General features: G+C 42.7%; 3 protein-coding genes across 6 annotated transcripts; all 3 read right to left on the bottom strand.

Moving 5' to 3' along the window:
• Nucleotides 1-44,275: 44,275 nt before the first annotated feature.
• On the bottom strand, nt 44,276-82,408 carry LOC139530333 (14-3-3 protein epsilon-like). The gene is made up of 6 exons (XM_071326637.1): nt 82,119-82,408; nt 55,739-55,938; nt 55,351-55,457; nt 52,769-52,975; nt 52,110-52,246; nt 44,276-45,539 (listed from the first exon to the last, which is right to left on the bottom strand). The coding sequence occupies exons 1-6, from the start codon at nt 82,180-82,182 to the stop codon at nt 45,484-45,486; spliced, it is 771 nt and encodes a 256-aa protein (XP_071182738.1). The 5' UTR covers nt 82,183-82,408; the 3' UTR covers nt 44,276-45,483.
• A 2,745-nt stretch (nt 82,409-85,153) lies between these two features.
• On the bottom strand, nt 85,154-98,517 carry LOC139530324 (adapter molecule crk-like). Its single transcript, XM_071326626.1, has 3 exons — nt 97,955-98,517; nt 91,948-92,564; nt 85,154-90,865 (listed from the first exon to the last, which is right to left on the bottom strand). Exons 1-3 carry the CDS (start codon nt 98,172-98,174, stop codon nt 90,731-90,733), a joined length of 972 nt encoding a protein of 323 aa, XP_071182727.1. The 5' UTR covers nt 98,175-98,517; the 3' UTR covers nt 85,154-90,730.
• Nucleotides 98,518-125,477: 26,960 nt separating this feature from the next.
• Nucleotides 125,478-142,481, bottom strand: LOC139530303 (smoothelin-like protein 2). Of its 4 annotated transcripts, XM_071326587.1 has the most exons (11): nt 142,293-142,481; nt 141,350-142,211; nt 133,010-133,154; nt 132,671-132,865; nt 131,169-131,552; nt 130,963-131,028; nt 130,750-130,795; nt 130,477-130,671; nt 129,187-129,301; nt 128,708-128,859; nt 125,478-128,574 (listed from the first exon to the last, which is right to left on the bottom strand). In XM_071326587.1, the coding sequence occupies exons 2-11, from the start codon at nt 141,845-141,847 to the stop codon at nt 128,448-128,450; spliced, it is 1,923 nt and encodes a 640-aa protein (XP_071182688.1). In that variant the 5' UTR covers nt 141,848-142,211; nt 142,293-142,481; the 3' UTR covers nt 125,478-128,447. The 4 variants fall into 4 exon arrangements, with proteins under 4 accessions (XP_071182688.1, XP_071182679.1, XP_071182705.1 ...); XM_071326578.1 differs by having other exon boundaries at nt 141,350-142,457; XM_071326604.1 differs by having other exon boundaries at nt 130,477-130,605; nt 141,350-142,457.
• Between the last annotated feature and the right edge of the window lie 1,698 nt (nt 142,482-144,179).

Below are 144,179 nucleotides of genomic sequence, written 5' to 3'. Positions count from 1 at the left end.
TTTCTTGGAGACTTTCAATGCTGCAGACATTGTTTGGTACCCTTGCCCAGATCTGTGCCTCTACATAATCCTGTCTTGGAGCTCTATGGAGCTCCTTCGACCTTGTGGCTTTGTTTTTGCTCTGACATGCACTGTCAACTGTGGAACCTTATATAGACAGGTGTCTGCCTTTTCAAATCATGTCAAATCAATTGAATTTCCCACAGGTGGACTACAATCAATTTGTAGAAACATCTCAAGGATGATCAATGGAAACAGGATGCATCTCAGCTAAATTTCGGAAGTCTTATAGCAAAGGGTCTGAATACTTATGTAAATAAGGTATTTCAGTATTTTATTTAATACATTTGCAAACATATTTTTATTTTATTTCAATGTATTACAATCAGCGAAGCAGTACTGTAGCATTATCTCTGATTCTGATGACCATTTATCAATGGAGCGAGTCACAGGCGCTTCCTGTTTTAGCTTCTGCTTGTCAACAGGAAGCAGGAGTACAGAGTCATGATCTGATTTGCCAAATTTACGTGTGTGCATTTGTGTGTGTTAGGCAGGCATGTGTGTGTGCATGTGCATGCATTCTATACACAGTTGTGTCCAAAAATTATTGGACCCCTTGATAAAGATGAGCAAAAAAGACTGTATACAATAAATAATACAAATAGTGAGCTATATTGTATGCTCAGTATTTATTTTATACTAATATAATTGCTTGGAGAAAGAGATTTTAATGAACAACTAATAATAAAATTGGATCCCCTGTTGTCAGTACTCCAGCACCCTCCCCGTGTGAGGATAACAACACTGAGCCTTTTTCTAAAATGTTTTAAGAGATTGGAGAACACTTTGTTAGGGATCTTAGACCATTCCTCCATACAGAATCTACCCAGATTCTTGATATACTTTTTCTGTGCTTATGGACTGTCCTCTTCAATTCAAACCACAGGTTTTCAATGGGGTTCAAGTCCAGAGACTGAGATGGCCATCGCAAAATGTTGATTTTGTGGTCAATTAACACTTTCTTTGTGGATTGTTGATTTGTCTTGCTGGAAGATCCACTTGTGGCCGAGTTTCAGCCTCCTGGCAGAGGCAACAAGGTTTTTGCCAAATTGTCCTTGTACAGTCTTTTTTGGTCATCTTTATCAAGGGATCCAATCATTTTTGACCACACTGTTTGTGTGCATGGGGTGCTTATCTATCTATCCGTCCGTCCGTCCGTCCGTCCGTCCGTCCGTCTGTCTACGTGTGTGTCTGTGTGTGTACGTGCCTGAGCCGTGGCTCTAGCTCTGCTGACAGAATTGTTATCTGTGGACAGACTGCGTGCCCTGGCGGCTCTCCTACTTGTGCCCTGGTGGATAATGTTTGCTGAAAGATGTGAAAGCTGTCAGGGTGCTGCTTACTGAGCCATATATCAATGTGCAGCCTCCCTCTCCCTCTGCTCTTTTGCGCTCTATATCTCCATTCTCCTCTATAATTTCCTCTTTCCTCTCTCTGCCTCTAGTTTTTGCTCTGTGTGCTTTATCGTTGTTCTCTCTTCTCACACCACACACACAGCCGTGTTTTCATTAAATGTCAGGACTTTTTGGTGTAAAACTTTTTCACCATTAAAAATCCTATTTTCCCTAAATCTAACCCCAAAAACCCTAACCTCAAAACCCTAAACCTAACCTTTAAGCTTAAAATAAACTCAGCAAAAAAAGAAACGTCCTCTCACTGTCAACTGCGTTTATTTTCAGCAAACTTAACATGTGTAAATATTTGTATAAACATAACAAGATTCAACAACTGAGACATAAACTGAACAAGTTCCACAGACATGTGACTAACAGAAATTGAGTAATGTGTCCCTGAACAAAGGTGCAGTCAAAATCAAAAGTAACAGTCAGTATCTGGTGTGGCCACCAGCTGCATTAAGTACTCCAGTGCATCTCCTCCTCATGGACTGCAACATATTTGCCAGTTCTTGCTGTGAGATGTTACCCCACTCTTCCACCAAGGCACCTGCAAGTTCCCGGACATTTCTGGGGGGAATGTCCCTTGCCCTCACCCTCCAATCCAACAGGTTCCAGACGTGCTCAATGGGATTGAGATCCGGGCTCTTCGCTGGCCATGGCAGAACACTGACATTCCTGTCTTGCAGGAAATCATGCACAGAACGAGCAGTATGGCTGGTGGCATTGTCATGCTGGAGGGTCATGTCAGGATGAGCTTGCAGGAAGGGTATAACATGAGGGAGGAGGATGACTTCCCTGTAACGCACAGCGTTAAGATTGTCTGCAATGACAACAAGCTCAGTCCGATGATGCTGTGACACACCGCCCCAGACCATGACGGACCCTCCACCTCCAAATTGATCCCGCTCCAGAGTACAGGCCTCGGTGTAGCGCTCATTCCTTCGACAATAAACGCGAATCCGACCATCACCCCTGGTGAGACAAAACCACGACTAGTCAGTGAAGAGCACTTTTTGCCAGTCCTGTCTGGTCCAGCGACGGTGGGTTTTTGCCAATAGGCGACATTGTTGCCGGTGATGTCTGGTGAGGATGTGCCTTACAACAGGCCTACAAGCCCTCAGTCCAGCCTCTCTCAGCCTATTGCGGACAGTCTGAGCACTGCTGGAGGGATTGTGTGTTCCTGGTGTAACTCGGGAAGTTGTTGTTGCCATCCTGTACCTGTCCCGCAGGTGTGATGTTCGGATGTACCGATCCTGTGCAGGTGTTGTTACAAGTGTTCTGCCACTGAGAGGACGATCAGCTGTCCGCCCTGTCTCCCTGTAGCACTGTCTTATGCGTCTCACAGTACGGACATTGCAATTTATTGCCCTGGCCACATCTGCAGTCCTCATGCCTCCTTGCAGCATGCCTAAGGCACGTTCACGCAGATGAGCAGGGACCCTGGGCATCTTTCTTTTGGTGTTTTTCAGAGTCAGTAGAAAGGCCTCTTTAGTGTCCTAAGTTTTCTTAACTGTGACCTTAATTGCCTACAGGCTTTAAGCTGTTAGTGTCTTAACGACCGTTCCACAGGTGCATGTTCATTAATTGTTTATAGGTCATTGAACAAGCATGGGAAACAGTGTTTAAACCCTTTACAATGAAGATCTGTGAAGTTATTTGGAATTTTACGAATTATCTTTGAAAGACAGGGTCCTGAAAAAGGGACGTTTCTTTTTTTGCTGAGTTTATAATTGGAACAAATTCAGGACCTGAAAAGTTTTCAGGATATTAGGGTGAAATGTTAGGACATTGGAGTCCTGATAATGTAGGAAAACAAGTGCACACAGCACACACACACTCTGTCACTCTCCCCTCTCTCTCGCCATCAAACATACACACTCTCTCTCTTTCTGCATTTTCTTCATAATGATCGCCCATAGGGAATTATTTTAGAAAAAGGAAACAGAATTATAGGGGGGAGGGGGGGTTGAGTAGCGAGAAACAGATTTGGCATGCTAAACAGGCCCGTCTAGCGTTTGTGGAATGTGTGTGTTTGTGTGTGTTTTCTAGCGCGCCAGAAAGAGATGTCAACAAGGCAGGGACGCTCCAGGAGAGAAAGATCTCCGATTAATAAGATGAAAGGCGGGAAACCGACGCCAGGGAAGTGTCAAAATACCGGGGGGAGACGTTTCCCCGTCGTGCACCATCTCTATCACAAACATATTAATCACTGCCAGAGCTTCATTCACCAAGCACATGGTGTGTGAATGTGTGTGTCGAGAGTATGTTACAAGACTATTCACTTCACAGGGTTTCGAATCTCAAAGACCCGTTGAGCACATCAAAGGAGCTATGTATATGGTTTGAACAATTATTTACTTGCCTGTAAAATTTTTATAACAAGCTATACAGAGATTGAGTGTGATAAATATGCAGGTAGGGGAAAGTTGGGTACGTTGAGACATTTCTTTAGTCAGCATCACTCCATCAACGGAAATATAGTATTCTATCTAACAAAGACATCTACATATATTTCAGGATGTTGTGTATCCCTGGGAATAATCAGAATTCATGTCAACATAATAGTTTTGAAAACATAGCCTTGTCCAAAAAAAGTGATCTCTTGGCACAACTTAACCCGGGTATGGTGTAACGTGAACCACGGGAGAGGGTAAGTTAACTCGCTTACACATTTCTGTACTGAATGAAATATTACCACTACCATTTAAAACCATGTCTATCTTGATTTCCCAATCAATTCAACACAATAGCATTTTTGTATTTAAGCATTTTTAACACAGGCTTAATACCTAACACACACTGTACTTTTTTATTTACATGTATAACATAGGCCAGGCCCTGTTTTTTATCTGTATAAATTTTTTGGGGGGGTAGATCAGCTCCATCAATGTAATTGTCTGCATAATTTCCAATCCCCCATATCTTTTTTGGTAAATATATGCAGTACCAGTCAAAAGTTTGGACACACCTACTCATTCAAGGGTTTCTCTTTATTTTTTGCTATTTTCTACATTATATTCAGACCCTTTGCTATGAGATTCGAAAATTGAGCTCGGGTGCATCCTTTTTACGATTTATCATCCTTGAGAGGTTTTTATAACTTGATTGGAGTCCACCTGTGGTAAATTAAATTGCTTGGGCATGATTTGGAAAGGCAAACACCTGTCTATATAGGGACCCACAGTTGACAGTGCATGTCAGAGCAAAAACCGTATTGAGACGCCTTTACTTTTTCCACATTTTGTTACATTACAGCCTTATTCTAAAATTGATTTAATCATTTTTTTCTCTCATCAATCTATACACAATACCCCATAATGGCAAAGCAAAAACAGGTTTTAGAAATCTTTGCAAATTTATGTTAAAGAAAAAACTGATATCACATTTACATAAGTATTCAGACCCTTTACTCAGTACTTTGTTGAAACACCTTTGGCAGCGATTACAGCCTCGAGTCTTCTTGGGTATGACACTACAAGATTGGCACACCTGTATTTGGAGAGTTTCTCCCATTCTTCTCTGCAGACCTTCTCAAGCACTGTCAGGTTGGATGGGGAGCGTTGCTGCACAGCTATTTTCAGGTCTCTCCAGAGATGTTTGATCGGGTTCAAGCTCAGGCTCTGGCTGAGCCACTCAGAGACATTCAGAGACTTGTCCAAAAGCCACTCCTGCGTTGTCTTGGCTGTGTGCTTAGGGTCGTCCTGTTGGAAGGTGAAACTTCGTCCCAGTCTGAGGTCCTGATATCCCCCAAAAACTGTTTGTTTAGTTGTTATGGGATATTGTGTGTAGATTGATTAGGGGAAAAAGCAATTTTAGAATAAGGCGGTAACGTATTAAAATGTTGAAAAGTCAAGGGGTCTGAATACTTTCCGAATGCATTGTATATACAGTTGACATCGGAAGTTTACATACACTTAGGTTGGAGTCATTAAAACTTGTTTTTCAACCACTCCACAAATTTCTTGTTAACAAACTATTGTTTTGTCAAGTCGGTTAGGACATCTACTTTGTGCATGACAAGTAATTTTTCCAACAATTGTTTACAGACAGATTATTACACTTATAATTCACTGTATCACAATTCCAGTGAGTCAGAAGTTTACATACACTAAGTTGACTGTACCTTTAAACAGCTTGGAAAATTCCAGAAAATGATGACATGGCTTTAGAAGCTTCTGATAGGCTTATTGACATAATTTTAGTCAATTGGAGGTGTACCTGTGGATGTATTTCAAGGCCTACCTTCAAACTCACTGCCTCGTCGCTTGACATCATGGGAAAATGAAAAGAAATCAGCCAAGACCTCAGAAAAAAAACTTGTAGACCACAATAAGTTTGGTTCATCCTTGGGAGCAATTTCCAAACGCTTGAAGGTACCACGTTCATCTGTACAAACAATAGTACGCAAGCACCATAAACTTCGGACCCACTGGAATTGTGATACAGTGAATTACAAGTGAAATAATCTGTCTGTAAACAATTGTTGGAAAAATTGCTTGTCATGCACAAAGTAGATGTCCCTAACCGACTTGACAAAACTATAGTTTGTTAACAAGAAATTTGTGGAGTGGTTGAAAAACGAGTTTTAAATGACTCCAACCTAAGTGTATGTAAACTTCCGACTTCAACTGTATATACATATACACACTGAATAAAAATATAAACACATTATGCAACAATTCATATAAGGAAATCAGTCAATTGAAATAAATTCATTAGGCCCTAATTTATGGATTTCACATGACTGGGAATATAGATATGCATCTGTTTTTCACTCATAACTTTTTTTTAAAGTAGGGGCGTGGATCAGAAAACCAGTCATTATCTGGTGTGATCACCATTTGCCTCATGCAACGCAATTTCTCCTTCGCATAGAGTTGATCATGCTGTTGATTGATGTCTGTGGAATGTTGTTCCACTCCTCTTCAATGTCTGTGCAAAGTTAATGGATATTAGCAGGAACTGGAACACGCTGTTGGTATAACTACAATGTTGTTGATCCATCCTCAGTTTTTTTCATTTCACAGCCATTTAACTCTGTTACTGGTTAAAATCACCATTGGCCTCATGCTGAAATCCCTGAGTGGTTTCCTTCCGCTGCAGCAACTGAGTAAGGAAGGACTCCGGTATCTTTGTAGTGACTAGGTGTATTGGCACAACATCCAAAGTGTAATTATTTACTTCACCATGTTAAAAGAGATATTCAATGTCTGTTTTGCAATCTACCAGTAGGTGCCTTTCTTTGCGAATTATTGGCAAACCTCCCTGGGCTTTGTGCTTTAATATGTGCTTGAAATTCACTGCTCGACTGAGGGACCTTACAAATAATTATATGTGTGGGGTACAGATGGGGTAGTCATTCAAAAATCATGTTAAACAGTATTATTGCACAGAGTCCATGCAATTTAAGTGACATTTTACTCCAGAACTTAATTAAGCTTGCCATAAAAAGGGGTTAAATACTTATTGACTAGACCTTTCACCTTTTCATGTTTAATTACTTTGTAAACATTTCTAAAAACATAATTCTACATTGACATTATGGGGAATTGTGTGTAGATCATTGACACACAATCTCATTTAACCTATTTTAAAATCAGGCTGTAACCCAAAAATGTTGTGACCATGCTTTGACGTGCTACCGTTGAGGTTGCATTGCAGCATGAGTAATGCGCAGCGACGGATGAGTACACACAATTAGGCCGCATGTGTGTTCATGCACAAATTTCAGAGCACCTGGGTCCAAGCCTTTAGCCTGGATACCAAACTGTTATGCTTCACCAAGTGGTAACAATCCAGGCACATGTCACAAATCTCCCCACCGGACACTGTTTCAAACCTCGTGTCTGCCCTTCCCACTGTTTCTCCCATCGGCCTGTATCCCCCTTCTTATTTCCACATTGTCCAACTAAAAGTGTCAAATACCCTAATAAAATAAAATAAATGTTCAACTTCTACTGTACTCTGCCAAGGCCTATAGGTGTATTCATACATGCAGGATGTTGACAGACGGAGAGCCTCATCTGACCACACAAAGGGTCAGAGCTGAGGAGGAGGTGGAACCGAATTGTCTCTTTGTGCTACTGAGTAAAATAGGCTCCCTCTCTCCTTTCTCTTTCCTATTGATTGCATCCCTCTTTTAAATGACATCCAAGACACTATTGAACTCTACGGTGCACTGATCCATTGCGGATAGAGACTGCGGCAAATTCCCTCTTCAATTCCCTCTTGGCAGGAGGATGGAAGGGAAGGAAAAAATGCTAGCTCCGTTGCACGAGATCAAAGCACTCACCCATCCCAAGAGAACAAGAAAACACATTTCTTCACACTTAACTCGCTTAAACCTTAAATGGGTTGTGCACTTAATATAATAAAGGAATTCTGCATTAACCACAAATAGAAGTTTTGCGAGAGTGAGTAACGTTACTCCAGTTCAAGCTGCAAATTGAGATGCTTGAGCGGAGATTAGAAGGATTGTTCTTTTTTCTCTTGGTCTCTGCCATCTGATTGGCTCAACCTTCTGACGGGCCAATCAGAACAACGGGAGGTGAGGGAGACCTGTCTGTGATGTCATCAGTGCTGACGGTTCATCATCAGTTGACTTGTGTGCTTCGCTTTATGTTGGTTCTGATGTACTGTACACCACCCACACAGTGTCCTAGGGCAACCATCCACACACACAGTCAACCGCTTTACAAGTGAGAAGAGAGACAGTCCATGTGTTTCGATATACAGTAAATACTGCCTGCTGGCATAGTAGTTAGTATGCAAGGCATGAAGGTTACTTCCTACCAAGAAGAGCTGTATGTATGGGCAGTAACTGATTGCATGTAATGAGTTATATGTAATCTGATTATTAAAAAAACTGCAAAAATATTGTCATCAGATTACAGATACACAAACTAGACGATTACTTCTTAGATTACTTTTAAATTCAGAAAGGATGTTAGCGGAAAAATACATTATGACACTTTTCTGTTTTTGCAATGACATTCAATTTAGCATTGTAAAAAGGCGGAAGTTTAAGTTTGTTCCACATGAGCGAGTCTGACCACAAGTCAGGGACCTCTATGACGACAAACCAAATGCGTTTGATGAATCTTCTTCTAATGCCTATAAAGGGAAAGTCATCAAAAAGGAACTAAAAGTAATCTGATTACATTAATGATTTTGGGTAATCCAAAAGTCACGTTACAGATTACCATTTTGGGCAGGTATCTAGTAACTGTAACGGAATACATTTAGAAAGTAACTTGCTCAACCCTGTAATATTGTTAAGTTGCATAACTGTTTAGAGCTTCAAAATTGTCCTGAATTGGGTGCCAGTTACGGAACTCTCAGAGTTTTATAGTCCTTGGTGGATTCACTACTACTCAATGGCCACCCTGAGATTGAAAGTTTGGGGGTTCGATCCCCGGTCAAGTCAAAACAAAGAACCTAAAAATGGGACACAATGCCTCTCTGCTTGGTCTCAGTATTAAGGTGATGGATTGGGGGTAAGGCCCTGCGACAGACTAGCGTCCAGTTCGTGTACATTAAGCTGCCTCACGCTACAGAAAAAGGAGATAGGCTCCTGCCCTATTGTTGAGTTCTGCTGCACTACCCAAGTTTAACCTACATGTATTTTATTATACCTATCCTGATACAGAATGGAAGTACAATGAGGTCCACCTACGATGTCATTGGCCATGTGGTTGAAAATCTTCTACAACTATTTGGTGGCTATCAATACTACAGGAGATGACTGGCCAGATGTTAGGCAGCGTGCAATGCTACTACATTCTCTATGTACTGAAGATCAAAGGATCTTTTACACCTTACCAGATAGAGGTACTACCGCTTTCACCGCTCTCCAGGGAAATTTTATTCCAGCTGTCAATGTCGTAGTCGAGCGCCATAAATCCCGACGAAGAGCACAGAGACCTGATTAGTTCATAGCGGATTACGTTGCTGCCCTGAGAGAGTTACTTGTGAACTGTGACTTTGGTGATAGAGGACATGAGATGTTGAGAGATCAACTTGTCGAAAAGGCCTAATGCTCCCGTGTTAACGAAAGGCTTTTACTGCAGGCTAATCTCACACTGCACACTGCTATCGCACTCGCTACTAAAGTGGAAAGTGGCCAAGCCCACATCCAGTCCATTAATAAACCACTGCCAGTACAGGCAGTCAGAGAAAAGCCCCCAAAATAAGAATAAACAAAGATACAAGACCCGTGCCAACTCCAATTCACCTGATGATGAAAGTCAGGTCGCTGCTGTTACAGGTGTGGCTCTAATACTCACTTAGCTAACGCTATGGAGTGCCCCGCCTCCAAGGCTAAATGCAAGGCCTCTGACAAAGGGCTGTGGCGGTCACTACATTTCGGCAGCCGGTGATTGTCAAGCAAATAACTGCCTGTCTCATGGTAATTAATTAACATAAACACATTTAGCATCTCCTGGCTTCCACACATCCACTGATGCAGACCTTGATGCAGACCTTTGGAACATCTACATTTTATAAAGTCTAATAAATCCATGTAATATAACCTACACCTTACCCATAAAGCCATTATTTATTTTAGACAGGTCTAAAGAAACATGCTATGAAGAAAATGTAGTCTATTTCAGAAGAACAGAATAGCATACTCTGAGTTGTCCTTATGTTAGGTCCTGATCTGGCTATGCGCAATATGGCTGTGGGCTACACTCATTTAGCAGACAAGATTTTCTTAAAATTGTGTGGCATTATTTTATACTATTTTATAGTATGAAGAATACCACTGAACATAGCTGAATAAAATAGAAAGGATATTTTCTCCAAACGATTTGAGGGAGTGCGCACATGAGGCTATTCTGTGTTGAGTGGTTAACAAAGAAATAGGTACTCCTATATGCTTAATTTAGAGTTATTTGTGTAACTTTAGTTGCGATACAAATGTTGGGCTATATATTTTGATTTTTAATACATTCTAAGGCTGCATTATGCGACTAATGATGATTTGAAAAAAGTTGTATGAAAGGCATGAGCTCTGCTTTGTTTTTTTTGTGCAGGCTGTACACGCTTCATCAGTCTTTCATTCACAATTTGACATGCAGTTGATAATGCCTTGAATTTAACGGCGGCATCCCCTTTGTGTGGCCGTAATGCCCCCTAAAAAAATCTATGCCTTTTGCGGCCAGTGGCCATTGTGCCCTTGGGCTGAATATAATCATTTTAATCCCCTTCTCCCTACGTGCTGCATGCCCCACGAAACACCTCTCACTCACATGGCTTAAAGTTATTTGGCCACTTTAGTTCGATTTGAAAAAGTTGCAAAAAAAAGAGGTATGCATTGTTTCTCGCTGGGCATCATTCACAAGTGATAATATATCATTTACAAGTGATAGGCTAAAATTGTCGCCCATCAGACAATTCCTGATTTTAATCTTGTATACTAAATAACATATACTAAATAAAATGTGTGAAATTTGTTTTGATTTAGAATGGACCATTATCACGTACCTGTCTTGAAACAGGGTGGGAAATAAATTTAATCTTTGCACTTAAAAAGCAAATTGAGGATGCTTTTCCCGTGGTTCATTTTTATGCCAGCCAGGTAGGCTATACTCCTGTTGTAAATACAAGCAATATTCTTAATATTAGGAAAGTTGATATATAAATATACACTGCTCAAAAAAATAAAGGGAACACTTAAACAACACAATGTAACTCCAAGTCAATCACACTTCTGTGAAATCAAACTGTCCACTTAGGAAGCAACACTAATTGACAATAAATTTCACATGCTGTTGTGCAAATGGAATAGACAAAAGGTGGAAATTATAGGCAATTAGCAAGACACCCCCAATAAAGGAGTGGTTCTGCAGGTGGTGACCACAGACCACTTCTCAGTTCCTATGCTTCCTGGCTGATGTTTTGGTCACTTTTGAATGCTGGCGGTGCTTTCACTCTAGTGGTAGCATGAGACGGAGTCTACAACCCACACAAGTGGCTCAGGTAGTGCAGCTCATCCAGGATGGCACATCAATGCGAGCTGTGGCAAGAAGGTTTGCTGTGTCTGTCAGCGTAGTGTCCAGAGCATGGAGACGCTACCAGGAGACAGGCCAGTACATCAGGAGACGTGGAGGAGGCCGTAGGAGGGCAACAACCCAGCAGCAGGACCGCTACCTCCGCCTTTGTGCAAGGAGGAGCACTGCCTCCTCTTCCTCCTCTTTTTAAGCCATCACTCTGTTTTCTCATTCAATTGCATAGCCTATAGAAATGTTGAGAATGTGTCTGTTACTTGAACTCTGTGAAACATTTATTTGGGCTGCAATTTCTGAGGCTGGTAACTCTAATGAACTAATCCTCTGCTGCAGAGGTAACTCTGGGTCTTTCTTTCCTGTGACAGTGCTCATGAGAGCCAGTTTCATCATAGCCCTTGATGGTTTTTGCGACTGAAATTATCTGGATTGACTGACCTTCATGTCTTAAATTAATAATGGACTGTCGTTTCTCTTTGCTTATTTGAGCTGTTCTTTCCATAATATGTACTTGGTCTTTTACCAAATAGGCCTATCTTCTTCTGTATACCAACCCCTACCTTGTCACAACACAACTGGTTGGCTCAAACGCATTAAGTAGGAAAGTAACTTTTAAGAAGGCACACATGTTAATTGAAATGCATTCCAGGTGACTACCTCATGAAGCTGGTTAAAATAATGCCAAGAGTGTGCAAAGCAGTGATCAAGGCAAAGGGTGGCTATTTGAAGAATCTCAAATATATTTTGATTTCTTGAACACTTTTTTTGGTTACTACATGATTCCATATGTGTTATTTCATAGTTTTTATGTCTTCACTATTATTCTACAATGTAGAAAATAGTAAAAAATAAAGAAAAACCCTTGAATGAGTAGGTGTGTCCAAGCTTTTGAATGGTACTGTATATATATATATTTTTTTTCCGGAACTCAGTCTGGCTTTTAACTTACCCTTGAAGGTTTTGAAAGTTGTAATAGTAGAATGCACAAGGTGCAATTTCGAAATTGGGTAGTGCATCATCAGGTCCTCTTGTCATGTTAGTCATTGCAAACCTTAGAGAGCTATTTATAGCAGAAATATCCAGATCAACTAGCCCATGCCAGCAAAATATTTTTATTTAGGTTTTTTAGCCCATAGATATTGTTGTCATTTTTTTGTCACTCAAATATCACATGAATACACATTAGACATGGCAAAATGTATAGAATTTCACGAACATTTGCTTTAAACCTGCAAAATTCTCTCCACCAACAAGGGGGTTGTGAACAGTTTGCGTCATGAACAGTGCTTGTGTCCATAGAAATAGACATGGCACGTGTGCGCACACCAGTGGGACGCGGGATGTTCCCCAATGCTGGAAGGGGGTCCCAGAGTGAGAAAGTTTGGGAACCCCTGTACTACATGACACCTATGGTCCATTCTGTCTGGGACAAGGCTTACTTACTTACTGGTGGATGCACTTACCCTTACCCCAGTTACTACCACATTCATATTAACATGCCTGCTGCAGCCGATTTTCCTCTGTGAAAATATGGGGCTAGATTATAAAGTCCCTATTCTTGTGGCTTAAATGTCCAAATAAAGAGAGATGATACAGTCAGTGGTTATAGTAATCGAGGACTCAAGCCTCACTGTGCAAGTGTCTGGGAGAATCGTAGAATCTAGATTTTGATCAGCAGCACTGCTCACCTATACATTTATCACTGACCTCAGAGGAACGCTTGAGAGCACAAGGTGCAGAGTTGAACAATTTCTCTGTCCGTCATCCTTACCCCACTCTCGTATTACATGTTTACATCTATCTCACAGTCCTGTGCTCTGCACTCGATTAAAACAGTTTTTTCCCTATGCTAATGTACGGGGCAGCCTAGCCGGCTGGCTTCTGTTTTATTTAAAGCCCTTTGGTGAAGAGAGAAATTAAACTCTTACCACTCGAGTAATTCATTGTTACAAACGGCTTCTCACGTTTACAGTGGAAACCAGCAAGGATCCGACTACAACATGGGGCACATTCAGTAGGGCCTGCAACAGAAAACATTTTCAAATGTTTTGCATCAGAAAACTAAAATAAGCGTTTCTTATTAGACAACTTCAGGTAGTCCATCCCTGTTTCAGCTAGTATATTGTGTTATTGGAAACGTGCGCTGTTCTGCGGGCTAGTCTTCCAAGAAGTGTCTCTGGTCGAAAGGAGTGCACTATATACAGTATATGTGTCGAAGTTGCAATTATATTACCACTGTTCCTTGTTAGACATCAATAGGTCTACTGGTGTGTGTATACTAGACACTGTTGAATCACCATTCCTGATTCCACATGTTGGTTCCTTGGTGCAGGATTGGGAATTGCAGACTCTTGTTATCAACTATTAAGTGAAATTAGCTGAAATTAGCACAAGGGATATCCAAGGGGTCCAATCAGTAACTGTTGATGAGATAATAATAATTCATGTTAGTTAATTACTGATTATTACTGAAAACTACCAGGCTCAGATTGATTAATAGGGATGAGTTCAGTGACGGTGGTGTTGGTTACGATGATGGTGGTGATGAAGATGATAACGATGTTGACGGTAAAGATGTTGACGATAACAATAATTATTTATATTGATAACGATTTCAATAACACTATCGGCAACGCTGATAAAGCTGTTACATCACAGTTTGAATATTAGCTCATCTAACTTCTCCTTCGCCTGATAGGCGTGTGTGAGATGGAGTGTAGTAGCGGGATTATGGAAATGGCAACGTGCAGAGAATCTGGCGGTTTCCCCTCACAGTTCGACTTCAAAGCGAGAGCAGGACTGGAGAGAGAGAATTAGTGCTCTGCCTAATCCCAATGGAGGAGGGAGGGGACGTTTCACTTGATTAATGCATCAGCATGCTTAATCAGAGAGACAGAGAGACAGAGATGAGGGTGGTGGGAGGGGGGAGAGAGAGATGGCAGGAAGATGGGGGAGATGGAGGGCAGGGAGGCAGAGGGATGGAGGGAGAAAGGGCAGGGAAGAGATAGAGATGGAGGGAAAGAGAAAAAGAGACGGGCAGAGATCAGGGATGAGGTAGAGGTGGTAGAGAGAGAGAGACGAGAGAGAGGGAGAGAGATACAGGTAGAGAAAGAGCTGGGAGAGATGAAGGTAGAGGGAAAGAGGCAGTAGAGAGAGGGAAGAGAGAGGGTATATAGTGTGAGAGAGGGAATAGATCAAAGGGAATTGTGCTCACCGGAATACTCGTGTGATTTCCTTGTTTCTCTAACATGGCTCCTCTCCTGCAGAAACACCTCAACGCTAATACTTTTACAGTCAGAGGAGAACAAGAGGAGCAGGAGAGGAGCAGTTTACGAGAGACAGGGAGAGAGAGGTAGTTGAAGAGAGAGAGAGATCAAATGAAAGCTATGAGGGAAAAGAAAGAGAAAGGAGGTAAAGAAACTGAGAGGAAGAGAAAGAGGATGGGGAGAGAGAGGGAGAGAGAAAAGACAGGATGAGGAAAAGAAAGAAAGGAGAGAAAGAGGGAGAAAGAAAGAGAGGAAACAGAGGGGGAGAAATAAGGAAGTGTGAAGTAGATCACTAAAGGTACGGCAGATAGACTCTAAGCTACAGTACAGTGTGTACACAGCCTGTGATACCCAGCAGTCTAGCTCAAAGTCTTAGGAACACATCAGCAATGACCTCTATCAATTGCTTCAGTCGTATTATCCCATAGAATATGCAGAAATAGGTCAAAGCACCAACCATTAAGGCCCTCGACCTCATTCAATCCAGAAAGAATATCACAGTGAAGAGTGTTTGGGAGGGGATCAAGTAATGTCAAACATTTTAAAAAGTAGCTATCATGTTTTTTTGGGGCATTGGGATTTCATCTTCTAGAGAAAGCGTGCGAGAGAGAGAGAAAGAAAGACAGAACGGTAGGGGAAGAGAGAGGGAGAGAGAGAAAGATAGAAACAACAGTCAGCCCCATTCACACCCGAGTCAATACTCATCCTGTCTCATCTCTGTGTCGATCAACATTTTCTCGCCGACATCAACGGATTGTCTTATTCTCGTCTAATGCAGGTTGCCAGATAATCACGTGTCTCATGCAGGTTGCCAGATAAACAAATCATAATTATGAAGATAAACGAATGCTAATTCTGCCTGGCCTCTGACTGCCCCGCTCTGTACCACAAGCATTATATTAACTGGTTCTCATGCCGTTGGTGTGTGTGTGCGTCAAAGTGAGTATCTATAAAGATACGAGCAGCCTATCCATCGCTTTGATGATGCAGTGATCAAAGCGTCGGCACAATGAGTGGCACAGTATGCGTGTCACATGCTGAGGTGTGCATGTATGTGAGTATGCATGTGTGTGTGTTTACTATAATGTACTCTTACTGTGCTTGCCTGACTCTGTTACCAAACTAATGTGTACTGAGGCGTCATGCTGCTGGTCAGTTCGTGAGGGTTTCATTACTCTATATTAGTTTTAGTGCAAAATTTAGGATATTTGTTTTTTGAAATGTCAGGGTTTTCCAGAACTCCCAGCTCCCAGGTTCAGGAATCCTCCAACAAGAAATTGTGCAACCCCATTCCTATAACTTCTATTTGTACATGTAAGATGACGCCGAAGAGGATGGCTGACGTTTTACATGCTCCTAACCAACTGTGCTATTTTCTTCGTTTCTTCGTTTGTTACTGATTTATTATTTTTATTTTGTACATAACGTTGCTACTATCGTCTCTTAGGACAGAAAATAACTTCAGGACATCAGAACAGCGATTACTCACCACGAACTGGAAGAAGCTTTTTCCTTTAACGAATCCGACGAGAAGGATATACTGCTTTCCCAGGAACAGACCCAAATCCCTGTCATTTGCGTGAAGAAAAGACGGAGGAAAAGAGGGCGCAGATCGGGCTGTCTTCTAAGAATCCGTAGGCTAGCGACTAATCTCCCACTGCCCTCCGTTCTACTTGCTAACATGCAATCATTGTAAAATTAAATTGATGACCTACGATTACAATTATCCTACCAATGGGACATTAATAACTGTAATATCTTATGTTTCACCCAGTCGTGGCTAAACGACGACATGGATAATATAGAGCTGGTGGGATTTTCCATGCACCGGCCGAACAGAGAAAAAGCTACGTCTGGTAAGACGATGTTACGCGGAGTGGAACAGGGGAACCCAAGAGCAGACTCAGACGAGGAGACTGGGATGAAGTAACCAAGGTATTTATTGAAGCACATGGGGGAGATGGAGTGCAGGTCAGGGTAAGCTCGGGTGGGTTGCTGGAAACCAGGTGTGGAGGTGGAGGCTGGAGTGAGAGTGGTAGAGACAGGGTAAGCAGGTCTGGAGGGAAATGCAAGGGAGTAGTAGAGTGGGGAATCCAGGAATAGGGTTGCATCGACGACGTTGTCCCCACAGTGACCGTACGTACATATCCCAACCAGAAACCATGGATTACAGGCAACATCCGCATCGAGCTAAAGGCTAGAACTGCTGCTTTCAAGGACCACGACACTAATCCGAACGCTTATATGAAATCCCGTTATGACCTCAGACGCCCTCAGACAAACCATCGAACAAGCAAAGCGTCAATACAGGATTAAGATTTAATCCTACTACACCGGCTCTGAGCTCGTCGGATGTGGCAGGGCTTGAAAACTATTACGGACTACAAAGGGAAACCCAGACACGAGATGCCCAGTGACGCGAGCCTACCAGACAAGCTAAATGCCTTTTATGCCGGCTTCGAGGCAAGCAACACTGAAGCATGCACGAGAGCACCAGCTGTTCTGGATGACAGTGTGATAACGCTCTCGGTAGCCGATGTGAGCAAGACCTTTAAACAGGTCAACATTCACAAAGCCACGGGGCCAGACGGATTACCAGGACGTGTACTCAAAGCATGCACGGACCAAATGGCAAGTGTCTTCACTGACATTTTCAACCTCTCCCTGATCGAGTCTGTAATACCGACATATTTTAAGCAGACCGCCATAGTACCTGTGCCCAAGGAAGTGAAAGTAACCTGCCTAAATGATTACCACACCGTAGCACTCACGTTGGTAGCCATGAAGTGCTTTGAAAGGCTGGTCATGGCTCACATCAACAGCATCCTCCCGGATACCCTAGACCCACTCCAATTCGCATACCAACCCAACAGATCCGCAGACGATGCAATCTCAATCGCACTCTACACTGCCCTTTCCCCCCTGGACAAAAGGAACACTACAGTTGAAGTCGGAAGTTTACATACACCTTAGCCAAATACATTTAAACTCAGTTTTTCACAATTCCTGACATTTATTCCTAGTAAAAATTCCTTGTTTTAGGTCAGTTAGGATCACCACTTTATTTTAAGAATGTGAAATGTCAGAATAATAGTAGAGATGGATTTATTTCAGCTTTTATTTCTTTCATCACATTCCCAGTGGGTCAGAAGTTTACATACACTTAATTAGTATTTGATAGCATTGCCTTTAAATTGTTTAACTTGGGTCAAACGTTTCAGGTAGCCTTCCACAAGCTTCCCACAATAAATTGGGTGAACTTTGGCTCATTCCTCCTGACAGAGCTGGTGTAACTGAGTCCGGTTTGTAGGCCTTCTTGCTCGCACATGCTTTTTCAGTTCTGCCCACAAATTTTCTATAGGATTGAGGTCAGGGCTTTGTGATGGCCACTCCAATACCTTGACTTTGTTGTCCTTAAGCCATTTTGCCACAACTTTGGAATATGCTTGGGGTCATTGTCCATTTGGAAGACCCATTTGCGACCAAGCTTTAACATCCTGACTGATGTCCTGAGATGTTGCTTCAATATATCCACATAATTTTCCTGCCTCATGATGCCATCTATTTTGTGAAGTGCACCAGACCCTCCTGCAGCAAAGCACCCCCACAACATGATGCTGCCACCCCCATGCTTCACGGTTGGGATGGTGTTCTTCGGCTTGCAAGCCTCCCCCTTTTTCCTCCAAACATAACAATGGTCATTATGGCCAAAAAGTTATATTTTTGTTTCATCAGGCCAGAGGACATTTCTCCAAAAAGTGCGATCTTTGTCCCCATGTGCAGTTGCAAACCGTAGTCTGGCTTGTTTATGGCGGATTCGGAGCAGTGGCTTCTTCCTTGCTGAGCGGCCTTTCAGGTTATGCCGATATAGGACTCGTTTTACTGTGGATATAGATACTTTTGTACCTGTTTCTTCCAGCATCTTCAAAAGGTCCTTTGCTGTTGTTCTGGGATTGATTTGCACTTTTCGCACCAAAGTACATTCATCTCTAGGAGACAGAACGCGTCTCCTTCCTGAGCGGTATGACGGCTGCGTGGTTCCATGGTGTTTATATTTGCGTACTATTGTTTGTACAGATGAACGTGGTACCTTCAGGCATTTGGAAATTGTTCCCAAGGATGAACCAGACTTGTGGAGGTCTACAAGTTTTTTTCTGAGGTCTTGGCTGATTTCTTTTGATTTTCCCATAATGTCAAGCAAAGAGGCACTGATGCCAATTAGCCTATCAGAAGCTTCTAAAGCCATGACATCATTTTCTGGAATTTCCCAAGCTGTTTAAAGGCACAGTCAACTTAGTGTATGTAAACTTCTGACCCACTGGAATAATATGTCTGTAAACAATTGTTGGAAAAATGACTTAGTAGATGTCCTAACCGACTTGCCAAAACTATAGTGTGTTATCAAGAAATTTGTGGAGTGGTTGAAAAACGAGTTTTAATGACTCCAACCTAAGTGTATGTAAACTTCCGATTTCAACTGTATGTGAGAATGCTGTTCATTGACTAAAGCTCAGCGTTCAACACCATAGTGCCCACAAAGCTCATCACTAAGCTAAGGACCCTGGGACTAAACACCTCCCTCTGCAACTGGATCCTGGACTTCCTGACAGGCCACCCCCAGGTGGTAAGAGTAGGCAACAACAAGTCTGCCACACTGATCCTGAGCCAAACACGACTCCAACACCATCATTAAGTTTGCTGATGACACAACAGTGGTAGGCCTGATCACGACAATGAGTTTTATTTATTTATTTCACCTTTATTTAACCAGGTAGGCTAGTTGAGAACAAGTTCTCATTTACAACTGCGACCTGGTCAAGATAAAGCAAAGCAGTTCGACACATACAACAACACAGAGTTACACATGGAATAAACAAACATACAGTCAATAATACAGTAGAAAAAGTATTTATACAGTGTGTGCAAATTAGGTAAGATAACGGAAGGTAAGGCAATAAATAGGCCATGGTGGCTAAGTAATTACAATATACCAATTAAACACTGGAGTGATAGATGTGCAGAAGATGAATGTGCAAGTAGAGATACTGGGGTGCAAAGGGGAAAGATAAATAAATAAATAAATACAGTATGGGGATGAGGTAGTTGGATGGGCTATTTACAGATGGGCTATGTACAGGTGCAGTGATCTGTGAGCTGCTCTGACAGCTGATGCTTAAAGCTAGTGAGGGAGATATGAGTCTCCGATGGGGGAGGTGGAGGATGGAGGAGGAGGTCAGAGAACTGGCAGTGTGGTGCCAGGACAACAACCTCTCCCTCAATGTGAGCAAGACAAAGGAGCTGATCGTGGACTACAGGAAAATCCGAGCCGAACAGGCCCCCATTAACATCGACGGGGCTGTAGTGGAGCGGGTCGAGAGTTTCAAGATCCTTAGTGTCCACATCACCAACATACTATCATGGTCCAAACAAAACATTTTCCCCCTCAGGAGACTGAAAGGTTTTGGCATGGGTCCCCAGCACCATCGAGAGCATCCTGACCGGTTGCATCACCGCCTGGTATGTCAACTGCTCGGCATCTGACCGGAAGGCGCTACAGAGGGTAGTGCGTACAGCCCAGTACATCATTGGGGCAAAGCTTCCTGCCATCCAGGACCTATATAATAGGCGGTGTCAGAGAAATGCCCATAGAATTGTCAGAGACTTCAGTCACCCAAGTCATCGACTGTTTTCTAAGCTACAGAACGGCAAGCGGTACCGGAGCGCCAAGTCTCGGACCAAAAGGCTCCTTAACAGCTTCTACCCCCAAACCATAAGACTGCTGAACAATTAATAAAATGCTGCGTTTTGGTCCGTCTCTCCTCCACACGATCGTGACAGAATCACAGACCAAAACGCAGCATTTGGAAAATAAGCCATCTTCTTTATTTATAACGACGAAGATGAAAACGAAACGAAACACTTACACAAACTATACAAAAAAACAACAAACGATCGTGAAGCTAAATAACGTAGTGCACACACACAGGCTACAAACGTTCAACATAGACAATTACCCACAAATACATGATGCCTATGGCCACCTTAAATATGGCTCCCAATCAGAGACAATGAAAAACATCTGTCTCTGATTGAGAACCACTCAGGCAACCATAGACATAGCTAGACACATTCACTCAACCATAGACTTCCCTAGAAACATTCACTCAACACAAACCCATACACTCTAACAAAATCCCCCTAGACACTACAACCACCCAAGACAAGACAAAAACACAAACATACCCCATGTCACACCCTGACCTAACTAAAACAATAAAGAAAACAAAGAATACTAAGGCCAGGGCATGACAAGTCTACACCTTCACTATCACTAAAACAATACAGAAATACACAATGGAAAAAGAAGGAACAGCATGTCAGAAATCAGCTCAATGTAATTGAAGAGTCCATAGAATCTAACCGCTTCTGGGGAAATTGGAACACACTAAACAAACACCACAAAGTTATCTATCCAAAACAGAGATGTGTTGATAAACCACCTTTCCAATCTCATTGGCTCTATAACAAAGAACAGCAAAAACATATACATGATCAATTACAAATCTTAGAATCAGCTATTAGAGACTACCAGAACCTACTGGATTCTCCAATTACATTGAATGAACTACAGGACAAAATACAAACCTCCAACCCAAAAAAGGCCTGTGGTGTTGATGGTATCCTACATGAAATTATAAAATATACAGACCACAAATTCCAATTGGCTATACTTAAAACTATTTAACATCATCCTTAGCTCTGGCATCTTCCCCAATATTTGGAACCAAGGACTGATAATCCCAATCCACAAAAGTGAAAGAAAATTTGACCCCAATAACTACAGTGGGATATGCTTCAACAGCAACCTTGGGAAAATCCTCTGCATTATCATTAACAGTAGATTTGCACATTTTCCTCAGTGAAACCAATGTACTGTGTCACGCCTGCTCCCACTCCCCCTCCAAGCGCCAGGCTGCCCAGCATTATACACCCCTGCCACCATCATTACGCACACCTGCCTCCGCCCTGTCATGCGCATCAGCGATTATGGGACTCAAGTCACATCTGTCATTACCTCCCCTATATCTGTCTGGTTTCCCGCTCTGTTCCCTGCTTCAGCATTAATGTTCGTATTTCTTTTCATTACCTGTTGACTGATGCTGTTCCTGTCTGTTCCGCATTAGATGTTCAACTCACCGTACCTTACAGTACTGAGCAAATATCAAATTGGCTTTTTACCAAATTACCGTAAGACAAACCACGTTTTCACCCTGCACACGCTAACTGACAAACAAACCAAAACAAAGGCAAAGTCTTCTCATGCTTTGTTGACTTCAAAAAAGCTTTTGACTCAATTTGGCATGAGGGTCTGCTATACAAATTGACGGAAATTGGTGTTTGGGGGAAAAAATTATGACATTATAAAATCCATACCCAAAAACAACAAGTGTGCGGTTAAAATTGGCAAAAGACACCCACATTTCTTTCTACAGGGCCGTGGGGTGAGACAGGGATGCAGTCTCGACCCCGCCCATTTACTTCCGGCGCCGACAGAGACGGCTGCCTCGCTTTGCGTTCTTAGGAATCTATGCAGTATTTAGTTTTTTTATGTATTATTTCTTACACTGTTACCCCAGGAAATCTTAAGTCTTATTACATACAGCTGGGAGGAACTAAGAGCAACGTCAACTTAGCAACATTATAACTAGGAATACGACTCCCGAAGTGGATCCTCTGTTTGGTCCACCACCCAGGACAATGGATCGGATCCCAGCAGGCGACCCAAAACAACAGCACCGCAGAAGGGGCAGACTGAGCAGTCTTCTGGTCAGGCTCCGTAGATGGGCACATCGCCCACCGCTCCCGAGGATACTACTCGCCAATGTCCAGTCTCTTGACAACAAGGTAGACAAAATCCAAGCAAGGGTTGCCTTCCAGAGAGACATCACAGATTGTAACATTCTCTGTTTCACGGAAACATGGCTCACTCGGGATACGTTATCAGAGTCGGTACAGCCACCTGGTTTCTTCACGCATCGCGCCAACAGAAACAAACATCTCTCTGGTAAGAAGAAGGGCGGGGGTGTATGCCTTATGATTAACGAGTCGTGGTGTGATCATAACAACATACAGGAACTCAAGTCCTTTTGTTCACCTGACCTATAATTCCTTACAATCAAATGTCGACTGCATTATCTACCAAGAGAATTCTCTTCGATTATAATCACAGCCGTGTATATCCCCCCCAAGCAGACACCTCGACGGCCCTGAAAGAACTTCATTGGACACTATGTAAACCACATATCCTGAGGCAGCATTTATTGTAGCTGGGGATTTTAACAAGGCTAATCTGAAAACAAGGCTCCCTAAATGATATCAGCATAACGAATGCGTGACCCGGGCTGGCAAAATTCTGGATCATTGTTACTCCAACTTCCGTGACGCATACAAAGCCCTCCTCCGCCCTCCTTTCGGCAAATCTGACCACAACTCCATTTTGTTGCTCCCAGCGTATAGACAGAAACTAAAACAGGAAACGCCCGTGCTCAGGTCTGTTCAACGCTGGTGAGACCAATATGATTCCACGCTTCAAGATTGCTTCGATCACGTGGACTGGGATATGTTCCAGATAGCGTCGAACAACAACATTGGTGTATACGCTGACTCGGTGAGTGAGTTTATTAGCAAGTGCATCGGTGATGTTGTACCCACGGCGACTATTAAAACCTTCCCCAACTAGAAACCGTGGATTGATGGCAGCATTCGCGCAAAACTGAAAGAGTGAACCACTGCTTTTAATCAGGGCAAGGCGACCAGAAACATGACCGAATACAAACAGTGTAGCTATTCCCTCCGCAAGGCAATCAAACAACCTAAGCGTCAGTATAGAGACAAAGTAGAGTTTCAATTCAACGGCTCAGACACTAGAGGTATGTGGCAGGGTCTACAGACTACAAAAAGAAAACCAGCCCTGTCGCGGACCCCGATATCTTACTCCCAGACAAACTAAACAATTTCTTTGCTCACTTTGATGACAATACAGTGCCACTGACACGGCCCGCTACCAAAACCTGCGGGCTCTCCTTCACTGCAGCCAACGTGAGTAAAACATTTAAACGTGTTAACCCTCGCAAGGCTGCCGGCCCAGACGGCATCCATAGCCGCGTCCTCAGAGCATGCGCAGACCAGCTGGCTGGTGTGTTTACGGACATATTCAATCAATCGCTATCCCAGTCTGCTGTTCCCACATGCTTCAAGAGGGCCACCATTGTTCCTGTTCCTAAGAAAGCTAAGGTAACTGAGCTAAACGACTATCGCCCCATAGCACTCACTTCCGTCATCATGAAGTGCTTTGAGAGACCAGTCAAGGATCATATCACCTCCACCCTACCTGACACCCTAGACTCACTCCAATTTGCTTACCGCCCCAATAGCTCTACAGATGACGCAATCGCAATCACACTGCCCTAACCCATCTGGACAAGAGGAATACATATGTAAGAATGCTGTTCATCGACTACAGCTCAGCATTTAACACCATAGTACCCTCCAAACTGGGTCTGGGTCTAGACCCCGCCCTGTGCAACTGGGTCTTGGACTTTCTGACGGGACGCCCCCAGGTGGTGAGGGTACGAAACAACATCTCCACCCCGCTGATACTCAACACTGGGGCCCCACAAGGGTGTGTTCTCAGCCCTCTCTTGTACTCCCTGTTCACCCATGACTGCATGGCCATGCATACCTCCAACTCAATCATCTAGTTTGCAGACGGCACTACAGTGGTAGGCTTGATTACCAACAACGACGAGACGGCCTACAGGGAGGAGGTGAGGGCCCTCGGAGTGTGGTGTCAGGAAAATAACCTCACACTCAACGTTAACAAAACAAAGCAGATGATCGTGGAGTTCAGGAAACAGCAGAGGGAGCACCCCCTTATCCACATCGACGGGACAGTAGTGAAGGTGGAACGTTTTAAGTTCCTCAGCGTACACATCACGGACAAACTGAAATGGTCCATCCACACAGACAGCGTGTTGAAGAAGGCTCTGAAGAAAGGAGGCTGAAGAAATTTGGCTTGTCACCAAAAACACCCACAAACTTTTATAGATGCACAATCGAGAGCATTCTGTCGGACCGTATCACCGCCTGGTACGGCAGCTGCTCCACCCATAACCGTAAGGCTCTCCAGAGGGTAGTGAGGTCTGCACAACCCAGCACTGGGTGCAAACTACCTGCCCCCCAGGACACCTACACCACCCGATGTCACCGGAAGGCCAAAAAGATCATCAAGGACAACAACCACCCGAGCCACTGCCTGTTCACCTCGTTATTATCCAGAAAGCGAGGTCAGTACAGGTGCATCAAAGCTGGGACCGAGAGACTGAAAAACAGCTTCTATCTCAAGGCCATCAGACTGTTAAACAGCCATCACTAACATTGAGTTGCTGCTGCCAACATACTGACTCAAATCTCTAGCCACATTAATAATTAAAAATTGGATGTAATTAATGTATCACAAGTCACTTTAAACAATGCCACTTTATGTAATGTTTACATACCCTACATTACTCATCTCATGTATATACTGTACTCTATACCATCTACTGCATCTTGCCTATGCCGTTCGGCCATCGCTCATCCATATATTTATATGTACATATTCTTATTCATTCCTTTACACTTGTGTGTATAAGGTAGTTGTTGTGAAATTGTTAGATTACTTTTTAGATATTACTGCATAGTCGGAACTAGAAGCAGAAGCATTTCGCTACACTCGCATTAACATCTGCTAACCATGTGTATGTGACCAATAAATTTGATTTGATTTTTAATCACCACCCTCTTCAACATATATATCAATGAATTGGCAAGGGCACTAGAACAGTCTGTAGAACCCGGCCTCACCCTTGTAGAATCTGAAGTCAAATGTCTACTGTTTGCTGACGGTGCTTCTGTCCCCAACCAAGGAGACCCCACATCAGCACCTAGAACTTCTGCACAGATTCTGTCAGACCTGGGCCCTGACAGTAAATCTCAGTAAGACAAAAATAATAGTGTTCCAAAAAAGGTCCAGTTGCCAGGACCACAAATACAAATTCCATCTAGACATCGTTGCCCTAGAGCAAACAAAAAACGATACATACCTCGGCCTAAACATCAGCGCCACAGGTAACTTCACAAAGTTGTGAACGATCTGAGACGATCTGAGACAAGGCAAGAAGGGCCTTCTATGCCATCAAAAGGAACATAAATTTGACACACCAATAAATACTTGAATCAGTTATAGAACTCATTGCCCTTTATGGTTGTGAGGTCTGGGGTCCGCTCACCAACCAATAATTCACAAAATGGGACAAATACCAGATTGAGACTCTGCATTCAGAATTCTGCATATATATCCTCTGTGTACAACGTAAAACACCAAATAATGCATGCAGAGCAGAATTAGGCCTATACTCGCTAATTATCAAAATCCAGAAAAGAGACGTTAAATTCTACAACCACCTAAAAGGAAGCAATTCCCAAACCTTCTATAACAAAGCCATCAGCTATAGAGAGATGAACCTGGAGAAGAGTCCCCTAAGCTAGCTGGTCCTGTGGATCTGTTCACAAACACAAACAGACCCCACAGAGCCCTAGGACAGCAACACAATTAGACCCAACCAAATCATTACTTACATGACACATTGGAAAGAAAGAACAAATAAACAGAGCAAACTATAATTTTATTTGGCCCTAAACAGAGAGTACACAGTGGCAGAATACCTGACCACTGTGACTGACCCAAAATTAAGGAAAGCTTTGACTATGTACAGACTCAGTGAGCATAGCCTTGCTATTGACAACAGTCACCATAGGCAGACCTGGCTCTCAAGAGAAGACAGGCTATGTGCAAACTGCCCATAAAATGAGGTACAAACTGAGTAGCACTTCCTAACTTGCCAAATGTATGACCATATTAGAGACACATATTTCCCTCAGATTACACAGACCCACAAAGAATTCGAAAACAAATCCAATTTTGATAAACATCCATATATTTTGGGTGAAACACCACAGTATGCAATCACAGCAGCAACATTTGTGACCTGTTGCTACAAGAAAAAGGCAACGAGTGAAGAACAAACACCATTGTAAATACACCCATATTTATGTTTAGTTTTTTAAGGTTATTTTTTTACAATTTGCACATCGTTACAACACTGTGTACAGACACAATGACACTTGAAATGTCTTTATTATTTTGGAACTTTAGTGTAATATTTACTGTCAACTTTTTATTGTTTATTTCTCTTTTGTTTATCCATTTCACTTGCTTTGGCAATGTTAACATATGTTTCTCATGCCAATAAAGCCCTTTGAATTGAATTGAATTGAGAGAGAAATGAGGGGAGTGAGGGGGAGAGAAAGAAATGGGTTCGCAGCGAATGAAAACAGAGTCGCTTGTCACTGTTTTCAGAAAACAACTCGATTCTTGATTTATATTAGGTTAATCGCACCTATGAAAGGATACAGCGGTGAGAGTACGTCTTGATTAGTTTGTAGCGTTTAATCGGGCAAAAGGAAGGACTAAAAGTCGCTTTTGAATTTTAGTTTGAAGGATGTTTCTATTCAGTTTCTGTGACCTTGAGTTTTCACTTAGTCATAATCATAGGTATTGTATCAAAGCTTGGAAGGGTGAGACAGATAGCGATGAAATGGATGTTGCAAATCATCTCGGTTTGTCAAAATGAATAATTGCTGATTCATCCACTTTGGATTCATGAGTAGGAAATATATTCAATCCACTACTGTGCAGTAATATGAATCTTTGATTGTGTGTACAGTTTGAGACAGAGACATATATAAAGATATATAACAGTGTATATATATATAGCTCTTTCCATAATGTAACGGTGTAGGGTAAAGTTGCCCCTAGACGCTGTCTTGAGTCAGTTTTGCATTTCCCGTACTAACAAATAAGGTTAGGAATGGGAGAGGGGAAACTAATCCTAGATCTTTACCAAGGTAAGATGTCACGGAGCTTTGATAATGCATGAGGGCCTCTGAGTTCTTGCAAGGGTTGTCACTCCCTATGCCTAATCAATAAGGTAGAAATAATATCATACAATTATAGTTTGAAATACAAAGAGTTTTCTTATTTGATTGATTAAAAAACCAACAGTCATGATCGCATTTGAACCATCAAAAGTGTGTGTGTGAAGCCTGATCTCTTAATAAGGGATGAATAGAAAATGCCATTCAAGCAATAGCCTACAGTACAACATTCTCCCTCTTGGCCCATTCATTTGGGTATGTTATGACTTTGCAATATCTATTCAATATCTCAACTCACCCCACTGCAAACGTATATGTTGCGGCAGTCAGACACAAGCGTAGCAGAGAGTGGATGTTGCTGTCCGCTGGCACCACCACATGGCCACCACTGCACTAGCAGCAATGTCAGATTGCCATACACACAGAGATTAGGGTCGTGTTCATTAGGCACCAAACAGAAGAAAAGTGACTGAAACAGGTCTTGTCCAATAAGAAAGGCATGCACAGCGTTTTATGTTGCATGTCCTAAGGAACATGACCCAGGTTTACTGCAGCTGTCAGAAGGGGATCCTGTGATAACTGCATATTCTATAAGGGCCCGATCCCCTTTTTATGCACTTTTGTCTCTGTGTATTCTGACCTTGAATTTAAGCATGAGAATAGCATGCTATTCACCAGCTATTCGTTTGGGGTGGAGATCAAATAAATTAAGGTGTGGCGGAGTGGTCTACAGATAAACTGTCTTCTGACCTTAATTCCCTAATAATTCCAACACGTGTGAGGAAACCATGAATAAAGTCTAGTGAACCAACCTGTTTCAAGTTGTAAAATCATCTATTTTTTCTTCTCCATGCACTTTAATATACAACTTAATAAGAGCTAGGTACATTTGAAATCCGTTTGATAAGGTTTTAATCTATTTTACCTTATAACCGCTGGAGACAAATGTGAAACCAGTCATATGACAGCAAACGGAAGCATATAAACATATCAACTTTCCCACAGTAAAGTTTCTGAAATGCTGTGCCTTTATGCAGAATTTAAATTGTACAGACTCTTTTTTTCTTTTACCCCTTTTTCGTTGTATCCAATTGGTAGTTACAGTCTTGTCATCGCTGCAACTCCCGTACGGACTCGAGATAGGCGAAGGTCGAGAGCAGTGCGTCCTCCGAAACACAACCCAACCAAGCCTTCTTGACCCAATGTGTCGGAGGAAACACTGTGCACCTGGCAACCGTTTCAGCATGCACTGCGCCCGGCCCGCCACAGGAGTCGCTAGTGCGTGCGGGACAAGGACATCCCTGCCGGCCAAACACTCCCCTAACCCGGACGACGCTGGGCCAATTGTGTGCAGCCCCATTGGTCTCCCGGTCACGGCCAGCTGTGACAGAGCCTGGACTCGAACCCATAATCTCTAGCTAGCACTGCGATGCAGTGCCTTAGACCACTGCGCCACTCGGGAGGCATTGTACAGCCTTTTAATGCAGGGATGGCCACTCTCAAATGTCTTAATCATAGGCTACCCCGACTTTCTCTGTCTCCTATTTCTATCATGTTAAATATTAGCCACTATCAGTATCGACCGTTAGTAGGTCTAAAACCACACATATTCAACTGCCAATTTACTGTTAGTTCCCTTCAGGTGGTATAGCCTATATTATCATTTCATGTAATTACATTGTTTCATTTACCTTCATTTGATTCCTCTGTAAACGCTGTCACGGCTGTGTGGTTGTTGCTGAGGATCATTAATAACAGTTGATAATATTTTTTAAAAGACATGTATGATAATTAAATTGTTATGAAGTGGAGCGCAGACCAAGCCCTTGGCGCAATACTTGGCCATGTCGTCACACAGTTCCATCGTTGTTGCAGGCAATAGACAGGGTATAGTCTAAAATGTACACTATTCAAACCACTGTTTTCTTTATTCCGTGCGCACGACAACACATTTTCCCCCCTCAGGAGACTGAAAAGATTTGGCATGGGTCCCCAGATCCTCAAAAAGTTATACAGCTGCACCATCAAGAGCATCCTGACTGGTTGCATCACCGTCTGGTATTGCAACTGCTCGGCATCTGACCGTAAGGCTCTACAGAGGGTAGTGCACACGGCCCAGTACATCACTGGGGCCAAGCTTGTTTTTCATCAGCAGGGACGGGGACACCGGTCAGAATTGAAGGACGGAGCTAAATACAGGGAAATTCTTGAGGAAAACCTGTTTCAGTCTTCCAGAGGTTCACCTTCCAGCAGTACAATGACCCTAAGCATACTGCTAACGCAACACTTGAGTGGTTTAAGGGGAAACATTTAAATGTATTGGAATGGCCTAGTCAAAGTCCAGACTTCAATCCAATTGAGAATCTGTGGTTTGACTTAAATATTGCTGTACATCATCGGAACCAATCCAACTTGAAGGAGCTGGAGCAGTTTCGCCTTGAAGTATGGGCAAAAATCCCAGTGGCTAGATGTGCCAAGATTCTAGAGACATACCCCAAGAGACTTGCAGTAGTAATTGCTGCAAAGGTGGCTCTACAAAGTATTGACTTTGGGGGGGTAAATAGTTATGCACGCTCAAGTTCTGTTTTTTTGTGTTATTTCTTGTGTGTTTCAAAATAAAAAAGATTTTGCATCTTCAAAGTGGTAGGCATGTTATGTAAATCAAATGATACAACCCCCCCAAAAATCCATTTTAATTCCAGGTTGTAAGGCAACAAAATGCCAAGGGCAGTGAATACTTTCGCAAGCCACTGTATATACTAGGCGGTGTCAGAGGAAATTGTCAAAAACTCCAGTCACCCAAGTCATAGACTGTTCTCTCTGCTACCGCACGGCAAGCGGTACCTGTCAATGGTGTGCATACTGGGAGCGGAGTCAGGTGCAGGAGAGCAGAGAGTTGTGAACAGGCGCACACTTTATTGAGGCAGGAGAAACAAACAGATGGACACCACTGCGTTGAAACCTCCAGCCAATATGCAAAAGTGCAAAACGCGCAAACAGTCACAATAATTATGTTCAAACAAATAAACATACCTTGTGAATAAAACACGGAACAAAACGAACACCAGTCTATCGCGTCAAAATTGACACGTAACACAAAACAATTTCACACAAAGACATGAGGGGGAACAGAGGAATAAATACATGTAGTGTGATTGGGGAATGAAAACCAGGTGTGCAGGGAACAAGACAAAACAAATGAATAAATGAAAAATGGAGTGGCGATGGCTAGAAAGCCGGTGACGTCGACCGCCGAACGCCGCCCGAACAAGGAGAGGAGCCGACTTCGGCGGAAGTCGTGACAGTACCGGAGCGCCAAGTCTAGGACCAAAAAGCTCCTTAACAGCTTCTACCCCCAAGCCACAAGACTGCTGAACAATTAACCAAATGTCCACCTGGACTATATAAATTGACCCCACCTTTGCTTTTACACTGCTGCTACTCACTGTTTATTATCTATGCATAGTCTCTTTACAAATTACCTCAACTAACCTGTACCCCTGCACATTGACTCGGTACCGGTACCACCTGTATATAGCCTCGTTGTGTAGTTTTCTTGGTTACTCTTATTTTCTTATTTAGTAAATATTTTCTTAACTCTATTTCTTGAACTGCATTGTTGGTTAAGGGCTTGTAAGTAAGCATTTCACAGTAAAGTATACACCTGTTGTATTTGGCGCATGTGATTTAAAGGCTCTCCAAACCTGTTTTTTTATGTTTCATAAATAATTTCCTAAACAAAATAATCTATAAGATTTTTGTATTTACCAATTGGTGCTGAAACGGAGACTAATATGCATATATTTAGATGGCTTTCTTTCATTGATCCAGATACTCTGAACCCGTTCTCACGATATACATTCTAGTGAGTCTGTAGACAAAATTCGAACATAAAGGTACAGCGTATTTAAAGGGATGGCTTAAGATAAATGTACTGAAAACCCTATTGAATGAAAACAAATGAAAACATTTGTTGCTCACTAAGCGTGTGTCATGGCTGTTGAAGGAGGAGGACCAAGGTGCAGCGTGGTGAGCCTACATTTTCTTTATTATTATGAAAAGACGCCGAACAAAACAATAAACACTACAAAACAAACCGTGAAGCTAAAGGCTAAGTGCCATAAACAAAGTCAACTTCCCACAAAGACAGGTGGGAAAAAGGGCTACCTAAGTATGGTTCTCAATCAGAGACAACGATAGACAGCTGTCCCTGATTGAGAACCCTACCCGGCCAAAACATAGAAATACAAATAATATAATATAGAATACCCACCCCAACTCACACCCTGACCAAACCAAAATAGAGACATAAAAAGCATCTCTAAGGTCAGGGCGTGACAGCGTGCAAGGGAGCCACATCTCAACAAGGTAAGTCTGAATATCAAATACTGAGACGTGCGTAGGAAAGGCGTGCATAGGAAAGGAATCAATTCCTAAGTCGGAATCGGCCCCTAAGACTTTATTGTATAATGTAAACACTATAACAGATCAGATGAGAATTGAGATTGCATTATTGGATTGTGGTTTGTTGTGGATTTCCATTTGTGGCAATGATATTACCTCAGTTCAGTCTTGTGTTAACTTGGAAAGAGAGAGTGAGAATTAGAAAGTGAGAACGAGAGTGAGGAGGGGCAAAGAGAAACAGGAGGGGGAGAGAAAGAGAATGAAAGAAACAGAAAGAAGCTGGCAATAAATCCTCTCATCCATGACTGACAGTGAGACACAAATCCTGGTTGGTTTATCACCCCTTAATAACTGTTAACTACCTGTAATGCCATTAAGTACTATCAAGATGGAGGGCATAAACAACGCTAGATTCATCTTTCTTCGTCTGTGATTGAACTTAATTCTCACAGACGTTGACTGTCATCTCATCATATACACGGATACAGTCACATTAATACAAACAAACACATTGTGTTCCAAATGGCACCCTATTCCCTCGTGCACTACCTTTGGTCAAAAGTGTAGTTGAAAACAGAGAGTGAATCAATGTGAACAATGATGAAGGCCAGTGATGAAGATGCATCTAGAGAACTTGCTGGCACAGAGGCCCAGCATGATGACTCAATCCCGATTCATGACATTTTTTGGATGGCTGACCATCTGTGGGATATCACAGGGGTCAAACACACCTTATCTGTGGCAATCTCGAGGAAGAGACATTCCCACAGACGCCCTGGGGTCACTGACGCCAGGAGAGGTGTGAAGACTGATGAAACTTGAATCAACAAAATGAATGTCACTGTGTGAATTAAATTGTCATGTTTGGATTGTTTCGAGAGTTCATAAAGAACTATGCATTTTGATATGTTTCATTGTACTGTAAGTGCTATAGATTTATTGTTACAGAGACACGGTGTTATTCTGTTCGTCGGACAGTGGATAGTTCAAAGAGGAGCGACACAGGGTTTTGCTCTTATCGTACAGTTTTGAGGTGTGGTGATTAGATGTATGTAAAGTTTGATGCCTTTTGTTTTCATGTTTTGGGCCATGCAAAGTGATGTTAATTAGACGATGGGAGATAGTGGGGTTTGAAGCTCCTGGAAGAATAAAAGCTGGGTTTAAACTTTGATCATGGAGTCATTGGTAAACCGATCTCCTGATTGTTGTTTACCAACAACGACGAGACACCCTACACGGAGGGCCCTCGGAGTGTGGTGTCAGGAAAATAACCTTTCACTCAATGCCAACAAAACAAAGGAGATGATCTTGAACTTCAGGAAACAGCAGAGGGAGCACCCCCCTATCCACATCAAAGGGACAGCAGTGGAGAAAGTGGAAAGTTTTAAGTTCCTCGGCGTACACATCACAGACAAACTAAAATGCTCCACCCACACAGACAGTGTGGTGAAGAAGGCGCAACAGCGCCTCTTCCACCTCAGGAGGCTGAAGAAATTTGGCTTGTCACCCAAAACCCTGACAAACTTTTACAGATGCACAATCGAGAGCATCCTGTTGGGCTGTATCACAGCCTGGTACGGCAACTGCACCGTCCTCAACCGCAAGGCTCTCCAGACGGTGGTCGGGTCTGCACAACGCATCACCGGGGGCAAACTACCTGCCCGCCATGACGCCTATAGCATCCTATGTCACAGGAAGGCCAAAAACAATCATCATCAACGACAACAACCACCCGAGTCATTGCCTGTTCACACCGCTACCATCCAGAAGGCGAGGTCAGTACAGGTGCATCAAAGATGGGAACGAGAGATTGAGAAACAGCTTCTATCTCAAGGCCATCAGACTGCTAAACAGAAATCACTAACTCAGAAAGGCTGCTGCCTAAATTGAGACCCAATCACTTTAATAAATGGATCACTAGTCACTTTAAACAATGCCACTTTAAATAATGCCACTTTAATAATGTTTACATATCTTACATTACTCATATCACATGTATATAATGTATTTTATACCATCTATGGCACCTTGCCTATGCCGCTCGGCCATCGCTCATCCATATATTTATATGTACAAATTCTCATTCACACCTTTAGATTTGTGTGTATTAGGTAGTTGTTGGGGAATTGTTAGATTACTTGTTAGATATTACTGCACTGTCGGAAATAGAAGAACAAGCATTTCGCTACACACGGATTAACCACTGCTAACCATGTGTATGCGACCAATAAAATTTGATTTGATGTAGGGTGTCATTTAGGATGTAGCCTAAAAGTTACACATACAGCCAGTCAATGTAGGAGCTCGGTTACGATCAATAGTCAATTGAAGCAGTAGACTGTGCCTTGCATGAATCCAATGTCTCTCCACACAGAGAGAAAAAATGACACTTCAATTACTGACAGACCTATGGGGCGGTGAGGAGAGAAAGGTTGCTATGATCCAAAGGCTGCCATGGTGTTGTACACACAAAATTGTGTCATTCTGAACTTTATCCGCAACATATTCCATTTTTGTTGGACTCGAGCAATACTTTCCCGTGTGCGCATGCTTTCTTGTTTTCAGTGTGCTGATAGAAAGCACGTGCATGGAAAAGTATGTCTTGAGTCCTACAAAATGGAATATAATGTTGCGAATAAAGTTCGGAATGACATCATTTCATGAGTACATCTAAAGACCTGCATCACATATTTTGGTGTTTTTGGAGCCTTCGTTCATGTTTTAACACATGATACCGATACTGCAGAACGAGCATGAGGAAGTCTATTGCTGGTGGGGTAAGTTTCTCATAACCAAGTGGAACCGCAAAAAAAATAAGAAATCACTGGACAAAAAAGTTCACTTGTAAAATCCAGGCTCGTAGGTTTGATTCCCGGGACTACCCATATGCAAAATGTATGGAAGCGTGACTATGTCACTTTGGATAAAAGCTTCAGCTAAATGGCATATATTATTATATAAATCTAATCATTTTGCTCTGTATATAATTTCTGCTCTGTATTTAATGTTATCTGTTTGGATTGTTGAAACATAGGACACCATTGAAAGAGAGACCCTGGACTCATTAGGGATACCCTTTATAAATAAAGGTAAAAAAAATGGCCCCGGGTCTTAGTGCAACATTTCCTGTTAAAAACTAGACTCAAGGAATAGCCTCTGGTGGCACACTGACCTTTTTCATACTACTGAGCTGTGCTGAATCAAGCAGAGACAATCTTTCCTGGTTACACTTCCACAATATCTTCTGGACCTGTGCTGAAAAGGACAGTGTGAAAAGAAAATATCAGAGCCAGAACAGTAAGGTTCAAGTTGGCATGGTCATGTGAAAAGGGTATTTCTGTCTGGTTGGCTCTCTGCTAATTGAAAATAGTAGTAATAGGAATAGCAAAAGTGTAATAGTATGATGTCCTAAACAGTGCTATTAGTAGAGCCAGCGTCAACACTTCACATTCTCTACAGGGTCGGTGTCCCCCCGCGGGGGTAGCTATTACAGTGAAAGAATACCATGCTATTGTTTGAGGAGAGTGCACAGTTATGAACTTGAAAATGTATCAATAAACCAATTAGGTACATTTGGGCAGACTTGATACGCCATTTTGAACAGAAATGCAATGGTTCATTGGATCAAAGGTTCTTTGCACATACACTGCTGCCATCTAGTGGACAAAATCTAAATTGCACCTAACCTGGAATAGTACATTATGACCTTTCTCTTGCTTTTCAAAGATGGAACAAACAAAAAATGTTTTTTTCTTTGTATTATCTTTTACCAGATCTAATGTGATAAATTAGATCTGGTAAAAGCAACAGGCAGTTAGATTTGGGTATGTCATTTTAGACGGAAATTGGAAATAAAGGGTCAGATCGTAAAGCCTGCAGGTATAATGATTTAGAACGTATTATAAGTAGGCTATATACTGTATAACATGACTCTTTACGTATCAAAATGGCTGGTATTTAGTAAAGAAGAATGTTACCCAACTAGCTGTAGCAGGCCAAGCGTAATATATAGAGCAGAAAGTGTGGACAAGACTAAAAATCCTCACCCAAACATTCTCCCCAGTGACAAGCTTGTTTGTGTGAGTTCACTCCCAGTGGAGGTTAGTGAGCGGTGCTGTTAAACTTGTGCATGCCGGGGGAGAGTGACAGTGTCAGCTCAGACAGACAGACACAGGGTTTACCTGAGGACTCCTTACCTGTACTGGAAGTCTGTCTGTGGCTGATCCTCTTAAATCCTGGACTTTGATGTGATGCACAACGCAGCGTTTCCCCGCTTTGTTCTCACACAGCCCTCTCGGTCTGATCTTAAAGAGGTGCTCTCTCTTACATGCTCTCTCTCCAAGGAGGCATCCAGTGAGTTTGATAACAGAGCCTCTTGACAAAGCCCCCAAAGCCCAGGTGATGTGTGTATTGTGTTTGTGCGTGTGTAGGGAGATGGAGTTAGGGTGAGACAGTCAGTCTCAGGCATGTGTCCTGACCAAACACTGCTGGAGGTGTAAAGGCTTAGCAAGTAACACTTCCTCCTGACTCAGCTGATACCGATTGCTCAAACCCAGGCCCTCTGCCTCGCAAAACAATCCAGGAAACGCCACCGCAATTCAAGAAAGATCAAATGTCTTAGTAGTCCTCCAACCTGTTTTAGCTGAAGGAGCAGAGCCTAAAGACATCGTGCTCTCTGTACTCCTAAAGTTTTAGGACATCAATCACGATGATAACAGAATTAAATCATTTGCTCAAGCTAGCCACGCACACACACACGCTGTGAGCATGAGGTGAGAGTCATCTCCACATGACTGAACTGTATGAAAACACAAGCTTTCTACACTCCAAAAGTCCATGGGTAACAGACATTGACAATCGGTCAGCTAAAAAGGTAAGTGGCTCTTAAACTACTCGGGGCTGGTATCCATTCTGGTGTGGAGTGGAGAGAGGGCAGGTTTGAGAGAGGAGAGCATGACACGCACGCGCGCACGCACGCACGCACACACACACACACACACACACACACACACACACACACACACACAGACATAGAGAGGGATCTGATGTGATCTGCACACTCTCCTCTAGGGCTAGTAAGCCGTTTAGCAGGGTAGCGGATGAGAACAGTAGAGGATAACATCAATAATTCATGGTAGCCTCGAATAACCTCATGAGCTCGTGAGAGAAACGCAGACTGTCGTGTTGACAATCAGTGGTTATGTTTGTGTGTCAGGCTCACACACAGACAGACATACGGACAGACAAACCCACACAGACACAGGCAGACAGACAGACACCCCTCTGGGCCTCATCATCACCGATCGATATTAACCTCATCCAGCTCCTCCACCAGGAGCAGACAGTACACTTTAGTAAGGGTCTCTTATCAGGTGATGCAACATTGCACCAAAACGGCCGACATGCAGAGCCGCAACAGTAGCATATTAGCCATTTCCCAAAAGATCTTTCATCTTCCGCCCATAGCAGCCTCCTGCCTCCCTTATAGCCCAAATGTTCAGCTGTGCCTTGGTTCAGTGATGTGTGTGTGTGATGCAGACAGATACTGATGCCTCCAGTAACAGAGGGTTCCCCCCCTTCAGAGGGGTTGGGTTAAATGCAGAAGACACATTTCAGTTGAAGGCATTCAGTTGAACTGACTAGGTATCCCCCTTTCCCGCCCTGCTGTATGCCTGCAATGTAACAGCTCTGTTAGCTGATAATGTTAGCATGCACGCACAGACAGTGCTGCAGGAGCGGCGGATAGATAGCTTTGATGAGAGCGCAGGACGGCAAAAATAAGAGATAAGGGCGACAAAGGAAGAAAGATCTAGCGCGGTGTCTCGTGATACAAACCCTTCTCCCTCTAGGACTGATCCTACTACTTCAACCACATCCAACTAGCTGGGGCTCTCTATCTGTTATGATCAACAGTAGATCCTTGTCTGTTCGAGGAGGCAGGATTCGATCCAAAGCCAGCACCTTCATACTCCAGAAGCTAGTGGACGAAATTTGTCTTAGTTGGGCAAAAGAAGAGGCATTACTTCAGGTCTCAGGGATGGTGACATCACTTGGCTGCTGGCGCAAGCAATTTACTTTGATACAGCTCGGGTCTTTAGCTGACATCTGCTCCAGGACTGACCAGCAACACTGGCACTGGATCTCTTGATCCATCATTGACTATCTTCAATCAAGCTGTTTGTTTGGTGTCTTGTGATAGAGATGGTGTTGAATGGTGATACACTGAAACCAGTACGCAGGGGACTTATGGACTGAATGATAAATAAAGACAAACCTATCTAGACTAGGGGGAAATGGCTCTAGTGTGTGTGTGTGTTTCATGAAGGAGAAGAAAGACGTGGTAAATATATGACAGGTTAGAGATTGCCCAGGCTCCTTTCAAGGTACAACTCATTTGCTGAACTTCAGGACAATAAATAGTTTAACTATGCAAAACTGACCCAAGATCCTTCCAGCTGTACGTATTGGTTTCGTCCTCTGGTATTGAGTCCTTTATGTCCGCACAGTGAGAGAGGTGACGCACATCGTTGCATAGAAGCCTAATAAAACCGTGACCCACTTTGAGCTGACATTACCCCCCCCCCCCCCAAAGAGAGAGACACGCACATCAACGTGTACACACCGGAATGCTGCCAGACACAAACACAGCTCATCCATGTTGTGACACACTCCTGCTGATGCTGTGCTTAGCGTCATGGTTCTCACCAGCCAGCAGTGATCCGTGCCTGGCTGTGTCACGGTGCTAGTTCTCGTCTCTGGGGCCACAGGAAGAATTACACAGACATGATTAGTGGGCTGGAAGAACTAACCAATGAGGATATCATCGCTTTGGAACCCTTCAGGACCCCCTCTCTCGTGACAGGGAAATTAACGTGGAGAATAGCCTCTGAGTTTAAGATATTTTCATAGATTTAGGTGCGCTCAGAAATAGAAAACACAATTCTTTAAGAACTACTAAGATGTGTTATTTGGTGCACTATAAGCACAGACCTCTCTGTACATATGCAAAGTTTGGCAAAATAATTGATTAGAGGGATACTGCGAGATTCTGGCATTTAGCCCTTGTTCTACTTACCCAGAGTCAGATGAACTTGTGGATACATTTTTATGTTTCTGCGTGCATTGTGAAGGAAGTTAGCTGTAGCTTCGCAAGGCAATGCTAACCAGCGTTACCGCAATGACGAAGTCAAAGAGAAGAAAATAGTATCCGCGAGTTCATCAGACTCTGGGTAAGTAGAACAAGGGCTTAATGGCAGAATCTCGGAGAATCCCTTTAAAATATATCGATATCTGCCCATATTCTTGATTCAGACTGTTAATAAACTCACTGGTGAGAACACAAATCAACCAAAATGGCACTGCTAATAGCTCTATATAAAAATAGACAAATATATATATTTTATAATAATTAAATTCATTATCATTTCTATACACTTTCAACCTGGTTTAAGTCATCTATATTCAGACTGGAGTATTTTTTAAATATACACTGCTCAAAAAAATAAAGGGAACACTTAAACAACACAATGTAACTCCAAGTCAATCACACTTCTGTGAAATCAAACTGTCCACTTAGGAAGCAACACTGATTGACAATAAATTTCGCATGCTGTTGTGCAAATGGAATAGACAAAAGGTGGAAATTATAGGCAATTAGCAAGACACCCCCAATAAAGGAGTGGTTCTGCAGGTGGTGACCACAGACCACTTCTCAGTTCCTATGCTTCCTGGCTGATGTTTTGGTCACTTTTGAATGCTGGCGGTGCTTTCACTCTAGTGGTAGCATGAGACGGAGTCTACAACCCACACAAGTGGCTCAGGTAGTGCAGCTCATCCAGGAAGGGACATCAATGCGAGCTGTGGCAAGAAGGTTTGCTGTGTCTGTCAGCGTAGTGTCCAGAGCATGGAGGCGCTACCAGGAGACAGGCCAGTACACCAGGAGACGTGGAGGAGGCCGTAGGAGGGCAACAACCCAGCAGCAGGACCGCTACCTCCGCCTTTGTGCAAGGAGGAGCACTGCCAGAGCCCTGCAAAATGACCTCCAGCAGGCCACAAATGTGCATGTGTCTGCTCAAACGGTCAGAAACACACTCCATGAGGGTGGTATGAGGGCCCGACATCCACAGGTGGGGGTTGTGCTTACAGCCCAACACCGCGCAGGACGTTTGGCATTTGCCAGAGAACACCAAGATTGGCAAATTCGCCACTGGCGCCCTGTGCTCTTCACAGATGAAAGCAGGTTCACACTGAGCACATGAGCACATGTGACAGACGTGACAGAGTCTGGAGACGCCGTGGAGAACGTTCTGCTGCCTGCAACATCCTCCAGCATGACCGGTTTGGCGGTGGGTCAGTCATGGTGTGGGGTGGCATTTCTTTGGGGGCCCGCACAGCCCTCCATGTGCTCGCCAGAGATAGCCTGACTGCCATTAGGTACCGAGATGAGATCCTCAGACCCCTTGTGAGAACATATGCTGGTGCGGTTGGCCTTGGGTTCCTCCTAATGCAAGACAATGCTAGACCTCATGTGGCTGGAGTGTGTCAGCAGTTCCTGCAAGAGGAAGGCATTGATGCTATGGACTAGCCCGCCCGTTCCCCAGACCTGAATCCAATTGAGCACATCTGGGACATCATGTCTCGCTCCATCCACCAACGCCACACCACAGACTGTCCAGGAGTTGGCGGATGCTTTAGTCCAGGTCTGGGAGGAGATCCCTCAGGAGACCATCCGCCACCTCATCAGGAGCATGCCCAGGCGTTGTAGGGAGGTCATACAGGCACGTGGAGGCCACACACACTACTGAGCCTCATTTTGACTTGTTTTAAGGACATTACATCAAAGTTGGATCAGCCTGTAGTGTGGTTTTCCACTTTAATTTTGAGTGTGACTCCAAATCCAGACCTCCATGGGTTGATAAATTTGATTTCCATTGATCATTTGTGTGATTTTGTTGTCAGCACATTCAACTATGTAAAGAAAAAAGTATTTAATAAGAATATTTCATTCATTCAGATCTAGGATGTGTTATTTTAGTGTTCCCTTATTTTCCCTTATTTTTTTGAGCAGTGTATATATTTTTTACTCAGACACTCCAAAATGTGGGTGGCAACCTACCAGTTGAGAATCGCTGGATTAGAATATATCGGCTGGGCCCTAGCTCAATTTGAACAACATTTGATATGCGATTGCACTTGACTGACCACCAGAGGTCATGAGAAAACCAGAAATCACACAGGAGAGGGAAACACTTCAGGCCGCAGAGCTCCCACACAACAGAAAGGGGCTCTCCATAAATTGCAGCAGACGTGATTTTTTTTGTAAATTGTGATTGATAGACTGATCTACAAAGAAGAATGTGTAGTATTTTGATTGATCCTTTATTTAAATAGGGGGCACCGTTGAGACCAGTGTCTATTTCACAAGGGAACACTGCACATACAAATCAAATAATCAAGAAATTGATTGTTACCCAATCAATATTTTAAGTGGCATCAGAGCATCCAAATTAAGTGTATTTTGCAGTTGGCTCCAACAATGACGTGCATTAACAAGCCCAATGATGAAGGCTTACCAGGTGTTACAAGAACTGGACCGATTTTAGAAAAGGAACCTCCTTATACGAAAACCTATCATGTGGAGACAAGTTGGAATGAATTTCATCTTAAAAAACATAGCATTTGGTTTACCTATGATGATTTACCTAGACTGACTCATCATTGAAACAATGTTACAAATAGCAGAACTACAGTGCATTCGTAAAGTATTCAGACCCCTTCCCTTTTTCCACATTTTGTTACGTTACAACCTTCTAAAATTGATTAAATGTTTTCCCTCAATCTACACACAATACCCCATAATGAGAAATCGAACAGTTTGACATTTTTGCAAATGTATTCAAAAATAAAAACTGAAAAATATTTACATAAGTATTCAGACCCTTTGTTGTGAGACTCGAAATTGAGCTCAGGTGCATCCTGTTTCCATTGATCATCCTTGAGATGTTCTACAACTTGATTGGAGTCCACCTGTGGTAAATTAAATTAATTGGACATGATTTGGAAAGGCACACACCTGTCTATATAAGTTCCCACAGTTGACAGTGCATGTCAGAGTAAAATCCAAGCCATGAGGTCGAAGGAATTGTCCGTAGAGCTCCGAGACAGTATTGTGTCGAGGCACAGATCTGAGGAAGGGTACCAAAAAATGCATTGAAGGTCCCTAAGAACACAGTGGCCTCTAATCATTCTTAAATGGAAGAAGTTTGGAACCACCGAGACTCTTCCTAGAGCTGGCCGCCCGGCCAAACGGAGCAATCGGGGGAGAAGGGCCTTGGTCAGGGAGGTGACCAAAAACCTGATGGTTATTCTGACAGAGCTCCTCTGTGGAGATGGGAGAACCTTCCAGAAGGACAACCATCTCTGCAGCACTCCACCAATCAGGCCTTTATGCTAGAGTGGCCAGAATGAAGCCACTCCTAAGTAAAAGGCACATGACAGTCTGACTGGAGTTTGCCAAAAGGCACCTAAAGAACTCTGACCATGAGAAACACAATTCACCGGTCTGATGAAACCAAGATTTAACTCTTTGGCCTGAATGCCAACCGTCACGTCTGGAGGAAACCTGGCACCATCCCTACGGTGAAGCATGGTGGTGGCAGCATCATGCTGTGGGGATGTTTGTCAGCGGCAGGGACTGGGAGATTAGTCAGGATCGAGGGAAAGATGAACGAAGCAAAGTAGAGAGAGATCCTTGATGAAAACCTGCTCCAGAGCACTCAGGACCTCAGACCGGGACGAAGGTTCACCTTCCAACAGGACAATGACCCTAAGCACACAGCCAAGACAATGCAGGAGTGGCTTCGGGACAAGCCTCAATGTCCTGGAGTGGCCCAGCCAGAGCCCGGATTTGAACCCGATCGAACATCTCTGGAGAGACCAGAAAATAGCTGTGCAGCGATGCTCCCCATCCAACCTGACAGAGCTTGAGAGAATCTGCAGAGAAGAATGGGAGAAACTCCCCAAATACAGGTGTGCCAAGCTTGTAGCGTCATTCCCAATTAGACTCAAGACTGTAATCGCAGCAAAAGGAGCTTCAACAAAGTACTTAGTAAAGGGTTTGAATACTTATGTAAATGTGATATTTTGTCATTATGGGGTATTGTGTAGATTGAAATAGATGTTCTAAAATTTAATAATTTTTTTTTAACAAGGCTGTAACGTAACAAAACGTGGAAAAAGTCAGTGTCTGTATTCTTTCCAAATGCACTGTATTCGTTTACCGGGAAATTGGTCATACATGGAAGTAATTCAAGTCCAAAAGATCAAAATCTGGTAGCATATTGGTTTTCTAGTTGCCACCTGTAATAGTCTTTTGCAGGGATGGGCAAATGGCAGCCCCTTTGGTAGGATCAATTTCCCAAAATAAGACCCAATGTGTCTCCTTGTTATGTGTGAAATTTGGTATAGTTATGAGGATACCATGTCATAATAGAGCACATCCCAATACTGTCCATTCTAGCTGGATATAGAGATGACATCACCATTCCAATTGTTTCACACCTTAATGTGTTGTATTATGAAGTGAACTTATCAAATTGCCTTACAGACGATTTTTCACTGATAATACAAAATTACATTTCATATCTTCAATCCTGTTGGCCCAAATAACAGCATAGGGGTCATAATGCAGTGATACCCATGTATCGGAGGTAGCTAAATGTGGGTATTATACCAAAATATAACCCGCATACATGGACCGTAATATGTGAAATTTGGCTCTCTGGCCCATTGACTATAAGTACAAGTAATCTGTGGGGACAAAAACAAGATACTGTATTAATTAGTAGACATCTTTCCAAAAATGTGTGTTGTTCTTATGCCTTTCCCTTTTCAACCTAGGTACTCCAAAAGAAAAAGATCTACAGAATCAATAGGTAGTCTAGCCAGAAACTGACGACAGTTTACATTCTGTTGCTACTGTTGGAGGGTAAGACTAATTTCCTGATCAGCTCACTGAATGAGCACCTTACCCTTCAATGACAGTAACAGAAGGTAAACTGTTGTCGGTCTCTGGCATTTGAGGGCAAAAAATGACATGACAGGTGCATTTTAATTTAAGTTCCTTTTTTTAATTTGAAGTTTAATGTTAATTTCCATGCTGTGTTTCAGTAAGAATACAGACAGTGCTTGTGGCTCCAGTCAGAATATCCAGTAGTACAAATCAGATTCAAGTTACACATACTGAACAAGAGAGAAAATATGGGGGCAGGACAGAGACAGAGAAAGAAAGAGAGAAAGGGAACATTCTGGAACAGAATGGGGATACAAGATGACATAAGCAGGTTTTTCTTTTTTTAAACAAAGGTTGTTTTTCTTTTGACAGTGCCAATGCAAACCTGCTTTACCTAACATCAGAGAGAGGGAGATTCTTGTTTTTCCCCCCCTCCAACTGCTACAAGCCATCGTGTCCTTACGTCAGCAATGAGTAAAAAAGCAGCGCTACAGCCTCTTGAGCACAAAAATGCGTGGTCCATGCCCTGGACTTGAGGGGTGATCGCAAAGAAAGAGACACTCATGGGAAGTTCAGCTATCACCATTGATAAAACAGAGTCTTGCAACGAACGAACGAACGAGAGAGAATCACAAATAAAGAGGGCATTAAAATGTCCCTTTTAAAAACCGTCAAAATTCACGACCATCCCTAATTTGCGACCAAAAGCTTAGACGATTAGCGTAAAGTAGCACAAAGACATCACAGTTATGGAAAAAGAGTTACAGCAAACGTTTGCGTTTTAAAAATCAACTCGTTAAATTGTGTGAACGTTGACGACCCCAAGCAACACACTTGGCAACTGATGACATGGCAAAAATGTAAACGAAAAAAGCAACAAAAAAAGGAAGGAAAGGGAACGACGTGAACCTTACAGGCTTGCAACGGAGTTATAAAAATCAATAAAAGGTAACAACCAGGAACAGCTCGAAGCTTTAGCTTTTACATTTTCTCTTGTGTTTTAACGTGGAAGTATATTATTCCCACTGAAATAGGTGAATTTAATAGGACTTTTTTTATAAGAAAATAAAAACCAGAAGAGATAACCCTAGGAAGCCCAGAGGGGCTATGAGCTGACAGACAGATACAGTGATAGAACATAAAGAAAGAATTAAAGAAAGAAGAGGTGGGGAGAAATAGAGCGAGTGGACGGCGGAGTAAAAGCCAAGTTTGGGAGCTCTCACTGTGACACGTAGTAGGACAGACAGGGGAGGTAATAGGAGGGAGAGAGAGAGAGGGAGGTTTCGGGTATTGGCCATAAAGTCTCACTGCTGGGTCTCATCCTCCACATCTTGCAGTGCTTCTTTACTCTGTTCTTCACCTGAAGAGAGAGGAAAATGGATTACATTTTCATAATTAAAAAGCCAGTTTGTCAATTTCACCACAAATGCAAAAAACATTTGAAAAAAATGGACAAGAATCCAGAGCCCACCCAATGTTACCATGACAACAGGGCAGTGAGGCTTCCAGTGATAAGGACTTTATGTAGATCCATGATCATTTCTACAGGTTTTAGTCATTTTAAAGTATACCGAGTTTGTTCCCCCGCCTCAAAATCAAATGACAAATATATATAATTTATCAAGACCTGCTATAACCATTACATACACAACAACAGGCTGCTTGGTTGGACTGCCCCATGTCCTCTGCCATCACCCAGACTAGTGCCATACATGTGAGATGGTGAGGGGAGAAAAACTAAACATCTCAGCTACATGTAGTTAGTGTGCTGGTGCACATCAACCGCACGTTTGCGTTTCAGTGTGAAGATTGAGTGTACTGTGTTCAGCCATATTAATAAGTGGAGTCCCTTAACTTTAGCTCAAAACCAGACAGACAGTGTTGGTAGAACTTGCGTTTCAGTGAGTCAGACAGTGTCACTAACCACACCCCATTCAACTCATGCCGAATGAGAGAGGAACATCTCTAGCTTCTACTTAATGGACACACAGACACACACCCGAAAAAACTGTTCTAAATGCTACCCAGATACTTGATGGTTGAGTTGGGCCATGTGGACATCACAGAGCACTTTAGGCCAGAGACAGTCTCATCTGGCCTAGACTAAGATTAGAACAGGGTCGTGTTCACTAGGCATGAAACTGAAGAAAATGGTAATGAAACGGGAAACATATGAACTTGCCCATTAATTAACTGAAATTGTTTATTTTCAGGTTGTTGTTTTTTTACGAATTGACTGACACATTTTCTGGCTAGCGCTCGCATTGCCTTCATTGTTGTTTTCCTTACAAATAATAACTTTGGACACGTTGGGGCGGCAGGTAGCCTAGTGGTTAAAGCGTTGAGCCAGTAACCGAAAGGTTGCTAGAACGAATCCCCAAGCTGACAAGGTCGTTCTGCCCCTCAACAACTGTTCCTAGGCCGTCATTGTAAATAAGAATTTGTTCTTAACTGACTTGCCTAGTTAAATAAAGGTTAATTAAATGAAACATGTGCGCATTCCTATCAAAATAAGTGCCTTATTTTCTGTATATCGTGTTGTCGTTTACGTATGGAGCATAATGTATTTACAGTTTTATTCACGTTTTCAAGTACTGCTGGCAAATAATGCATTCTGATTATTGTATAGATTGTAATGGACACCCATGATGTGTGTCAAATACTTTTTGAAGGTTGTACTGATTATGATGAGCGAATGTTAAGCCATTTGCCAGCTATGTGTGGCACCATGTTTGTTGACATTATACAATGCATTTTGGGTGTCAGATAAACATCTGTCAGACCAAAGATGTTATAATGAGGTGAAGGAATGGTTCACTCATCTTTCGAGTAAACTTCCGGAAGTGAATGATCATAGAAGACACACCCCCTTCTCAACATGCATACTGCAAACAGAACAAACTAATCTGGTCTCCTCTTCGGCTGATGCGGAAAAACAAACATTGTGGCGCACACGAACTACCCATCGTCGGATTACATTCGATTTTTTAAAAGTGTTTTACTAAATCATTTCGATCAATGGTGAGCTCACCCGTGATTTGATGAATTGTAAATAGTAATTTCTATTAGCTAATTCCTATTGTGGTTTCTGTCAGCCGAGAGTTAGCTAAATATGACCACTTGTGTTAAGTCAATATTTCCTCAGTTAGCGCAAGGACTCATTTTATAGTGCCCCCTCTAAAAGAAAGCATAGTGGACAAGAGAAAGTACTGCACTAAGAACCTGGGGAAGCATTGCAGGGGAGAACAGAAGAACAGGCTTATTTGAGTAGTTGTCAAGTTAGAAAAGGTTGGAGACCCCTGCCTGAGAGTCTACGCTTGAGGGACCCCTTTAGGTATAAAATAAAAAATATTTGATTAAACATTGAATTTGGCCTTAATGCCATTAGCCCATAGAAACACATTGAATAACAGATTCGTAGAAGGAAAAACAGATAGTCAAAAAATTAATTAAAATGAAGATTGTTTTGAAGGGTCTGTCCTATATCTGAGAGATGTAAGAAAAATCACTATTATTTATTTGTTTTACCCATATTTAAAGGGATAGTTCGTCATAAAATGGTATCCACGACTTCATCCGACTCTGGGGAAGTATATAAAGGGCCTCATTGCCAAAATCCCGAAGTATCCTTTTAACACATTTTTTAGGCAGTAAACTACTTCCATATATACTTCCATTCATTTTTAAAAACTGGTATCAGGCTACCTTCAGACAAGTCTTGTGAGGCTTGTGGGCGTCCTAGAACAAAACAAGCGACGTACAGTGCCTTCAAAAAGTATTCATACCCGTTGACTTATTCCACATTTTGTTGTGTTACAGCCTGAATAAAAACATTATTAAATAGATTCTCACCCATCTACACACAATACCCCCTAATGACAAAGTGAAAACAAGTTTCTATAAATGTGTACATTTTAAATACAAAAATACATCTCATTTACATAAGTGTTCCTATCCGAGTAAAACTTTGTAGAAGTTTGTTGGCTCACCGTTGGTGGAGATTACAGTTTTGCACACCTGGATTGTACAATATTTGCCCATTATTCTTTTTTAAATTCTTCAAGGTCTGTCAAGTTGATCGTTGCCAGACAACTATTTTCAAGTCTTGTCATAGATTTTCAAGCCAATTTAAGTAAAGCTGTAACTAAGCTACTCAGGAACATTGAATGTCATTTTGGTAAGAAAATCCAGTGTAGATTTGGCCTTGTGTTTTAGGTTATTGTCCCGCTGAAATGTGAATTTGTCTCCCAGTGTCTGTTGGAAAGCAGACAACCAGTTTCTCCCTCTAGGATTTTGCCTGTGCATAGCTGTATTCGGTTTCTTATCTTAAAAAAACGTCTTAGTCCTTCCCAATGACAAGCGTACCCATAACATGATGCAGCCACCACCATGCTTGAAAATATGAAGAGTGGTACTCAGTAATGTGTACTCAGTGAACACTTTGTATTCTGGACAAAAAGTACATTTCTTTGCCACGTTTTTTGCAGTATTAGTTAAGTGCCTTGTTGCAAACAGGGTGCATGTTTTGGAATATTTGTATTCTGTACAGGCTTCAATCTTTTCACTCTGTCATTTAGGTTAGTAACTACAATGTTGTTGCTCCATCAGTTCTCATATTACAACCATTAAACTATAACCATTTTAAAATCACCATTGGCCTCATGGTGAAATCCCTGAGCAGTTTCCTTCCTCTCTGGCAAATGAGTTAGGAAGGACGCCTCTATCTTTGTAGTGACTGGGTATATTGAAACATCATGAAAAGCTTAATTAATAACTTCCTCATGTTCAAAGGGACATTCAGCTACTTTTAGCCATTGACCGGTGCCCTTCTTTGAGTGGCATTGAAAAACTTCCTTGGTCTTTGTGGTTGAATCTGTGCTTGAAATTCACAACTCGATTGAGAGACCTTACAGACAATTGTATGTGTGGGGTACAGAGATGGGGTAGTTGTTCAAAAATCAAGTTAACTATTACTGAACATGGAATGAGTCCATGTAACTTATTATGCGATTTGTTAAGCACATTTTTTACTCCTGCACTTATTTAGGCTTGCCATTACAAAAGGTTGAATACTTATTGACTCAAGACATTTCAGCTTTTCATTTTCATTTAAAAAAATTATACAAAACAAAATTCCACCTTGACATTATGGGGTGTTGTGTGTAGATCTGTGACACAATTTCAATGTAACACATTTCAAATCCTGGCGGTAACAACAAAATATGGAAACACGAAAGAGGTGTGAATACTTTCTGAAGGCACTGTACGTGTTCGTGAGTCTCACCTTTCCATAGAGGGGTCATATTAGTGTGTAGCCCAAACTAGAGGTCAACCGATTAATCGGAATGGCAGATTAATTAGGGCCGATTTCAAGTTTTCATAACAATCGGTAATCTGCATTTTTGGACACCGATTATGGTCGATTACATTGCACTCCACGAGGAGATGCGAGCGCAGCAAAAGCCAAGATAAGTTGCTAGCTAGCATTAAGCTTATTTTATCAAAAACAATCAATCTTAACAATCACTAGTTAACTACACATGGTTGATGATATTACTAGTTTATCTAGCTTGTCCTGCGTTGCATATAATCGATGCAGTACCTGTTGATTTATCATCAAATCACAGCCTACTTCGCCAAACGGGTGATGATTTAACAAGCGCATTCGCGAAAAAAGCACTGTCGTTGCACCAATGTGTACCTAACCATAAACATCAAGGTCTTTAAAATCAATACACATGTATATATTTTTAAACCTGCATATTTAGTTTAAATTGCCTGCTAACATGAATTTATTTTAACTTGCGTTTTGTGCAAGCAGAGTCAGGGTATATGCAGCAGTTTGGGCTGCCTGGCTCGTAGCGAACTGTGTGAAGACCATTTCTTCCTAACCCAGAACGTAATTAATTTGCCGTAATTGTACATTATTATGACATAACGTTTAAGGTTGTGCAATGTAACAGCAATATTTAGACTTAGGGATGCCACCCGTCAGATAAAATACGGAAAAGTTCCGTATTTCACTGAAAGAATAAACGTTTTGTTTTCGAAATGATAGCTTCCGGATTTTACCATATTAATGACCTAAGGCTCGTATTTCTGTGTTTTATATATAATTAAGTCTATGATTTTATATTTGATAGCGCAGTCTGACTGAGCGGTGGTAGGCAGCAGCAGGCTCGTAAGCATTCATTCAAACAGCACTTTCCTGCATTTGCCAGCAGCTCTTCGCTGTGCTTCAAGCATTGCGCTGTTTATGACTTCAAGCCTATCAACTCCCGAGATTAGGCTGGCAATACTATAGTGCCTATAAGAACATCCAATAGTCAAAGGTATATGAAATACAAATGGTATAGAGAGAAATAGTCCTATAATAACTACAACCTAAAACTTCTTACCTGGGAATAATGAAGACTCATGTTAAAAGAAACAACCAGCTTTCATATATTCTCATGTTCTGAGCAAGGAACTTAAACGTTAGCTTTTTTACATAGCAAATATTGCACTTTTACTTTCTTCTCCAACACTGTGTTTTTGCATTATTTAAACCAAATTGAACATGTTTCATTATTTATTTGAGACTAAATAGATTTGATTGATGTATTAAGTTAAAATAAAAGTGTTCATTCAGTATTGTTGTAATTGTCATTATTACAAATTTATATATAAAAATCGGCCGATTAATCGGTATTGGCTTTTTTTGGTCCTCCAATAATCGGTGTCGGTATCGACTTCACACGAGTCCTGTGACGCTTGTTGGGGTCGAACAGAGAACATTGTGTTCGTAAGAGTCATCTTTCCATAGAGGGGAAATAGTTTTTCTATAGTATGAATCTGCAAGTAGTTAAAGCTAACAAACTAGGTTCAATGTTAACTAGCTAACATTAGGCTATAACCGTTTGGACGCGACAGGCATTTTCATGAGAAGACAGATTTTCGGGATGTCTCCTGGACTGACAAACACCACTGTAACGCTGCCAACTTACACCGCAGATGCTGAGGGCCAACATCGTAAGATGTAGACGCAGGCCATGCAAAAAAAAAGACAGATATTGATGTGTATTGTTTTACGGGGTTAATAAGTGATAAGCAGTAATGGGAAGTCCCTACCATCATGGGACGTTTATTAATAGTTTTATTCTGTGTTTTTACAGCATTTAATGCACATAATGCATAGTGCAAGTAATAAAACATTTTATTTAAAAAACTAAAACTTGATTATTTTTTCATTATCGAACCGAAGCTGAATAGACCTAAAAATGCACTCAATGTTCAGCACTATTTAATAAGAAACACTTGTTTTCCATTGCACAACATTTTGCTACGGTGTGCCCTAATGAACCCAACCTGGCGCTGGACGATGCAGTGACAAAGGGTTAGTGAGGGGTAGCAAGTCTGAGTGAGGGAGCAAGAGGTATGCCCAAGAAAGGTGAAAGAGATGACTTACAAAATACAGTTCTATAGAGGGAATGAAGAGGGGTTGTCCTTAAGAATCTACACAGAGGAAAACGGAGACACGAGAGAGATGGGGGAGAGATATTAGAGCAGTGAAAGGGAGTACAGCTCAACAGACGGACCAGAACAAAAAAAGTAAAAGGGAGAGAAACAAAGAGAAAGGTGAAAGATAAAGAGAACGAGAGGGAGAAAGAGAGTGCTAGAGATGGAGAGGTGCTTCGGTTAGAGAAGGACCACTGTACTGAGGGGAGGAGGGAAGTTAGAGAAAGGGTGGGTGAGGTCAAGTGTACACCGCACCAGTCCAGCAGTCTGTAAAGTCAATAGCTGGAAAACACCCATCCTCTATGTGACCTTGTTTGCTGTCAAGCTGATGTAGCAGCATACTTTTGAACAACACGGAAAAGAGACGCTGGTGTGTGTTTAGTCCAACTATTGTGCTACATATATAACAGATGAAGACGCATGGAACGCTCACCGTCTCCCTGCATGTCTGAAGTCCATAATGTAAGGTTGTCGCGTAGCAACTGCATGATGAGCGTGGAGTCCTTGTAGCTCTCCTCGCTCAGCGTGTCCAGTTCTGCAATGGCATCGTCAAATGCCGCCTTCGCCAACCTGAGGGCAGCAGCGTGGGCAGAGCAGAGGGGTCAAAGGTTGGATTTCACACAGCATCCAAGTCACACATCAACAATGGGCTGAACATCTAGTAACATGTACTGGTATGGAATATACAATAAAATGTATTTGTAAAAAATATATATATTGTATTACTAGCCAGGGCATGAGGTGACTATCTCAATGTACTGTATTGGTGAGACTGTACTGCACACCCAGTCTGAAAATTTCACCATGGCATGATGCAGCACCAGATATGAGCCCCAAATAATAATCAAATCAGAACTTGTTCTGTTTCTTTGAAGATATTACTGAAAGACGGTTTAACGCCTGGTACTGCAGGAAAACAATGAGTAAGGCAATGCATATAAATCAAATGTATTATTACTCCCTCACAACCCTTTCTACTTAACACATCTGGCAATTGAGTGTAGAGGGAGATGGGCGAGACAGATATGTGGAGTGAGTGGGGAAAAGAGAGAAGATGAGAAGAGAAGATGAGACAGGAGAGAAGGGGCCCACCTGCATGCGCGGTCAGGGGAATTGAGAATTTCATAATAAAATACGGAGAAGTTGAGTGCCAGTCCCAGGCGGATGGGGTGAGTCGGGGGGAGCTCGATCATGGCGATGTCGCTCGCGGCTTTGTAGGCTACCAAACTGTTCTCCGCCGCCTCCTTCCTGTCGTTGCCCGTGGCGAACTCTGCCAGGTACCTGTGGTAGTCTCCCTTCCTGAGGACAGAGGGGAGAACGAGACCATGGTTATTTCAACCCTTATGTTAACAGTCTCCTTATGTTAACATAGGACTATTTTCCTGAGGTACGCACTTCTACACTGAACTCCCCTATTTGGAATTGGAAAAGGATTGGTGTTAAGAGCCCTTGCTTACACCAAGCGTGTGCTTATAAATCCTTGTGGGGTAGTGCTAGAGCTGGGCGATATGGACAAAAATCTATATCGCGATAAAATGTCCTGAATTGATGCTATAATGGTAAATAGAACATTAAGTCTATAACCATGTACACCAGAGTATTTGTTCTGATTCTTTAAACCAGGGATGTCAAATATACAGCCCGTGGGCCAAATCCAGCTCGTGAGGGGGTAAAATAAATATATACAGTATTAGAATGATTTATTGATTTTATTTGGGGGCGGGGGGATGACAGGAACCTTCCCACTAGCCATGATTGGCTGAGATAATGTATGGGCTGGACATGCCAGGAGATGGGTTTGGATTGGTCTGCCATGTAGCTTGCTTCTGTCTATAACGTGAGCTGTTTAGTATGTGTTGACAGTCCTTTCTACCGCGCCATTTATTAAAGATATAACGTTAGCCATCGAGAACTACAAAAGTTTTGCTACTTTTCACAACAAGATTGATGCACTGAATTTAACAGGCACGATCGACAGATCAGTAGGAAAAAGTGATGGGCTACATTCTGCACACGCCACGGTTAGTGTGAACTGGAGTGACTTGACACAAAGCTGGCCAAACAAGACTTAGCTACAAAGAAAATGGAGTTAAAATGGTTCCAGTCTGCTGTGAAGCGTTCATCCATGTATTCGGACGAGTAAGAGCCTAGCTCAGATATAAGATTCAAATTTTGTCAGAAAGTCATTTTTATTGCAAGTTAAAGCAGACCGTTAGCTAGCAAATGTTAGCTTGCTGGCTCACTAGCTAACGTTACGTGTATGATCTGTGTAGTAATATTATTTGAATCAGAAAACCATTTGCATTGCTAGTTATAGCCTAATGTTAGCTAGTTAACATTTAACCTAGTTTGTTAGATTTAGTCTAACAAAAGACTCCACTTCGTCCGGATTATTACATGACCCATCAAGTTAGCAGGTGTTTCTGTGGGTGATTTCAACCATCGATGGCATTTCATGTGTACATGTCTAGACAATAGTGACCCATTCACTTAGCTAGATCTGGGTGAGGGGTGGTTATAGCATTTCCTTCACATATCCCATCAATTTAGACAAGTGTGTCGGGTAAGCGTCATCTAATAACGAGAAAATATTCATAAAATATTTTTATCTGGACACTTTGTTTTTGATATTGCAAGTACTATCATTGTACCGTTTACACCTTCTGCATCCTGTGCATGTGACAAATAAACTTAGATTTGATGTGATATAACGTGTGTTTACCACATGACCTCACATGTGAATCCTTAAAGAGATGGCTGGGACTAAGGCTTCAGTAGGTGTGAACGATGCTGAATGGGTATAAGAAAAAAGAAGAGCTCTCCAGTACGTGTACCAAAAGGGCCATTTTCTCAAAAGTGGGGTTACAAGTTTATCAACTTTCAAAGCAAAGTTACTTTCCCATTGTTGCTCACCTGCAGTGTATAATATAACATTTTGTAGGTCTGCGTCTCCACTTTTATCCAACGTAAAAAACACAATTTCAAATTTTGATACATAAGACCAAATCGAGGCGGTCGGTCACATATACTTTAAAATTACAAAAAACAAATGGAAAATGTGCAGAAATTATAATGGACCTACATTCATACCGTTTCTTGACTGTGTCCAGCTCGCTAATAAACACCGAAATGAAAGTAAGACAGTCAAGGAGCACAGAACATTTTAAACACTTTGGATAGAAGACTACTTTTTGCTAATTTTAACAGAGGAAATAACACATTTTCAGCGCATAACACATTACTACTAGTTTGATGGTTGTAGCCATCAATTGTCCCATTAACAATCACCCATATTAGCAAATGTCACATTTTTCTAGTATAGTCTGCTTATTGTAATGAATGATATCAGCAAAATGTCTGCGATAAGTGATTGGTATGGTCGGTGTTGATCATTTTTGGTTTATTGGCCAAGCTCTAGGTTGCGCACAAGTACACACTTCACAGAAAAGTGTGGAAAACAGATGCAGAGTAGCTGTTTTTTCACAGCTCAGATCAGAGGTTTTACGCTCTGCTTGCCAGAGAGAGCGAGAGAGCGTGTTGTGTGAGCGACGGCCACAATGCTGCACTGAGAAGACATGGCAGCCTTTTCTCATATTACTAGCGCAGTCAGGGCGTACATATTCGCTGGTGTGTGCAAAATAGTTTTTGAAGATATCTCCCATCCACAGACGTACATTTTGTAGTAGAAAACCTTTGATTCTCCCGTGTTTGCAGCTGGAATGAGGTGCTTATCCAGTACATCCAGAATGTCGTTACAGATTGATTTTAGCTCAGTCTCCACCTGCAGAGCAGACAACACACACAACACCAGTTGTCAACAAACTCGAGAATGGGGAAAAAACATCACACTCAACTTTGAAGTCTAATTTTTACATAACATGACCATTGAATGACCTCTTCAAAAGATTAAAAGAGGACACGAGTCTTAACCTCTACTTTGAAAGGAGCCACAGACCATCCCTCCAATGCAATAGGTCTACATTTATTATGTAGCTAACATTGACAGCAAGCTGCCTTCATCAGGGATTCTATTCTCCTACTACCGCCGTCCCGGTGGCTCACCGTTTGCCTGTATTCCCTGATCATCTTTAGCTTGTCTTCGCCTCCTTTGTTCTCTTCTTTCTGTTCGAGGCTGCTGATTATCCTCCAGGATGCTCTTCTGGCTCCGATCACGTTTTTGTACGCCACCGACAGCAGGTTCCGCTCTTCCACCGTCAGCTCCACGTCCATGCCGGCCACGTTCTTCATGGACTCCACCATTTCTGACAGAGAGAAGAGAGAGAAAAGAATGAACCTCAACCATCACACACACCTCATTTTCAATAAGGTAGGAACAGTCTGTTCTGGGGATCGTCAGTTGCTTGCTGGCTGCAATAATTAAACATTTTAATAATTTAGCAGAAGCTCTTATCCAGAGCAACTTAGTTAGTGCATTCATTTTAAGATAGCTAGGTTGAACAACCACATACACATGACCAAAAGTATGTGGACACCTGCTCGTTCAACATAACTTCCAAAATCATGGGCATTAGTATGGAGTTAGTTTTTGCTGCTATAACAGCCTCCACTCTTCTGGGACAGCTTTCCATGAGATGTTGGAACATTGCTGTGGGGACTTGCTTCATTCAGCAACAAGAGCAGCTGAGGTCGGGAATTGATGTTGGGCGATTAGGCCTGGCTCGCAGTCGGTGTTCCAATTCATCCCAAAGGTGTGCGATGGAGTTGAGGTCAGAGCTCTGTGGAGGCCGGTCAATTTCTTCCACACCGATCAACAAACCAATTCTGTATGGACCTCACTTTGTGCCCGGGGGCATTGTCATGCTGAAACAGGATTCGTCCGTTGACTGCCAGATGGTGAAGCGTGATTCATCAGTCCAAAGAACGCGTTTCCACTGCTCCAGAGTCCAATGGCGGCGAGCTTTACACCACTCCAGCCGACACTTGGCATTTCACATGGCGATCTTAGGCTTGTGTGCGGCTGCTCGGCCATGGAAACCCATTTCATGAAGCCCCCGACGAACAGTTCTTATGCTGACGTTGCTTTCAGAGGCCGTTTGGAACTCGGTAGTGAGTGTTGCAACTGAGGACAGACCAATTTGACGCCCTACGTTCTTCAGCACTCGGCTACAACTTCGCGGCTGAGCCGTTGTTGCTCCTAGACAGTTCCACTTCACAATAACAGTAGTTACAGTTGACCAGGGCATCTCTAGCAGGGCAGAAATTTGACGAACTGACATGTTGGAAAGGTGGCTTCCTATGACGGTATCACGTTGAAAGTCACTGAGCTCTTCAGTAAGGCCATTCTACCTCAATGTTTGTCTATGGAGATTGCATGGCTGTGTGCTCGATTGTATACAGCTGCCAGCAACGGGTGTGGCTGAAATAAACAAATTCGCATATTTGAATGGGTGTCCACTTGTACACAAAAGTATCTCACTGATAGTAAGTACATTTTTCTTCAATAACGTAGTTATCAAAGTTAGTGCTAGTAGGGGGGGAAAAGTCAAGTGTGACGGTTCGTTCACGAAAGGCAAGTACCATGGTCTTGTAGTGGATGCAAGCCTCGACTGGAAGCCAGTGGAGTGTGCAGAGGAGCAGGGTGACATGGTAGAACTTGGGAAGGTTGAACGGCATGCGGCGTTCTGTATAAGTTGCAGGGGTTTGATGGCACAAGCGGGGAGCCCAGCTAACAGCGAGTTGCAGTAGTCCAGACAGGTGGTGACAAGTGCCTGGATTAGGACCTGCGCTGCCTCCTGTGTGAGGTGGGGTCGAACACTACGGATGTTGTGGAACAAGTAACTTGCATGAGCGAGTCACCGCTTTGGTGTTTTCAGAGAACAAAAGAATGTGTCAAGGGTCATGCCAAGTTCTTTGCTCTCTAGGAGGGGGACATTGTGGAGTTGTCAACTGTGATTGAGAGGTCTTGAAGCGGGCAGGCCTTCCGGGAGGAAGAGCAGCTCAATCATGTCGAGGTTGAGCTTGAGTTGGTGGGCCGACATCCAAGCAGTGATATCTGCCAGGCACCTGGGTGCGCCACCTGGGTGTCAGAAGGGGAGGGGAAGGAGAAAAATAGTTGAGTGTCATCCGCATAGCAATGTTAGGAGAGAACATGTTATGATATGACGGAGCTGAGTAACTTGGTGTATAGAGAAGAGGAGAGGGCCTAGAACCGAGCCCTGGGGGACACCAATAGTGTGAGCATGTGGTGCACACACAGATCCTCTCCACGTCAGCTGATAGGAGCGGCCTGCCAGGTAGGATGCAACCCAAGAGAGCGCAGAGCCTGAAACGCCCAGCCCTGAGAGGGTGGAGAGGAAGATCTGATGGTTCATGTGTCGAAGGCAGCGGATAGATCTAGGAGGATGAGAACAGAGGCAAGAGCGTCAGCTTTGGCAGTGCGGAGAGCATTCGTGAGACAGAGAGCAGAGCAGTCTCAGTTGAGAGACCTGTCTTGAAGCCTGACTGGTAAGGGTCAATATCGTTCAGAGAAAGACAGCAGGCTCAAGTGTTTTGGAAAGAAAATACTGAATACCGGTCTGTAGTTTGACATCAGAGTGTTAGTTTCTTGAGGAGGGAAGCAACTCTGGCTTTTTTTAAGTCAGAGGGGATGCAGCCAGTGGTCAGGGATGAGTTGATGAGGGAAGTGAGGAATGGGAGAAGATCTCCAGAGATGTTCTGGAGAAGGGAGGAGGGGTTGGGGTCGAGCGGGTAGGTTGTCGGGCGGTCTGACCTCACTAGTCGCAGGATTTCATCTGGAGAGAAAGGGGAGAAAGACGTCAAAGCGTGTGAGTGGGACCTGTGGACTGAATAGGCAGAGTGAATGAGGAGCGGATGTCGTCAACCTTTTTAAATTGGTTATTTTCAAAGTGGTTGACAAAGTCATTGACACGACAGTCAACATAGGAAAATCAAGATTTTCGCTAGGGGATAGGTCAGTTTCTATTATGCAGGAATTGAGGATAATGTCAAGAAAGCAGGAATTCCTGACGAATTACATCCCTGACTGAGACTAACATATCAAGAAGCACACAGCACAGCAGTATTTATTTAACCACATTTACAGCCACTGTGAGGGAAATTATAGGGGTCAAGGGTTTGTTGGTGGTTGTGAGTTTAATTAGCAAGTCTTTTGGGCTGCAAGAAACCAAAAGTTGTCAGTGTAAGTAAAGATCGACCCCCTGAAACCGGGGCTGAAATGGGTCAACGTAGAACGGAGCATTTGAACTGGGCCACTAACTGTCTCATAAGTCATGTGAGTGAATGAGACAAACTGAGGAATGAACTGAACGCAAGTGGGTCATTTGATGGGGTAACCGGTGTTAACGAGGACACTTGCTGCATTTATGAATCAGTCTACAAATACGCAAATAGCCACGCCCACTTCAGTACTAGCCTATACGAAAGCTCATCACAAGAGGTTACAAAGCCATTACCAAACGCCATACCTATAGCCTAAAAACGCATAAAGTCAATATTTTCTTTGCATACTCGCATAGCTTAGACCCTACTTTATATACTCTGAGGCTGTGTTGTGCCCTCTATCAGTTGAGACCAGGGGAGAACGACTGCCCCTTCTCAATGAAGCCACAGAAGTTCAAGGCCGACAGTGGTACTGCGGGCATTGTTAGCAGAAAACAAGATCCCCATTATAGAATGGAAAAATGACGTGGTCAATCTTATAAATAAAAACATTTTAGAAGAGAATCATGGTGCCAATAATTACTTCTAATACACCAGAAGTAATGTCCTAGAGCAGATTATTCAAAACAAACAAAAATGTAAAAATTTTTATCGCACACAGAAGTCACGGATAATTTAGTTGCCAATGGCAGCCTGCAGTACCACGGTCAGGGATTCAACTTGAGTTACTCAATGAGATGGGGCAGCACTGAGCTAGCCTGAAACGTTACTTCATGGAGTAGCACAAACTGTGCATCTAATGTCTCCATGAGACGCTATCTTAACCGACTTCAGTTGGCTTCAATGCGCTATTGAGTCTAAACATAGGAATGAATGGTGTCAAGTGATCGATGGCTTTGTCCATTCATACACCTTTATAATTTAATTTATTTCAACTTTTCATTACTACAACAAAGATGGCCACCAGTCACCCACCTTCAAAGGTCAATTTAAATGGTAACATCTATTCTATTAACTATATTTCTATGAATAGGTTTGTTATGGGTGATTGACAGAATTTCAAACCAATATTCCCATTCAAGTACACAATATATATACACAACATTATGTGGACACCCCTTCAAATTAGTGGATTCGGCTATTTCAGCCACACCCGTTGCTGACAGGTGTATAAAATCGAGTACACAGCAATCTCAGTCTCAATATACAAACATTGGCAATAGAATGGCCTTACTGAAGAGCTCAGGGACTTAACGTGGCACCTTCATGGAATGCCACCTTCAGTTTGTCAAATTTCTGCCCTGCTAGAGCTGCCACGGTCAAATATAAGTGATGTTTTTTTTTTTTTTCACCTTTATTTAATCAGGTAGACCAGTTGAGAATAAGTTCTCATTTACAAATGCGACCTGGCCAATATTGAGCAAAGCGACACAGAGTTACACATGGGATAAACAAACGTACAGTCAATAACACAATAGAAAAGTATATATACAGTGTGTGCAAATGTAATAAGATTAGGGAGGTAAGGCAATAAATAGGCCATAGTGGCAAAATAATTACAATTTAACACGAGTGATAGATGTGCAGAAGATGAATGTGCAAGTAGAGATACTGGGGTGAAAAGGAACAAAAAATAAATAACAATATCGGGATGAGGTAGTTGGGTGGGCTATTTACAGATGGCTATGTACAGGTGCAATGATCGGTAAGCTGCTCTGACAGCTGATGCTAAAGTTAGTGAGGGAGATATGAGTCTCCAGCTTCAGTGATTTTTGCAATTCGTTCCAGTCATTGGTAGCAGAGAACTGGAAGGAAAAGCGGCCAAATGAGGAGTTGGCTTTGGGGGTGACCAGTGAAATATACCTGCTGGAGCGCGAGCTACGGGTGGGTGCTGCAGTGGTGACCAGTGAGCTGAGATAAGGCAGAGCTTTACCTAGCAAGGACTTACAGATGACCTGGAGCCAGTAGGTTTGGCAACGAATATGAAGCGAAGGCCAGCCAACGAGAGCATACAGATCGCAGTGGTGGGTAGTATATGGGGCTTTGGTGACAAAACGGATGGCACTGTGATAGACTACATCCAATTTGCTGAGTAGAGTGTTGGAGGCTATTTTGTAAATGACATCGCCGAAGTCAAGGATCGGTAGGATAGTCAGTGTTACAAGGGTATGTTTGGCAGCATGAGTGAAAAATGCTTTGTTGCGAAATAGGAAGCCGATTCTAGATTTAATTTTGGATTGGAGATGCTTAATGTGAGTCTGGAATGAGAGTTCACAGTCTAACCAGACAACTAGGTATTTGTAGTTGTCCACATATTCTAAGTCAGAACCATCCAGAGTAGTGATTCTAGACGGGCGAGCGGGCAGCGATCAGTTGAAGAGCATGCATTTAGTTTTACTTGCATTTAAGATGTTATTGTGAAGTGGATACGTCTAGGAGCAACAACGGCTCAGCCGCGAAATGGTAGGCCACACAAGCTCACAGAACGGGACCGCCGAGTGCTGGAACACGTAAAAATCGTCTGGCTTCGGTTGCAACACTCACTACCGAGTTTCAAACTGCCTCTGGAAGCAACGTCAGCACAACAACTGTTCGTCGGGAGCTTCATGAAATGGGTTTCCATGGTGATCTTAGGCACACAAGCTATTTTCAGGTCTCTCCTGAGATATTTGATCGGGTTCAAGTCCAGGCTCTGACTAGGCCACTCAAGGTCATTCAGAGACTTGTCCTGAAGCCACTCTTGCATTGTCTTGGCTGTGTGCTTAGGGTCGGTAAACTTTAGACCCAGTCTGAGGTCCTGAGCACACTGGAGTGGGTTTTCATCAAGGATCTCCCTGTACTTTGTTCCGTTCACCTTCCCCTCGATCCTGACTAGTCTCCCAGTCCCTGCCCGTGAAAAACATCACCACAGCATGATACTGCCACCACCATGCTCCACCGTGGGGACGGTGCCAGGTTTCCTCCAAACGTGACGCTTGGCATTCAGGTCAAAGAGTTCAATCTTGCTATCATCAGACCAGAGAATCTTTCTCATGGTCAGTCCTTTAGGTGCCTTTTGGCAAACTCCAGGTGGGCTGTCATGTGCATTTTACTGAAGAGCGGCTTCCGTCTGGCCACTCTAGCATAAAGGCCTAATTGGTGGAGTGCTGCAGAGATGGTTGTCCTTCTGGAAGGTTCTCCCATCTCCACAGAGGAACTCTGGAGCTGTCAGTGACCATCGGGTTCTTGGTTACCTCCCTGACCAAGGCCCTTCTCCCTCGATTGCTCAGTTTGGCCGGGAGGCCAGCTCTATTAAGTCTTGGTGGTTCCAAACTTCTTCTATTTAAGAATGAATAATGGAGGCCACTGTGTTCTTCGGGACCTTCAATGCTGAAGAAATTTGTTGGTACCCTTCCCCAGATCTGTGCCTTGACACGATCCTGTCTTGGATCTCTACAGACAATTCCTTTGACCTCATGGCTTGGTTTTTCCTCTGACATGCACTGTCAACTGTGAACCTTATATAGACCGGTGTGTCCTTTCTAAATCATGCCCAATCAATAGAATTGACCACAGATGGACTCCAATCAAACTGTAAAAACAGCTCAAGGATGATCAATGTAAACAGGATGCACCTGAGCTCAATTTAGGGTCTCAAAGCAAAGGGTCTGAATACTCATTTTTTTCTTTAATAAATTTGCAAACATTTCAAAAAAACTGTTTTCACTTTGTCATTATGGGGCAGTGTGTAGATGGATTACATTTTTTGTTTCCTCAATTGTAGAATAAGGCTGCATCGTAACAAAATGTGGAAAAAGTCAAGGGGTCTGAATACTTTCCGAAAGCACTGTATATAGAGACATTAAACACTGGACCGTTTCATTTATACTGTCATTAACACTGTATTCTTCCTTTCCCTTTCTTATTGCTCATTCTAATACATCTACTACTATTGCATTTTTGTTACACTATTTATACACAGTATTTATATACTGGATTAAATACAGTATTCTTATTCATATACTCAACTCTTCACATAGGACCCCGGAACACATGAGAATGAGCTCTCTCCCAAAACAAGTACTGAAAAGCTTGATTCTGGTGGCATTTAAAAAGGAAAAAAACTCTACCCATCTTAAATATATTTCCACCGCTAGAAATTAGCTCAATAACGTATTGGTAAAATTATTATAGTATACAGGATGCAATTTAAGGTTGAGTGCTTCAGCCATCTAAAGAAACACAACAGAGACCTTTCTGAACTAAAAAAGTATATATTGACTAAATTAACAGAGGAACATGAATTAGAGCCCCCTGATTCATGTTCATCACAAAAGGAGGGCGTTGGAAATCTCTTTCCAGGTTCTGACAAAAACCTAGTTCTGACTTAGGTAACAGCCTTTGTCAGAGCACTTTATTCTTCTGGGCTTTCCAACACCCTCCTGTAATTGAGCTCCTTGATTGGGGGGGGGGGGGGGTGTTGATGCAGAGCCGCATGCAGGCGGCTAGATGCTCTCCCTGCAGTCTGTTCCTCAAGTCTGTTTTGACCTGCAATAACAAAGAATAATAAGAGAAGGGAATGGGACAAAGAGGATCTACTTCCACATTTAAATGTTCTTACTCGTTTCATTGCAGAGAAGTCCCTCTCACAATTAACGGAATACACTGATATAGTCAGTGCGATTGCTGCCAGCTGGATAAGGCAAGTGTAGATGGCCTCCACTCATCAAACTGAGAGGCCAGCTTTGTCATTGCCATCATCTGGTGCAAGCCCTGAAATACATTAAAAACAAAAAGATATTCAATATTAAAAGAAGAGCCAACAAAGTGGTAGTTCAACAGGAAAAAGGGTTGGGCAACACTGGCCTAAAATGTTCTCTTCAAAAGACTCACACTCAATGCCATACCTTGAATGCTCCAACAAACACATGTTGCTTGTAAGAGAACCACTCTTGCAGCATAGCAGCCTCTGGCGGTTGCAAGAACTGCCTGGAGAAGAGGGTCAGGGTAAAGATGTTTATCCTCTCACTAGAGAAAGCAGGCTGAGGTCCCAACAGACTGAAGGCCTCCAGAATCTACCGGTGTTGGAACCTCCGGTCTAGGCTGTCCTGAAGGCCAACAAGATATGGATCCATTACCTAATTACAGCACAAAACAGAAGATAAGTGATTAACAGCCATTTTAGTTTATCCAACACACAGGATGTAAAATTGGTTTAATCACAGCATTTGAAAACAAATGTTTTTACCTCCTTTCTGAACCCGAACCCAGAACTGCACCCTGGTCTTGTCCACCTGGCCTCCCCCTCTCCTCCTCGATGTTGAATGCACCCAGAAACCCATTGGGCCATCGAGGTCCTGGTGGAGTTGGCTCAGAAATAAATACATAATGCTGCAGACTAGTACAGACTAAATATGCACAAACATTTTTAGCCCTTAGCCTAATTAAAGGACATTTGACTAACCATGTGGCGTATTATATAGCCACGGCCTCAGTCTGTCACTTTGGGTCACATCTGGATTGCCGGTGGCGCGCACTTGGCCTTACTCAGCTCTCCTCTACTCCTTCCATCTACTCTCCTTGGTTTACCTTTCCTCTGTTAAATTTTGTCCCTCATGCATCCCTAACTCACTCCCAGGATTCTGCCTCGTCTCGCTCTAGTAAAGTAACACACTTATTTTAAAAAGGATAGCTATCTTTTTAATAGCTTAAGCTAACTAAAGAAAGTTTCATAAAATCAGGCTGATTTGACGTTAGCTAGCTAAGTTAACGTTACCCGACACTTGTCCCTGCTCCCCCTTTCTATTTTGCTGCTGTGGCTGGAAACATTTCAATTAACTCGGAGAAAAAAATATCTAATTGAAGACAGATAAATGTAGCTATCTATCTTGCGCATGATACAGTTCCAAACAACTACCTAGCTAACTTGCTAGAATAGAAACGTTAGAACCATGTTTCTATCATCAACATAACGTTACTTGTGGATATTCAATAGCTGGCCTTGCAGTTTTCAATTGTGGCAGCAATATTATACAGTTGAAGTCGGAAGTTCACATACACCTTAGCCAAATACATTTAAACTCAAATTCCCTGTCTTAGGTCAGTTAGGATCACCACTTTATTTTAAGAATGTGAAATGTCAGAATAATAGTGGGGAGAATGATTTGGTTTCAGCTTTTATTTCTTTCATCACATTCGCAGGGGGTCAGAAGTTTACATACACTCAATTAGTCTTTGGTAGCATTGCCATTAAATTGTTTAACTTGGGTCAAACGTTTTGGGTAGCCTTCCACACGCTTCCCACAATAAGTTGGGTGAATTTTGGCCCATTCCTCATGACAGAGCTGGTGTAACTGAGTCAGGTTTGTAGGCCCCCTTGTCGCACACGCTTTGTCAGTTCTGCCCACACATTTTCTATAGGATTGAGGTCGGGGCTTTGTGATGGCCACTCCAATACCTTGACATTGTTGTTCTTAAGCCATTTTGCCACAACTTTGGAAGTATGCTTGGGGTCATTGTCCATTTGGAAGACCCATTTGTGACCAAGCTTTAACTTCCTGACTGATGTCTTGAGATGTTGCTTCAATATAACCACATAATTTTCCTTCCTCATGTTGCCATCTATTTTGAAGTGCACCAGTCCCTCCTGCAGCAAAGCACCCCTTCACAACATGATGCTGCCACCCCCGTGCCTCACGGTTGGGATGGTGTTCAGCTTGCAAGCCTCCCCCTTTATCCTCCAAACATAATGATGGTCATTATGGCCAAACAGTTCTATTTTTGTTTCATCAGACCAGAGGACATTTCTACAAAAAGTACGATCTTTGTCCCCATGTGCAGCTGCAAAACGTAGTCTGGCTTCTTTATGGCGGTTTTGGAGCAGTGGCTTCTTCCTTGCTGAGCGGCCTTTCAGGTTATGTTGATATAGGACTCGTTTTACTGTAGATACTTGTGTACCTGTTTCCTCCAGCATCTTCACAAGGTCCTTTGCTGTTGTTCTGGGATTGATTTGCACTTTTTGCACCAATGTACGTTCATCTCTAGGAGACAGAACGCATCTCCTTCCTGAGCGGTATGACGGCTGCGTGGTCCCATGGTGTTTATATTTGCGTACTATTGTTTGTACAGATGAATGTGGTACCTTCAGGCATTTGGATATTGCTCCCAAGGAGGTCTACAATTTATTTCTGAAGTCTTGGCTGATTTCTTTTGATTTTCCCATGTCAAGCAAAAAGGCAGTGAGTTTGAAGGTAGGCCTTGAAATACATCCACAGGTACACCTCCAATTGACTCAAATTATGTCAATAAGCCTATCAGAAGCTTCTAAAGCCATGACATCATTTTATGGAATTTTCCAAGCCATTTAAAGGCACAGTCAACTTAGTGTATGTAAACTTCTGACCCACTGGAATTGTGATAGAGTGAATTATAAGTGAAATAATCTGTCTGTAAACAATTGTTGGGAAAAATGACTTGTGTCATGCACAAAGTAGATGTCCTAACCGACTTGCCAAAACTATAGTTTGTTAACAAGAAATTTGTGGTGGTTGAAAAACGAGTTTTAATGACTCCAATTTAAGTGTATGTAAACTTCTGACTTCAACTGTAGATCTAAATGATGTTAGTAGAGTTTTTAGGTTATAGATAGTTTATGTACTTCACTAGTTGGCTGGCTAACGATAGTCAAACAAACAGGCTAACATACCTTTCTTGCAGTTTCTCACACGGGTACAATGAGGTGATTCAAGTGAATTGTGTTTCGCGCCACAGAGCTTTTGTATTGCGCACTGGTCCCTGGCGCGCTGTGTCTCTTGAGTTGCAGGCTGCCTGCCACAGCTCAAACAGCTAAGTAACCTTCAGAACTGTGTTGAAGCCAGATTATCTATTTACCAAGAAAAGCCGATGTGCATCACAGAATCTTATTGAAACTATGTTTGGTAGAAATAGGTGTGTTGGCAATGATTCTGTCGTGGCGCAGCACCACGCTTAAATAAACGCAGAGGAAACACTATCTACTGCTGTACATTGCAATTTTTAAATACTGTTTATATAAAAACACAGCCTGTAGTTATATACTGGATTCTTGACATAGCTCACTAATATTTACTGCTGTACATATTCTTAGTATATCTGTTGGTGTATGTACACAGATTGCACTTTGATTACTGATAGTTTTATTTGGGTTGTTAACTGGATTGGTCCTGACAGACGTAATAATTTTTTTTCTTTTTTGTTGTGTAATAAATCAAATTGTCAAGGTAAATTTCAATTTTTATTAAAAACCATTAAGAAATTATCTAATTGTTTGACAACCCTGTTTGTAAAATTATATCAAAAGTTTCTAGTTTCGAGTATTGAAAACATTGAGGTCTCAAGGTAGGGTGGGGTACGCAAAATACAGTATGTAAACTTTGAGCACCATCTCTTGAATGTTTTGGCATTCAGTTCTAAAAATTCCCTTTCTGAGCACTTCTACAATGGGAAAATATGTATTGAAGGATTCGTTCAATCAAAAAGAGGTGATTGTCAAAAAGAGATTGAATTCAAATGGATTTATCCTCAATCCAAAGCGGTTCACTGGGTTTTCATACACAATGACTATCAGGACGGATCACATAGGCCAACTACACTCACTGTATAGAACAGGGTCTCCTGGCACATTTCTCTTCCATATTTAGATGTATAAAGAGATTAGATGCACACTTTGAAAGGTTCCTGTCATCACCAGCTCTCTTAATGGAGTGTCTGGGGAGTTGCCAGCGTAGACAGGGGGGGGGGCACTTCATGCAAACCTACATTAACGCTAGATGGGCGTAGCCGTGGGAGTAGAGCCCAGCTGGCTGCTGAGCCAAAGACCAGAGGAGTGTCTCGGAATTCTAGAATCTTCCCTAGTAGAACGTCGTCGAATTCAGTACTGCGTCAGTGTCCAAGTCTGGGAGATTTTTTTTTGTAAAATAACTTTGGGTTTTTGTCTGTTAAACACAGTAATCAAGAGACACCATTACAGGGCTGGTGTAATCAAAGTGAGGCAACTTGCAGGTGGGGCCTTTCACATTTAATGATACACCAGTAAATCAGATCAAGGAAAATGACAGGAGCTGTGCAGCTGTCCAATATGAGTGTTATAATACAGTAAGTGGTTACAACAGAAGTTCTAAGCTGGAGCAGAAATAATGCTCGTAATAATTACGGCATAACATATTGCCGTACTAGGCCTATAGCCCACGTTAGGCCTATATGTTTACAGTTACACAATACCCTACTATTGCTTTATACCAATCCTTATGGGACTGAGAGGGAACCCCCAGAAAGCGTGGGGTCTTGCACTGTGTGACCCTGCAGGTGCATACAAATCAGAGCACCGCCATGCAGTGCACAGGCAGGCAGCACAGAGTGTGCCATATACATAGAGCATATGACTTCTAGAGACAGAGTGAGAGACAGAGTGTACCTACAGCAGCCAATGGCAGACCTCCACAAAGCATGCTGCAGAAACTCAATGCTCGACAGTCAGAGCCCAGGAAGAGCAGCAGCACTACAGTATCTCTGCAGCAGAAGATCAGCTTTGATCAGCGGACTAGGGCCGTGCTCAAACACACTCAGTGACCCCTCTACAGATTGACACAAAATGTAAAAGGAAGGTAGGGGAAAGGAAACAATATTTATTCGAATAGGATTTAAAGGAGAGGCACCACAAGCTGAAATAAAATTTCATGAAATTGGATGAAACCAGATCAAAAGTATGATGACCAAAGTATGAAACATTACTGTTGCTTCTAGATTGATAAAGTTAGATCAATCAAGTTACTTGTCCCCTCCCCCATGTCAAACACTTGGATTCAGGGAGGCGGGATTATTAAGGGCATAGGGTGACGTCAACCTAACTCATTTTAAAACACCAATGGTAACATGGTATTTTTGACCTAATTAAAAAATGTACTGCCTTGTAACCAACGTCGCTGGGATAACTACTCTATTGGTGCCAAAATTTGACTGTAGGGTGTCTGCAAATATAATTACAAGTTTACACTATTCATGTATGGCAAAGACATGGTGCCTTCAGAAAGTAGTCAGACCAATTGACTTTTTCCACTGTTAGGTTACAGTCTTATTATAAAAATGTACACTGCTCAAAAAAATTAAGGGAACACTAAAATAACACATCCTAGATCTGAATGAATGAAATATTCTTATTAAATACTTTTTTCTTTACATAGTTGAATGTGCTGACAACAAAATCACAAATTATCAATGGAAATCAAATTTATCAACCCATGGAGGTCTGGATTTGGAGTCACACTCAAAATTAAAGTGGAAAACCACACTACAGGCTGATCCAACTTTGATGTAATATCCTTAAAACAAGTCAAAATGAGGCTCAGTAGTGTGTGTGGCCTCCACGTGCCTGTATGACCTCCCTACAACGCCTGGGCATGCTCCTGGACAGTCTGTGGTGCAACGTGGCGTTGGTGGATGGAGCGAGACATGATGTCCCAGATGTGCTCAATTGGATTCAGGTCTGGGGAACGGGCGGGCCAGTCCATAGCATCAATGCCTTCCTCTTGCAGGAACTGCTGACACACTCCAGCCACATGAGGTCTAGCATTGTCTTGCATTAGGAGGAACCCAGGGCCAACCGCACCAGCATATGGTCTCACAAGGGGTCTGAGGATCTCATCTCGGTACCTAATGGCAGTCAGGCTACCTCTGGCGAGCACATGGAGGGCTGTGCGGCCCCCCAAAGAAATGCCACCCCACACCATGACTGACCCACCGCCAAACCGGTCATGCTGGAGGATGTTGCAGGCAGCAGAACGTTCTCCACGGCGTCTCCAGACTGTCACATGTGCTCAGTGTGAACCTGCTTTCATCTGTGAAGAGCACAGGGCGCCAGTGGCGAATTTGCCAATCTTGGTGTTCTCTGGCAAATGCCAAACGTCCTGCACGGTGTTGGGCTGTAAGCACAACCCCCACCTGTGGACGTCGGGCCCTCATACCACCCTCATGGAGTCTGTTTCTGACCGTTTGAGCAGACACATGCACATTTGTGGCCTGCTGGAGATCATTTTGCAGGGCTCTGGCAGTGCTCCAACTGCTCCTCCTTGCACAAAGGCGGAGGTAGCGGTCCTGCTGCTGGGTTGTTGCCCTCCTACGGCCTCCCCCACGTCTCCTGATGTACTGGCCTGTCTCCTGGTAGCGCCTCCATGCTCTGGACACTACGCTGACAGACACAGCAAACCTTCTTGCCACAGCTCGCATTGATGTGCCATCCTGGATGAGCTGCACTACCTGAGCCACTTGTGTGGGTTGTAGACTCCGTCTCATGCTACCACTAGAGTGAAAGCACCGCCAGCATTCAAAAGTGACCAAAACATCAGCCAGGAAGCATAGGAACTGAGAAGTGGTCTGTGGTCACCACCTGCAGAACCACTCCTTTATTGGGGGTGTCTTGCTAATTGCCTATAATAAATGCAAAAAATGTTAGTACTATCACCCACTCATGGGAATCAGAATTAATGTTTGGGACCTTTAAAAAAGGTAGACTCAGCGAAATGACTGCCACGAGCAGCACCGCAGACATTCAGACGATCGAGATGCAAGACTTCGCTCTCACACAGTATTTGCGCATGTGCATGGGTTCGCTTCACAGCGTGATAGCCAGGACACACAGCGGAGAAGTTGAGCCACACGTTTCAACGCTCTTAGTTGTTGCGGAAAGTTACCCACTATGCTGTTTACTTTCTGCATCTACGTCATATCGCTGAGTCTACCTTTACTGTTAGTACTTTCAAAAACATCAAAAAATCAAACTTATTTGTTTATCATGCTATTGTCATAAAAATTATGAATTTTAAATCACATTAAAATGGATAAATCCATAATGTCAAAGGTCACTACATGTAATCATACATAATTTAAAAGCCATTTCATTTAAAAAATGTTACGAACTGAACTACATGTAGTAACTTACTTTGAAGAGATCGTGATTGGGTCTAAATAGGCATTTGGTCAGCTTAAGTCATTGTTCTTTAACTGCCATTTCACGAAAGTCAGACTCTTCCCACACGCCAACTAATTTCTCAGCTTCAGAAACATCTGGATTTGCGGTTATACTTCGATATATTCTCCAGACTTGTATAGAGGGAATTGTTGATATGTTGTAAACTTTTGATTCTGATAACAATTGTTGAAAATATGCACCAAAAATGCTGTTTATGTACATCTTTAGTATTTACAGATAGAAAAATAAAAAAGTATATATCCACAATCTGCTCTATACATGTCTGGTCCTGTTTTTTTTAAGTTTTTTTTTAACTATACCTAAATATTTATGCTGACTTCATTCAGTGTGCAGAAAATTGAGATGTATAAAATTATACAAATGAGGCAACAATATTTCAGAAAAGATGTAATACAAAGACAGTGTTATATTGGTGTCCATATTCAACTGGTAAAAGTTAATTGTGAAATGATTGGTTGGTGGGGGGGAGATCACCCTATTAGGGTGTGGTGCCTCGCTTAATGTAGAAATGTCATGTCTGTGTGGGGGACCTGGGTGATCGAGAACACATGAAGAAAAGGAAGATCTCAGCTAGTTTGAATGAATAGGACTCGCATCAGCTTGGCTTTCATACATGTGTGGAAACAGCACATCTTACTATTGTGCTCAGCTACTCTGCCACCCTGATTAGCACGACTCGACAAAATCAAATGAACATTTTAAATGACTGCAAGAACAATCGGTGTCTAAAAAAAATACTTTCTGGTAATGGTTCTATCTTTACCCATCAAGCAAAGAAAGAGGAAAACTACTCAGTATGGAGAAAGAAGAGAACAGACGTGACTGAGGGGTGTTGGGGGAGGGGTGTTACCGCCACCATTATGACACCACATTGGAACGTGTTCAGGTCTGTTGAGTGACAGGCCAGGACTGCTGAGCCCGGTGTGGCTGGAGGCAGTGTATAAGTGCACTTCCTGAAAGAATAGGCACCAAGGAGGGGAGCGAGGAAAAGGTAAGAGAGCACAGTCTTTGCAAAGATCCTCACTAAGCAGGCAGCTCATGTCTGATCTATTTGCACACACACTGGGGCTGGATGACTCGCCTGGGCTGGAGAGAGCGAGAGAGAGAGAGAGAGAGAGAGAGAGGGGTTACATAAGAGAGTAGCACACTGCTGCTCCCGTCTCCTCCTGTCCCTTGGTCCCCATGTCAGGGTGGCTGCATAGGCGCATACCTTCCCGTCTCTGGTCTGGCTTAAGCCCAGCTGCACTATCCGCCTTGCACATTCCTCTGTGCCAAAGGGGGCTCAGGAGGAGTGGCCTGTTCCACAGCAGGCCTGCAGGGGGGGAAATCATCCTGGCTCGGAGTGGCCGGCCCCTCCAGGTGATTGACCTCTTTCAACAGGCGTAACGACATGAGGGGTGGGCGGGGTGTAGGCTAGAGCTGGTAGGGGACAGTATCCTGTTTCATAGCAGGGCAAAAGAGATCAGAGAAGAAACTGCATGGCCCATGTGTAGCACTGCTGATCTTTGATATCAAAATCTAGAAAACTCTCAGGTACTACTACAGCACTTAACAGTGTGCCTTCTCAGCATGTCATGTTAAATGGGGAAAATAAAAAGTTAAATGAAACTAAGGCATTTAATGCATCTTCCTCTGCATTCATCATCATGGGAAAGTCTTAGCCCATATATATATTTTAACAGTCCTTGCATTCTCTTCAAGACTAGTGATAGGAAGAAAAAAAATTAAGTTACATGTCGGGATATTATTATTGATGCTATATCATATCGTTTTGACAATATTGCAATATTATTTTTGCCATTAGCTGGCTGTACCTACCCATTTTTCCTTCATAGCTTGTTATCCATCTTTTTAAATAGGGCGGCAATTTGTATTATGCACTTTTATTTCCATGACTAATCTAAACTCATCATCATGGCTCTTGTCACTCTGCAACAGAGATATGTGAGCAATATGTTTGGAACATTGAATCTCAAAATCACAGTATCGAATTGTGATACATATAGAATCTCAATACATATCAGCACCTAAGTACAGTTATAATATCGTATGGTCCCTGGCAATTCTCAGCTCTATTCAAGATCCACATCAAAACACTCATCAAAGAAAGATGGTGGTATGCTACAGGGAAGGCTTCCAAAAGGAATTCAGAAGGCTCCACTCAAAAAGAAGCTTGAAGGATCACTTCAGCATAATTGGGCACTAACAGGCATCAATGACAGGGAGCCCTAATGTGTAGCGACATCCACTGAGGAAATAGTCATTGCAATCATAGAAATTATAATGGCGCCAGGGGGGTGTCTGCCATTTTACAGGCTCCTAACCAACTGTGCTATTTTGTGTGCTATTTCGCATTGTTTGTAACTTATTTAATGTTGCTGATACTGTCTCGTTGACCGAAAAGAGCTTCTGGATATCACAACAGCGATTACTCACCTCGAACTGGACAAAAACATATATTTAATGAGTTTGACGCAAATTATATAGTGCTGCTCCAAGAACAGGCACAAATACAGGGGGCGGAGATCGGGGTGCCTTGTGAGAATTCATCAGTGAGTGGGTAACCCGCCTCTACCATCCGTTCTATTGGCCAACACGTAATCACTGGAGAGTAAACTGGATGATCTCTGTTTGAGACTATCCTAACCAACAGGACATTAAAAATGGTAATATCTTATGTTTCAGAGTCGTGGCTGAACGACGACACGGATAATATGCAGCTGGCTGGGTTTTCCGTGCATCGGCAGGACAGAACAGCTACGTCTGGTAAGACGAGGGGTGTTGGTTGTGTCTATTTGTCAATAACAGCTGGTGCGCAATGTCTAATTTTAAGAAGTCTTGAGGTTTTGCTCGACAGAGGTAGAGTACCTCATGATAAGCTGTAGACCACACTATTTACCAAGATAGTTTCATATTTTTCGTAGCTGTCTATTTACCACCACAAACCGATGCTGGCACAAGCTATATGTAAAAAAGAAAATGCTCATCCTGAAGCGGTGCTCCTAGTGGCCGGGGACTTTAATGCAGGCAAACTTAAATCCTCTGTACCTCATTTCTACCAGCATGTTACATGCAACCAGAGGAAAAAATGTATACATTTAAAAAATAAACACTCTAGACCACCTATATATACTCCACACACAGAGATGCATACAAATAACAATTTTATCCTCCTGATTCCTGCTTACAAGCAGAAAGTACCTGTGAACCGCTAAATACGGAAGCCCCTATCGAATTCACAGTGGGAAATGGGTTATGTTGCACTTCCTAAGGCTTCCACTAGATGTCAACCGTCTTTAGAACGTTGTTTCCGGCTTCTCATGTGAAGGGGGGCCGGATGGGAGCTGTTTGACTAAGGGGTCTGCCAGCAGCCTCGTTCTCAGTCACATAACTTCCGGCGCCGAAAAGAGATGGCCGCCTCGCTTCGCGTTCCATGGAAAATATGCAGTATTTTGTTCTTTTATGTGTTATTTCTTACATCGGTACCCCAGGTAATCTTAGGTTTCATTACATACAGTCGGGAGGAACTACTGAATATACGATTAACGTCAACTCATCATCGTTCCTACCAGGAATATGACTTTCCCGAAACGGATCCAGTGTTTTGCCTTCCACCCAATACAATGGATCTGATCCCAGCCGGCGACCCTGTGCGACGCCGAAAAAGGGGCAAACGAGGCGGTCTCGTGGTCAGGCTTCGGAGACGGGCACATCGCGCTCCACTCCGTAGCATACTACTCGCCAATGTCCAGTCTCTTGACAATAAGGTTGATGAAATCCGAGCACGGGTAGCATTCCAGAGAGACATCAGGGATTGCAACGTGCTCTGCTTCACGGAAACATGGCTAACTCAAGGGACGCTAACGGAGTCGGTGCAGCCAGCTGGTTTCTTCATGCATCGCGCCGACAGAAACAAACATCTTTCCGGTAAGAAGAGGGGCGGGGGGGTATGCCTTATGATTAACGAGAAGTGGTGTGATCATCATAACAACACACAGGAACTCAAGTCATTCTGTTCACCTGATCTAGAACTCCTCACAATCAAATGTCGACCGCATTATCTACCAAGGGAATTCTCTTCAATCATAATCACAGCCGTATATATTCCCCCCCAAGCAGACACATCGATGGCCCTGAACGAACTTTATCTGACTCTTTGTAAACTGGAAACCACACACCCTGAGGCTGCATTCATCGTAGCTGGGGATTTTAACAAGGCTAATCTAAAAACAAAACTCCCTAAATTCTATCAGCATATCGATTGTGCTACCAGGGCTGGAAAAACCCTAGATCATTGTTATACTAATTTCCGCGACGCATATAAGGCCCTCCCCCGCCCCCCTTTCGGAAAAGCTGACCACGACTCCATTTTGTTGATTCCAGCCTACAAACAGAAACTCAAACAACAAGCTCCCGCGCTCAGGTCTGTTCAACGCTGGTCCGACCAATCTGAATCCACGCTTCAAGACTGCTTCGATCACGCGGATTGGAATATGTTCCGCATCGCGTCCAACAACAATATTGACGAATATGCTGATTCGGTGAGCGAGTTCATTAGGAAGTGCATTGACGATGTCGTACCCACAGCAACGATTAAAACATTCCCAAACCAGAAACCGTGGATTGACGGCAGCATTCGCGTGAAACTGAAAGCGCGAACCACTGCTTTTAACCAGGGCAAGGTGACCGGAAGCATGACCGAATACAAACAGTGTAGCTATTCTCTCCGCAAGGCAATCAAACAGGCTAAGTCCCAGTACAGAGACAAAATCGAGTCGCAATTCAACAGCTCAGACACAAGAGGTATGTGGCAGGGTCTACAGTCAATCACGGATTACAAAAAGAAAACCAGCCCCGTCGCGGACCAGGATGTCTTGCTCCCAGACAGGCTAAACAACTTTTTTGCCCGCTTTGAGGACAATACAGTGCCACTGACACGGCCCCCTACCAAAACCTGCGGGCTCTCCTTCACTGCAGCCGAGGTGAGTAAAACATTTAAACGTGTTAACCCTCGCAAGGCTGCAGGCCCAGACGGCATTCCCAGCCGCGTCCTCAGAGCATGCGCAGACCAGCTGGCTGGTGTGTTTACGGACATATTCAATCAATCCTTATCCCAGTCTGCTGTTCCCACATGCTTCAAGAGGGCCACCATTGTTCCTGTTCCCAAGAAAGCTAAGGTAACTGAGCTAAACGACTACCGCCCCGTAGCACTCACTTCCGTCATCATGAAGTGCTTTGAGAGACTAGTCAAGGACCATATCACCTCCACCCTACCGGACACCCTAGACCCACTCCAATTTGCTTACCGACCCAATAGGTCCACAGACGACGCAATCGCAACCACACTGCACACTGCCCTAACCCATCTGGACAAGAGGAATACCCATGTGAGAATGCTGTTCATCGATTACAGCTCAGCATTCAACACCATAGTACCCTCCAAACTCGTCATCAAGCTCGAGACCCTGGGTCTCGACCCCGCCCTGTGCAACTGGGTCCTGGACTTCCTGACGGGCCGCCCCCAGGTGGTGAGGGTAGGTAACAACATCTCCACCCCGCTGATCCTCAACACTGGGGCCCCACAAGGGTGCGTTCTGAGCCCTCTCCTGTACTCCCTGTTCACCCACGACTGCGTGGCCATGCACGCCTCCAACTCAATCATCAAGTTTGCGGATGACACTACAGTGGTAGGCTTGATTACCAACAACGACGAGACGGCCTACAGGGAGGAGGTGAGGGCCCTCGGAGTGTGGTGTCAGGAAAATAACCTCACACTCAACGTCAACAAAACAAAGGAGATGATTGTGGACTTCAGGAAACAGCAGAGGGAGCACCCCCCTATCCACATCGACGGGTCAGTAGTGGAGAAGGTGGAAAGTTTTAAGTTCCTCGGTGTACACATCACGGACAAACTGAATTGGTCCACCCACACAGACAGCGTTGTGAAGAAGGCGCAGCAGCGCCTCTTCAACCTCAGGAGGCTGAAGAAATTCGGCTTGTCACCAAAAGCACTCACAAACTTCTACAGATGCACAATCGAGAGCATCCTGTCGGGCTGTATCACCGCCTGGTACGGCAACTGCTCCGCCCACAACCGTAAGGCTCTCCAGAGGGTAGTGAGGTCTGCAGAACGCATCACCGGGGGCAAACTACCTGCCCTCCAGGACACCTACACCACCCGATGTCACAGGAAGGCCATAAAGATCATCAAGGACAACAACCACCCAAGCCACTGCCTGTTCACCCCGCTATCATCCAGAAGGCGAGGTCAGTACAGGTGCATCAAAGCAGGGACCGAGAGACTGAAAAACAGCTTCTATCTCAAGGCCATCAGACTGTTAAACAGCCACCACTAACATTTAGCGGCCGCTGCCAACATACTGACTCAACTCCAGCCACTTTAAAAATGGGAATTGATGGAAATTATGTAAAAATGTACCACTAGCCACTTTAAACAATGCCACTTAATATAATGTTTACATACCCTACATTACCCATCTCATATGTATATACTGTACTCTATATCATCTACTGCATCTTGCCATCTTTATGTAATACATGTACCACTAGCCACTTTAAACTATGCCACTTTATGTTTACATACCCTACAGTACTCATCTCATATGTATATACCGTACTCTATACCATCTACTGCATCTGCCATGCCGTTCTGTACCACCACTCATTCATATATCTTTATGTACATATTCTTTATCCCTTTACACTTGTGTGTGTGTGTAAGGTAGTAGTTGTGGAATTGTTAGGTTAGATTACTTGTTGGTTATTACTGCATTGTCGGAACTAGAAGCACAAGCATTTCGCTACACTCGCATTAACATCTGCTAACCATGTGTATGTGACTAATAAAATTTGATTTGATTTGATTTTATGCATTTCACATGAGAGGTATCTCTCATTCCATTGCTTTTCTACAGACAATGGAATTCTCCGGTTGGAACATTATTGAACATTTAAGATAAAAACATCCTAAAGATTGATTCTATACTTAGTTTGACAAGTTTCTTGACACGTTTCTTCGACCTGTAATATAACTTTTTGAACTTTTTGTCCGACTGGACCTGAACGCGCTTTTGGATTTGTTTACCAAACGCCCTAACAAAAGAAGCTATTTTGACATAAATGGACATTATCGAACAAAACAAACATTTATTGTGGAACTGCAATTCCTGGGAGTGCATTCTGATGAAGATCAAAGGTAAGTGAATATTTATAATGCTATTTCAGACTAATGTTGACGGCGCAACATGGCGGATATTTATTTTGGCTGGTTTGGGCTCTGGGCGCCGTTCTCAGATTATGCTTTTTGAAATCTGACACAGCGGTTGCATTAAGGAGAAGTGTATCTAAAGTTCCATGCATAACACTTTAATTTATCAACATTTATAATGAGTATTTCTGTGAATTCATGTGGCTCTCTGCAAAATCATAGCATGTTTTTGAACTACTGAACATAACACACCAATGTAAAATGAGATTTTTGGATATAAATATGCACTTTATCGAACAAATCATACATGTATTGTGTAACATGAAGTCCTATGAGTGTCATCTGATGAAGATCATCAAAGGTTAGTGATTAATTTTATCTCTATTTGTGCTTTCTGTGACTCCTCTCTTTGGCGGGAAAAATGGCTGGGTTTTTCTGTGACTTGGTGGTGACCTAACATAATAGTTTGTGGAGCTTTCGCTGTAAAGCATTTTTGAAATCAGACACTGTGGCTGAATTAACGAGACTTGTATCTTTAAAATGGTGCCTAATACTTGTATGTTTGAGAAATTTGATTTATGAGATTTCTATTGTTTTGTATTTGGTGCCCTGCAATTACATTGGCTGTTGGCGGAACCCCAGTCCTAGACAGGTTAAACTAGACATCGGGCCAATGCCGATAAGTTCACCAATATATTGTGCATCCCTAGTTGTTACAGGTTTCAAGCTTATGGGCATGTGGCAGCACTGTGTAGGAGAGAGGTTCCTATGTGTGAGAAGTGTGCAGAAAAACATGACACAAAGGAATGAGTAGCATTGGGAAAGGAAGCGGTATGTGTTAATTGTAGGGGTGCCCATGGGGCTTCGGATCAGAAATGTCCAGTGCGAGAGAGGCAGGTTGAGGTAACCAAGGGTTAGAGTAGTGCAGAGTGTGTCATATGCTGAGCCAGTGAAGAAAGTAATGGGTCAAGGGGGAGGGATCCTGAGAGGATTTGTGAGTAGTAGATCTGTACCAATATGGAGGGATAAGGCCAATGATATATGCAGTGTTGCCATGTATGCAATTTTCCAACTTAATGACTGACTGTCAGGCAGTGAGAAAGGCTGTTGCTGAGTGAGTGGTGGGGAGGGCCGGAGGGATGTGTGTGTTGAGAAAGCACTACAGTTATTGGCTGAGGCACGTGAGCGAGAAAGCAGCTAGCACGTGCACACGTTTTGACAACTTACCAGTTGTAGGTAGGCTATTTAGATTGTCATTATGGAGACAGCCATTTTCAAACCTTTTTACATAAAACATTAATACTCTAGAACTGATGCACATCAAGAAATAATGACGACAAAGCACTGGAAAATTACTTTGGGCGCATTATATAAATCTACTCTGAGGTGGTTTAAACTGCATTCTAATGTTGACTGCTTAAAGAAAACGGTATCAAACAAAGTGCTTTATGCATGCTCAGTTCTTGGGTCTCGGGGAGGCCCGAGTAGAAATTTTAAATGGAAGTTACGGAGCACCCTCGCATGGTTCTTTTTATGGGGGAAAAGTCCTAAATTAAAAACTGACAGGCAGTGTGTGTGTGGAGAATTATACCTTTGCCTTTGTTGGCCATCAAACAGCCAATTAATGTATATGCCATTGTAGGCTACCATTTGATACAATAAATATGTTGAAATTATGATATCACTGGAGTCATTGCAAATCATTTTGCCTATAACTTCAGTTTGCTGTAGCCTTGTGTTATTATGAACGCATTAGATTGACAGTAAAAGTAGTCAGATTAGGCTACAGATAAAACAAATGTAAAAAATAAACACTGGCTATTGTTGACAAGCATTTTCAGTTCATTAAGATATTATTAGATATTATTATTTAATTCAATGATTGAAATTATGACCCCTTCCTCAGTAGCCTATTCCAGCAGGCTATTGGGGAAACAAGCACTTATTGCGAAATGGCCTCGCTATTCATGTTGAACAAATGTGTCTGTTAATTTGAACTAAGAAAGCTGCTGAATTGTTCAGTTTACATCTTTCCTATATCTTGTCTAGGCTACTGTAGACTGTCTGAAATGAGATGTAGAACATATCAGGGTCTATAGGCTACCTGCCTTTATCTAAGCAAAATACAGCAACATTTTATTTGAATCATAAACCCAGATTTGAGTCTGAAGCCTATGCCTATTGAAATGACAAGTCAATCTCCCAAATGGGCCATTTATAACATTTGTAGTCTTAACATCAGCACAACTGCCAGAAAGTAGCCTAACATTAGATTTTTTTTAATGTTCATCCAAGTGTTTCTTGCTCAGAGATTGAGATCTTCTGTCCAACATTCATCACTCAAACTCTCCTGTCAGATGTATCTATTGTTATGCAAATGCACACAAGCAATTTACTTACAATTATAAACCTCGTTCGGGCCCCGAATGCTGATTGGCTGAAAGCCGTGCTATATCAGACCATATACCACGGGTATGACAAAACAACTTTTTACTGTTCTAATTACGTTGGTAACCAGTTTATAATAGCAATAAAGCACCCCGGGGGTTTGTGGTATATGGCTAATATACCCACACCTAACGGCTGTATCCAGGCACCCCGCATTGCATTGTGGTTATTGGCCATTGGCCACTGTGGTATATTGGCCATATACCATACCCCGGTGTGCCGTATTACTTAATCATAGAGGTCAAGCGAGTTAAATCCACATCCATTGATGGAAAATGATCTGGCAAGTTAAATAAGGACGACTTATCAGTTCTCATGTCACATATTCAAATTCCTTAATTCCATGTCATAGCTTGCAATAATTATTTTAAAGAAACCTAAATTTTGCTTCTAACGTCGTTACATGTTGCAATGATATTCCTTATTAATTTGCTGGATAACTTACGGAAAATGGTTTATTGTATAGATATGGCAACTCCTCACTTGCTGTGGGGAAAAAATGGGGCTCGTTTTCAAGCCTTTGGTGCAGGTTGAGTGGCCATTGTGCTAGAAATGTTAACTTGACCTGGCAACCCTGGATATATGCTTCAGTAAGATTGGCTTTGTTCATAGCAATGGTTATCAACAGTACTGCAGGGATGGAACACAAATCGCAGAAAATAGAGGTTGTGGTGGCAGATGCAGAGAAGTATTTGGGTGTACGATATTTGACGTCAGAAGAGTTACCGGGTATGTTGAGTGGTGGTGTCCCGTCCTTTAAGCCTGAGGTAGGACTAGACCGATTTAAATAGTGGAGTAGGGTGGTGGGTTTTTAATTCGTGTAGGGTTATAATAGGGAAAACAAATACCGTACTTTTCCCAAGCAAAGTATAAGAGGGTTCTATTCCAGTCTAATTGGTGGCAGTAATGCAACATTTCTGGGTGCCGTTAAACCTCATCTAAGTAACTTGTACTTTCCTTGAAAAATAGTTGGCAAAACTGCAGTCGCTAGCAAAGTATACTAACGTTAGCTAACTAGGCTACGAAGCCGCTATTTCTAGTGTAACAGCATTACTGTCAAAAAAGCTAGTTAGTTCATCAAATAACCTAATTATTTTAGTGAACAAATGGTTAGGTAACCTTAACCATTCCCCATGACACGGTAGTTATTATTGCAATTTGTAAACCATTGTTAACCGCTATTTTACCACAGATTTTAGCTCACGTTCGTTAACTGTCATGCTCTCTTGTTAATTAACTAGCGTTAGCTAGTTACAGTAACGTTAACGTTAGTATATCCATTGAGAACTAACAACGAAGTCGGAACAGGACCACCAGCAGAAACAACCAACGGCTTTCAAGATAGCATCGGCTGAATATCACCCATGCCCATGCAAACACTGAATAGCCTAAAACCCAGTAATACACGTGTATCGCTTGATACCTTTGTTCAGTCAAACCACTAACGTTAAAATGACTGTAACTAGTTAGGAAACCCTATCTTCTCCGCCATTTTGTCCCTACTACAATCTCTTAGTAGCTAGTCCATCTTCAAACCACCTCACCCGCTCCTGGAAGCCCCCCGTTAGAGGGAGACAAGCGAATGAGGGGCATACTCCGCATTGACAGTAAATCTTAGCCCTTACCATCGTATCTTTCGGCTTGTTCGGCGAGTTTGGCCTGGTATACTAAGTGTTCTCGATCTGCCATGGTGTTCGAGGTCGGGCTGTCGATGATGTGCGGCCTGAAGGAGAGGCTCGACCGTGGGTCTGTCTCAGACGGCGGTTCCTGGTGGAGCAGCAGCTCAGCGTCCCCACTCTCTAACTACCGGTAGCACTGGTTTAAAGATGGCGTCCAAACTCAATCCGGGAAATTGACGCAATCCACGCCAACACCACATCCCCGCTCTTCACTTTTCTTTCTCACACACTCCCGTGCAAGCTATTGGCCACCAACCCATTTCATCTCATGTATTTATGGTGTGATTATATGTCAACCAAAAATCTATTGAAAGACAATGTGTATGTCAACCAAAAATCGATTGAAATACAATGTGAAACACAAGCCAGTATTAAAAAGATTCAGTTAAATATAATCCACTCGGCATGACCAGACTCCATAAAGTAGTGTGCATATAATAATGGTGGTTCACACATCAGGGCCACATATTTACATTTTAGTATATGGCTCTGGTTCACAACTCCTTATCATTACTTGAGTCAATACCGTTATTATAATCCTGTGACTCCGGAGTGGCGCAGCGGTCTAAGACACTGCATCTCAGTGCTTGAAGCGTCACTAAAGACACCCTGATTCGATTGCAGGCTGTATCACAACTGGCTGTGATTGGGAGTCCAATAGGGCAGTGCACAATTGGTCCAGCGTCGTCCGGGTTTGGCTGGTGTAGGCCGTAACTAAGAATTTGTTCTTAACATTAACTGACTTGCCTAGTTAAATAAAGGTTAAGTACAAAAATATAAGTGATTTTAATAACCTCTTCTCACCAGCCATGTGAGCCATGGGTAGTCAATCAGTCTGTCATAATCTCAGGTCGGCTGTATGCATTGTTAGCTTTCAAACTCTAGCTAGCATTCTGCTTTTCCCCTACAGTTCTCAGCCATGACTTCTCCACGACTGCCTCATGTGAACTACAATCCCGACGCTGTATTTAACGTTTAGAAAAGTTAATAATCATTGCTTGCGATACACCTTTCGCAACATACATCCCTTATCTTTTGCACAGATCCATACAACTATGGGTGCCTCCATCTGATAAAAATACACTTCCCCGAGTTGCACTTACACAAAGGTGTTCGGGGGAGCTTGCTAGATAACTAATTAGCACAGGTGGTCGCCTCGTCTTGTCTGTTTTCCGTAAACAAGCGCTGTAACATGTAGATATGGTGGTGTGGGAACACTAACCTTATCAAGGTGTGTATAAAAAATGGTATCTCACTGATATGAAAGATAAGGTCCTTATGCTTCCAAAACCATACAGCAAGCGATGCATGGTAATGTTCAGACCGAGCGTCTGGGATCTTAAAACTTCTTAGGGATAGCCCCCTTTTCTTTTCTTTTTTTTCGCCTAAATTACATACCCAATCTAACTGCCTGTGGCTCAGGCCCTGAAGCAAGGATATGCATATTCTTGGTACCATTTGAAAGGAAACACTTTAAAGTTTGTGGAAATGTGAATTTAATGTAGGATAATATAACACAATAGATCTGGTAGAAGAAAATAAAAAATAAAAAACCAACCAGTCTTTTTCTACCACCATCTCTGAAATGCAAAAGAAAGCTCATAGTTCTAGCCATCACTCTGGTTGTAATTCCGATAGTGTCCACAAGATGGCGGCAGTGTATGTGCAAAGTTTCAGATGGATAACTTGAAGTATGACTGATCTACAAGACTTTTAGTGTGAAGTCCCCAGTTACATTTGGGCAAATCGTGAAGGAGACATTCGCATTCATATTCCATTTTTTCTGCAAGAATATTGTCAAATCTGTATACTTGGACTTTGATTTAGCTTTCCAAGTATTAGTAGCCATATTATAAGTTCAACAGTTGCAAAACAACCAGTTTTCATAACTTCATAACTCTGAATATCCTTATAATTTTTGTCCAAAATGAAAAGGCATGCTGTCGTACAAGGTTAGTAGCTACATTTTATGACATGTACATGGTTTCCGGATACTCCCGTAAAGCCCAGGTCATTGGCTATCTAGCTAGCTGTGTTTGACCCCGATTGGTCCCGTATATTTGACAAATATACAGTCGTTCAAGTAATGGGCGCCCGAGTCATCGGCGTGCCATGAAGGTGTCGCTCTCGACCAAATATGGTGTCCTATAGGATATACTACACCCCTATTGAAATCGTGAAGTCTTGTTACCTTCTAGGATCCCTGAGGAATAGATACGAACGTGATTTGACTGTTTAGGGTGAGATTTTCACAGATTCCTTTCTTTGCAAATTGAACGAGTGGAAATACAAAACGATCGTGCATGCTATATGGGCCACTTTAGGATATGAAAAATTATTTTATCTAACAAAACGACACTTCATGTTATCTCTGGGAATTTAAGCTTTCAGCCGATATAAGACACTTATATGTACCTCCATTGTTGTTTCTCTAAAATCTGCGATCTTGACATAAGGTGCTGCATGATTTACAACTGTCCCGTTGATGGGACGCCGATCCTTAATTAAAACTCCCCTTACAGAAGACGCCTTCATCCAATGACTCTTATGTGTAATGTAATGCCATGGAACAGTCATGATCAAGGGCTAGCTAACTTTCAGTGTGTATTGTATCACTTCACTTTCGATTTGTGACAGTCAGCGGAGACATAGGCTATAAGTGACAAAAAAAATGCCCAAAATGTAAGAATGCCTGTATTTGTATTTATTATGGATCCCCATTAGCTGCTGCACTCTTCCTAGGGTCCAGCAAAATTAAGGCAGTTTATACAATTTTAAAAACATTACAATACATTCACAGATTTCACAACACACTGTGTTCCCTCAGGCCCCTACTCCACCACTACCACATATCTACAGGACTAAATCCATGTGTATGTTATCGTGTGTGTATGCATGTGTCTGTGCCAATGTTTGTGTTGCTTCACAGTCCTGTCATGCGTTGGATGGAGACAAACACAAATTAAGACATAGCAAATTGACACAATTGTAATAGGTTTTTATTTACTAAGGATATTAACACATTACATGCTACAGAAAATAAAAGGTAAAATGTGAACTCCAAATAATAGTGTTATATCACAATGGAACATCTTAAAATCAATTATTTATATTTTCACCCACTCCTGTCCTCTTCAAAAGAAAAGGGATGGCACGAAAGGAAAATTGTAATTGGGATCGGGCAATTTCATGTAATGGAATTACGCTGAGATTTCACTTTAAAAATGTATACCAAACAAAAAAACATTAATTTCAAAGTTTAACCATACAACCTCTATGCACAATGACTACTTATACATTTTTACAAAAAATATTTACAGGAAGAACTGTGCAGATAGTTTTTCCAGGAAATGTTATTTTTTTGTTTGTAATTTACTGTTCAAATTAGTCATTGTGCATAGTTGTATGGTTTTTTATTAAACTTTTAAATAAATGTTTTTTGTTTGGCATATTATTATTTATTTTTTTTAAACCAGAGTCTCAGCGTAATTCAGTTTCTGTGGAATTACCTGGTACAAAAATACAGGAGAATGAAAACAGTTTGGCATGAATGATGAGGCATAAAAAAAATTATCATCAGTAACAGAGGCAATATAAGAGATAAGGTGCAGAAAAGGGATTCAACGTTGAAAAATGTTTGTGAAAGGACACCATTTTAAAATCACTCATTAAAATCCAAGTATTCGTTGGTCCAAGGGCGAAAGTTGCTTCACCTGACTGGCCTATACTCCACTAGACAAAACGGTATCATATGATCATGGCCCTCTATGAAATGGAGACAGTCTCTTCTCTTCAAGGCAAGCCTGAGATGGTTGGATGACAGATGGGTGTCACTGGATGCAACATGCAAGTACAACAGACAACAGGACCTGGCTCAACTGGCAACACATTGCAGAATGGTGTTGGTGGGAAATGTTCGAGAACATTTGAGCAATGTTAACCAAACAAAGTACAACAACTTCTTACACTATGAACATAATGGTAAAATACATACCCATCAGTGCCATACCAGAGGACAACATTAAAGAGCCAAAGACCAACAGAAAGCACATCAATTATTTGTTTCCTTTCAAGAAATCCAAACAGTATTGACAACAGAGTTCAAGAAAACTAGAAAGGGAAAATGAGAGGTGCCAGGTGCATGTCCACATACCCTTCCCAATCTGCAGTATTGACTTAAACAAATAATTCAAAGTTATGCAATAGGGGAACTCTGTCAGGCAGTTTAATGTCCTATTTTCAGTTTGAGTTTGTCATTCATTTATTTGTGTAAATCTTTCTCTGTCATTGCTAAATACAGATTGCATAATTTCTAATTCATTAAAACATATAGAAATATTATTTAACAGGGGCAACACGAGTCTGGTTGTGGTCTGGTTCAGTAGGGAGAAAACAAAACAGTGAAACTGGGAGGTAGCCTACTACCTGAACTTGACCAGTAAGAACAATTTTTTTTACCCCCTTCGCAAAACATTTTGCTACTTTGTACCCTACTGAACACAACCCTGGTGCTTTCTGTAGTGTGTCATAGTTCAATCATCCTCTTGCCGTACTACTCCTCCCATCACTGAACTATGTTTATATCACATACAGATAAACCATTCAAACTTTTACAGACACATTTTAACGGTTCATTGTCTCATAAATACAATGATGCTGCAGTCAACACAAAGTTATGCAGGTTGCCCTCAGTGCTGCCTTCAATAGAGCAACGGTAGTGTCTTTGTAAACTTTAACATAGAAAACATCTACATAGGGCTTGTAATTAATATTCTCACTCTTAGTATTATTAAAAAGCCTTGCAGCTTCATAGACATTGACTTGGAAGGAACGTAAGTTCTTACACTGTTGGGAAAGATAAGAAACTATGCACATTTACACAATAATACCACAGGGTATAGTTGAGGGAGTAAGGAGTGTTTGGACTATAATTGTTCGGTTGGCAAAAAAACAACCCCAAAAAATAAGGAAATAAAATCTACCAACATTTCCACAAAAATACAGATGAACTGAGCCTGGCACTTCAGGTCATGTTATTTTCCTATTTCGGAAAGACAATTAACATCAATTAAAACAATTCAGATGAGGTAGAAAGGACAAAATAAACAGACCCTCCCCAAATGACGATGATTGGCCTAAAACACTCACATGTGCCTACGATTGGTCAATACACCCACCCATGTTACTATGATCGATCAGTGGCTATGTGCCTTTCACCCACACAGTCCTTTAGCAATGTAGTGTAGTCATCCTATGAGGACGTTTAGCATACTGCGGTGTATCTGGCACGTCAGTGGCTGGATGTGTCATAACTGTGCCCAGAGGGTAGGTACTGGGTGAGAGGATGATAAATTGGCACTAAGGGAGACACTAGGGAAATGAACGTGGTCATGTTCAGTCGGGAGGAAAGGTTTCGAAACGGGGAGGTACTATCCAAACCTGTCCGATAAGAAACATTCAATATTGTTTTCTGTTGCATAACCTTTTAAAACACTTTCAACATTGTGCCCTACTGAATACAACCCAGACCGAACTAAGAGCTCCAAGTTGAAACGTAGCTGACAGAAACAATGAATTCAGTCAACTTAAAAACGTGTATGTATATTTACTGTGTGTTTGCTACGACCACGTGGGAGGGAAACTAGGGGAGACACCAAAGGATTAAGGCTGCGGCTTTCTGTCGAGTGTGACAATGTGAAGTTCTGCATCACAGTGCTGGGGACTAAGTCTGCATAATTTCAAATGTGACGTTAACAGGTTCCATCTGCCAAAAGTCCTTTATGTACACTGAAACATAACTGTACTCTGTAGGTGCCTCTAGTGTCTTTAGCATAGGGGAGGTCCGGGAGGAAATGGATCACACCATGTAACAAATGAATGAGACAGGTGGAGGAGACTGACAGGATGGGAGAGGAGGGGACTGGGCAAATCAAAGTAAGAGGAGAGAGGGCAGTGTTGGTATATTTACACTTTTCTGTCATTGTCTGGCCATTGTACACCCTCCTTATATGACCATTTCTCAAAACAATGAGGTGGACTGGACGAAGGCCCGATACCTGACAGTCCTAAGGAATGTCTCCACTTCCTCCCCAGACACAGTCATCATAGTGTTTCAGATAGACGCATAACAGTGACCACACAAAGCGTGAGGGTCTGTTCACACACAGGGCAACGAAAAAACAAAACATTCAACATAATATTTAGCATGTAATGATATATATACAGTACCAGTCAAAAGTACTTTACTATTTTACTATTTTCTACATTGTAGAATAATAGTCTAGACATCAAAACTATAAAATAACACATATGGAATCATGTAGTAACCAAAACAGTCGTTAACAAATCAAAATATATTTTATATTCGAGATTCTTCAAAGTAGCCACCTTTTGCCTTGATGACAGCTTTGCACACTCTTGGCATTCTCTCAACCAGCTTCATGAGGCAGTCACCTGGAGTGCATTTCAATTAACAGGTGTGCCCTCTTAAAAGTTAATGTGGAATTTCTTTCCTTCTTAATGCGTTTGAGCCAATCAGTTGTGTTGTAACAAGGTAGGGTTGGTATACAGAAGATAGCCCTATTTCGTAAAAGACCAAGTCCATATTATGGCAAGAACAGCTCAAATAAGCAAAGAGAAACTACAGTCCATCATTAATTTAAGACATGAAGGTCAGTCAATCCGGAAAATTTCAAGAACTTAGAAAGTTTCAAATGCAGTCGCAAAAACGTCGTCTTTGTGAGACGCAGAGAAGGTGAACAGATGATGTCTGCATGTGTGGTTCCCACCGTGAAGCATGGAGGAGGAGCTGTGATGGTGTGGGGGTGCTTTGCTGGTGACACTGTCTGTGATTTATTTAGGATTCAAGGCACACTTAACCAGCATGGCTACCACAGCATTCTACAGCGAAACCCCATCCCATCTGGTTTACGCTTTGTGGGACTATCATTTGTTTATCAACAGGACAATGACCCAACACACCTCCAGGCTGTGTAAGGGCAATTTGACCAATAAGGAGAGTGATGGAGTGCTGCATCAGATGACCTAGCCTCCACAATCACCCAACCTCAACCCAATTGAGATGGTTTGGGATGAGTTGAACCGCAGAGTGAAGGAAAAGCAGCCAACAAGTGCTCAGCATATGTGGGAACTCCTTCAAGACTGTTGGAAAAGCATTCCAGGTGAAGCTGGTTGAGAGAATGCCAAGAGTGTACAAAGCTGTCATGGCAAAGGGTGGCTACTTTGAAGAATCTCAAATATATTTTATTTAACACGTTTTGGTTACTACATGATTCTATGTGTTATTTCATAGTTTTGATGTCTTCACTATTATTCTACAATGTAGAAAATAGTAAAAAATAAAGAAACTCTTGAATGAGTAGGTGTGTCCAAACTTTTGACTTGTACTATATATATATATATATATATATATAACTGCCCAAAAAAAGGAAACGCCAATAGTGTCTTAATAGGGCGTTGTGCCACCATGAGCCAGAACAGCCTCAATGTGCCTTGCTATAGATTATGCAAGTTTCAGGATGGAACTCTATTGGAGGGATGCGACACCATTCCATGAGAAATTCCATAATTTGGTGTTTTTTTGGTGGTCTCAAGCGCCACTCCAGAATCTTGCATAAGTGTACAATAGGGTTGAGATCTCGTGACAGATGGCCACGTCATATGGTTTACATCGTTTTCATGCTCATCGAACCATTAAGTGACCATTAATGCCCTGTGGATGGGGGCATTGTCATCCTATGGGGGCATAGCCATGTTAGCCAAAATAATGGGCAACTGGGCCTGCCCAGCATTTTTATACATGACCCTAAGCATGTTGGGATGTTAATTGCTTAGGAACCGCACCTGTGTGAAAGCACCTGCTTTCAATATACTTTGTATCCATCATTTACTCAATTGTTTCCTTTCTTTTGGCAGTTGCTGTACCTGTCATAATTCTATCATAATCTTTTTCATTTCAGTACAAAAAGAGGACTTGGGGGTTTGTAGTGTGGGGTTTGTAGCAGAGAGGGGCTGGGTTAGAGCCCCTGTGGTGAGTAGTGGAGTGTGCTGTGGTAACTCGTGCTGTCTGTCAAGTGCAGCAATGGTCGGTTTCAGTCGCAGTGAGCATCTGTCTCCACAAGAGGGAGTCAAAATTAGGAGTCAGGGTGGCTACTATTCTCACTGCCAAGTTCACAGTCCGTTACTACAAAAGGGTGATCAATGAGTCTGTGAGAGACGCCACATATACACAAGTATCTGAATTGTGAGTGTGTATGTATGCGTGTAGAGGAGGATTTCGTGGATAACATGGGAGAGGGGTCATAAACGCTGCTGTGTGTCGTGTATCAGGACTTCAATACTGGGGTGGAAGTGTAAACTCTATTCTGTGTGTGTATGTGAAGGGAGGGGAGTGTACTCCAGCCCCATTGGCAACAACAGCTGCTGAGTTGCAACTCCTGACCACTGTAGTCCGTATAGCCTGTGTGCTCTTTCTATCATTTGTGAGAAACGATCACAGAGGGATTTTGTGAAGTGAGGAGTGAGACTAAGTGTGTCTCTCAGCTCTCATCCTCAGGGTGTTGGTGGTCCAGAAGCCGGACGTGCGTGAAGGGAAAGTGGCCATGCTTGCCCTTGCACTCGCCCTCCCACTGGCCGTTCACGTTGATCTTGGTCACTTTTACCATGTCTCCGACCTGCAGAAACACACACAGGTTAGAATATAGAGATAGATTGGAAATAAACAACACCTTCAGGGGTCTGTAACGTGTGGCTCTTATAAAGCCCCTATCGGGCTCAATGGTGATCTATAATTAGTCATTTAAAGCAGCCTAATCAATCAACTATAATAGCAGAAGAATGAACACATCAAATCAGCTCTACTCACACTTGAACAACCACATGAAAATGATTTAATAATTTGGCTACACCCCGTACTATTCAACAAAATTCTGTTTTGTTTCATTTGAAATGCGGCCAGGTGCACCAACATCCAAGGTTTTTGTGGGGGGAAACGTTTCAAAATGTGTAGGAACAAAGCCTCCTCCTGTCAACCCGACCCCAGCCTTTGCCTGACATGCACAGTAGCTAAACTCTTTATTTCGTTTCTCTAACCCAGGTCAGTTTCCACTTCAAATACACTCAGGGATGGGATTGACCCAAACCCTGTAAACGAATTAATAAGCTACAAAGCAGCACAGTCCTACTAAGCCTGTGTTACACACTACACCCATGCCCCATCTATAATCTCCATGTTGCTTCACTTTCTGCAGTGCAAATACATGGGTGCATCCCAAATGGCACCCTGGCCTATTCCTTACGTAGTGCGGAACTTTTAACCAAAAGCAGTGCACTGCATAGGGATTAGGGTGCCATTTGGGATTTAGTCCATGTTCCTCTCATGACATACAGTATACCAGTGGTTGTGTTTCTTCACAGGAACGCTCTTTACCAACAGTGAGATTGGACACATGAGCTGCAAGACATGAACTGTGAGGCAACCTTTGCTCAGGAATTGCCATTTGTACTGTACGACGCAACAACAAAAACAAAAATATGTCATTGTGTGTATTTGCACGTGCGTATGTTCGAGTGTGCCTGCCTGCGTTTGCATTATTATGCTTACAGGCAAGAGTAAGCAATTGCAGCAGCACCCTGACTCTCGGAGCAGAGAAAAGATATAGGCACATGACATGAAACAGAAAAGAGGGAGAGAGCGCCATAGACGGGTGGAGAACAGGGGGACAGAGGAAGGCGAAGAAAGGGGGCGAACCAATACCTCCAAGGCGAGGGCCGTCTTGTCATAGGCGTTGGGCACCCTCTTCTGAATGGCACGGGCGTAGACAGGCCCATTCTGCAGGTTGGGCAGGGGTGTATTACCCACGGGCTGGGCATACTGGCCTGGCTCCCCCAGAGGCGGGGGCAGCTGGGGAGCTGCTCCGTCGGTAGTGCTGCCTCCAACACCTGCCGGTACTCCGCCTACTCCTCCTGCCCCGCCAGGCCTCCCTGCCGCCGGAGCCACCAAGGAGTTGGGCGAGGCAGGCCGGTACTTCTCCACGTAGGGCACGGGAATCATGCCGACACGGCCCTCTTGGTTGGCCGCGTTCCACCACTGCTCCTCAGGCTTCTCCAGCACGCGCAGCACGTCACCCTTGCGGAAGGGCAGGTCCTCCTCGTCGTTGCCAGGGAAGTCGAAGAGGGCGCGAACAAACTCTGCCTCCTGCAGGGCGCCGCCCGATGCAGCGGCGGCACAGCTCACGAAGCCCGCATGCTTGGCCTTGCTGATGGGCTCGATCAGCGTGGTGGTGTCCAGGTAGTGGATCTTGTAGAACTCCAGCAGGGCGGGTAGGGCGTCAAACTCCTGATCCCCGATGCGGAACCGCGGGGGGGCCAGACCTGGCGGGCGAGGCAGGGGGAGAGGATGGAGCAGTTTATTATGTCATACCATTACCACGGCTGATCTAACAACGCATGGTGGACCAATGGGTGGATTTTCCCTTCTGCCTCAATGGCAGTGTTGTACTAAATGAAGGTCTGACACTGAAGCAATTTTGTTGAAATTGTTTATGTAAAAGCTGATGTTGGCTTAGGTCTCATGCTTTTATAGAGTTATCCCAAGCTGAGGTGACCTAGGCTCCTGCTGTTGCCTGGCCTTTTCTGGAGAAAACCACTCTCCTGGAACTCGGAGATTACTGAAAGAGCCTCACAGCTAAAAAAAAAGATTCTGACAATGGAGCCCTAACAAAAAATGTGTCTCAAGTCAAGGAGTTAGCTGAAATAGTATTTAAGTCTTCCACGGCTTCACATACAGCATGCATACGCTCTCAGTCACAATTGTTTTGCAAGCTTATTAAGAAAAACAAATCTGGTCGTCGTCATAATAAATTTCAATGCCACCCACAGTATCTGGGTCTAAGACAACACAGGCCTACTCATTCAATAGTTTGATTCAATTTCAAAGCATAGCTAATCGTCACACCATTGTCTTCCGATAGGTGCCGTCATTTTAACGTGATACGCAGTTGCCATCTGTATTACAAATCGTGGAACTAATCTCTAAAAATCGTGATTTTGCTCATCCGCTTACACTAGTTCCTAAATCACTCCACTATGATACACTGGGCTAGCTACTACGGCAAACCATGCTCGACGAGCTGTGCAAACTTGCTCCAGTTAGAAGCTTACTTCTAGCTTGTTTGAATGGCCATTGTGGTAGCTCATTTGCAAGCTTGCTGATTAAGTTGTATGGCACTAAAGTTATGGGACGGTTCTCAGAAATCACATGTATCTGACAGCGGGTACTGTGCCTCGCTACTTTAACATTTGGCCAGCGCCATAACATCGCAGCTTGAGCAGTGCACTAGTCACGGCAGAAGAGAAACTGCATTATCATGAAAACATGAACTGTGCTATTAGCTGGAATTTCACTACAGTGGATAGCTACAGCGCCTTCAGAAAGTATTCACAACTCTGACTTTTTCCCACGTTGTTGTGTTACAGCCTTTTGTCACTGTCAAAGTGGAATTACTCCACAATACTAAACTAATTGACAAAGTGAAAAGGAAGACTGTACAGAACAAAAATATCCCAAAACATGCATCCTGTTTGCAACAAGGCACTAAAGTAATACTGCAATAAATGTGGCAAAGCAAAATACTTTTTGTCCTGAATACAGAGTTATGTTTAGGGCAAATCCAATACAACACATTACTGAGTACCACTCTCTATGGTTTCCGAGCTCGTTACAGGTGCACCTCAGCCACGCTCAAGGTACTAAACGATATCATAACCGCCATCGATAAAAGACAGTACTGTGCAGCCGTCTTCATTGACCTAGCCAAGGCTTTCGACTCTGTCATTCACTGTATTCTTATCAGCAGACTCAATAGCCTTGGATTCTCAAATGACTGGCTCGCCTGGTTCACCAACTACTTCGCAGACGGAGTCCAGTGTGTCAAATCGGAGGGCCTGTTGTCCGGACCTCTGGCAGTCTCTATTGGGGTACCACAGGGTTAAATTCTTGGGCCGACTCTTTTCTCTGTATATATCAGTGATGTTGCTCTTGCTGCGGGTGATTCCCTGATCCACCTCTACGCAGATGACACCACTCTGTATAAATCTGGCCCTTCTGTGGACACTGTGTTAAGTAACCTCCAAATGAGCTTTGATGCCATACAACACTCCTTCCGTGGCCTCCAACTGCTCTTAAACGCTAGTAAAACCAAATGCATGCTTTTCAACCGTTCGCTGCCCGCCCCCGCCCGCCCGACTATCATCACTACCCTGGACGGTTCTGACCTAGAATATGTGGACAACTACAAATACCTAGGTGTCTGGCTAGATTGTAAACTCTCCTTCCAGACTCATATTAAACATCTCCAATCCAAAATCAAATCTAGAATCGGCTTTCTATTTCGCAACAAAGCATCCATCACTCACGCCGCCAAACTTACCCTAGTAAAACTGACTATCCTACTGATCCTCAACTTCGGCGATGTCATCTACAAAATAGCTTATAATACTCTACTCAGCAAATTGGATGCAGTCTATCACAGTGCCATCCGTTTTGTTATCAAAGCCCCTTATACCACCCACAACTGCAACCTGTATGCTCTAGTCGGCTGGCCCTCGCTACATATTTGTCGCCAGACCCAATGGCTCCAGGTCATCTATAAGTCTATGCTAGGTAAAGCTCCGCCTTATCTCAGCTCACTGGTCACGATAACAACACCCACCCGTAGCACGCGCTCCAGCAGGTATATCTCACTGGTCATCCCCAAAGCCAACACCTGCTTTGGCCGCCTTTCCTTACAGTTCTCTGCTGCCAGTGACTGGAACGAATTGCAACAATCGCTGAAGCTGGAGACTTATATTTCCCTCACTAACTTTAAACATCAGCTATCTGAGCACCTAACCGATCGCTGCAGCTGTACATAGTCCATCTGTAAATAGCCCACCCAATCTACCTACCTCATCCCCATATTGTTTTTATTTACTTTTCTGCTCTTTTGCACACTAGTATCTCTACTTGCACATCATCATCTGCTCATTTATCACTCCAGTGTTAATCTGCTAAATTGTAATTACTTCGCTACTATGGCCTATTTATCGCCTACCTCCTCACGCCATTTGCACACACTGAATATAGACTTTCTTTTTTTCTATTGTGTTATTGACTGTACGCTTGTTTATTCCATGTGTAACTCTGTGTTGTTGTTTGTGTTGCACTGCTTTGCTTTATCTTGGCCAGGTCGCAGTTGTAAATGAGAACTTGTTCTCAACTAGCTTACCTGATTAAATAATGGTGAAATATATATATTTTTTTTTAAATAAATATTTTCAAGCACGGTGATGGCTGCATCATGTTATGGATATGCTTGTAATCATCAAGGACTGGGGAGTTAAATCTATGGCAAGAATTGAAAATGGTTGTCTAGCATTGATCAACAACCAAATTGACTGAGCTTCAAGAATTTTGAAAATAATAATGGGCAAATATTGTATAATCCAGGTGTGAAAAGCTCTTAGGGATTTACCGAGAAAGCCTGACAGCTGTAATCGCCGCCAATGGTGGTGAAAACTTGAGTAAATTAGCTTTTTATTTATTTAATTTTCAATACATTTGGTAAAATTTCTAAAAACATGTTTTCACTGTCCTTATGGGGTAATGTGTGATGGGCGAGAAAGAATATTTAATCCATTTTGAATTCAGGCTGTAGCACAACAAAATGTGTAATAAGGCAAAGGGTATGAATACTTTCTTAAGGCACTGTAGGCTAGAGGGAGTATTCAGCATGGAGTGTGTGAACTGGCGTCGTTAGCATCCCTTTCGTTTCATATGGATTGATGAGGTTGATTCAGATAGCTAGCACAATAGCTTCTAGCTAATTTTCGTGCACATTTCAAAATGCTCAAATACTGGTCCAACAACCACTAAACTCCTTAGAGGTAAAATCAAGTAGTTAAGACTTGCTCAGGAATAAAATGTCAAATTAGCTATGGATTTATCGTTTTTGGTAGGATTAATTCAGACAAATGCTCAAAAACGCACAAAAAGCTTTTTTCTCATTTTGTGCAGAAATGTATTTACTTCCCTGTTAGTTTACATTTCTCCTTTGTCAAGATAATCAATCCACCTGATAGGTGTGGCATATCAAGAAGCTGATTATACAGCATTATACATTACACAGGTGCACCTTGTGCTGGGGACAAAAGGCCACTAAAATGTGCAGCACAACAGAATGCCACAGATGTCTCAAGTTGAGGGCACATGCAATTGACATGCTGACTGCAGGAATGTCCACCAGAGCTGTTGCCAGATAATTTTATGTTCATTTATCTACCATAAGTCGCCTCCGTCGTTTTAGAGAATTTGGCAGTACGTCCAACCTGCCTCACAACCGCAAAACACATGTAACCATGCCAGCCCAGGACCTCCACTTCAAGCTTCTTCACCTACGGGATCGTCTGAGACCAGCCACCTGCACAGCTGATGAAACTGAGGAGTATTTCTGTCTGTAATATAGCCCTTTAGTGGGTAAAAACTCATTCTGATTGGCTGGGCCTGGCTTCCTAATGGCTGCGCCCATGCCCAGTCATGTGTACTCCATAGATTAGGCCCTAATTAATTTATTTCAATTGACTGATTTCCTTATATGAACTGTACCTCAGTAAAATCATTGAAATTGTAGCATGTTACGTTTATATTTTGGTTTAGTATAGCTACGTGGTTAGCTTCGCTTGGTAACAGCAGAGAATTCCCTCTTGGATCAAGAGACTTGCTGTCTAATATTGGTTTTCTGCATGTAGCATTTTTTAGTTACTTGTATAACTTTGAGCTGGGATGTCTGTCCTGCAAATACTTTAGGTCAGAGACTGTATAAAATGTTCTCAATGCCCTCGTTAGCATTTAGTTAGTATTCTCTATGGAATTGTACATGTACTTGTTAGCATTGCTAACCTTCGGATTACAAAGGCTCAGTGGGGTTTGAAAATAGCGCCCCTTGTGTTCGGTATGAAGGTATAACAATCTGGATATCGCCAAAGCTTTATCACATCAGTGTTTGTAAGTTATCAGAGATATCAGGCGCATGTCGAGATGGGATGCGCTCATTTCAAAGTTGCATATTCGAGTCGCATCTGGGAGACTTTTTGCATTCAGCTAACCCTAACCATAAACATAATTCTTATATGCTACATGAATTATTCTAACCTGCTGCGTAAAGTCACTTCTGATATTGGCAGCATCACATCTGTCAAAAACACAGATCAGTGCAGATGGTCGTTACGATATCAAAATGAAGTAACAAATAAGAACTGAGCCTGTGTAAAAAATACATAAAAAAACAGGGCAGGAACACAGGCATTCCACACACACCATTCGGAATAGTCATCCTCCAATTGTGACAGCCTGTCCATTCATTCACAGGATCAGCCCAGCCCAGCCCAACCCACCCCTTTCACTCCGTCTACCAGGTTCTTACTAAACAGAAAGTACCTAAAACTCCAGCTGACAAAACTAAAAAGACCTTTGAAAACCCACTATTACAGTTTTTTTTAAAACAGCCACCACCAGTCATATATACTGTATGTAGTTCACTAAGCACACGCTAACTACATGACCGCCACAGCTAACGACGTAACGTTAGGGTTGTTCCGTTGCAACATAATAATACAGTATATTCAGTCCTTAGCTAAACAAATAGCTACTGTCTTTGGTTTAGCTTAACTAACTAGCTATGTCTGTCTGGTGTAACGTTCGTTAGCTGGCTAGCTCGCTATCTTACCTGATCCAGATTGCCGGTTGTTGCTGATGCTGTTAATTATATAATGTGAGACTTTTGAGTTTTCTGAGACGGATAGCACGTAGTCCCCAGGACTGGTAATCGAGTCCCTGACTAGGAACACGCCATGTCTCTGACCCTGCAAGAGAGAAACCGCCTCCTGTCGGCTCAACCTTCCCCAGTACCAGCTAGCACGGTCCTCGGCATCAAAATTCCCGGCCATGGCTCCAAATCCACTCCGAGGATCCAAGGCCTTCCCCTTGCCTCTCCCTATTCGAAATCGGGATTCAACTCATACAAAAACTTTGGTTCACTAAGGAACACGCTCCGGGAAAAAAACATGGCATCGATACCGCTTTAAACCGTTACATCTATGTACATTTCACCGACTCCCACGAAACAATACAGTTAACCCCTTAATTAAGAATTAATTGTGGCAACCAGAAATCTATAATTTATTTGTCAAGGCGTTTTAAAATAAATCTCTTAAGTAATTTGCAATATAAAACTCAGAGGCTGAAATGGCGGATCTTTGGGGAAAGATTGACCTCATCCACCGGATGTAATGAGGTGTAGCTAGTCATGATGGAGCATGTCATGATGGGCATCACATCCATCCATTTTGAGAAGGTCGAGAAATAATGTTGATTAATAAATTATCAAAAGTTCACCTCTGACTTCAACTCATCTGGTTGCTTGTTCAATATAAGACTACCTGGTTATGTAGCCTGGACCGCAGAATTTTGTTCTTGATGAATATAAGTAAAGTGTATGCAGCTTCAACAATTTGACACTAGATGTCACTCAAATGCCACTTAATTGTACTTTCATTTGACATTTTTAGTAAGTCATTCATCTTAAATTAGCTAGGTGGGACAAACACATATCTCAGTCATAGTAAGTACATTTTTCCTCAAAAAGTACTTAGCAAAGTCAGTGCTAGGGGGAAAACGACTCAAGTGCGAGTGTTAGTTCATGCTGTGGGATTATTTAAGGTATTCTTTGAAGAGGTACGGTGTTTTTGGAATGGAATAAATGGAACAGAGTCAAACATGTGGTTTCCATATGTTTGATGTGTTTGATACCTTTCCAGTTATTCCATCCAAGCCATTATAGCACCTCCCACCAGAACCGAAACCTCGTATGGTAAAAGTTGAATACCCCTGTTGTAAAGCATGAACCTGCAGGATAAAGTCACTGCTTTGATGTTTTCAGAGAATGACAGGATGTTGTCTAGGGTCACGCCAAGGTTTATATACTCTGGGAGGGTGACACCGTGGAGTTGTCAACCGTGATGTAGAGGTCTTGGAGCGGGCAGGCCTTCCCCGGGAGTTAGAGCAGCTCCGTCTTGTCGGGGTTGAGCTTGAGATGGTGGGCCGACAACCAAGCTGAGATATCTGCCAGGCACGCAAAGATGCGTCGCCACCTGGGTGTCAGAAGGGGGAAAGGAGAAAAGTAGTTGAGTGTCATCCACATAGCAATGATAGGAGAGACCATGTGAGGATATGATGGCGCCTAGTGACTTGGTTTATAGAGCGAAGAGGAGAGGGCCTAGAACCAAGCCCTGGGGGACACCAGTAGCGAGAGTACGTGGTGCACACACAGATCCTCTCCACATCACCTGGTAGGAGTGGCCTGCCAGGTGGGATGCAATCAAAGAGTGTGCAGAGCCGGAGACGCCCAGCCCTGAGAGGGTTGAGAGGAGGATCTGATTGTTCACGGTGTCGAAGGCAGCGTATAGAGGAGAGTGAGTCAGCTTTGGCAGTGCGGAGAGCCTCCGTGACAGAGGAGAGCAGTCTTAGTTGAGTGACCTATCTTGAAGCCTAGGGAAGATGTAAGGGGGAATCAAAATCTTGCAGCCAGATACTGAAAAGTTTTTTTTAAAGTTACCTACTAGGTTAGGACAGCAGTCATTATTACATCCATAATTAACAAGTAGTTATGTCATGTTACTTGTGTAATGTCATAAGGGCATTAATTAATGATATTCTACACATTGCTCTGAGTCTATGACATCAGACTCTCTCCACTGCCATCTCAATGGACAAAAAATGTGATGTCTCAATGCCTAGAAAAGAGATGAACTAGTTATTTTGAGGTAACATGGTGACACTTATGACAACATTCTGGCGCACATTTAAACTTCCACAAACTTTCCTGTGTTTTTAATATATTTTTTAACGATATCATAAGTAGAAAATCATGATCTGTCCCGTCTATAAACTATCTTGCTAATTTATTTGTATATTTTCCAAGTAGAACAAAAGCTATTGAAACTTGCTGGATTTTATAGGCTGGTTTCACAGACACAGATTAAGCTTTGTCCAGGGCCCGTATCCACAAAGAGTGGAAACTCTCAGAGTAGGAATGCTGATCAAGGGTCTGTCCATATAACCTTATTCATAATAATAATAATAATAACATTTCTATAGCGCTCTGCATAAGATCTCAAAGCGCTTCAAGAGCAAAAAACAAACAAGCAATATATCACGACAGGTCAACCAATAGAGGCAGAGTCTTTGAAAGCTGCATCCTCTGAAGATGGGGAGGGTCAGGTCATGGCTTGAGCAGAGAGAGCTGGTCAGAGGATGGTAAATGGTGGTGATGGAGTCTGCTGATGATGTTGTAGAGGGCAAGTCTGGGAACCAACGTGAGTCTTAGAGCCACTGGACTTCTCGTCTTCCATTCTGTGTAGCACCCACTTGGGTGATGCCTTAGCAGCTCTGGGCGCCAGAAAACTCACCACACCAAGTTCAGAATCGTAGGCAGTCATCTGCCTCAGCATCTGCAGTGCTGAGGCCGCAGAGGCCTCAGCACTGCTGTATTCCTCTCTCTCCCATTCCTCTCATGTTTCAGCCGACTCCTCAAATGATGTTCTCAGAAGATCAGGAATTGGCAGCCAGGTGAAACAAAAAAAGATTGTACTGTGTCCAGATGCATTTTTTCAAACAAAAACATTAGCCAGCTAGCTAGCCATGACAAAAGTGTTAACCTGTTAGTCAATCTGAAAATCTGTGGCTCAAAAACATCAGATGTATGCTATAAAAACTCAATGTTAAACAGACCTGCTGTTTAACAGCAGGAGCGGTAGAGATACTCTCAATGATCGGCTATGAAAAGCCAACTGACATTTACTTCTGAGGTGCTGACCTGTTGCACCCTCGACAACTACTGTGATTATTATTATTTGACCATGCTGGTTATTTATGAACATTTGAACATCTTGGCCATGTTCTGTTATAATCTCCACCCAGCACAGCCAGATGAGGACTGGCCACCCCTCATAGCCTGGTTCCTCTCTAGGTTTCTTCCTAGGTTTTTGCCTTTCTAAGGAGTTTTTCCTTGCCACCGTGCTTCTACACCTGCATTGCTTGCTGTTTGGGGTTTTAGGCTGGGTTTCTGTACAGCACTTTGAGATATCAGCTGATCTAAGAAGGGCTATATAAATACATTTGATTTGAAATTGATTTGAATGTTATCAAAAACAAAAAAGCTGATTGAAAATCAGCAATTAAAAACACCTACAAAATAACTAAATGTGTACACATTAACATGAGCTCTTTGCTTATGCTAATACTATGGCGCCATGCAAACTATAGAACAGTTATTATTATCTAAAAGGTTAAACTGATTTTAGATCAGCATTCCTACTCTTAGATGCTTTGTAGATACAGACCAGGATTAAAAAACCTTCTCAATGGAGATTCTCCATTAAAAGTTTTGTAATCCAGAGCTGTGTTCGAATACCCATACTAACATACTGTATACTACATAGTATGTAGTATATACTCATTAAGTATGTACAGTGAGGGAAAAAAGTATTTGATCCCCTGCTGATTTTGTTCGTTTGCCCACTGACATTGAAATGATCAGTCTGTAATTTTAATGGTAGGTTTATTTGAACAGTGAGAGACAGAATATCAACAAAAAAATCCAGAAAAACGCATGTCAAAAATTTTATAAATTGATTTGCATTTTAATGAGGGAAATAAGTATTTGACCCCTCTGCAAAACATGACTTAGTACTTGGTGGCAAAACCCTTGTTGGCAATCACAGAGGTCAGATGTTTCTTGTAGTTGACCACCAGGTTTGCACACATCTCAGGAGGGATTTTGTCCCACTCCTCTTTGCAGATCTTCTTCAAGTCATTAAGGTTTCGAGGCTGACGTTTGGCAACTCGAACCTTCAGCTCCCTCCACAGATTTTCTATGGGATTAAGGTCTGGAGACTGGCTAGGCCACTCCAGGACCTTAATGTGCTTTTTCTTGAGCCACTCCTTTGTTGCCTTGGCCGTGTGTTTTGGGTCATTGTCATGCTGGAATACCCATCCACGACCCATTTTCAATACCCTGGCTGAGGGAAGGAGGTTTTCACCCAAGATTTGACGGTACATGGCCCCGTCCATCGTCCCTTTGATGCGGTGAAGTTGTCCTGTCCCCTTAGCAGAAAAACACCCCCAAAGCATAATGTTTCCACCTCCATGTTTGACGGTGGGGATGGTTTCTTGGGGTCATAGGCAGCATTCCTCCTCCTCCAAACACGACAAGTTGAGTTGATGCCAAAGAACTCCATTTTGGTCTCGTCTAACCACAACACGTTCACCCAGTTGTCCTCTGAATCATTCAGATGTTCATTGGCAAACTTCAGACGGGCATGTATATGTGCTTTCTTGAGCAGGGGGACCTTGCGGGCGCTGCAGGATTTCAGTCCTTCACGGCGTAGTGTGTTACCAATTGTTTTCTTGGTGACTATGGTCCCAGCTGCCTTGAGATCATTGACAAGATCCTCCCGTGTAGTTCTGGGCTGATTCCTCACCATTCTCATGATCATTGCAACTCCACGAGGTGAGATCTTGCATGGAGCCCCAGGCCAAGGGAGTTTGACAGTTCTTTTGTGTTTCTTCCATTTGCGAATAATCGCACCAACTGTTGTCACCTTCTCACCAAGCTGCTTGGCAATGGTCTTGTAGCCCATTCCAGCCTTGTGTAGATCTACAATCTTGTCCCTAACATCCTTGGAGAGCTCTTTGGTCTTGGCCATGGTGGAGAGTTTGGAATCTGATTGATTGATTGCTTCTGTGGACAGGTGTCTTTTATACAGGTAAGAAACTGAGATTAGGAGCACTCCCTTTAAGAGTGTGCTCCTAATCTCAGCTCGTTACCCGTATGAAAGACACCTGGGAGCCAGAAATCTTTCTGATTGAGAGGGGGTCAAATACTTATTTCCCTCATTAAAATGCAAATCAATTTATAACATTTTTGACATGCGTTTTTCTGGATATTTTTGTTGTTATTCTGTCTCTCACTGTTCAAATAAACCTACCATTAAAATTATAGACTGATCATTTCTTTGTCAGTGGGCAAACGTACAAAATCAGCAGGGGATCAAATACTTTTTTCCCTCACTGTACTATTAGTTCATTTTAGTATACTGTAAACAAACAGTATCCTTTCAGTTGAGCATACTAGCTCTTTGCCAGTCTACCGGAACTTGATGCTGTTGCGATGCTGTTGCTATGCAACCTCTTGCTAGCTACTTAGCATAACAAATTACAAAATGGTGTTCTTAAATTCAATCTGAAGTGCCAAATTCCGCTCGGAACTTCAGACCCAGCTAGCACAGTGGATCTAGGCCGATTCCGGCTGAGAGTTGGGGCACTAGGCTGAGAGTCAGACTCGGCCGAAGTCATGTGGCCCTTCGACAGTATTACTTATGGCTAGGATGCGGGGATTGGGCTCTGGCTGATTCCTGTGTGAGTTATCTGCCCAAACTGTATTACTTGAGGCTCGGGCCGATTGGGACTACTCTCTGGCAGATGATTACACGGGCTGCTTTATATACAGTGGGGAGAACAAGTATTTGATACACTGCCGATTTTGCAGGTTTTCCTACTTACAAAGCATGTAGAGGTCTGTAATTTTTATCATAGGTACACTTCAACTGTGAGAGACGGAATCTAAAACAAAAATCCAGAAAATCACATTGTATGATTTTTAAGTAATTAATTTGCATTTTATTGCATGACATAAGTATTTGATCACCTACCAACCAGTAAGAATTCCGGCTCTCACAGACCTGTTAGTTTTTCTTTAAGAAGCCCTCCTGTTCTTCACTCATTACCTGTATTAACTGCACCTGTTTGAACTCGTTACCTGTATAAAAGACACCTGTCCACACACTCAATCAAACAGACTCCAACCTCTCCACAATGGCCAAGACCAGAGAGCTGTGTAAGGACATCAGGGATACAATTGTAGACCTGCACAAGGCTGGGATGGGCTACAGGACAATAGGCAAGCAGCTTGGTGAGAAGGCAACAACTGTTGGCGCAATTATTAGAAAATGGAAGAAGTTCAAGATGACGGTCAATCACCCTCGGTCTGGGGCTCCATGCAAGATCTCACCTCGTGGGGCATCAATGATCATGAGGAAGGTGAGGGATCAGCCCAGAACTACACGGCAGGACCTGGTCAATGACCTGAAGAGAGCTGGGACCACAGTCTCAAAGAAAACCATTAGTAACACACCATGCCGTCATGGATTAAAATCCTGCAGCGCACGCAAGGTCCCCGGCCCGTCTGAAGTTTGCCAATGACCATCTGGATGATCCAGAGGAGGAATGGGAGAAGGTCATGTGGTCTGATGAGACAAAAATAGAGCTTTTTGGTCTAAACTCCACTCGCCGTGTTTGGAGGAAGAAGAAGGATGAGTACAACCCAAGAACACCATCCCAACTGTGAAGCATGGAGGTGGAAACATCATTCTTTGGGGATGCTTTTCTGCAAAGGGGACAGGACGACTGCACCGTATTGAGGGGAGGATGGATGGGGCCATGTATCGCGAGATCTTGGCCAACAACCTCCTTCCCTCAGTAAGAGCATTGAAGATGGGTCGTGGCTGGTTCTTCCAGCATGACAACGACCCGAAACACACAGCCAGGGCAACTAAGGAGTGGCTCCGTAAGAAGCATCTCAAGGTCTTGGAGTGGCCTAGCCAGTCTCCAGACCTGAACCCAATAGAAAATCTTTGGAGGGAGCTGAAAGTCCGTATTGGCCAGCGACAGCCCCGAAACCTGAAGGATCTGGAGAAGGTCTGTATGGAGGAGTGGGCCAAAATCCCTGCTGCAGTGTGTGCAAACCTGGTCAAGAACTACAGGAAACGTATGATCTCTGTAATTGCACACAAAGGTTTCTGTACCAAATATTAAGTTCTGCTTTTCTGATGTATCAAATACTTATGTCATGCAATAAAATGCAAATTATTTACTTAAAAATCATACAATGTGATTTTCTGGATTTTTGTTTTAGATTCCGTCTCTCACAGTTGAAGTGTACCTATGATAAAAATTACAGACCTCTATATGCTTTGTAAGTAGGAAAACTTGCAAAATCGGCAGTGTATCAAATACTTGTTCTCCCCACTGTAATTAACATTCCATTATTTATTTTTCAATGTAATTTGATCAACAAAATACAATTAACATTTAAATGAAATTCTTTAAGAGTCCTGTGTAGTATTTTGATACTACATGCAAGCCAATTGATAAGCATCAAAAACTTTGTGGATGGAGCCTCCTGAGTGGCGCAGCAATCTAAGACACTCCAATGCAGTGCAAACTGTGTTGCAACAGATGCTGGTTCAAGACCCGTGCCGGCCGCACCCGGGAGACCCATGAGGCAATGTACAATTGGCCTAGCGTCGTCCGAGTTTGGGGAGGGTTTGGCCGGTATGTGCTTGTCCCATCGTGCTGTAGCGACTCCTGTGGCGGGCCACACGCACACTGACATGGTCACCAGGTGTATGGTGTTTCCTCCGACACAAAATGTTTTTTGTGGATGTGTATAATAGTCATATTTAAAATTACTAAAATCGGGTCATTTTGTATACATTTATTTAAATTTGCATCGGGCCGCTTCTGGGGGGATTCTGGTAAGAGGCCAGCAAAGTCAGCTGAATTCCGGTAGACGGAAACGGCTTGATGTACTTGGGTCGATTCTGGGCAGTCATTCATTTTGATTCCGGGCCGAGTCCGATACTTGATTAGGGGCCGATTCAATCAGTTCCGACCACCCGAAAGAGGGCCGCTTCTGGGCCGATTCCTCATTGCTAGCTGGGGAACGTTGTCAGATTGTCTGTTTGTAAATTCAGAGTGTTTCGCTCTCGGAGCGCACACTGGACGCCCCAGCCAAGGAGTAGGGTTGATTTGAGTGTTCTGATCTTACAACGGCAGTCAAGCTAACGTTGGCTAGCTTGCTAGCTTCTTCCAGACACAAATGAGACCACTCTGACCATTTTACTCGCCCTAGCAGAGCTGGTTAGGCAGTTGTCATGTTATCCAGAGTGTTGATGACTAACTGTGTCGCTGGCATCAATTGAATTGCACTTTTTTGCAGACGTTTACTGACACCGCCTATATTCAACTGGTGTTGAGTGCTCTGAAAATGGAGTAGATAGCCAGAGCGAATTAACGAAAGCACCCGAATGTCGATTGAGAACGCACAATGACTATACCATTTAGCTAAGCTAAGAATGACGGAATAATCAAGTTAATAAACGACGGGTAGTTAGTTAGATAGCCTATACTTAATATACTGGCAAGTTTGATTTATAAGTAGCCAAATAAGTTAGGTAGCTAGCTAACAACATACCGGTACATACTGCTGTAATGATATGCTATGTGGTTTGTAAGTACAGCGTAGCTAACAAATTATCGGCCAACATAACGTGTAAGGTAACTTATTTGAAAAGTCATTACATTGCTCAACGTTTTCTTAACATTTGTCATAATTAGTTAAAGCACTGAATTTGTATCCGCTCTCATTGTACTTCGGCTGCATATTTTCCGCCATTTCCTTCAAATCTGAAAACGATGTGAAGCCACGCCCATTTCCTTAAGAATTGCATTATGGGCCCTAAAGTACGGAAATAGTGTCCTGTGTGTGTATACTTCATATTTTGGTGAATTTAGTACAACATCCGGGAACTTTTGGCATACTAACTATATCCATACTATGACCAATAAGCTTACTATATATTCAATTCACGTCACAAATAGTACGGTTAGTGCAGTTTGTATGAGTATTCAAACACAGCTCAGGACTATGTGTTTGTGCCTGTTGTCGTGACTTTACTTTCATGTAATAATTAACTCATTAGGATTTGGGACACCACGAGAGTGGTTCTTTAAAGAGTTAACATGTCCTGAATTAAACTCTAAAGGTCTTTACCTATTAGATCCATAAACAGTCAACTTATCAATCATAACATCATATCATATCATCATTCTGAACAGTTGTGTCCTCCTTGCATCTGCAAGAACCTGAGCCTTACTTATGATTCAGTACTACACAAAATGGTTTAATTATTTATTTACTAGCTAACTAAATGGTAACACAGGATAAACATACACACTTAATACATTAGAAACAGGTCCCTAGCGGACTGACAACAATATGGCATCTTGTTACAAAAGACATGGAGAGAGAGAGAAACAGAGACACTTAACGCTGGTACATTTCGAAACTACTCTCACTTATACTTTGCACACGAAGCGCCGCCCGCTTGGAGTAAAGAAATCGTGAATGTATTTACATGGAAATGCCTTGGTTCGCCATATATCTCTTTCGGAACCTGGCCTTCTTGGAAAGGGGGTTGGTTGGACCTTTTCGCGTCACGCTTGTATAATCTCCTAAAATCATATCCCTCTCATAACAAAAACTCAAATAATTTTTCATATTTAATGCACAATGCAGAGGATGCAAACTTTGTGCATGTAGTATGTATACTTTAAGTTACAGTATTTCCTCTACAGTACAATTTTTTTTATGACGTCACAAAATAACAACCAAACCGACATCAGTGTTCTTTTAGGTCACATCTGACCATTCCCCACGTTCTATATTAGAAATATTGTTCCAGTATTCGCTTTAGAACGTGTTAGAGTTTCGGCAGGAAAATGTCTGTGAAGCAAAGGCACATTCCTGTGGTGAACATTGGAGATATAGATGCTGAATGTTCTGTCCTTGATTTACAACAGGGTGTGAGCTGTCAACCCCCACCAGTTCCCTTCTCCCCCCTCTGCGGGTGAGAGGGGGTCTGGTTGAAGTTATTTATTGCAAAGCTGATCTGATCAATTTGGATCCTCACAGGAAAGTCATGACACTGTAGTGAATACGATGTAGGTTACACATACACAGTGGTGTAAAGTACTTAAGTAGTTTTTGGGGGTATCTGTACTTTACTAATTATATTTTTGCCAACTTTTACTTCACTACATTCCTAAGGAAAATAATCTTAACATTCAGTGAAAGTTAAGGAAGTTATTCAAAAAACTCAAAATAACCAATCATTTCCATTCTCAGAGCGTTAATAAAACCTTAATGGAAAACTTTTAAGCAACCAGAGTAAAATGTTCTTAGAACCTCCCTGCAACCTAAAAATAAACATTCCCAGAACAGTCGAAATGTTCAATTCTGTTCTCAGAACGTTTTTAAAAAACGACAGCACGGGTCCTTGTGGGTGTCGGTGAGCTGGCGAAGGACGGCACGCGTCAGCCGGTTGCCGTTGAGCGCCAGCATCTGGGGGCAGGGCACCGTGGCCAGCAGCAGCAGTAGCAGTGCCTGTGTAAAAGAGTGAGTCATCTTTGCGGCTGTGGTGTTTTACTTTTGAGCGCCGTCTCAGATTATTGCATGCGTTTCTTTTTCCATAAAGTTTTTTTGAAATCTGACACAGCGGTTGCATTAAGGAGAGGTATATCTATAATTCCATGTGTATAACTTGTATTATCATCTACATTTATGATGAGTATTTCTGTTGAATGATGTGGCTATGCAAAATCACTTGATGTTTTTGGAACAAGTGAATCTAACGCGCCAAACATCTTTAGGATGTTTTTAACATAAATCTTCAATAATGTTCCAACCGGAGAATTCCTTTGTCTTCAGAAAAGCAAATGGAACAGAGCTCGCTCTCACGTGAACGAGCGTCACGGGCTCAAAGCATTCTGCCAGACCTCTGACTCATTCCCCTCTCATTCGACCCCACTTCACAGTAGAAGCATCAAACAAGGTTCTATAGACTGTTGACATCTAGTGGAAGCCCTAGGAAGTGCAACATGACCCCATTTCCACTGCATTTCCACTGTATCTTGGATAAGCAAAGAGTTGAAAACCTACAAACCTCAGATTTCCCACTTCCTGGTTGGATTTTTTCTTAGGTTTTTCTGCCATATGAGTTATGTTATACTCACAGACATCATTCAAACAGTTTTAGAAACTTCAGAGTGTTTTCTATCCAAATATACTAATATCCTAGGATCTGGGCCTGAGTAGCAGGCAGTTTACTCTGGTCATGCTTTTCATCTGGACTTGAAAATACTGCCCCCTACCCCAAAGAAGTTAATGCCTCATCATCTCCAACAGACATAGTGGGCAGAAGATCGGTTCCCGTTCCTGTATTCCAGATGATAGAAGTTGCCTCTCACTGTTGATCCAGAATCAGATATATTTCATCCTCCTAATAGTTACGGCTAGGTTTGGTGGTAGGATAATCTGATCCTATATCTGAGGTTAGGGCCAACCTTTACATTATCACAAGCAGAAAGGTAGTGATTGGTCTGAATTTACATTGGGTCCCCTGCCACTGTAGTAGAAAGTATGTTTGTATCATCCTAATACGGTAGTATGCGTTTGTAAGTGTAACAGAGGTGGTTCTGAACCATGCTCGGTGGTAAGTAACCTTGCCTGAGACCTGAAAACATGCGTTGGCTTCCCAAGCTCAACAGGATAACACAGTTTTGTGGAACATAGAAGACTACAGGTGTATGAGAGAATTGGGGCATACACTGAGTGTACAAAGCATTAGGAACACATTCCTAATATTGAGTTGCACCCCCTTTTGCCATCAGAACAGCCTCAATTCATCGGGGCATGGACTCTCCACAGTTGTGTCAAGTTGGCTGGATGTCCTTTGGGTGGTGGACCATTCTTGATACACACAGGAAACTGTTCAGTGTGAAAAACCCAGCAGCGTAGCAGTTCTTGACACACTCATACCGGTGCGCCTGGCAAATAAAATAAAATTGTATTTGTCACATGCGCCGAATACAACAAGTGTCGACTTTACCGTGAAATGCTTACTTACGAGCCCTTAACCAACAATGCAGTTAAAAAGTATGACAATGAATAGATACAAATAATATAGTAACACAATAAAAGAACAATGGCGAGGCTATATACAGGCTACATACAAAGAGTACAGGTACCTAATCAGTGTACTAGTGTATGAGGTAGTTGGGGTGATTGATTGAGGTAATATGTACATGTAGGTAGGGGTGAAAAGCAGAAAGTCTGCATAGCCATTTAATGAACTGTTCAGCAGTATTCTGACTTTGTGGTAGAAGCTGTTCAGGAGCCTTTTGGTCCCAGACTTGGTGCTCTGGTACCGCGCAGTAGCAGAGAGAACAGACTGTGACTTGGGTGGCTGGAGTCTGACAATTTTTAGGGCCTTCCTCTGACACTGCCTGGTATAGAGGTCCTGGATGACAGAGAGCTTGGCCAGTGATGTACTGGGCCGTACGCTCTACCCTCTGTAGCGCCTTGCGGTTGGATGCCAAGCAGTTGCCATACAAGACGTGATGCAGCCAGTCAAGATTCTCCCGATGGTGCAGCTGTATAACTTTTTGAGGATCTGAGGGCCCATGCACCTACTACCATACCCTGTTCAAAAGCACTTACATATTTTGTCTTGCCCCTTCACCCTCTGAATGGCACACATACACAATCCATGTCTCAATTGTCTCAAGACTTAAAAATCCTTCTTTAACCGGTCTCCTCCCCTTCATCTACACTGATTGAAGTGGATTTAACAAGTGACATCAATAAGGGATCATAGCTCTCACCTGGTCAGTCTAATGGTTTGTACACTAACAGTACAAATCCCTCCATAAGAGCCCTTGATTTGCTTTTCATTCCATCACTGACTTCGCAAGCTGCGGAACATCCCATGAATTCATCCCCGATATAGAGACTGTGAGTAGGTATTGTGAGGGTACTTGGATTAGAAAGGAGACATTTTCTGCACCATATAGGTACAACTGGCAGCCGGAATCGCTTTCAGGATATCATGCACTAGCATGCGCAACACACACACGTCTTTCTGCACAATAGTTACTGTAAAAAGGTGCTGCTAGCATCTGGAATCCCTTAGAGTATATCAAGCCCTACCATTAGCACAACAAACGAGTATCTCCCAGTTGCAGAGGCATCCAAACAATGCGGTGGCTGCACTAAGCCTGGGGTTAAGTGCTAGCGCCATGTGCCGGGGAAGAGGGAGACGGGCGCGAACACGAACATACAGAAGCAGCCAGGAGAGAGAGATTCGCATTGAAGCTAATCGCATTAGTACAGTAGTACAAGCCTTTCGCATTCCTTCCAGCTTATTCCCCCGTAACAATAGCAGAGAATGAGAGGATTTTTTAGGGGTGATGGCAAGGGAGACGGAGAGAGAGAAAGAGAGTGTTCCAGAACATGTGGGTCTCTGACCTCCTTCTGCCCCCAGCATGGCAGTACACAGTCACACACACACTTTTCTCTGTTGTGAAGGAACCCTCTAAAAGCTGGCTAGAGATTTCATCGCTCTTCTTTGTCTAATTTTTTCTTATTTTCTTCTGTGTACCCAACACATTATCACAAATTATTGTGAAATAGACACAAATTACTTATTTGAATTTCCTTATAAGGCATCTGTCCAGTACGCAATATTCTTCATAAAGAATTCTAATTCCAGGGCTAGGGTTTAGGGTTAGAGATAAGACAATCAGAATACGTTTTTTCCTCCCCCAAAATAGTTCCGTCTCACAATTCCTGAGCATGAAACGTTCAATGTGCTGCGTGGCTATAATGACGAAAAACAGATTCCATGGAATTGAAGTGGACTTTTGCACAGATGGGGCTCCATCTATGGCAGGATGGCAGGCAGGCCTGTGCACTCTAGTTATGAATGTGTCTCCCTCTGCCATATGAACGCATTGTATTATACACTGAGAGCAATTGGCGGCAAAAGAGCTGAGCACAGAACTCTGAGATATACTGCAGCAGGTAACTTCGATTGTAATCTCCATTAAACCCCAACCACTGTGCAAAACTATGTGGAGATTACATAATGACAGATTTTTTTTTCACATGGTTGGGGTCGCAAAAATTTTCAGATGGGGTTATGGAACAAAAAAGTTTGGGAAGCTCTGGGTTAGGGTTAGCTAACATGCTAGCAAAATAGTTAAAAAGTTGTAAGTAGTTGCAAAATTGCTAAAATGCTAAAGTTGTGCATCATGTGATTCAAACTTTTGGGTTGCTAGACCTTCCTGTTAAATGCCCACCCATCCTCCCTGACTGACCAACCTCCCTCCTATTGTTTCTGTCTTAAGTAACCTACTGCTTTCATCTGTGATTGAAATGCACTGTATAAGAATAGTGTGGCGGCTATTTTTTTATGCGTGTCTGTCTCTGTCACTATTCTTTTTTCACAATAATTTGTGATACTGAGTTGGTGTACCACAATTCAGCTTTTAGCTGCTAATGTGTACAAGATTACTTATAAACATTCTTGCATGCATGTGTTTGCAGTTGACACTGTACTAGGTGTGCGTCCCAAATAGCATAATATTCCCTAAACAGTATAGTGCACTACCTTTGACAACACTACTTTTGACCAGAACCTCATGGGCCTTGGTCAAAAGTAGTGCAATATGTAGGGAATAGGGTGACATTTGAGACGCACAGAGGTGTTTGAGTGGGAAGAAGTATTAGTGAGTGTGTTCCCCACCTGTGTGGCGGAGGTAAAGTGATGATCCATTAACCTGTGAAGAGCTATTGTCTTATCTGTTTCTGAGCTCCCCATTGGTAGAAAGGATCAATTGAGGCCATGCCTATAACCAGACTAATGACACAGTCAGTCAAACGTGTGTGTATGTGTGTGTGTGCCTGCGCGAGTAAGTGGATTCGTGAATGAGTGCATGCATGTGTGTGATGAGTGCAGGTGTTCTGTCGTAGGGGCAGTGGCCTCACCTGGGCTGAGGCTTGCTCTTCAGGAGCCCCTGCCTTCGCCACTTGGAGTGAGGGCTCAGGTGTTACATCAACTGATGACACACCTTCTCCATAGCACCCAGGGAATCCTGTTCCTGAGAAGGAAAAGAAAGAAAGAGGCAGAGAGAGAACATTCAGAAGTGTGTCAGAGCATGTGATGGAAAATGTTATTGTGTGAAGAGACTTTTGTCTTTTGTGTCATATATAACACTTGGTTCCTGTCTGTGCTTGGTAAAGATATGGGGGGGGGGGGGGGGGGGACATGACCCCCTCCTTAGGACCATTTGGCAGAATGCCCAGATTATGTTTTATATGTTGAAATGATGGTGCCAGACACATGCAGGAACCAACCTATGAACCATGCAAGTATACTGTATAAGAGAACTAACGGGACTCCCCGACAGAGCTCACTTCAGACTGGTACTTTATGTATCCATGTTTGACTGACCTCTCCAGCTTGCTGTTAATAAACATTGATTCATCTAAGATTGACTTCAGGTGTCCCTGGAGGTAATTTCCACGACCAGCGAATGAGAGTGAGTGATGTTATTGGACCTTCCTTTTCATAACAGCCTTGACTTGTAGCCCAGCATGTTTTCTTTCCATGTCTGCTGCCAGAGCATATATTGACTGGGCCTGTATTGATCCCTGAGGCACTCCTCTGTCTTGACTGGTTCTGAAGAGGATTTACACAGCCCAGCTAGCACATTTGGTTCCTTGGAAGTTCTGGGAACGTAACTCTTTGGTTTCCGATTGGTTCGGAGAACAAAGCCATACGTTTCCTGACTGGTAAAACAATGTTTTTTTAAACATTCTGAGAACAGAAGTGAAAATTTCACCTATTCTGGGAACATACATTTTTAGGTTGCAGGGAAGTTCTGTGAACATTTTACTCTGGTTTAATTAACATTCTGAGAAGAGAAATTATAAGTTGAGGTTTTTGAATAACTTCCTTAACTTTCACTGAACGTTTCAATAAGACTTAATAACAGTACTAGCTTAGGTTTACTGTTTTGAAATCCAGGCACAGATAAGACATGGAAATTAATTTGCTTAGGCATTAATCATGCAAACACATTTTATTTTTTGTGGCATGGTGTCAGTGATATTAGAACGTATGATCTTCTGTTCTCTATCCCTGGAATTAGTCCACTGTGCCACCAGCCATGTTTTTTAACTCAAAGCTGTTAATTTTAGTCTATTCAAACAGATCCCATTACAAAGGAAACAAATCACTCGTTAAGATTAGTGGGCGCTGCCAACACACCTAACAAGATAGAGGATAGAGAGTTTTGTTGACGCTGAGAACAGAATGTACAGTGCCTTCAGAAAGTATTCACAACCCTTGACTTTTTGCACATTTTGTTGTGTTACAGCCTGAATTCAAAATTGATTACATTTAGATTTGTCACCAGCCTACACACAATACCACCTAATGTGAAAGTGGAATAATCAACCCATTTGTTATGGCAAGCCTAAATAAGTTCAGGAGTAAGCATATGCTTAACAAGTCACAATGACTACCTCATCTCTGTACCCTACATCTACAATGATCTGTAAGGTTACAAAGTCAAGCATTGCATTTTTAACACAGATTCAACTACAAAGACCAGGGAGGTTTTCCAATGCCTCGCAAAGAAGGGCACCTATTGGTATATGGGTAAAAATATCCCTTTCAGCATGAAGTTATTAATTACACTTTGGATGGTGTATCTATACACCCAGTCAGTACAAAGATACAGGTATCCTTCCTAACTCAGTTGCCAGAGAGGAAGGAAACCGCTCAGGGATTTCAGCATGAGGCCAATGGTGTCTTTAAAACAGTTACAAAGTTCAAATTCACCATGAGGTCGATGGTGACTTTAAAATAGTTAGAGTTTAATGGCTGTGATAGGAAAAAACTGAGGCTGGATCAACAACATTGCAGTTACTCCACAATACTAACCTAATTGACAGAGTGAAAATAAGGAAGCTTGTGCAGAAAAACAAATATTCCCAAACATGCATCTTGTTTGCAAAAAGGCACTTAAGTAATACTGCAAAAAATCTGGCAAAGCAATTAACATTTTGTTCTGAATAAAGTGTTATGTTCGGGGCAAATCCAATAAAACACATTACTGGTAATGAGTGCGCTGAGAGTCGGGAAGCAAGTACAGGGAGTGAGTGTTATAATAAACAAAACAAACAACACACCGACATGAAACAGAGTCAACACCTGAGGAAAGAACCAAGGGTAGTGACAGATATAGGGAAGATAATCAAGGAGATGGAGTCCAGGTGAGTGTCATGAGGCGCTGGTGCGCTTGACGATGGTGTCAGGTGTGCGGAATAATCAGCAGCCTGATGACCTAGAGGCCGAAGAGGGAGTATACGTGACAATACCCCCTCCCCGACGCGCGGCTCCAGCCGCAGGACGCCGACAAAGGAGACGAACCCGGGGATCAGGAGCGGACCGGTCACCCCTGCTGAAGCGCGGGAACCTGAGGGAAGTGATGGAGTCCAGGTGAGTCTGATGATGTGCGTAACGATGGCGACAGGTGTGCACCATAACGAGCAGCCTGGTGACCTAGAGGCTGGAGAGGGAGCACACGTGACATTACTGAGTACCACTCTCCATATATTTCAAGCATAGTGAAGCTGCATCATGTTATGGGTATGCTTGTAATTGTTAAGGACTGGGGAGTTTTTCAGGATAAAAAAAGAAACAGAATGGAGCTAAGCACAGGCAAAATCCTAGAGGAAAACCTGGTTTCTGCTTTCCACCAGACACTGGGAGATGAATTCCCCTTTCAGCAGAATAATAACCTAAAACACAAGGCCAGATCTACAGTGGAGTTGCTTACCAAGAACACAGTGAATGTTCCTGAGGGGTCGAGTTACAGTTTTGACTTAAATCTACGTTAAGACCTGAAAATGGTTGTCTAGCAATAATCACAACCAATTTGACAGAGCTTGAAAAATACTGACTCAGGTGTGTGAAAACATGTTTTCAATTTGTCATTGTAGGGTATTGCGTGTAGAAGGGTGAGAAAAAAACTCAAATTTAATCAATTTTGAATTCTGGCTGTAACACAAAATGTGGAATAAGTCAAGGGGTATGAATACTTCCTGAAGGCACTGTATATGCTTTTAAATAACATTCTCAGGATGTCCTTTGAACGTTACTAATGTTTTCTTGTGGTTTTTAATGGAAGGTTTTCTGAATGAATATCTTGATTCTGTTAAGCTGCCATCCTAAAGACAAGTGGCTACAGCTACACACATTCAGTCATTTATACAGTAGGTCTGTGTGTGTGTGTAGTTCATTATCTCCAGCATCAACAACAGCCTTGCTACTCCACTTAAAGCGCTAGGGTGAATGGCTCATCTCACTCGAATGGGGGTTAGCGCTCTCTATCGCTGTGTCTGTGTGTGTGTATATGCATGTATGTGTGTCAGAGAAAGAGTGCGAGAGAAGGGGGGGGCAGGTGCAAAGACAGAGGTTATGAATGTGTTTGGGTGTGCACACGTGCCTGTATGTGTGCACCTCAGCGCGACAGAGGTTAGCTGCGAGGCCCCATCTCTGTAGCATCATCAAACCCACCCCCTCTCTCCCTGCTCCATTCAAGTGGTGATTATCAAAACAAACCAATGAAAGCAAAGCCACAGTGGCAAAATGAATGAGTACAGCGACACATCAACACAAAGACACGAGTTACATTGGCAACAACTGCAATGGAAGGTACCACACACATATACAAAAGGTAACGAACAATGAATACTTTGATAAACAAAATAAATGTTGTCAAACAATGCTATTTCTGGCATAAGAAAGCAATTTCATACCCTTCCTATGTGTTTGTGTGAGTGCATATGAAAGAGAGTGAGCGAGAGTGTTCCTCAGGCAGTCGGTCTCTATATATAGTTCAGTCTCTGCGAGTGTGTATGTCTGACCCCAACCCTCTATGGCTTGTCATCTTGGACTATTCAACTGGAGACTGGAGGACATTTTCTAAATAGCTCCTGGTGACCACTCTTAGAACACACATTCTCAGCAATTATTGTGAAGTAACAAATAAAGGACAAACATCTCTGTGGTCAATTTCTATCGGCTCGCCTTCGTCATGTATCGTTTCTGCCAGTGAGTGAGTGGGTGGGCGAGTGAGACACTGAGCCCTCAAGCATCGCGGTGAGCACATTTCAATCTCTGCCCCAGCCATGTCCACTTCAAAATTAATAAATTGGAGATGCGAACTTCCCCTATGCTTGTATCCAGACACAAACACACACGCACAAACACACAAGCACACACGCGCATGCAACACATGAATGCACAGTCACACACACTATTTAATTAATGCTATTCAAACACTCATCCAAATGTAATTACCCTGACAGACTTTAGCAAACGTAAGTTACACACCAATGCTGAAGAGAAAAGTGTGTGAGGGAGTGAGTGAGATAAAGAGAGATTGTGTCTGTGGGAGAGAGACCGAGAGAGAAAAAAAGAGAGATTGTGTCCACGAGAGAGAGCGAGATGGTCCCACCATCTTGGGGCAGGTCACACATCTGGCCAGGCTGATGATGAGGTCGTGGGTGATAGGATCCGCCAGGTTCCTGAAGCTGGCGTAGTGTTACAGAACATCGTCCAGAGACGTGGACTCCATGCCTAGATCCTACAGCCAGGGGAAAAGGGATTGACTGATTACATTGAATTCACTTGGGGGCGAATCCTAACTTCCACTTAAGCTTTCACTTAGTCATACATTGATGTCAATGGTGTGGTATGGTGATCATGCAGCACACACACACACAACATTGTGCAGTGACGTCACCCACCAACACATCAACTGTCGCTCACGGAGTGACAAGCCAGCTTCTTGCTCTGTCAGTAGCACAGTTGACTTTAGTGATGCTGTAATTTGGTGTATGCTTATATTTGTTCGATTTCACACGTATTGGAAATGTGTTTTTTGCATATACCACTCTCCCTAAAACAACCATTATCAACAGCAACCCAGGAGCAATTAAAGTTAAGTGCCTCGCTCAAGGGCACAACAGATTTTTCACCTTGTCGGCCTTGAGATTCGAACTAGTGGCCTTTAGGTTACTGGCCCAACACACCAACCGCTAGGCTACCTGCTGCCGTACTGGACAGGGTTCAAAGTTTGCGTCTTACCATGTCGAGAGGACAGGGACGCAACTCACTCTGTTCCATAAGCTTCTACTCTGTACTACACTACGTAAAGTTGCAGGTTCAATACCCAAAAGACAACTTCATGGGCTGGTTTCCCAGACACAAATGAAGGCTAGTCAAGGACTACAAAACGTGCCAAATGCAGATTATCCATCAAAAGTGTTTCTTATTCCACGACTATGCTTAATCTGTGTCCGGGAAACTGTCCCTCGATGTAGCCTACTGATTTACCTTCCCTGGGAGAGAACATCTGAATGCAAAATGACTGTCCAGCTCCAACAAACGTACCGTCCAAATGGTACCCTATATAGTACACTACTTTAGAGCACTACCTTATGGGCCCAGGTCAAAAGTAATACAATATATAGAGAATAAGGTGCCATTTGGGACACAGACAGTGATTAGCACAGGGATGTCAGGGGGGACAAATAGCATTCACGTCATAACGGACTCTCCATTTGAAAGAGAATGACGCCTCTGTTCTGCTCTACAACTGGCCCGCGCTAGCCTGCTAACATTAGCATGAAAATACACCGGACATCATGGGACAACAAAGCAAAAGGAAAACATGATGCAGTGGATACTGGGCAGAGTAAGACATGGACCTACTTTTAAAACCAGGGTCATATTCACTAGGAATGAAATGGAAGCAAATGGTCTGGAATGGGGAGGGTGTACCTGAACATAAGAAGCACTTGTTTTCCATTGTAAAAATGTTTTGCTACAGTGTGCACTAAAGAATAAGACCCAGGAACGGTACAGGTGTGTGCAAATAGAGTAGTATATTTCTGTAACAACCAAGGAGAATATTATATAAATATTGGCATACAGAACTACACACACTCTTTGCATATTATTGTATGAAACAATAATTACACCACTGGATATGTAGGCGTACTTGAGAGACCCACATATAGGGAGTTAACATTGTAAATTAGCTAAACAGGACACGTGAAATACGTTTGATAATTCATAATACTCTAGGGGCCTATTGAACTGCAGATATTAATTAAGAGGAAAGGGGAATCCGTGGTAAATCAATGGGCTTGAGATCAGGGTCATATTCATTAGTGCAAAACACAGCAAAACATTCTGTAATGGAAAACAAAAATGCCTGTTTGATCTGTTTACTTCCGATTGGCTTCTAGTGAATGGGGGAGGGGGGGTGAAGCACCTTCCACTAATTTAAAGTCCAAGTAACAACAACCTCCCAGGGGTCCCAGCTGAGTCACATGCATGGGACCTCATACAGATTTTCACTAAATCAAGCACCTACAGCAATGGGTTATAAGTGTCACAAACATCCTGTGTGTGAGAATAGGCCCTATACCCACATTATTTTTTGATACACACCCCCCCTCTCTCTCACACACACACACACACCACACACACCCCAACACAACTCACCTGTCGGAGTGTCTTCAGCAGCTCGGTCGCGTCCTCTTGACTCCCGTCCCTAGCCATCACCAACACCCCCTGGATCATACTGACGCGTCTATGGTAGGGTGGAGGAGCCCCGTGCGTCCCCAGACTACCACCGCCGCCTGTATGCGCTCTGCGTCCGTCTCCAAGCAGTGAACATGACCCGCCGGAGTCCGACGCGGCTCCCTTCGTCTGTTTAGTCCCCATCGTGCGTCGTAAACGGAGTTCCCAAATCGTGAATGACGTCTATTAATCTGTAAAACTTGCTACTCACTCAACCTCGCGTAGCACGAGTGACGACAAAGCGAACGAGCAACGCATCCTTAGAAAAACTAAAAACAGCACATTTGGTGAATGTGCAACAAAGTTCGCGCTGCGCAAATACAATAGACCTATTGCTCAAGATGGCAAAAAATAAAGATACCTAATGCAAGTATCCAGTCCATAGGTTAGCCTACTGCATACAAATAACCAGGCAGACGTAGCTCCACACATCGCAGTGAGGCATAAAATATAGGCTACAAGTCACTTGACCAGCAGAAATAAAGGATGCGCTTGATTTCGTCGAGCGGTCTCAGATTCAAGCGCATGCAGATAATCCATAGAACAGACAATTGGTGGAAAATATTCTAGCCAGACCTGATGTAAATCGAAATGGCAATTGAAGGGCATATGCGAAACTGAATTAATCTCATTCAGACAGGTTGGGGGAGAAGAGATAGAGAGATGGAGGTGGTGATCTAAAGATGATGAAACTGCAGCCTTCAAGCCTTGACAATTACATGTACTCTGTAGGCCTACCCATTCACATTGTTCAACCCGTGGTTTATCTATTTTACTTGATGTGGATAACTGCTCCCTTGTAGGTTTTGGGAATTGCTACAGGCAGCATGGGTTTCTTCTAATTCTAATGGCCAATTACTGCACGGACATATAGGTGTCTAAATATCAGAGTTAAGTAGAGTATAGGAAGAAGTGGGTCAGTTCACAAACATTTCCATTTTAAAGTGTAACTATTTTCAGTCCGTCCTCCATTAGTAAGAGGTGGACAGTAAGAGAGTAACAGGGTGGATCATAAAAGTAATAGGTTGGACAGTAACAGGGTTGACATTTTCAGGCTTGAATCAGCCAGAACTTTCTATGTGACTGTAGGCACATTGGGTGCAAAAAGAAAGAAGAGAATTCTGAAATGGAGCAGTCCCACAGGCACTCCTGCCGGGAGGCATAACATATGACTGCGACATTGACCTCCACCAAGCAAAGACATTTATTAGTAAAAATTATGAACCTGCCAAAAATAACGTGAGGGTGTACGGACCGACGCTGGAAAAAAGAAGCAGGTACTCCCCGTTTTGACCATTTAATGTGGGACAGACATTGACCATGAACAGAACCCGGTAACAAAATGACAAACGAACTTTATTCCTGAAGTGGACAATAGAGCTGGGGAGGAAATGACACAGGTGATTGAGTCCAGGTGAGTCCAATAATTGCTGATGCGTGTGAAGGGGGAAGGCAGGTGTTCGTAATGCTGGGGAGCCTAGCGCCTCCGAGCGCCAGGGAGGGAGAGCAAGCGTGAAAGATGGTTTAATTGTAACAATGCACAGGCCATGTTATGATGATGGTTCAAGAAAATGGTTTGAATTATGAAATTACCAATTAAAAGTAACCCTGTGACAACTTGATTAAGCTTTTGAACATGTAAAACTGCATAATCACACATTGAAGTGCAGAAACAATACATGAATCGATTCACACACATGGACACACCACGTCATCCATTCACACACACACAGGGAAGTAGTTAAGTCATCAGGAACAGCAACCGTGTGCTATTGGACTTTAATGCCCTCTGACAGCTGACACATAGGCCACACTCGTACAATGCTGTAACTTTCAATATTAGTTAGCAGTTGTGTGAATAGGACGCTCTGGCAGGAACAGCATATTTGTCGTCCATGTCATGAGTCTACTATCACGGAACACTGGCCACATGCCTACTTTATAACTTTCCCAAACTTTAACTGGCCAATGAGAACCACATATTAATAACATGCAAAGCATACATGGGAAACAGCCAATCACTACAGCAGTGGCGACCCGTCATTCAGGGCAGGTGGGGCAGCGGAATTATGAATATAAATTATAGATAAAATGTATCGGTACTTATCGGCCTTTGGACATAAACATTACACAACAATTTGGAAAATCGCAAATTCAACAATGAGTGGTTTGGAAGGAATCAGTGGCTAAATGCAAGCATTGCAAAGCAATCAATAGCCTGCTATTCAATAGAGTGGGTGTGTGGTCCAAGTCTGGGTTTAAGGGTTTCTTTTCCAAGCTTAAAAGGATAAACATTCAACATTGGCCATGTTTTCAATAATGCATTACTTCTGCTGCATTCAAAACAACTGGAAACTCGGAACTGGAAAATCTCAGACATGAGTTCAAGACAATTGGGAACTTTGAAAAAAACTAGCTCCGACTGGGAAAATATGTTTTGTACGGTCATCCAACTCGGAACTCCAAGCAAGGAGCTCGGGCCTCTTTCTAGAGCTCTGACCTGAAGATCACTGACGTCATGATTCAACATAGTTTTTTTCCAAGTTCCCAGTTGTCTTGACAGCACCATCAATCCAGAGAATGACAAAGTTTGATGACAAAATTTGCACACGAAGGACCGCCGCGGCACCTTCCTGTTAAAGTGAGCACAGCACAACAAGGTGAGTCCAAAAATGTCTTGTATGCAGCTGCATAAATTATGTAATATGCCAGGGAGATATGTATACTGTAGCTAAGAAAGTAATAGTAAGTGTATGTTGTGTAGTAAGCTGTTAGTAGCCCATGTGCCTCAACCTAATAATTTGGTCCCTTTTCCCCTCATAACTTAGCCTACTCTTCTGACTTAGTGGTGCACATTTAGCCAATAGCCTGTTTTAGAGAAATGTCATAATCGAATGTTGTAAGAGCTTTTATTGTCTGCCTATACGCCCCCTTTACTTATCGAATGGTTCTGACTTGGTGTACAGGGAGAATACTGTAAGAACGGCCCATGTTCTGAATTCTGCCGCTGTACATTTCAAAAGTGCTAAACAAATATTTATATTGACTACGTCCATCCTAGCTCGCTCGTAAATGTCTTAATCGAAATTACGGATTGCCTCTTATCAAATATAATTTTATTTGTCACATGTGCCGAATATAACAGGTTTAGACCTTACCTTGAAATGCTTACAAGTCCTTATCCAACAATACAGTTCAAGAAATAGAGTTAAGAAAATATTTACTAAATAAACTAAAGTAAAAAATAAAATAAAAAGTAACACAATAAAATAACAATAACGAGGCTATATACATGTACTGAGTCAATGTGTGGGGGTACAGGTTAGTCGAGGTAATTTGTACTTGTAGGTAGGGGTAAAGTGACGATGCATAGATAATAAACAGAGAGTTGCAGCAGTGTAAAATCAAAGTGGGGGGAAGGGGTAGAAGCTGTTAAGAAGCTTTTTGGACCTAGACTTGGCGCTTGCCGTGCGGTAGTAGAGAGAACAGTCTATGACTGTCTCTGACAGTCTATGACTTGGGTGACTGGAGTCTTTGACAATTTTGGGGGCCTTCCTCTAACACCGCCTAGAATATAGGTTCGCTTGTTGTTAGCAATGTTACTGTACACTTATTCAAGTGATAATGCCCTTGAAGCTGGTGTTTGGAGGATATATTGGCATGGGTGTTGTTAGGTCCAAGACAAAGTCGGAACTACCAACATTCAAATAAGGATTTAAATATTTTCATTAAAAAATGTTATTTTGATGAATTTATTTATACTATTTCATCCTTCCACAAGATATAGTCCCGACACAAATCTAGAGATGCAACCCAAGCCGGCTGGTCATTCATTCTATCGGTTCAGTTGCTAGAGACATGACCCAGTCATTTTGTTCTGTATCTATGGATGCGACCCAGTCGTTCAGTCTTTTTGTTCTGTATCTATGGACACGACCCGGTCGTTCGTGCTAAGTGTTCCATTGCCATACTGGCTGGCAACGTTCTTATCCCTTGCTAGCTAGCCAACTACGGCTAATTTACAGTCACGTCAAACAGTGCAGAAAGAATAACAACAGTAGCTGCCTTTGCATTTGTTTTAAGCTGTTTTCTAGTGACATTTATTTGGATACATCCGTAACAATGAGCTAATGAGGCACGATTTCGCCTGGCATAGAAAATGTGCTCTCTTGTCAGGACACTGTTGTTCAGAGGAGATGGCCAACAACACAGCTAACACAATAACTTCAAACTGAAGCTGGAAAGACTGCAAACTAGCTGCAAGTTGTTTCGTTTGACCTTTTTTCAACAGACATTTCTTTGTATATATCCATAAAAATTATACCATGATTTCGATTGACTGAGAAACGCTGCCTGACTGTCTGTCTCATCCCGACACGTTCATTACTGTGGAACAGCTGGAGATCTATTTGAATATTGAAACAATGTTGCAAATGTCAGAAAGACAGACAGCAAGGCTTACACAAATCTCCGCTGTTGAAAACTAAATGTTAGTCTAAAAGAAATGTGAGATAACGTCTAGATGCTTTTTATGGTGGAGAATTAATACATTACCTGGCTGGGCTGATAAGACAGTGGATTGCGCAGTCAGATGGAACACAGTAAATAGGCAAGTAACTGTATGCTTTTCATAAACATTAATATTATGTCGGAGCCTGGGTCAAAATTAAACTGTGGTTCTGGTGTTATACTTTGTATTTCATGTTATAGAGAAGATTCTCAGAAACACAGAAAACTTTAGTTCATGAGGATATGATTGACCATTGCTGAGATCTTATTTTCAAGTGATCAAGTCGCGGACTGGTCAATCTTAATCCCTAGTCAATAATGGTTCCAAATCAACTGTCTGGATTCTTCATTTCAACATGTTTTGTCCAAAGATAGGGTGGTAATGCAATTTTCAGGGCTGTGGTAAAATAGAGTTGATTCAAATAAAAGTCAAACGTATGAAAATAAGACGCAATATTATGCAAATGTGCACTTAATATCCAACTGAGGCAGTACTGAATGCATAATGACAGTAATTTAAGACCAATAATTATTAAATGTTCATGCAAAACTGAGTTTGTAACAATTTGAAACAATTGATAAAATTAGAATGCATAATTTTTTGTTTGCCTCTGCGTGCCTCCACAATTGCGTAACACTATCTATACGGTGCCTCCGACCACATTTTCAGATCAAGCATAAATTGTCTCTTAGGCTCCTTGTCCATTATTGTGCTAACAGTTAGATAGCTAAGTTAGCTGTTATGTAATTAATTAACTAGCTAGCTGACTAAATATAAAGTTGGTATGATACAATGGCTACAGTGACATAACAGTAATTGGGAATTTGACCTTGCCATGCAGTGAGATTACTCAACTGCAGTCAGAAAACAACCTACGTTTGCTAACCAGTTAATGTAACAAAATTAGCCAACCTAGCTAGCTACTGCTATCTAACGGTATTACGTACACATTTTGCGTAACAGCGCATTCAAACGGGGCTGCAATGAAAACTAATGGGACTGTAGCGACTGTGTTAGCATCAAAATCCGGGGTGTTAGCTACACTTCTATTCAAGCGTTGATTGACATGGTAATGGACCAATGCTATTCAAGAAAATATGTTGTTTTTGGACCATTGGCTTCCCTGTAAACAGGTACAGGAGGCATGAGCCACCTCTCTCAGGCTCCTCCCAGCTTTCACCTCCTCGTTAGCAGCCTGTAGCTGTTCAGGGGTGTAGCGACGCCATTTCTTGGGCTCTTGTTGGGCTTTTCCCTTTCCAGACATTTCCCGTGAAAATCAAATCAAATTACTTTTTTTTGTGTTCATGCAACATCATTTATTAAGATAATTCCAAGGCAATGGATTCAAAAAAAGTAGATATCATTTCCATGTAATTCAACATGACGTTATTGTATATGTCATGGAAAGAGCAAGTGTTCATAACTTTTTGTACACTCAGCGTATATGATGGACTGAGAGGACAGAGGTGAGTTGTTCAATTAATTTTTTATAATAATATTGTTGCTTTATACAGTAAAATTAAGTAGTTTTATACAATTATTTATCTTGTGCTATTGGAAGTTATAATATTAACACTAAACATTCTCATGCTTTGTTCATTAACATTATATCAAGTAACATTATGTTCCTTCATCCCTCACTTTGAACAGAATCACCCCATCCCCCTCTCAAAATAAAGTTCCCTACTTTGTGTAACTCATATATTTAACGGTATATATTTATTTATAAAGACATTATCAATGGTGAGTGTAAAGTTAATTACTTGTCAGTTCATCAATAGTTAATTCAATCAATAGTACATTTTTTGCAACATCACTGTGAGCTATCATGACTCTCAAAAGCCGTGACAGCCACAGTTTACTTGTGTATCTAATGTTAGCACCGCCCTAAAACCTCCCACCACGATCATTACACAGGTGCACCTTGTGCTGTGGACAATAAAATGCCACTAAAATGTACAGTTTTGCCAGACAACTCAATGCCACAGATGTCTCAAGTTGAGGGAGCGTGCAATTGGCATGCTGACTGCAGAAATGTCCACCAGAGCTGTTGTCAGAGAATTGAATGTTTGTTTTTCTACCATAAGCCGCGTCCAACGCCATTTTACAGAATTTGTCAGTACATTCAACCAGCCTCACAACCGCAGACCATGTGTAAACACGCCAGCTCAGGACCTCCACCTACGGCTTCTTCACCTGCGAGATCGTCTCTGACCATCCACCCGGACAGCTGATGAAACTGTGGGTTTGCACAACTTTAGAATTTCTGCACAAACTTTTCGAAACCGTCTAGGGAAGCTTATCTGGGTGCTCGTTTCCTCACCAGGGTCTTGACCTGACTGCAGTTCGACATCGTAACAGTCTTCAGTGGGAAAATGCTCACCTTCGATGGCCATTGTCACGTGGGAGATGTGTTCTTCACGGATGAATCGCAGTTTCCACTGTACGGGGAAGATGGCAGACAGCGCGTAAAGCGTTGCGTGGGCGAGCGGTTTGCTGATATCAATGTTGTGAAAAGAGTGCCTTGGTGGAGGGGTTATGATATGGGCAGGAATAAGCTACGGACAACGAACACAATTGCATTTTATGAATGGCAATCTGAATGCACAGAGATAACATGACAAGATCCTAAAGCCCATTGTCGTGCCATTCACCCGCTGCCATCATCTCATGTTTCAGCATGATAATGCACGGCCCCATGTCGCAAGGATCTGTACACAATTCCTTGAAGCTGAAAATGTCCCAGTTCTTTCATGACCTGCATACTCACCAGACATGTCACCCACTAAGCATGTGTGGGATGCTCTGGATCGACGTGTATGACAGCGTGTTCCAGTTCCCGCCAATATCATGCAACTTTGCACAGCCATTGAAGAGTGGGACAACATTGCACAGGCCACAATCAACAGCCTGATCAACTCTATGCGAAGGAGATATGTTGTGCTGCATGAGACAAATGGTGGTCACAGCACTGGTTTTCTGATGAACACCCTCCCTTTTTTTAAGGTATCAAACGATGCATATCTGTATTTCCAGTCATGTGAAATCCATAGATTAGGGCCTAATGAATTTATTTCAAATGTCTGATTTATATGAAATGTAGTTTCAATAAAATCTTTGAAATTGTTGCGTTTTATATTTTTTGTATGATAATTATTTATTTTTACCCCTTTTTCTCCCCAATTTCGTGGTATCCAATTGGTAGTTAATCTTGTCCCATCGCTGCAACTCCCGTACGGACTCGGGAGAGGCGAAGGTCGAGAGCCGTGCGTCCTCCGAAACACAACCCAGTCAAGCCGCACTGCTTCTTGACACAACGCTGGCTTAACCCAGAAGCCAGCCGCACCAATGTGTTGGAGGAAACACCATACACCTGGTGACCGTGTCAGCGTGCGTTGCGCCTGGCATGCCACAGGAGTCGCTAGTGCGCGATGGGACAAGAACATCCCTGCCGGCCGACGCTGGGCCAATTGTGCACCGCCCCATAGGTCTCCCATTACACAGGTGCACCTTGTGCTGTGGACAATAAAATGCCACTAAAATGTACAGTTTTGCCAGACAACTCAATGCCACAGATGTCTCAAGTTGAGGGAGCGTGCAATTGGCATGCTGACTGCAGAAATGCTGCGACAGAGCCTGGACTCGAACCAGAATCTCTAGTGGCACAGCTAGCACTACCATGCAGTGCCTTAGACCACTGCGCCACTCGGGAGGCATGCGTTTTTATATTTTTGTTGAGTGTATATTTGAACCTCTTCTTATATGGACATAGGAAAGATCAATGTAATTCATTTCTACACAACACAATAGTCGTAGTCACCAACTCAGATCTGGCCACTCTGGTACCTATGTTACATCGCCGATCCTGCCACCTTTCTTTAAATTTACACCTTTCATTTGCATTGTCTACTAAAGTATGCCTTTCAGGTGTTTTGCTAGCTTCATGCTTAATAAACACTAGTTTAGTTTATGATATGCATCCGTATTATACCAATATAAAATAACTACCAATATTTTCTCCAATTCAATACCTCTATTTTCTAAATGAGGCAAAATAAATCCCCCAAACCATATGCACAGCACATTATTACAGGACCAGAAGAATTCAAATAGAATTCTACAGGCACAATCGTCATATACAGTTATCAAGATTTGAACAAAGTAGTGAGTAGTGGTTTGGTTTGCTGACGACATGAGTCAATGTAACTGGTGATGATAGGGGTGCTCGTCTCTGCATGGGAGTGTCATTCAAACTTCTTGAGGTGGTTGTAGAGGGACTGGACGTAGGTGAAAATACACATAGGGTCTGGTCTGCTACCCATCACCATCATATCCTCCACCTCTATGAGACGCACACAGTCGGCTTGCTCCCTGAGAGAGACAGAAGGCGAGAAAAAAAATATGAACCAATATTTAAAAATAAGGTTTCCAATAGATCTATATTATGATACCGTAATCCACAGAGTAGTATCAGGATCACACGCGCACACACACACACACTTACTCTGCTGTGGTGAAGGCCACTTCAAAGTTGTGTTTGCGATTGGCAGGGTTCAGTGTGTTGTAGTCAAACACCAGGGGGAAAAAGGAGTGGACCAGGGCAGCGAATGCCATCCCATCACACCAGCTGGACGAGAAGTTGTGGATGTCTATGTTCTGGTGGAGGAGAGAATGGTATGAGCCAAATGCAGTGTTACTTCCATGGAAAAACAGTTAAAAACTTGCATATTCCTATACATTGACTAACTAAGGGCCAAATTTGATGGTAAATCCTCTACTAACATAAATGCATGATTAACACATGGTCCAGTTACGAACAAAAGTGAATGGTCTCAGAATATGGAGCCTCCTATGGTGTCTAAAGTCCTGGCAAGGACTGGGATGGACTAATCGCGGGAAACCAGAACCAAATCTCACGTTTGCTAACTAACATTTATATCACATTGTGAACAGTCCGTCACGAGGGACTAAGGCCGGACTCACCTGGTAGCCAATGGTTTTGGAGTGGCACCACTCCAGGAGCATTGCCTTGATGTTGCTAGCGCTGTTGAAACTCTGAGAGCGCTGCAGTTTGTGCTTGGAGCCTGCAGCCTTGGACCTGCAGAGTGGAACATAGAGGTGTTCAGTTGTTTGTGGCTGTGTAGCTCAGTTGGTGAGAACATAGTACCAGCAACATCAAGGTCATGGGTTCATGTATGCACTCATTGTGCTGTAAGTCGCTTAGTTTGCGTTGTTTGCTAAGGGGCATATTAACAGGACCCAACAGTCTGACATATCACACAATAACTAGGTTTCCATCCAACTAGTGACAGATTTTCATGCAAATATTCTAAAATCCGCATATAGAATTGTCCTGCGAATATTCTAAAATCTGCATGAAGAAAATATGCACATTTTCCCATCTGTGGTGTGTTTCCACCAAACAGATTTGTTGTGGATGACGTAGTGCACACAAAATGTACTTTTTCGCTTTAGTTTTCATTTACCAAATAAAAATCTAAATTTCAATGTGTTTCCATCACATTTTTTTACTCTACAAATAGTTATGTAAAAAAAACTGTTGCGTTAAATAGCGAATGTGCCCACTCTAGTCTTGGCGCGTGCACTCTAGCCAACAGCTCGCAGATACAGTGCGGGTAGACTAGTCTACATGAAGAGATTATTATGGATAAGAGCAAGAATATTTTTCATTGTCAAATGGCAGTCAAGCATCGACAACATGTCACCAGAATAAGACCCTCAATATTTATTGGAAAGGAGCATCAAGCTCATCATCGTGCACTTTCACCACCCTGTGAAGTTCATCATAACTAAATTTAACCTGTAGCCTAATAAACTGCATCATTTCCCAAGTCATAGTGGGAGGACCACACACCATATCATCACGTGATACAAGTTTACTTTGATATGATGGTTATTGTATCAATATTTGCGCATAAAGGAGTTCCCACCTCCATTTCTCACATAATTAATTTTGCCGACACAAAATGATCCCACCATGTCGAACAAACAAATTACCTGTTGGCATTTATAAAATTGTACCGAAACCTCCTGTTTCCATCATCATGATTTTTTTTTTAATATGGTATGACTTGACTCACATAAAAACTGTGGATGCAAACATGGTTAATGACAGTGATAATATACATATAGTAAAGGGTTGGGGAACATATAACTTTGCTTTAACAATTATCCAATAGGAAGTAATAGTTAGCTACGGTGTGCAAGAGAGACAATGGGTGAAGTCAGGGTGACTGACTGTGCCTACCGTACCTGTCACACTCGTAGGCCAAACTCTCAAACAGAGACCGTTTGCCTTGCATCCCGAGGTTGCGAGGCAGCGTTTGTGACCTCTGCAGCTTCCGCTCCCCACCACCCCCAAACTTGTCCAGACCACCAAGCCTGTCCAGAATGCCAAAATTGTTCGGACCGCCAAAACTTTCCAGACCGCCAAACTTGTCCAGGCTCCTATAGATTGTGTAACAATTGACATAATTGCGCTTTTATAGTATGTAATAGTATGTTTCGAGTATGTTAAAGACTGACCTGTCTGTGCCAGGGGAAGGCACTTTTCTGGGTGGTAGGAGTTTTTCTGAGAGCGAGAAACCGACAGACGGAGGGGGGTGGGGGAGAGAGAGAGAGGACAATGCTAACCTGACAACAAAGAAAAGACTAGGAGAGGCAAAGGCAGATGGCACAACACACAATGAAGACCAGAAGACTACTATGCTATGCCTACAGACCAGTTCCTACTTTTACCTGTGGTTGCTGTGAAGCTCATGCTACGGGTAAGACTCGGGCTCGCTGCCTTAACTGCATGTACTACTGTAAAAGAAGGAAGGTTAAGAAACTGACATAGAACTGGAGGTCAGACAAAGAAATGGGGAAGAACAATGTCAGAAACGGGAAAGATGAAAGATACTGTAGCAGTGAGAGAGGAGTCCTTGTGTCCCTGTGGTACTCACCACGTTCACTACGTTTGAAAGGAAATTCTCCTGATGCTTTGGGATTGGTCTCCTCAAATACTGATTGTCTAGGTGTTTTGGGTGCAGGGGCAGGAGATGGAGGGACTGCAGGAGACTGAGATTGGGCGGCAGAAGACTGACTTGGGGCTGCGGAAGACCTGGTTGGGGCTGCAGGAGACTGAGTTGGGGCGTCAGGGGCCCAAGATGGGGTGGCAGGGGACTGAGTTGGGGCTGGTGCAGTTGGTACCTCGGGGCTAGTTTTGCTCATGGCACTGACAGAGGCATAGGGCGGGGCCAGAGATACAGGGGTGGGGTGCTCTTGCTGAGCTGCATGACTGCTGACTGGTGACCTCACTTCCTGATGTTGTCCAGGCAAACTCTCTGCTTTGGTGAGAATAGACAGAAGAGGAGAAAAGGTTAGCTGGTAGGGTTTAGCTAGAATGCAAAATTTGGTTTGAACTAGAGGGTGACATCAGGTCAGATGGACAGTGTCAACCAGACCTGGGTTCAAACAGTATTCATTTTCTTTCAAATGCTTTATCTGTGCTATTTGAAACCGGACAGGTGTCAACGAGTGTGGCTGACAGACACATACAATATATAAAATGTTACACAATCTAGGCCTACTGCAAGCAAAATGATTATGTATCTGATCCTTGTAATAGGCCTGGAGGGGTAAATGTATGTATTTGCACAGGGGTGTAGTGGCTTCCTTTCCTCTTTACCATAGCCACTGCCCAAGCCTGAAGCGGGGTTGTTTCGGACGCATACAGTCCACACTCAACGTTTCCAAACGGCCAAACATTCAATGAGATCCAGGGATATGGTGCAACAAAAAAAAATTATTCTTCTTATCTAACAAAAAGGTATTCTCCAATCAACTTAAAGCAGAGATTACTTGAAATGCAAATACATAATATAATATGACCTGTCTGTCTGTCTGTATTTCTGTATGTATGTCTGTATGGTCAAAAAACTATACCGCTCCCGCATCTAGCAAGGACTCCTCCCCCCGAAGGCCCAACTTCCTGCCTTTATACTAACACAATTAACACAGTACAATGAATGGGCAAGAGGGGGGGCCAAAAACTGAGTTACACTAATAACAAATGAATATATCTCAATCAGGTAAATAAATCATAAAGGTACGTACCTAATATTTCATCATATACATTAATATTTAATATATTTACACAAATGTACATGGAGCTCAGTATGTTCAGTCTTTTATACAAATATGTCCAAATCGGCTCTAACAAGGGGTCTCTCTCTCTTTAATGCTGGTGCTGAAACAACCAAGACAAGTCAACAAAGTCAGCCATGGATATGTTCCTTAATTTAACTTTAGATTCTTCAGAGCACATCTCAAAGAGACAGTTCATTCAAAAATGAACACAAAATTACCCAGAAGAGCTGCATACAAGTTAAGGAAACAAATATGTAATTTGGGTGAACTATCCCTTAAAGAATAGAGAGCTGAGTCCGGTCCATGTTCTACTCACCGGGACTAAACAGAACATCAAGTGCTGTTTTGGGAGTGGTGACGTCTGCTATTGGATAGGTAGGAGACTTTGGTGTTGAAGCAGGACACTTTTGGGCCAAAGCAGGAGATTGTGCTGGCGGTTTGGGGCTAGTGGGGGAGTCCGTTTTGGTCATGGGAGTGCAGGGAAGATGAGGATTGCCGAATGACGAGCCCTCTGATTTGTTAGGAGTGTACATACAGTAAGAGGAAAGGTGAGAGTCAAAGAAGGAAGAAAATTGTGTAAAAAGATGAATTACGAAATTGTCCACAGCCTGCTTACAAGGTAAGGAAACAAGTATGTTACATGTATTTTACTCACCAGATTTATACAAATAATCCGATCTTGCTTTGGGTGAGGTGACATCTGCTAATGAATGACCAGCAGACTTCAGTTCTTTGTCATGTCCATTCTCCAACACAGCAGTAACATTTTTCTCTTCCATTTTGTCAACAACCTTATGTCCCTATATAAGAGAAAGAGAACACACTAAGGTGCCCATTACTTCACTAGAGGCAATCTAAAATAGCATACCATAAAACAAACCTGTACAATAAATGTAAGTCGAATCAGAAACAATAATCAAATCAAGCTTTATTTATACAGCACATTTCAGACATGGTATGCAACGCAATGGGCTTCACAGGGGAAAAAACTATGAAAAAATATATATATATTTATTACACAACAAACATAAGAGGAAAAAAAACGAAAGAATAAAAACTGATTGACTAAAAAGCACCCTAACGAAAAGCTAAGCTAAAAAGGTGTTTTTTTAAGATTTATTTTAAAAATGTCCACAGATTAGGCCCCTCAGGTCCTCTGGCAGGCTATTCCAGAGCCTGGGGGTATAGTAACTAAAGGCTGCCTCTCCATGCCTCTTGGTCCTAGGCTTTGAGATAGTTAAAAGGCCAGTGCCAGAGGACCTGAAGGACTAACTTGGTACATAACTTAAAAGCATGTGTGACATGCATTGGGGTGCACAATCGTGGATTGATTTTAAAAACCAAAAGAAGAATCTTAAAATGAATTATAAAACTCACAGGCAGCCAGTGCAGAGACCTTACAACTGGTGTAATGTGTGCTCTCTGTCTGATCTTGGTCAGTACCCGTGCTGCAGCATTCTGTATGTATTGCATTTGACCAATGGATTTCTCGGGTAGACCAGACAGGAGAGCATTACCGTAGTCAAGACAGCTTGTAATAAAAGCATGGATGAGTCTCTCTGTATCAGCCTGAGAGAGAAACGGACGCATCTTGGCAACATCCTCAGGTGGTGAAAAGCTATTTTGGCAACATTAGTAATGTGGGATTCGAAATTGAGTTCAGAATCTAAAATAACACCTACGTTTTTTACCTGGTGTTTTATTTTTAATTGCCAGTGAATTAAAATCGAACATTGTGGAACACCATATGTGATATGTATTTTCTTTGAGTTATGTTCACCAAGGTTGACAAACTCTTGAAAGGTTAAATAGGTCCTAAACCAATTTAGAACTGGACCAGAGAGGTCAACCCACCACTCCAGTCTGTCCAGAAGGACATCATGGTCAATAGTGTCAAATCCAGCACTTAAATCGAAGAGTACAAGGACAGAGAGCTGTTAGAAATGATGCGTGCACGGCTCATGGCCCTGTACCATTTCACAGACACCAGCCCAAAATGGGCCATGCCACAAAAAAATGGGCCAGAATTGCCGGGGCCGGTTTATGGTCCCTATCCGCCCCTGAGTTACATCCATCCAGAAAGAAGAATCTGATGGTCCCAGGAATCCTCCATCTAAAACCATTCCAATCTTTATCGGAGTTTTCCTTGATATGTGTTTAGGATCAGTGCAGGCGTCTGTCTTATCACTTGTTCACTCTTAGAAGAGATCCTGATAAAGGTTCTCAGCTCAGCTGACTGCCTCAGTGTCTGTATCTAAGTACATGTCTGTGCTTGCCTTAGTGACTCTGGTTCTCTCTGGCTCGCTCTGTCTAGCTGTATCTGAAGTTTGAGATCTCCTGCACTCTACTCATCCTCTATCTCTCTACCCTCCTCCGTGAGGAAAGTGGATGATGTCGATCACAACCACTGGATGGATGTGACAAAATGCTCTCTTTCAAACTTGTTTGAATTTAATAACAGCAGAGCAACAACGACCATAATGTCTTTATGACATGGCCATTATTACGGCTGCAGTACCAAACCCATATGCAGGGACCATTGGTGTTAGCCATAGATCCACCATAGTAAGACTGTGTGTGTTTTCAAGTGCAGCACTACCCTCGTGGCAGACGGCCTTTGGCCGGTCTCTGAGCTTAGTGCAGCCAGCCCAAACACCACATCCCAGAGGGAACCAGCAACTTATCAAAGGCCAAAACCAACTGGAATCTGCTACAGGCTCAAAATGTCACCAGGAGCATAGCCTTAGAATCTAGCATAGCCTTAAACGGCCAGATTAGCAAATTGAAAACGGGGTCCAACTTGTGGAAACAAACGAATGAGCAGCTTTAGGTATTTTAGGTGTCCCAAAGACAAAAAACAGAGCCATTTTGACTCCCCTTGACATTAACAAAATTGGACATTTGGTCTGGAAATTGTATTATTCTTACTGGTCTTTGGGTCTCCATAAGTCCCCATCTGGTCTTTAGTGGCACTGGGGCTCAACGCGTGGGTCTAACTGACATGTGTGGAGAGACCAGTCTTAAGTCCTGAAGCTATTTTGGATTTATAATCAGTTCCCCACTCCTCTCAGATCCTAGCATAGCCCCAAACGGGGCCTTTTGAGATCAGGAGTTAGTATTGGGAAAGCCAAACCGTTCCAATGCTATCATTCAGTGCCAGAACGCCGTACTTCAGAGCCTGCTGGACTAGCAGTCTCTCCTGCTATCCCCCCATGCCTTTCCTAACTGGCTGCGTCTGCCAGCGATAGAGCCACGATGAGAGCCCAGTCAAGTCATCAACTCATAGCAGAGGGACAGCAGAGGCTAGGGGTTAGCAGTAGCAATGATCTGTGTGTGCAACTCGCATACCTACTGTATAACTGTCGCTCTCGATCTGTCTCCACGTCTGCTTCTTAACCTCTTTATCCCATACCCTCTCTCCGAACCTCTTTAACTTATAGTCTCTCTCTCTCTCCCTCTCTCAGAAACACGCAACACACAACCATAGTCAAACACAGTCATACACCCACATTCTAACATGTTATTTAGAGTCACAAGGAAATTCAGGGTTAGGGTTTCAAGATGCGCGCACACACACACACGTAGGAGCGCATTTCTATCAGACTGGCTCATTGAGTAGTCGGGGATGAGGAGGGATCAGCCAGGTGATAACAGTGCTGTGGAATGTTGGCAGGGTGTGTGTTTTCAGTGGGGAACAGCTGGCGATCTGGCTCAGGGGGATATTGGCGGGGAGTCGGAATTCTACTTTCCGTCTTGTCAGGACGCTCAATTCAGGACTGGGATTGGTTGGATGAAGCACTCCCTCGTGCTGAAGTGAAGAGTTATGGAGACCCAAAATAGCTCCTTTAGGGCCTCCACATGGTACTTGCTGTGTGTTAGTGTGTGTACCCCTTGTAAGCCTAACTCTTTATTTGATTGTAGATCCAAATAACAAACTCAAGTGTGTCTGCTCAGTGAGTGATAACGATAGGGGTGGGAGTCAAATAAGATATAACAATACATGTCAGATTATTACCTACCATTTTCCTATCATAACACTACCAACCATTAATCCTATAATCGTTCTAATAACCAACCCTTCTCATACCCCAAGAGCAGTTGATATGAAATACAAACAATCCAGACCTGACCAGCCACAACCTAAAAGAACCTCTTATCTTCATACTACCAGATACAGTTCATTTGGAAAAAATTCAGACCGCTTGACATTTTCCACATTTTGTTACATTAGTCTTATTCTAAAATTAAATTGATAAAAAATGGTTTCTCTTCATTAATCTATACACAATACTCCATAATGACAAAGCAACAACAAAAATACGACATAAAAAATACGAAATATGACATTTACGTAAGTATTCAGCCTTTACTCAGTACTTTGTTGAAGCACCTTTGGCAGCGATTACAGCTGCAAGTCTTCTTGGGTATGACGCTACAAGCTTGGTATACCTGTATTTGGGGAGTTTCTCCCATTCTTCTCTGCAGATCATCTCAAGCTCTGTCAGGGTGGATGGGGAGCGTCGCTGCACAGCTATTTACAGGTCTCTCCAGAGATGTTTGATCGGGTTCAAGTCCTGGCTCTGGCTGGGCTACTCATTCAGAAACTTGTCCCAAAGTTACTCATGCGTTGTCTTGGCTGTGTGCGTAGGGTCGTTGTCCGGTTGGAAGGTGAACCTTCATCCCAGTCCGATGTCCTGAGTGCTCCGGATCAGGTTTTCATCAAGGATCTCTTTGTACTTTGCTCCGTTCATCTTTCCCTCGATCCTGACTAGTCTGCCAGTCCCTGCCGCTGAAAAACATCCCCACAACATGATGCTGCCACCACCATGTTTCACCGTAGGGATGGTGCCAGGTTTCCTCCAGTCGTGAAGCTTAGCATTCAGGCAAAATAGTTCAATCTTGGTTTCATCAGACCAGAGAATCTTGTTTCGCATGGTCTGAGAGTCCTTTAGGTACCTTTTGGCAAACTCCAAGCGGGCTGTCATGCACCTTTTACTGAGGAGTTGCTTCCGTCTGGCCACTCTACTATAGAGGCCTGATTGGTGGAGTATTGCAGAGCTGGTTGTCCTTCTGGAAGGTTCTCCTATCTCCACAGAGGAACTCTGGAGCTCTGCCAGCGTTGACCATTGGGTTTTTGGTCATCTACCTAACCAAGGCCCCTTTCCCTCGATTGCTCAGTTTGGCCGAGCGACCAGCTCTAGGAAGTGTCTTGGTGGTTCCAAACTTCTGCCATTTAAGTATGATGGAGGCCACTGGTCTTGGGGACCTCCAATTTTGCAGAAATGCTTTGGTACCCTTCCCGAGATCTGTGCCGCGGCATAATCCTGTCTCGGCGCTCTACGGACAATTCCTTCGACCTCATGGCTTGGTTTTTCTCTGACATGCACTGTCAACTGTAGGACCTTATATAGACAGGTGTATGCCATTCCAAATCATGTCCAATCAATTGAATTTGCCACAGGTGGACTCCAATCAAGTTGTGAAACATCTCAAGGATGATCAATGACAACAGGATGCACCTGAGCTCAATTTCGAATCTCATAGCAAAGGGTTATGTAAATAAGGTATCTGTTTTTATTGTTAATTCATTTGCAAAAATTTCTAAAAACCTGTTTTTGCTTTGTCATTATGAGGTATTGTGTGTAGATTGACGAGGAAAACAATGTATTTAATACATTTTACAATATGGCTGTAACGTAACAAAATGTGGAAAAAATTAAGCGGTCTGAATACTTTCCGAATGCACTGTACATGCAGTGGTGTAAAGTACTTAAGTAAAAAATACTTTAAAGTACTACTTAAGTAGTTTTTTGGGGTATCTGTACTTTACTATTTATGTTTTTGCCAACTTTTACATTACTACATTCCGAAAGAAAATAATGTGCTTTTTACTCCATACATTTTTCCTGATACCCAAATGTACTTGTTACATTTTGACAGGAAAATCTCAATTTCACACACTTATCAAGATAACATCCCTGGTCATCCCTACTGCCTCTGATCTGGCGGACTCACTAAACACAAATGCTTAATTTGTAAATTATGTCTGAGTGTTGGAGTGTGCCCCTGCAGACTCCAACACCGCCAACAAATAAATAAAATAAAATTGAGCCATCTGGTTTGCTTAATATAAGGAATTTGAAATGGTTTATACTTTTACTTTTGATACTTAAGTCAATTTTAGCAATTCCATTTACTTAGTATATTTAAAACCAAATACTTTTAGACTTTTACTCAAGTAGTAACTTTCACTTTTACTTGAGTCATTTTCTATTAAGGTATCTTTACTTTTACTCAAGTATGACATTTGAGTACTTTTTACACCACTGTGTACATGCTGACATTTCAGCAAACCTTGTAGTGGCAATCTCAGACCTAATTTTCTCATCCATTTATCGATCCCTCTCTCAGATTCTTAGCATTGACCTTCACCTCCATCCAACCATGACAGAAACTACACAGTTGACTGTGGTGAGGTTACCTGTGTACAACTTCGTTAACCCGTAACAAGGCTGACGTAAACACTCATCAACCTCACTATACGGGCATTATGGGAAATATATGGAGAGCGATGAGGGTGCTGGGAAAGGTGGAGTTGGGTTGCTACTATGTCCGTCTCTTCTTCCAGCCTGTCTCTCTGGTCCCCCCCTCTCTCTCTGTTTCTATACATCCAGAGTTGCAACATGACGTAAGTTATGGGAAGTTACGTTAGCTGGGAATCTGTGGTGCTACTAAAATATATACTGAAAGAGACACACCCAAACCAGCCCCAATCCAAACGTCCAGGACCAGGGCCATCAATCAGGCCTGCCCTACCAAAAATACATGTGCCCTCTTGGGGGGACAGGAGGAGCGGAGAGAGGGGAATGGATGAGGGTACAAACACACAGACAGAAATACATCTTTGGATTCAATGAGAGATGAGAAGTAGTGTACGTACGCGTGTCCAGTTAGTTTAAGGTGGAGGGTACGAAAAGTACACTTAAAAGTAGCCATGAAAGAAAAATAGATACCCACACAGACTGAATGAATAATAAAACTGTGAGACTCATACACTGTTGAATGCTATCTTCTTTCAATGGGAGGTTCCAAAAGACAGACAGTGAGAGGTCCTCTGGATGTCACACTCAAGGCCCTACTGGAAAAACCACCAGCAGACATGCTACATTGAATGTGTAGAGTTTGGGTGTCTGCCAAAATGTGTGTGTGTGTGTGTGTTATTTAAATACTTATTTTCTGTGTATTTGAGTATTTTCAAATAATGTGGCCTGAATCAACTACTTCTATCAGAAGGATTTTAAAGTATTTTCAAATACTTATTTCCAAATACATTATTTTGAATACCAAACCGATTTATAGGATTGTATTTGAGTCAGTGTATTTGATTATACTTTCAAAGTGTACCTCCAAATATATTCAACTACTTGTCAAAAAAAATAAGTCTAAATACTTACTTACCCTAAAAAAAATTTGAACCCAGGTCTGGTGTGTGTGTGTGTGTGTGTGTGTGTGTGTGTGTGTGTGTGTGTGTGTGTGTGTGTGTGTGTGTGTGTGTGTGTGTGTGTGTGTGTGTGTGTGTGTGTGTGTGTGTGTGTGTGTATATTCATGAATATGTGTGTATACATAGACTATTTGAATTAGTTTATTTTTTTGAGTGTCTCCAAATGCAAAAAGTGACATGTTTATATTATATCATTCAGGTAGAGGATGGGTAGCTTGGCCTTGTCCCATTACTGCCTAATGTAGTTACACGCAATTAGGGGTTCACCGTGAAGCTGCAGAAATGCTGTAAAACCTATTGTTATTCTTAGATAATTTTTCCCTTGACATGGTCAAATAACTCAAGCATAGATTGGTTAACTCTTTTTGTAAACTAAAAGCACGGATTGGCCCATAGGTGGCGTGCTATAAGCATTCTCACTTAAACCGTCAAATCCGCCGCCCCGTTTGATTAAGAGAGTCGAAGCTGTGTATGTACTGTAGGTGTCGTTCCTCATGCTAAACAAATGGTAAGGTGATTTCCCTGCATCATACAACACAATTTTCAGTCACCTTTAATGGCCCATTGTGCTAGACTTATTTTTTTATTTTTGAAAAGTGTGCTAAAAACAACATCCTGTCCTACTTGTTCGAAGGACAAGTGGCTAAAGAAATGCACGCCAAGCCCTGTAGCTGATTCCACCATTAGCAACAACTGGCTACTAGAACTGAACCGATGGACATGGGGCAATGACATGTGGCATGTAAACCTTTTGTATATGTCCTTAGAAGCTGTGTGAATATAAAGTCACTGCAACCTTAGATGACTGCAACAGACCAGTTGGTGGCACTAGAGAGGTCATTGGCACCAGTGGCACCATAGGATACTAGAGCAATAACTAGCAATCAAGTGGACTTTGTCTCACGCAAATGAATGTTAGATGAGATACAAATTATGCAGATTAACAATGTGAAATATTGCGATTAGTATATCTGTATAATCACATATTGTTGCCCTATTATGTGGTCTGAACGTAGTGAAAAGTGGATATTTTATTCTGCAAAATGAGAAACCGGAAGTCCTGCCACTTGCACAGTCAGTGTATTGAAGTATTTTGGAACGCTAATGTGGATTGTACCAATTAAGATTCATATCAGCATGGTAATGCTTTCACTGATTGCACATACAGGAAGATAGTTCCTACATGATAGAGTGCTTGCTTTGTTATCCAACTGATCTTGTGTCCTTTCTGTATCCTGTAAACCGAATATATTGCTGCTCACAGCTATATTTCATTAGTACCGCACTAAGATGAGAGCTTTAGAGTGAATGACCAGGGGCAACACTTTCCCCACTGAGAGACAATAGATTTACAACTTAGCATTGTCTCAAGCTCTCTTTCTCACACACACACGAGCGAGAGGCTTTCAGATCTCCCAGATGACATTCCCTTGCATTCTACCAAATTATACTAAAATAGGACAACATCTTCTCCAGTAAAAAGGTAATACTCACATTAGACATGCTGATATCCCCCATTGGCTCCCTGCTGGAGAGAGAGGCTGATGTAGAACTAGAGGCATCAGAACCAAGACCAGAAGAACCAGACTCCGACAGTCCAGAGGGGATCGTGGTGGAGGGGCTCCCCTGGCTTATGTTCCCCGTCCGCTGGGACGAAGTCATGGGGATCCATCCCCTACCGGCCGTCTCCTCGAGGGCGCTTCTGTCCACCACTCTTCCCGTCAGACCCTCCATCAGGCAGGCCAGCACCTCCAGCTGGCTCCGGAGCTGCAGGTTCTCCTGCGTCAGCTGCTGAAGAGCCTCGTACAGGGGTCCCTGTGCCCGGCACACCTCGTCCACTCGCCGCTCCACACCCCGCTTGTAGGCGCTCACGTCCACATGCACCTTGCGCACCGCCGCCGCCAGTGTGGCTTCAAAGCGGCCCAGTGCCTCGCACACCGTCTTGTCACACACTTTGTCCCCGGCAGCCAACACAAGTGTAGAAGTGTCCATGTCCCCACTAGCAACAGGAACCCCCAGATTACAGGAAATGAAGTGGTGGGTAGGTTTAATGGACGGTGGCGCCAGCTCTACTGTTCTTTCCTCCTCTTCTCCGTCTCTCCCACGGTTTCTCCTGCCTGGACTGCTGAAAGGAGGTGGTGAAGGAAGGGATAGATAGGTCTCCCTCTTTCTCTGTTGTTTAGTCCACAGAGAGGTCTAAAAAGGGGGAGTTTTAGGTGTTCTATAACCGTTTCCCAGCACAGTTAGAAGGGTTTTAAAGGAATGTGCTGGAAGATAGATTCCTAAGCAGCCAAGCCATTTAAGCCCAATTAAACTCCATAGAGGACAAGAGCTGTTATTTATAGGCTCCGTGGCTCTGTTCAAAAAGAGAGGAGATGCAAAATGATACCCTGCAAAATCAAGTTATCATTTGAGGAGGTAGACATGTCAAACAAACCTTTTGGAGGGTACTGCTGAGTGAGAGGTCCAGTAGTGGAGCAGTCCTGTCCACACATGTGCATGTTTATATGAGTGTGTGTTTATGTGTTTGTGTGGAGTGCATCCACACACCTCTAATGTAATGTCATGAGACTTGCTCTAATGTGTGTGAGTGTGTTCTGTATGCTGTGCAGCTCTGCTTTAAACCACCAGCCTCGCGAGCAGGTTCATTTTTGTATCAGGGGAATAAGGGGGAGGAGGGAGTAAAAGGGGAGGGTACAGACTTCATGCAGCACCCCGCCCTTCTTCGCACTCTGCTTGAGAAAGTGTGTGTGTGTGTGTGTAGGAAGGAGAGGGAAGTTTACATTGCCTTAATGTGCCCAATATAAAATAAGGGAATGGCAAGCCTGAACAAGTGATTTCACATGACTGTGCCCTCAGAACGCATTCACATACCATTGACTTTTTCCTCATAATAGTGTTTGACATTAATTTTAAATGACTATCATCTCTGTACCCCACACATATAATTATCTGTAAGATCCCTCAGCCGAGCAGTGAATTTCAAACATAGATTCAACCACAAAGACCAGGGAAATTTTCCAATGCTTTGCAAAGAAGGGCACCTATTGGTATATGGGTAAAAAAAGCAGACACTGAATATCCCATTGAGCATGGTGAAGTTATTATTTTTATGGTGTATCAATACACCCAGTCACTACAAAGATACAGGCGTCCTTCCTAACTCAGTTGCCGGAGAGGAAGGAAACTGCTCAGGGATTTCACCATGAGGCCAATGGTGACTTTAAATGTTACATAGTTTAATGGCTGTGTTAGGAGAGAACTGAGATTGGATCAATAACATTGTAGCTACTCCACAATACTAACCTAAATGACAGTGTGAAAAGAAGGAAGCCTGTACAGAATAAGCCAAAACATACGTCCTGCTGGCAATAAGGCACTAAAGTCAAACTGCAAACAATTTGGCTGAGAAATGAACTTTTTGTCTTGAATACAAAGTGTTATGTTTGGAGCAAATCCAATACAACCCATTACTGAGTAACACAATCCATATTTTCAAGCATGGTGGTGGCTGCATCATGTTATGGGTCTGCTTATCATCGGCAAGGACTAGGGAGTTTTTGGGGATAAAAAAAAAACGTAGTACAGCTAAGTAGAGGAAAAATCCTAGAGGAAAACCTGGTTCAGTCTGCTTTCCAACAGAGACTGGGGAGACAAAGACACCTTTCAGGAGGACAATAACCTAAAACACAAGGCCAAATATACACTGAAGTTGCTTACAAAAACGACATTTAATGTTCCTGAGTGGCCTAGTTAAAGTTTTTAATTAAATCTGCTTGAAAATCTATGGCAAGACTTGAAAATGGCTGTCTAGCAATGATCAACAATCACCTTGACAGAGCTTGAAGAATTTAAAAAAGTATAATGTGAAAATATTGCACAATCCAGCTGCAATCGCTGCCAAAGTTGATTCTAAAATGTATTGACTCCGAGTTGTGAATACTTATGTAAATGAGATATTTCTGTATTTAATTTTCAAGAAATGTGCAGACATTTCAACAACAAAAAATGACTGTCATTACGGGGTTTTGCGTGTAGATGGGTGAGAGAAAAATATCAATTTCATCCAGGCAGGGATATGAATACTTTCTGAAGGCACGGAATAGATAGCCTCCCATGATTCCTACTCTTATCTGATGGGGCACATAGACATGAGTCAGAAGGAGAGTGCAATCTCACCACTGGGAATGAACAGGCCCCAGATATCACTGATCTCTGTAGGTTCAGCTTCACTGTGAAAGCACAATGGGATGTTATGGAGACAAACATTTTTTTTATAGCTATATCTAATGTTTCATATAGCCCTGATGTCTACCCACCAGGC

The sequence above is a fragment of the Salvelinus alpinus genome, chromosome 1 (assembly GCF_045679555.1).
Source record: "Salvelinus alpinus chromosome 1, SLU_Salpinus.1, whole genome shotgun sequence".
Taxonomy (NCBI): domain Eukaryota; kingdom Metazoa; phylum Chordata; class Actinopteri; order Salmoniformes; family Salmonidae; genus Salvelinus; species Salvelinus alpinus.
The sequence above is the reverse complement of the archived record's forward strand: the minus strand, read 5'-3'. Positions and strand labels throughout refer to the sequence as shown.

Coding starts and splice junctions, on each gene's coding strand:
- LOC139530324 (XM_071326626.1), bottom strand. CDS start 98,174: ATGGCCGGGAATTTTGATGCCGAGGACCGTGCTAGCTGGTACTGGGGA. Junction 92,565..97,954: donor CAACCGGCAATCTGGATCAG/GTAAGATAGCGA, acceptor CTCGCCCGCCAG/GTCTGGCCCCCCCGCGGTTC. Junction 90,866..91,947: donor AGACGGCCCTCGCCTTGGAG/GTATTGGTTCGC, acceptor GTGTTTCTGCAG/GTCGGAGACATGGTAAAAGT.
- LOC139530333 (XM_071326637.1), bottom strand. CDS start 82,182: ATGGCAGATCGAGAACACTTAGTATACCAGGCCAAACTCGCCGAACAA. Junction 55,939..82,118: donor ACAAGCCGAAAGATACGATG/GTAAGGGCTAAG, acceptor TCTCTCTGTCAG/AAATGGTGGAGTCCATGAAG. Junction 52,976..55,350: donor AAGGTTTTCTACTACAAAAT/GTACGTCTGTGG, acceptor CTCTGTCCTCAG/GAAGGGAGACTACCACAGGT.
- LOC139530303 (XM_071326587.1), bottom strand. CDS start 141,847: ATGGACACTTCTACACTTGTGTTGGCTGCCGGGGACAAAGTGTGTGAC. Junction 129,302..130,476: donor TTGGCCTACGAGTGTGACAG/GTACGGTAGGCA, acceptor TCCACTCTGCAG/GTCCAAGGCTGCAGGCTCCA. Junction 128,575..128,707: donor GTGGCCTTCACCACAGCAGA/GTAAGTGTGTGT, acceptor TGTCTCTCTCAG/GGAGCAAGCCGACTGTGTGC.